The sequence below is a fragment of the Dryas octopetala genome, chromosome 6 (genome assembly GCF_963921425.1).
Source record: "Dryas octopetala chromosome 6, drDryOcto1.1, whole genome shotgun sequence".
Lineage (NCBI taxonomy): Eukaryota > Viridiplantae > Streptophyta > Magnoliopsida > Rosales > Rosaceae > Dryas > Dryas octopetala.
Genome location: NC_141371.1, coordinates 3,059,242 through 3,167,590, shown reverse-complemented (window position 1 = coordinate 3,167,590; position 108,349 = coordinate 3,059,242). Strand labels below are relative to the sequence as shown.

The 108,349-nt window shown below is 36.4% G+C and overlaps 18 protein-coding genes, 3 non-coding genes and 2 pseudogenes across 27 annotated transcripts; 11 read left to right on the top strand and 12 right to left on the bottom strand.

Moving 5' to 3' along the window:
- Positions 1-4,072: 4,072 nt before the first annotated feature.
- On the bottom strand, positions 4,073-6,172 carry LOC147281135 (uncharacterized). The gene is made up of 2 exons (XM_086248677.1): positions 5,929-6,172; positions 4,073-4,924 (listed from the first exon to the last, which is right to left on the bottom strand). The coding sequence occupies exons 1-2, from the start codon at positions 5,996-5,998 to the stop codon at positions 4,239-4,241; spliced, it is 756 nt and encodes a 251-aa protein (XP_086104803.1). The 5' UTR covers positions 5,999-6,172; the 3' UTR covers positions 4,073-4,238.
- A 1,826-nt stretch (positions 6,173-7,998) lies between these two features.
- LOC147281134 (uncharacterized) lies at positions 7,999-10,535 on the bottom strand (annotated as a pseudogene).
- Positions 10,536-10,546: 11 nt separating this feature from the next.
- On the top strand, positions 10,547-18,751 carry LON1 (lon protease 1). Of its 4 annotated transcripts, none has more exons than XM_086247399.1 (21): positions 10,547-10,675; positions 10,793-11,056; positions 11,504-11,569; positions 11,736-11,927; positions 12,048-12,113; positions 12,379-12,420; positions 12,539-12,661; positions 12,954-13,052; positions 13,214-13,279; positions 13,364-13,450; positions 13,627-13,666; positions 14,198-14,369; positions 14,942-15,066; positions 15,265-15,395; positions 15,488-15,592; positions 15,765-15,878; positions 16,286-16,453; positions 16,572-16,673; positions 16,883-17,101; positions 17,463-17,981; positions 18,256-18,751. In XM_086247399.1, exons 1-21 carry the CDS (start codon positions 10,562-10,564, stop codon positions 18,439-18,441), a joined length of 3,000 nt encoding a protein of 999 aa, XP_086103525.1. In that variant the 5' UTR covers positions 10,547-10,561; the 3' UTR covers positions 18,442-18,751. The 4 variants fall into 4 exon arrangements, with proteins under 4 accessions (XP_086103525.1, XP_086103524.1, XP_086103528.1 ...); XM_086247398.1 differs by having other exon boundaries at positions 17,451-17,981; XM_086247402.1 differs by having other exon boundaries at positions 10,567-11,056.
- A 5,318-nt stretch (positions 18,752-24,069) lies between these two features.
- Positions 24,070-26,778, top strand: LOC147281132 (uncharacterized). The gene is made up of 6 exons (XM_086246493.1): positions 24,070-24,273; positions 24,895-25,116; positions 25,191-25,364; positions 25,462-25,568; positions 25,708-26,024; positions 26,132-26,778. Exons 1-6 carry the CDS (start codon positions 24,070-24,072, stop codon positions 26,776-26,778), a joined length of 1,671 nt encoding a protein of 556 aa, XP_086102619.1.
- A 679-nt stretch (positions 26,779-27,457) lies between these two features.
- LOC147281131 (antigenic heat-stable protein) lies at positions 27,458-28,416 on the bottom strand. Its single transcript, XM_086248746.1, has 2 exons — positions 28,199-28,416; positions 27,458-28,107 (listed from the first exon to the last, which is right to left on the bottom strand). Exons 1-2 carry the CDS (start codon positions 28,304-28,306, stop codon positions 27,637-27,639), a joined length of 579 nt encoding a protein of 192 aa, XP_086104872.1. The 5' UTR covers positions 28,307-28,416; the 3' UTR covers positions 27,458-27,636.
- Positions 28,417-28,767: 351 nt separating this feature from the next.
- Positions 28,768-32,401, bottom strand: LOC147281130 (Peptide chain release factor 2). Its single transcript, XM_086246829.1, has 7 exons — positions 31,748-32,401; positions 31,185-31,397; positions 30,574-30,675; positions 30,267-30,404; positions 29,687-29,991; positions 29,409-29,562; positions 28,768-29,310 (listed from the first exon to the last, which is right to left on the bottom strand). Exons 1-7 carry the CDS (start codon positions 32,381-32,383, stop codon positions 29,170-29,172), a joined length of 1,689 nt encoding a protein of 562 aa, XP_086102955.1. The 5' UTR covers positions 32,384-32,401; the 3' UTR covers positions 28,768-29,169.
- A 236-nt stretch (positions 32,402-32,637) lies between these two features.
- On the top strand, positions 32,638-35,811 carry LOC147281129 (Pseudouridine synthase family protein). Of its 2 annotated transcripts, none has more exons than XM_086246831.1 (2): positions 32,638-33,037; positions 34,540-35,811. In XM_086246831.1, exons 1-2 carry the CDS (start codon positions 32,650-32,652, stop codon positions 35,205-35,207), a joined length of 1,056 nt encoding a protein of 351 aa, XP_086102957.1. In that variant the 5' UTR covers positions 32,638-32,649; the 3' UTR covers positions 35,208-35,811. The 2 variants fall into 2 exon arrangements, with proteins under 2 accessions (XP_086102957.1, XP_086102956.1); XM_086246830.1 differs by having other exon boundaries at positions 34,534-35,811.
- A 1,490-nt stretch (positions 35,812-37,301) lies between these two features.
- On the top strand, positions 37,302-41,759 carry LOC147281128 (pyrophosphate-energized vacuolar membrane proton pump 1-like). Its single transcript, XM_086248621.1, has 8 exons — positions 37,302-37,648; positions 38,619-39,193; positions 39,298-39,677; positions 39,782-39,868; positions 40,080-40,410; positions 40,620-41,030; positions 41,185-41,244; positions 41,359-41,759. The coding sequence occupies exons 1-8, from the start codon at positions 37,420-37,422 to the stop codon at positions 41,563-41,565; spliced, it is 2,280 nt and encodes a 759-aa protein (XP_086104747.1). The 5' UTR covers positions 37,302-37,419; the 3' UTR covers positions 41,566-41,759.
- Positions 41,760-43,059: 1,300 nt separating this feature from the next.
- CRT1A (calreticulin 1a) lies at positions 43,060-46,621 on the top strand. The gene is made up of 12 exons (XM_086248622.1): positions 43,060-43,216; positions 44,264-44,371; positions 44,483-44,675; positions 44,777-45,035; positions 45,121-45,177; positions 45,273-45,320; positions 45,405-45,491; positions 45,569-45,694; positions 45,783-45,878; positions 45,960-46,037; positions 46,118-46,213; positions 46,318-46,621. Exons 1-12 carry the CDS (start codon positions 43,117-43,119, stop codon positions 46,327-46,329), a joined length of 1,260 nt encoding a protein of 419 aa, XP_086104748.1. The 5' UTR covers positions 43,060-43,116; the 3' UTR covers positions 46,330-46,621.
- Positions 46,622-47,285: 664 nt separating this feature from the next.
- Positions 47,286-51,346, bottom strand: LOC147281126 (histidine kinase CKI1-like). The gene is made up of 7 exons (XM_086246492.1): positions 51,278-51,346; positions 50,951-51,172; positions 50,110-50,802; positions 49,674-50,037; positions 48,957-49,525; positions 47,596-48,744; positions 47,286-47,498 (listed from the first exon to the last, which is right to left on the bottom strand). Exons 1-7 carry the CDS (start codon positions 51,344-51,346, stop codon positions 47,286-47,288), a joined length of 3,279 nt encoding a protein of 1,092 aa, XP_086102618.1.
- A 1,822-nt stretch (positions 51,347-53,168) lies between these two features.
- LOC147281125 (uncharacterized) lies at positions 53,169-54,151 on the bottom strand. Its single transcript, XM_086248423.1, has 4 exons — positions 53,908-54,151; positions 53,697-53,806; positions 53,486-53,604; positions 53,169-53,379 (listed from the first exon to the last, which is right to left on the bottom strand). Exons 1-4 carry the CDS (start codon positions 54,083-54,085, stop codon positions 53,283-53,285), a joined length of 504 nt encoding a protein of 167 aa, XP_086104549.1. The 5' UTR covers positions 54,086-54,151; the 3' UTR covers positions 53,169-53,282.
- Positions 54,152-57,422: 3,271 nt separating this feature from the next.
- On the top strand, positions 57,423-60,066 carry LOC147281123 (small COPII coat GTPase SAR1A-like). The gene is made up of 3 exons (XM_086246229.1): positions 57,423-57,643; positions 58,254-58,385; positions 59,538-60,066. The coding sequence occupies exons 1-3, from the start codon at positions 57,515-57,517 to the stop codon at positions 59,856-59,858; spliced, it is 582 nt and encodes a 193-aa protein (XP_086102355.1). The 5' UTR covers positions 57,423-57,514; the 3' UTR covers positions 59,859-60,066.
- On the top strand, positions 58,856-58,975 carry LOC147281124 (small nucleolar RNA snoR83). Its single transcript, XR_015123173.1, has one exon. It is a non-coding gene; the product is annotated as a small nucleolar RNA snoR83 (small nucleolar RNA).
- A 694-nt stretch (positions 60,067-60,760) lies between the features above and the next one.
- On the top strand, positions 60,761-61,603 carry LOC147281122 (uncharacterized). Its single transcript, XM_086246489.1, has 4 exons — positions 60,761-60,839; positions 60,923-60,993; positions 61,140-61,365; positions 61,479-61,603. Exons 1-4 carry the CDS (start codon positions 60,761-60,763, stop codon positions 61,601-61,603), a joined length of 501 nt encoding a protein of 166 aa, XP_086102615.1.
- Positions 61,604-62,035: 432 nt separating this feature from the next.
- Positions 62,036-64,968, bottom strand: LOC147281121 (C2H2 and C2HC zinc fingers superfamily protein). Its single transcript, XM_086247686.1, has 10 exons — positions 64,803-64,968; positions 64,616-64,696; positions 64,477-64,504; positions 64,294-64,376; positions 63,658-63,690; positions 63,179-63,257; positions 63,008-63,060; positions 62,699-62,759; positions 62,495-62,577; positions 62,036-62,319 (listed from the first exon to the last, which is right to left on the bottom strand). Exons 1-10 carry the CDS (start codon positions 64,821-64,823, stop codon positions 62,230-62,232), a joined length of 612 nt encoding a protein of 203 aa, XP_086103812.1. The 5' UTR covers positions 64,824-64,968; the 3' UTR covers positions 62,036-62,229.
- Positions 64,969-65,087: 119 nt separating this feature from the next.
- On the top strand, positions 65,088-65,159 carry TRNAP-CGG (transfer RNA proline (anticodon CGG)). Its single transcript has one exon. It is a non-coding gene; the product is annotated as a tRNA-Pro (tRNA).
- Positions 65,160-67,583: 2,424 nt separating this feature from the next.
- On the top strand, positions 67,584-72,011 carry UNE5 (thioredoxin family protein). Its single transcript, XM_086247583.1, has 11 exons — positions 67,584-67,771; positions 68,718-68,802; positions 69,084-69,181; positions 69,366-69,421; positions 69,586-69,703; positions 69,914-69,941; positions 70,040-70,131; positions 70,398-70,554; positions 70,629-70,753; positions 70,951-71,050; positions 71,740-72,011. The coding sequence occupies exons 1-11, from the start codon at positions 67,617-67,619 to the stop codon at positions 71,812-71,814; spliced, it is 1,089 nt and encodes a 362-aa protein (XP_086103709.1). The 5' UTR covers positions 67,584-67,616; the 3' UTR covers positions 71,815-72,011.
- A 1,807-nt stretch (positions 72,012-73,818) lies between these two features.
- Positions 73,819-75,399, bottom strand: LOC147281118 (stress response NST1-like protein (DUF1645)). Its single transcript, XM_086248431.1, has one exon. It carries the CDS (start codon positions 75,357-75,359, stop codon positions 74,124-74,126), a length of 1,236 nt encoding a protein of 411 aa, XP_086104557.1. The 5' UTR covers positions 75,360-75,399; the 3' UTR covers positions 73,819-74,123.
- A 3,989-nt stretch (positions 75,400-79,388) lies between these two features.
- Positions 79,389-82,830, bottom strand: LOC147281116 (uncharacterized; annotated as a pseudogene).
- On the top strand, positions 81,760-81,854 carry LOC147281117 (small nucleolar RNA snoR69Y). The gene has a single exon (XR_015123160.1). It is a non-coding gene; the product is annotated as a small nucleolar RNA snoR69Y (small nucleolar RNA).
- Positions 82,831-84,862: 2,032 nt separating the features above from the next.
- Positions 84,863-90,301, bottom strand: TRM8 (GPI-anchored adhesin-like protein). Of its 2 annotated transcripts, none has more exons than XM_086249252.1 (6): positions 89,703-90,301; positions 89,138-89,249; positions 88,963-89,018; positions 87,095-88,855; positions 86,234-86,363; positions 84,863-85,592 (listed from the first exon to the last, which is right to left on the bottom strand). In XM_086249252.1, the coding sequence occupies exons 2-6, from the start codon at positions 89,238-89,240 to the stop codon at positions 85,069-85,071; spliced, it is 2,574 nt and encodes an 857-aa protein (XP_086105378.1). In that variant the 5' UTR covers positions 89,241-89,249; positions 89,703-90,301; the 3' UTR covers positions 84,863-85,068. The 2 variants fall into 2 exon arrangements, with proteins under 2 accessions (XP_086105378.1, XP_086105377.1); XM_086249251.1 differs by having other exon boundaries at positions 84,863-85,718; positions 89,703-90,300.
- A 1,459-nt stretch (positions 90,302-91,760) lies between these two features.
- Positions 91,761-96,082, bottom strand: RECQI1 (RECQ helicase l1). Its single transcript, XM_086248995.1, has 10 exons — positions 95,959-96,082; positions 95,411-95,781; positions 95,054-95,314; positions 94,662-94,830; positions 94,243-94,334; positions 94,091-94,134; positions 93,570-93,684; positions 93,143-93,496; positions 92,204-92,428; positions 91,761-92,077 (listed from the first exon to the last, which is right to left on the bottom strand). Exons 1-10 carry the CDS (start codon positions 96,071-96,073, stop codon positions 91,949-91,951), a joined length of 1,875 nt encoding a protein of 624 aa, XP_086105121.1. The 5' UTR covers positions 96,074-96,082; the 3' UTR covers positions 91,761-91,948.
- A 2,468-nt stretch (positions 96,083-98,550) lies between these two features.
- LOC147281113 (Polynucleotidyl transferase, ribonuclease H-like superfamily protein) lies at positions 98,551-104,495 on the bottom strand. Of its 2 annotated transcripts, XM_086247925.1 has the most exons (12): positions 104,239-104,495; positions 103,540-103,576; positions 103,252-103,430; positions 101,692-102,370; positions 101,454-101,538; positions 100,866-100,953; positions 100,405-100,589; positions 99,859-99,991; positions 99,453-99,589; positions 99,227-99,301; positions 98,899-99,015; positions 98,551-98,780 (listed from the first exon to the last, which is right to left on the bottom strand). In XM_086247925.1, exons 3-12 carry the CDS (start codon positions 103,397-103,399, stop codon positions 98,712-98,714), a joined length of 1,716 nt encoding a protein of 571 aa, XP_086104051.1. In that variant the 5' UTR covers positions 103,400-103,430; positions 103,540-103,576; positions 104,239-104,495; the 3' UTR covers positions 98,551-98,711. The 2 variants fall into 2 exon arrangements, with proteins under 2 accessions (XP_086104051.1, XP_086104052.1); XM_086247926.1 differs by lacking the exons at positions 103,540-103,576; positions 104,239-104,495 and having other exon boundaries at positions 101,692-102,185; positions 103,252-103,387.
- Positions 104,496-108,349: the final 3,854 nt, after the last annotated feature.

Sequence of the window (108,349 nt, the reverse complement as noted above, 5' to 3'; positions counted from 1 at the left end):
ATTTGATTTGTAGCATTATTTAATACCTAACTTTGTTTTATTTGATAAGTCAGATGCATCTTGTAATAATCTGGACTTGACGTACTTATTATTATTATTTTTTGTTACATGGCTGGCTTAACGTCAAGAAAGAAAAAATAACCTTGCTAGTCAAAGCTCTGGTCCTGCCTTGACCCAAGAGGTCAGAAGCTAAGAGGGGCAACAAGGGAAGGGGACTTGACGTACTTATTAGATAGGAAGGTTTATCTCCTTCTATCATATTCACATTGTCACCTCCTTCTATCGATCCCATTCAAATTCACCAATTTTGTGTGCAAACTATTTGGACCCTTGCATTAAATTAACATGGTTTTTCTTGGGATCGGAATCAATCCCATGATCCCAATGCCGAGGCATATAGGTTTCAGAGTTGCAACACTTGATGGCTCTTGTTACCTCTGCAGGAAAAGTAATGAACTAGTTGCAACATTATGTGAAAGAATGATGTCATTTTTTTAATCTTTCTCCCATTCAATGCACAAAATATGAGACCCCAATTAAAAATTTACAAGTGGAGAAATGAGTCCAAGACCCTTTTTATATATGGCAATTGGAAGGGATGAAGTTCAAAAGTTAGTGACAATTGACTAGAGGATCCATTTAATTAGGATTATATTAATATTAATCACCACCATGAAATGTAAATGACTGTGATCGATTGATCTTCTTGTATATCTTATTTCAAAAGCTGCTATAACAATGGCAAAGAGTACCTGTTGGATTAATGTAAACTTGGAGTCTGATCGATGTTACATGACCATGCATGCAGTACTAAATCAAAATAATGATAACAATAATTATAAACCATCAATTACACAATGGCAAAGATTCTCTTGCTTATGCTCGCTTTCACACACTACTAATTTTCACTGTACATCATTCCTTGTAAGAACCAACAAACATATAATAAACAATTGATACAGATATATAAATTAAGAAAAAACAAACATTTTGTTGAGTATACTGGTCTCTTAAGTTACTATCAGCATCATTCATTTCACACTAGCTGGCTAACTTGCCAATTTATTGTGAACCCCACTTGCCTTATCCTATATATATCACAAACAATGAGTTGGGTCCACAAAATGGAATGTCAACATGATAAAAAATCAACCTGATTGGATTCTTGAAATATTTTACTTGTTGGCATGGCCAAATTTCACCAAATAAAACTAAATCCATGGTTGTTTAGTTATTATATATTGTGTTATTTCTGTTTTGTTTTACGTTTTTCGGAACTAAATTTCTGGCATATATTTGGCACACTTTTTTCAAATTAGTTTAAAGGAATTAATGTTTAATTAATGATCCAATCATGCACTTCCTTAATCTCTAGAAGAAATTAAAAGAGGTCCCACTTCAATTGAAACTTGACATGCATATATATATATATATGGAAAGACAAAATCTATGCTGTTTAAACATGTATTATGAATATCATGTGGGCCTTTCTGTATCTGCATATATATGTTGTCATTTATATACTGATCAATATTTGTTGTTTTAGACATCTTCAAAGTGCCTAGCTTCCCACTATAATTTTTGTTTTTCTTTGGCCAGAGAATTAGGTGGCTTTTTACATGAACTGGATGGCCACTATTATTTCAACCTCTAAAGCTCCTTTTCTAATTCGAATTCAACTTCCAAGCTAAGATATTGTTATATACTGTTTTCACTTTCATTTAGATTTGTTTTTATTATTCTTTCAACTTCAATGGTATAAATTAATGAGATACAAACACAATCATTCCTTTAGGTAGTGCAACCTTTCAATTGGATGCTTTTGTCTTTTAAAATTTCTCTTTATAATTTGACCCTCATTTTTAACTCGTAAAGATAGATTCTGATGACCAAGACAATTTCGAAGTGTATGAATACATTCCACCAGTACTGACTCATCGAATGGAGTCGGTTTATAGTATAAATTCGTATATATGTCATATGAGTAGGTTCTGTAATTCACAAATTAAACCCTAATAAGGAAAAAAAAAAAACTTTCAAGAATTAAAAAAGCATATGATCATGCTCAAAAACTGATTGCCTACACTATTACATTTTTTGTCTTGCAAACATCAATAATATTAGAGCTAGGTACCAACTCATTTTTTAACTTTTGATTAGCAACTAATGTGACAGAGAATATATCAATTTCTTATTTATTATAAATAAATAAAATTCAAAGTAAACTCATATATGAACATAAAAAAATATTATCACATCAGTTGAACTCTAAAATATATGTTGAAACAATCGTTAATCGATCTCTCTAATATCACCATGCAAACATTTAATGACACCCTAAATATTCCTCCAATATATCAGATTGCGTTATTTTGAAATTAAATCCACTGAGGGAGGTGGTAAGCATAGAAGTGGACATTGATAAGTCGTATGGTTCTGAATTAAAAGCATGATACAAATTACATTCGTTTTTAGATAGAGAAGAAAGTCGTCTTCTACTTTTTTGGCCAATTTGGCCACTTTCTTTCGCTCCCAACAACTAATAGCAGTAACGCGACTACTCGACATCGAAATTGGGATACCTTTTCTTAGAATAGCTCTTTTTAGATTAATGCTCTTGGTGGGGTTCAACATTTGCCAACTTTTTCCTCAACAAATTTGTCACAATAACTTTTCTTTTTTATCTAGATAAGGAAGATTTAAATTTCTTATATTTCTAATATTGTAGAGAAATATATTATTAAATTAATAATTAATTGTCATGATAAATTTGTTATTGTTGAGAATCATGATGAATTTTTTTTTTTTTTAATAAACGAGAGTGTCATGCACTAGTTTTCGCGAATCATGATAAATTTTTCTTCATAAATAATATTACTTGTTTGATGAGGGTCTATAACTTGAATGATAAAATACTTATTCCACATTTATGGTCTATAACTTGAGTGATAAAAAGTATTTTATACATATATGTTTACGTGTTCGAAGTCTTTATTTATTTTTTTGTGTTGATTTTCTTTTTTAAAGAAAATAAGTATTTGTCAATGACTATTTAGTTAAGTGGCAACTTAACTTTTGTTGTATAAAAAGAAATTTTGAGTTCAAATCTGATAGACTATTCTTGTTGATTAATAAAACATAAAAAAAAAATCTAGTATTTGGAGGTGTGACCCATGCCATCATGCACTAATTAAATGTAGTGCTTCCTTTTCCTTTCTTTATGTTTTTTTTAATAGAAGCATCAAAATTAAAGCTAGGCCCGTAGCATGTTGGTCGGCTAAGATGAAGTCAAATTCATTGTGGCCGTTGAAGCAATGGACTTGTGTCAACCACACGACTCCATGTGCCATACACTGGCCCTGAGAGCGATGGGCCTATTGGTATTAGACTTAGACCCACACTATTTCCTAGTCCAACTATCCCAATAGCTTGGGCCCTCGCAATAGTTTTCAAATCTGTTCTCCTGGTGCAATGCTTGCCCCATCTTAATATGCGGATGTATTCCTCAAGCTTCAGCATCAATTTGCATTTGCTTTACTTATTTATGGATTCAATTTGGATAATAGTTGAATTTTCAATTTTTTTTATTCTATAATGTTGATTTTTTTGGTGTTTCTCGTTCCCGAGACCCATTATTGTTAGAAGAATTTAAAACTCTGATATTTCTACTCAAACTAAACTACCCATGACAAACATAACAGCCACACACTAGTGCTGCCCAAATCCACAAACATAGGCTGATAGACCCATCTCAATGTAAGAATTGTTTGGGGTGTACACTTTTTACCCATGTCTCAGCTAAAGACTAAAGTAGTTTGATGAGATGTTCAAGCCTAGGCCCAAGGGTTGCCATAACCAGTGAAGAGTGAGAACTCTTCTATTTCATTCCTCAAATTAATCTCTGGATAAGTAGTGTTTACAATCATATATATATATATATATATATATATATTATCAAGCAACATTAGGAGAGGGAAATTTGAGCTCCCGACCTTGGAAGGCTCAACAGTTGCAACCCTTCTTCTTTTTTCTGAATTTCCATAACAAACAAAAGATAAAATGCAAGAAAATTATAACGAAATTGTGTTTATAGATGAATTTTAAAGAGAACTTTCAGTATAAGAATGATGCGTGCAACTGTATGGAAATACCATCGGTTGAATTATACACAAACTTGAACAAGTCACTGAAACTACAGCTTATATGGCATCTACAGAATAAAATTACGAGTAAGATAATCATAGTTCAGAATATTCATATTGGGTTTCAGAGATCTCAGAGGCTTCGGCTTCAGGGCTCACAAATGTAGCAAAAGAGTCATCAGAAGCTTTAGAACTTTCATAATCAGGAGCTTCACGAACTTTAATATTTTCGGGTAGACCAACTATGAGCAAGTAATTGAGTCCATTAATCACATCATAGATCATCAATCCAATCCTACCTCCTACCCAACTTCCAAATTGACTTCCCACAAGGTAACCAAATCTCCGAAGCCTTTGCTCCCCTAGAAAGCCTCCAGCATAAGTGCCCAACAGGGAGCCAACTCCCCTGGAGGACGCTTCTGTTACTGCAGCACCATAATATAGAGCTTCAGAAAAGTCCCATCCAGAAGAGATAATAGGACCCATTATCCGCTTGGCTTGCCGACTTGCCATTTTCGCTGCCTTTTCTCCTGCTTTCTGTGCCTCCTTGGCTGCATCTTTAGGAGCAAAATTCTGTGACAATGCTTCAGTCAATGCACCTTCAATTGCTTTATGCCTTGCTGCCTCGACATGAGCGGCTCTGATGTTGTTGGCATAGAGCTTCACTCCCTGTTTCACACTACAAGCTAGTGTTCCACTACTCATATCAAAGCAGTCCATGATTGTAAACTTCCCACTCCGAGATGAATACTCTTCCCCAACCATCTCCCGACATTTTTCAGCTACGGGAAAAAAGAAGTAAAAAACGATAAGAGTATACTCTAAATAAGAAGTAGATACAATGATAGATACAGTCTCTCTCTCTCTCTCTCTCTCTCTCTCTCCCTGGATTCATGTGGAGAACATAATACTACGAAAATGCTAAGAATTGAATATTATATTATGCATCTTAGTAAATCACAAATGTTACAAAAATCCTAAAACGAGTGTAAATTACAGACTGTAAGCAAGAACATCTGTAAAATAATATGTAGAGAAACATTTATTTATAGCTCAATTCAACCAGAATGCATGTAATATTTCAACAACTGAAAATTAACATCAAAATGGTGATTCATCTTTCTAGTTATCAGCTCGGGTCTCTAAAAAAAGCAACTGCCCCATCCCCTTCAACAGACTCATTTCAAAAAAATATAATGAAAATACAGAGAATAACTACCCCATAAAACAGAACCCCAAAAAAAAAAAAAACCACTGTTACTAAGTCATTCCCAAGGGTTGGGAACGAGACAGGAACTACAGCATTATGGTAATGGGTGATTGCTACTTCGTTTCATTATGTTTCATACATAGAAAAATCATGTGACCGCAAAGATTCTAAAAGAAACCTGATTATATATCACACATTTCAATTGCTCTTGTTCACTACGCAATGCACTTGGTGGTCAAGTAATCAAATCATCAAATGAGAGGTGTAGTTCAACAGCAAATAAAAACCGACTGTGTATGACTATGATCTTATTATTCAGAACATAACAACGGATATAATCTAGGTTGTTGAAGTTTGGGATTTTAGATTAAATCCCTCGCATTTTCGCTGCAACCAAACATGAAGAGTATGATTTGAGATCCAGTATTCTCAAAAATGACAGTTTTTTACAAATTCAATCAGCTAAGAATTTCATTTCCCAGTGGAGAGTATATGCAAAAATTCAAATTTCAATTCTAATTACCGTTTTCAAACACACACACACACATATATATATATATATAAATATATGTGTACCTGCGATACTGAGGGCGATGATGCCAACTATGAATAGCAGTAATTGGATTCTCCTCTTCTGGAAATCCATGGGGTATCAAGCACTTTAGAAAGGAAAGAAAAGCCTAATCCTAAATTTGGGTCTCTATAGTGAATGAAAGATGGAATGAGAAGGTGATGATATTGAGATTTAAATTGGAAAGCTTCAAGAACAGGGAAGAATCTGTAAGCCGTGTGTATCAAAAAAGTCACGACTCCAGATTTCTTTGCTAATGTGGAAATCGATTTGTCAAGTCAACAGACAAAACGCACCGTTTTGCTGTAGTTTAGCTTTCTTTTCGATTTCTTATTTCATTACGTGTTTCCCTTCTCAATTTTCTTTGGGTTCTTTTGTCATATTTAGTAGGCTTAATTATCAATTTACCATCCAAAATTATAACTCATTCTCACTTTACCACCTGAAAGTTTTTTTGTCCCAGATTACCACCTGTAACTTACACTAGTGTCCCATTTTACCTTGTTCCGTCAACAATTCCGTTAATACTGACGTGGCGCGCTGGATGTGCGCCACGTGTCACATCTTTTTTTGTATTTTTGTATTTTTATAAATTTTAAAAATTAATTAAAAATAGCTCCGAGCTTAGAAAAATACACGGAAAATTCCTACTGACTTGTCTTGACTAGTACTAATTTACTATGGGGTCAAAATGCCAATTTTCCCTCTAAAAATTTCCAAAAAATTTGGAAAGTCTAAATTTATTTCTAGAAAATTAAAATACTCTAGACTCTTTAGAAATTCATAGAATAATCTCCCGAACTCCAAAAAATATGAGGTCTGCACCGTTAGTCTTCTAAAAACTAACAATACCTTTCTCGTGAACACTTGCTACCCAAAAGACCTCTCGGTCTTAGAGGAAAATAAAATTCCCTATAAAATAAATTCTAGAAAAATTCTAGAATTTCTGTAAAGTCTCAAAATAATTCTCTAAAACAGGCTTTTGATAATTTTTCAAAATATTTTTGAGAATTTGTCCAAGAGTTTACGAAAATTCTATAATTTTTTCTAGAATTTATTTAATAGAGGAAAATTTATTTTAATTTTTTAGAAATAAATTTGAACTTTCTAATTTTTTTGGAAATTTTTAGAGGACAAATTGGTAATTTAACCTTATAGTAAATTAGTGCTAGTCAAGACGAGTCCGTATAAATTTTTCGTGTATTTTTCTGAGTTCATAGTTATTTTTAATTAATTTTCAAAGTTTATAAAAATAATAAAATGCGAAAAATAAAAAAAGATGTGACACGTGGCGCACATCTAGCGCGCCACGTCAGCATTAACGGCCAGATCGTCAGCATTAACGGAATTGTTGACGGAACAAGGTAAAATGGGACACGGATGTAAGTTACAGGTGGTAATCTGGGACAAAAAAATTTTCAAGTGGTCAAGTGGGAATGAGTTACAGTTTTGGACTTTTGGGTGGTAAATCGATAATTAAGCCTATTTAGTACCTAAAACTTTGACTATTATCTTAATGTGGTATCTAAATTTTTATTTGTCTCAATTGAGTACTTAAATTTTTATTTTGTGTCTAATAGATACCCATGTGAATTTCTGTTAAAATTGTTAACAAAAGTTAGGGACAATATAGTCACTTCAAAAAAATTATTTTTTAATTATAATTTTTTGTTTTTTTTATTTGTTGTGTTTTTTTTATAATTTTAAACATATAAAGAAATAATTAAAATATAATTTTTTTAGTGACTATATTGTCCCTAACTTTTGTTAACAATTTTAACAGAAATTTATTTAAGTAACTATTAGACACAAAATAAAATTTAGGCACTCAATTGGGACAAATAAAAGTTTAGATACCACATTAAGATAATGGTCAAAGTTTAAGTACTAAATATAAAAAAAAACCCATTTTCTTTTTTGGGTTAATGGGGGGAATAAAAGCCTTTCCAACAGAACAACTTAAAATTAAAAAAGAAAACAAGAAAAAGAAGCTTGATAATAAAGTTCCAATGGAGGATTGATTACATACATATATGGTTTTAATTAAGTTTTCCAAACCATAATAACCTAAAAAATTGAAATAATAATAGTTTAATACAATTTTTGGACCTCCCATTCATTTGTTACATGGCACATTGCCAATTTCTTGTTATAATTACAAAGTTTGGTAATTGAAAAAACAGTAAATTAGCTCCCCAGCATACACTGATGACTGATGTGATTGTCTGCTGAAAGGAGTTTGAGAGTTGCACTGCGAATTCATTGTCCCTCAACTTTGTGATGGTTTAGGCTTCTGCTCTAGTCCACTGTCTATCTAGGTTCTTGCAAGTCATCACACCACAACCAAGCATTCAATCACAACAATAATATTATTTACTGAATCAAATAGCCAAAAGGCCTACAAATTCCAATAGAATGACAGTCAAATTAGTAACAGGACCCCCCAGTCTTGTTTCCTCCATGAGATTTCTCAGAGCTGGAAAAAGCTTGAAGCCATGGTATATAACGATCGGTATGGAAGTTTGCCCAACATTCTGCATAGAATCATAGACCTTGTAGAGATTTTTAAGTACACTTAATGGTGTGGAGATTCTTATGTGAATGACCATCGTTGGATCTGGATACAGACATGTCTCCTTAGCATCAAAAGAAGGCTTTGTTGTGGTGAGACTGAAACCAATTCAATTTCTCATTTCAATGTTTAAGAGCTAGAGAGAGTATACAGGTACCCCTCTATATCAGGAACAAAACCTTGTATACAGGGTGCCCCTCTATATCAGGAACAAAACCTTTATCTATCATTTCCTCTTTTACTATTTCATAAGTAGTTCGATTTGGGGCCAACCCTTTCTCCAACATCTCATTAAGAAGCCTATCTGCATCTTCAAGCTTGTCCTTCTTACAATATCCCTTGATCAACACATTATATGTTACTACGTTTGCCAGCTTCCCTTCTTTCTCCATCTGTGCTCTCAAATTCAAAGCTGCCTCGAGGTTTCCTTCCCCGCAGTAGCCATCCATGAAAGTATTGTATGTCAAGGGAGTTGGACTCAAACCCCTTTCGAACATCTCATTGAAGAGTCTTGCTGCCCGTCTTGACTTCCCATCTTTGCACAATGCATCTATTAATATATTATATGTTAGGAGATCGGCTTTCAAGTCCTTAACCTCCATTACATGTAAAAGAATAATTGCCGGTTGCATGTTTCCCTGTCTACACAAACCAGCAATCTGGCAGTTAAAGGTCAAAGTGTCTGGGGAAACGCCTTCCTCTAATATTGACTTATACAGCACATATGCTTCCTCCATCATCCCATCCTTACAATAAGTAGCATATTATACGTTATAACATCGGGCGCCAAGCCTTGATTTCTAATGTCATCAAACAACTCTTTAGCTTTGTCCATCATCTTCTTCTTACAAAACCCATTTATAAGTGCATTGTAGGTAACAACATTTGGCTTAAAACCCAGGTTAAGCATTTCATCCATCAAAGCACAAGCCTTGTCAAGCTTCCCATTGCAGCATAACCCATCAATCAGTGAATTATACGTACACACATTGGGTTTCAAACCCTGCCTCCTTATTCCCTTAAACACCTTCATCGCAGCTTCTACATTCTCATCTTCACAGAACCCATTAATCAAAGTATTAAAAGTAATCACATCCGGGCAAATATTATTTTTCACCATCTCCTTCAAAATGGCATCAGCTTTGTACATCTTCCCCACCCCACCCTTTTTCCAATACCCATCAATGAGAGTATTATAAGTAATCACATTTGGTGAAATCCCCCAAGCCTTCATATCCTTAGTAACATCCTTTGCCCTGTCCAATTTCCCAACTTTACATAACCCATTGATCACAATATTAAAAGTTACCAAATTAGCCCCAATTCTCCTCTTAATCATCTCTCCGTACACATATTCAACACCCAATTTCATTTTCCTTCACCAAAACTTTTAACAATGGGTTACAAACTTACAAGACAAAACTGATAACTTGAACTCATAATCACCATCTCTCTGAAATGCTTGAAAGCCCAAATGGGTTTTCAAATTTTTCACATATACCAACACCAGTATATCACTTATAATGGAATTTGCACAAAGCTGGTTGCTACACATTGAAAGCATGTGAAAATTGAAGAATTTGGATGCTTTTCATTGTAACAAACCTATCTAAGAAATCTCTGATTTTTGAGTATTTTTTGGCGATTGCTAGGGAGTGCAAGAGTTTACAGGTGAGTTCAAGATTGTATGTAACATTGTGATACTTCTGGGACCAGCAGAAGTACCTGAATATCAGCTCTGGGTCAGCTCCTGAGTCGAACAGTTGGTGAAGAAGTGCGGCAAAGTTTGAGTCTTTGAGATGGGTTGTGAGCTCTGACCAGTCTCGCTTTGCTAATAGCTCTGAAACGAGTGGAAGGTTGAAGGACTGTGAGATGGGGATACAATATGAGGAACAGAGATGCCTAAGATTCTGTTTATTTCTCGGGAGAATTTTAAGAAAGTTTCTCGAGAAAATTGTGGGATTTACGTTTAGATACATTTTGCGCCAAGAAACGAGCCGTGGCCTCTGTTTTGTAGTTCTTCCAAATAGCAGGGGTAATTTCGTCAACTAAAAAGACAAGGGTTTATGAAGGGCTTTAAGACACAAAACTTGAAAAATCCGTCTCCGTTTCAAAGTAGTTTCAAGTTCTACGTCAATGGCGGTTCTTCTGTAACAGAGAACCACGAATGCTCCCCTAGGGTTACCAACAAACCCTAAACCCTAAATTAAATTTCCAATTTTTTTCCAATTTTTCTGTCTATTCAGTACCACAAACAAATGCTGAAGCTCCTCTCGTCTTCCTCATCATGCCTCCAGGCCCGAGTCCACAGCCTGGGCCCTAACTTGCTCCGGCCAGGGCCCACCGAGCCCGCCTCGCCGTTTCTCCGAGTTCTTAACTCGCTCAACGGGTTTACTCAGCCTAGTATGACTCGCCGAGCGTTTTTTTGCTCGGACGCGAAGGACGGGTCTGATCAGGTGGTGGAAGTTGAGGCCAAGCAGGCGGGAACCGAGGCCGAGGCCGAGTCGAAGTCTTCGTCGGCAATTGTGTCCACATATCCCAGACCCGAAGATTATCTAACGGTTGGTTGGCTCTGAAAGCTTTGGTTTTGCTCAGCGGTCTGTTTGGACTCGGACAAAATGGAGGGAATAAGAGAGAATTTTTTTTAACTTTGATTACTTTTTGTTTTTGAATTATAACATTTCTCAATTGGTTTTGAGGAAATTTCGAAGGTTTAAAAATATCGAAAGAATTTTCGATTTTGTTGGAAATTTAAATTAAAACAATTCAAACTTTTAACAAAATTTTAATAATTTCATTTTGTTAATATTTCGAAACTTAAAAAAAAAATTCCAAGAAATTTTCGAAATTTAATTCCATGGTTTATATGTGTTTTTTGTGTTGTTAAGAGTTTTATTAGTTCGTGGTGTGGTTAATTAAGTACTTGAGTGAAATAACTCAATTGTGTGGCATGCTTGTGTAGTGTTTGCTTTCCTTGACACTTTTTTTTTCTATGACCTTTGGGGCAGGTTTTAGCTTTGCCATTGCCGCATAGACCACTGTTTCCAGGGTTCTACATGCCAATTTATGTGAAGGTAAACGAGATTATTGAGTACATTGAAAATCAAGCTGGTCTTTTGGTTTACACTTCAAGTTTTGATATATTTCAATTCGTATTCTTTGACCATGCACTTGTAGCATTCATTAGCTTTGTGGTAATAAAGGGAATTGAGACTGACTAATGTATTGCTTTTCATGTAGGATCCGAAATTGTTAGCAGCTTTACAGGAAAGCCGAAAGCGGCAAGCTCCATATGCTGGTGCTTTCCTCATCAAGGATGACCCGGGGACCGATCCTAGTTTGGTATCTGGTTCTGAAACAGAAAAAAACATACATGACTTAAAAGGGAAAGAGTTGTTTAATCGTCTGCATGAAGTCGGTACGCTTGCCCAGGTATCTATTGTTGCCCCCAAGTTTCATGTGTCCTTAATTCTGTGGATTAACTTGACATCCGTCAATTAGAATTTCCTTTCAATATTTGATGTTGTTTTCACTTGTATCTTCATGTATCAGATTTCAAGCATCCAAGGAGACCAGGTTGTCCTTATTGGTCACAGGCGACTTCGAATTACAGAGATGGTGAGGGGAATAATCAGTAAGAATGAACTTTCAATTAATGTGTTGAAAAGTCCTATCTATCACTGTTTTCGTATCACCTCATATATGCGTCATGATTCATTTACAAATATTTCAATGAACTGATTAAAACATTTGAGTCTAGTGAAGCTTTTCAGAATTCAAGTATATGTCCCCTAGATTTTTGTACATGCACATGTGTGATACAAATTAGTATTTTGTTTGAGATAAAATAGTTAAACTGAGCAAAGTTATGGCTTTTCTACAGGTTGACGAGGATCCCCTGACTGTAAAAGTTGACCATCTCAAGGCATGATGCCCATATGTTAATTTATTTTTTTCTGAATCAATTATTAACTTTGGGAGGTTGCACATATCTTATATATTTTCTTTCCATTTTTCTCATCTGGCTATACTTTACATTGCAGGATAAACCATATAACAAGGATGATGATGTCATAAAGGCAACATCATTTGAGGTTATATCAACCTTAAGAGATGTTTTGAAGACTAGTTCCCTTTGGAGAGATCATGTTCAAACATACACTCAGGTTTGTTTTGTTATTCACGATGTTGATATATCCTAGGGTCTTTGTTCTTGTATGCTTATTTGCTTTATCACCATTATCTTTGTCATGTAAAATCTTTTTCTCCCCTCATCTTGGAGTTTCCCTTGTTTTTAATGAGTTGATGAAGTAATTAACATGTGACTTATATTTTTACAAGAGTGACCAACTTAGTGAGAAGAAGTGTTTTACATGCATGTCTGTGTTGATATATTTGATCACTTGGATTCACAAATTTGCTTATGTTAACTTTCTCCTATTATTTCAATTTGGGCAGCATATTGGTGATTTTAATTTTCCAAGGTTGGCAGATTTTGGAGCTGCAATATCTGGTGCAAACAAATTGCAATGCCAGAAAGTGCTTGAAGAGCTAGATGTAAGTATCACTCAATCATAGCTGGGGTGGCCGATATTAGAGAGCTCTTTTTATGTTTACTCTTAGAAACATTTTAAGTCAAGCATTGTATGTTGTAAAATATGTGAATCTTCAAGCTTCTTATATTCAGAATGCTTTTTAACTCTCTAATTTTTACTCAGGTGTATAAACGCTTAAAGCTCACACTAGAGTTAGTGAAGAAAGAGATAGAAATCAGCAAGATTCAGGTATGTCATGCTAATATGTTAGTGTTTTTGTACTTTACATACATTCCCCACCTTAGTTTGATTCTCTTTATGGGTCACACTTAGGAATCTATTGCAAAAGCAATTGAAGAGAAAATAAGTGGGGAACAACGCCGCTACTTGTTGAATGAACAACTGAAAGCCATAAAGAAGGTACATGTCTCCACCATCATCATATATATGTTTTATGTCATGCCATGTCAGTACTGCTTCTCCATTGGCTTTGTATGATAATTTATCAAATAATCTGTTCACTTTGTAGTGAGTTTTGTTTCAATTTCTTTCACCATTGGGCTTTATTGGAATATATTTGGCTTGACATGATGTAGGAACTGGGATTGGAGACAGATGACAAAACAGCACTTTCTGGTTAGTTATTTTTGGACCTAGATACTATACATAAATATTTACACTTATATGCATACCGTTGTACAGGAAGTCACACTTGGTATGCTTGTTTGTTTGCACAGGAAGTTCTTTAAGACCTAGTTATGTACTTTAAGGTTTGGTGTTTAGTTTTCAATTGATGTAACCAACTGATAATATCTGTTATTTTTATAAGAAAATGATAATTTTCTGTAATGACCCCTTTGTAGGGTAAAGGATGTTTATAAATACAAATTGATGTGGGATATACATATGTATTGGATGGTGTGATTGTAAAATGCATATAATAGGGCTGAGAACAAATTTGTCTGACGCTAAATATTCTGTAACTAGCATGCTTTCAAATCTGTGCGCATCATGGTTGTATGCTCTTGGTGCTTTTTCATTTCAGTTCTAATCTGGTATGACTCGAGCATTAATGTGGAAGACATTGATAAATTATTCTAAAGATTGTTTTCATATACATAAAGGTAACTGTAACTGTTAGATTGCTTTTCTTATCCTGTGGTGCAGCAAAGTTTAGAGAGAGGCTTGAACCAAACAGGGAAAAATGCCCACCTCATGTTTTGCAAGTTATAGAAGAAGAGCTTACAAAACTTCAGCTGTTGGAGGCCAGTTCGAGTGAATTTAATGTGACTCGTAATTACCTAGATTGGTTGACTTCAATTCCCTGGGGAAATTACAGGTTTTTGCACTACTCAATTCAGTTAATCTTATTGGGAAGGATCTATGAGATTTTAATGTTTTCCATTTATTAAACACTGTTGCCACACTTGCGATTTCTGATAATGGTTTAGGATTTCATCTTGTCAGTGTACCCTTAGTTTTTGATATATGAGGGTAGGATAAGAGGGATATGGTGAAACTGATATGATGTAAAGGATTTTTGTAAACTATGGTGCTATCATAACTATGAAATCTGTTGTTGAAAGGGAGTATCTGTAATGAGTATTTATTTATATAATCTAAAATGGGATATAGGGGATACTAGCGTGAGAAGTTTTTAAAGATACTATATAAGGGATATTTGTTGAGCTACTATATTGTTATTTTGTTATTTTATTGAAGAAACAATCAATTCCATATTAATCAATATTTGATTAATTGGTTTGAGGTTGTCGACAAAAAGATTTGTCTAAGTCACTTTCTTTCTTTTGTCCTAGTTACTTATCTAGTTACTTATCGTGCCCCCTTATTAATATTTGACCATCTAATAGATTTCCAATATAATAAATCATATCTCAATTGCATATGCAGTGATGAGAACTTTGATGTTCTTCGGGCTCAAACAATTCTCGATGAAGATCATTATGGATTAACTGATGTAAAGGAAAGGATATTGGAATTCATTGCCGTGGGAAAACTCAGAGGAATCGCACAAGGTTGCTATCATTTTCTTCTTCCATATTTGTCTAGATTTTTAGGCATTGTCCACAGCATGCCATGGATTGGCCCAGTTTTTCCAGACACCGATCTTAGCTCTTATTTGATATTTATTTCTGAGGTAGTAACAAATGCTGCAATCCTGTGCTAGTTATCATAACAGTATGGATTATTGATGTTTTGCTTATATATCACAGGAAAAATCATTTGTTTCTCTGGTCCACCTGGAGTGGGGAAAACCAGCATTGGTCGTTCAATTGCACGTGCCTTGAACCGTAAATTCTTTCGATTTTCTGTAGGAGGATTAGCTGACGTCGCTGAAATTAAGGTATTTGGAAACCTTGCTACACTGAAATATTGATAAACAGCTGTACATCATGCAGCTATATCTTATAAAATTACTTTGAAAATTACATCCAGGGGCATCGTCGAACCTACATTGGTGCTATGCCAGGAAAGATGGTGCAATGCCTTAAAAATGTGGGAACAGCTAACCCTCTAGTACTGATTGATGAGATTGACAAGGTAATATATGGCTGGTTGGCTTGCTTCATATTGTAACTGAGAGATATCATGCTCTGGGTCTATTTTGTAGTCCAAAGTGAGTAGTTTATAAAATGCTTATCTACAAAGGACGTAAATGGCAAGTTTCATAATAAGTTGATGATTATTGAAATTTGCCTTGTTTTGTGGGCAGTTGGGAAGGGGACATGCTGGTGATCCGGCAAGTGCTTTGTTGGAGCTTCTTGATCCAGAGCAAAATGCTAATTTTCTGGACCATTATCTTGATGTTCCAATTGACTTATCAAAGGTTAGTTTTGTTGGTGAATTGAGGCATTTGATGCTTTATTTTTCAATTAATATAATTGCCATTCCAAGCCATCTGGTGTATGTGCATGTGAGTGTTGAATTGGTAGAATTTTAAGACTAGAAGGAAGGGATTGGCGTCCAATTTTGTTACTCTCTCTACCTAGTGCAAGATAAGTGTATGCATCTTATTATCTCCAACTTGGTACTTTAAACACTGTTACATGAAACAAGAAATTGATCGTAAAGAAGATGTGGGAACCAATTATGAAATTTTGTACGTGATGCATCTGAAAGTGTCCATGTAAGTTGTGGCATGGATGAAATGTAATAAGGATGAAGAATGGTTTCTTTCGTTCTTCTATCTCTTCTTTTTAACCTGATAACCGTGCTTTGAAAATTTTATCGCAGGTTCTGTTTGTATGTACAGCAAATGTTGTGGAGATGATACCAAATCCTCTCTTGGATAGAATGGAGGTCATTTCCATCGCTGGGTATATTACTGATGAGAAAATGCACATTGCTAGAGACTATCTGGAGAAGACCACACGTGAAGCATGTGGCATCGAACCTGAACAGGTACTGGTATCTGCCTCTCTGTGTGTGTGTATGCGCGTGGGGTGTTTTTTATATGTATATATATATATATATTATACTTTATTAGTTCCCATGTATATTAAAATTAATATGTTTTCAGGTTGAAGTGACCGATGCAGCTCTTCTTGCTCTCATAGAAAATTATTGCCGAGAAGCAGGTGTTCGGAACCTCCAAAAGCACATAGAGAAGATCTACCGGAAGGTTTGTCAAAAATTTCTAGATATAGATCATTATCACAAACTTGAAACTGTATAATATGATGAACCATAAAAACATATATCCACATGATTTAAGGTTTGCCTATGGTTTTCTTAGGTCCAGGGATTGGAAATGCAACCTTATTGAACAGTGATATGCATTAGGTTCCTTAAACAATGATATGCTTTAACCTATTTTGTATGGTTTGGCAGATAGCTCTGCAACTTGTTAGACAAGGAGCTTCAGATGAACCTGCAGTTGAAGTTCAGGTTGCAGAGACTGATGAAGCCAAAGTAGAAGATGTTGATAAATTAGGTCAAAACGTGGTTGCTAGTGAGAATCAATCTCCCACGACTCAGAGTGATCTTCCAGATGAACCTGCAGTTGTTGAAGTTCAGGTTGCAGATACTGATGAACCTATGGATTCAAAGGTATGTAATAATTTTAAAGTTACTGGGTAATGGGTTACTCCACATGAGAAATGCTGTAGTTAGGTATTTATTGAAAAATTGCTTTACTTATTGCAAGATTTAGCAATCTTTATGGACCTCCAAACTGAGAGAGTTTGAAAAGATTTTTATTTTATTTGTAATATGTAACTTTTTTTAAAAAGAAAAATATACATACCATGGAGGATGTGCAAGTTCCACATAGTATTAACACTTGTTAAAACTGCCTTTTTGGTAGATACCTTTTGCCTTGGGAGTTACTTTGAATTCAATGTTTTCATTTCTGCTGTCTGAATTTGTGTTCACCCACTGAAGGATTTGATGGTTGTAGTCGTGTTTACAGGATGCAAAAGAAACTGGGAAAATTCAGGAAAGTGAGGCAACAAAAACAGTTGAGAAAGTACTTGTCGATGCATCAAACTTGGCTGATTTTGTCGGCAAACCTGTTTTCCATGCTGATCGCATCTATGATCAGACTCCAGTTGGAGTTGTTATGGGTCTTGCTTGGACTGCAATGGGTGGTTCTACCCTGTATATAGAGACCACTCAGGTTGAGGAAGGAGACGGTAAAGGAGCCCTTCATGTCACTGGTCAACTTGGAGATGTTATGAAAGAAAGTGCCCAAATTGCCCACACTGTTGCCAGAGCAATATTGCTCGAGAAAGAGCCAGACAACACTTTCTTTGCCAATTCCAAGCTTCATCTCCATGTTCCTGCAGGGGCCACACCAAAGGATGGGCCTAGTGCTGGTTGCACCATGATCACATCCATGCTGTCGGTTGCCATGAAGAAGCCTGCCAAGAAGGATTTAGCAATGACAGGGGAAGTAACACTAACTGGGAGGATCCTTCCAATTGGCGGGGTATGTTACTATTATTTATTTATTATGATTTTAAGTTGCATGATTTACTGCTATATTCTTTATTTAGGAAATTTTAATATGCAGGTTCTCAGCATTTTCATAAATAAACTTCAATAAAACCCTGTCAAAATGAGTTCTAATTGCCACAGCTTGTGCTATAGGATTCTAAACCATGGATGTCTGTTTTTTATTTCCATATTTTGTTGTGTTGTGCTTGGAGTACATTGTGGTGCATCTCAAACTCATGGAAATTTCATCTTTGTAAACAATTTAGGTTAAGGAGAAAACGATAGCAGCAAGGAGAAGCGAAGTGAAGACCATCATATTTCCATCAGCTAACAGGAGGGATTTTGATGAGCTTGCCCCTAATGTAAAAGAAGGTCTTGATGTTCACTTTGTAGATGACTACAATCAGATATTCAATTTGGCTTTCAGCGATGACCAGAATAAGGAAAAATAAGCCATTCTTCCCCACTAATTCTCAAGATAGAACTTCAATTGTCATACATAAGCGGTGGGTGTTTGCTGTGAACTTCAATTGTCAGGGACCATGCCCATTTTCATCAGGACGGTACTAGAACAAGTAATAGCTGAGATAAATCAATTGGATGGTGGTGATATGCTCATTTTTTTTTTTTATTCACTTATCTTTTTCTACTATTCTTGTAAAATTGAAGCACCCATTTGCCCCATTTTGTAGCATAACATTATTCTTCACCAGAATATTAAGGGTCTGAGTCTGAAATGAATGAGATAGACAAGTTTTTGAAGTACTCTGCTTATATTTAATAAATATTGAAGTTTGCTTTCATACTCCTTTTGGAAGCTGGATATGGATGATTCAAAATAGTTGAGATTGGTGGTTGTCTGTATCCCTGTGTGTGTATGTGTGTGAACGATTTGATTGCATATTTCCTTATCTCAGTAGCAGGTACAAAAATCATAATTTTCAATCCAAAATAGATGGAATAAAGTACTTGAAAGGAGTGTTAGAATCCTGATCAGTGGTGTTTGACAAGGCCATTTTCTCTATGAGGATCTTGATTTTGTTGTCATTGACACTTGGATTCACAAAGAAGTGGGTCCTGGTTAGACCCCTTTCTTTGTGGGTCTGCCTCATTGGACGGTTAGAGAGTGGGTCGGTAACATCTTTGAGTGTCAACTGTTTTGGAGATAAAGAAAACCCTTTTTTCTTTCTGGTGAGTGATTTTGAAGGAGATTAAGACTACACATCACTCTACAATCTTTTGCCACAAAACTATACTATATTTTTTTGTGTTTTTCCTCTCTCTTGCTCTCTCTCCCCTCCCTCTTTTCGACCTCCAATCAAACCCAGCATCAAGATTTGGGCATTGCCACCCACCCATCACCTATCTATACACTTTAGTTTCACATTTGGATTGGATGCACGTTATTCCTATCTGGATGGGATGCATGTTATTCCTCTAAGTACCAATGGAAGGGTAAAGAATTTAATAATATAAATTGATATATTATGTTCTCATACTGTAAATTTGAATTATTAATTAATTAAATTATAATTAAATTAACAGTTCAGTTTTCTATCAAACAAGATTAGCAAGCTACTAAACTTGCAAAACATATTAAACTGTTTGATTAAAAAAAAAAAAAAATGAATCTGACGTATAATTGTATAAATGATTGGGAATAGGGCTTTATATGAAATTAGTATGTTTGACACTGGGATACCACTTTTATATCTTGTGCAAATATGCACACATAATGATTGCAATCGTGATGTGAATATGATAGAAGACACATTTCCTTTGGCTTTTGCAGTGATGTCATCACGCGTGCATAACTATCTATATCTCAGCTGAGCTGCACATAATCACAAAAGTGATGTGGATAAGACCTTTTAATGGTGTGATTAACCATCTAAAACATTCATGGAAAATAATTAAAACCATCTAAAATCATTGCCAATAATGAAAACCAAAGCCCATATATAACCTACTAGGGAAACCCCTTTGACTCCCTACCAAGACTGAAAAAGTTGCAGCCTGCAAGAAAGAGAAACCCCAATTTCTAAGGACCCCATTAAGATTTCATGCATGAACCTTCAAGATTAAGTAGCATGCATACAAAACACAAGAGAGAGAGAGAAGAAGGAGAAGGGGTCCACATAGGGTCATAGTTCCACCAAGAAATAATGAAATATATATGAAAGATTGAAAGGGAATGCTTGGTCTTTCAAGTAGTCACAAAGAAATGCCAGTTGAATCTAAGAAATGAAACCATCACTATCAAACCCGTGCTTGGCAATAATTTATTAGAAGTTGAGAGATTAAAACATGTGCGGTATTAGTCAAAAGTGGAGTGCATTTTTTAAAATAGAAATATTGCCATGAAATCCAAGCAAAGTGACTTCATCTTCTTACTTTTCACTTTATATTGAAAATAGTAGGCGCCTAACCACCAGAGCCACCGTTATCCACTCTAAAACTTTCCAGCAGCCAACCCGGTGATCCAAACTCCACGTGGACCTTTAACAATCTAATCATATCAGATATATCCCCATCACTGCCACATCATCCAACTGCAACTCTTTGTAATTCTTTTGAGGCCCAAATTGAAAAGAAAATTTTATTTTGGTCTTTTTCCGGATTATGCCTTAAATATAAGAATAATTATTCTGTATAATCGATATACTGTTATGTGGTATAATTAAACTATATGCTATAATGAATATTATTAATATTATACTCTACAAATATAAACATATCGTCCAATAATATCCTTACACGTTAAATATGTTACACCACGTGACAATATATCGGTTATACACTTATACTAAATAATTTTTTAAATATAGATGAATGTATATGCATTGAGACAGTGAAATAATTAATGTTTCTATTGATTGAGAATATTTATTTCTATATTTAAGGTCTTCAATTTAAAGTCTTTGAAGACAATTGATAAAATTACAATGCTACATATAATAGAAGTTTTCGAGTTCAAATCCTCTGCTCTAATATCCTTTGAAAATGAAAAAAGACAAAGAATTTTGTAAGCCAGGCTCATTAATGGCAATGGTCTGACTGTAGCTCATTCTTTAGAATTTTTACATAACAACCCACCACTACTATAATTATTTGCACAATCATGTCTTTTGGCTACTTCTCACCGACCTATCAAAGTCAACTTAGTTTATTCTGCTTCCAATCATACCAGGCAACACTTTTGCATTACATATATTTTAATGTAAGGTGTATGCACATTGTTTTTTTGTTTTGTTTTTTAAATACTAACTATATGTATTAACAATTTAACATGCACTTGGTTTTGAATTGCCATTCATTCACCTATCACTTATTGCATAACATTTTAATTATTCATTAATTAGGCAAGTGAAGGTACTATCTGAGATCAGCCAGCAAGCGATTCTGTTGCTAATTGCGCAAATCAATTACTAAGTACATTAAGTTTGATGATGTATCAATCACCCAAGTTTTGATTAGAACACAAGTCCATTAAGATTTAAAGAGCTTCTATGGTACGTACAACTGATATCATAGATTTGCCATCCAATAGTAAAAAACTATATCTTACAAAAAATGATATACTCTTAAAACTCATCTAAGATTTAAAAATAGAAGTACCATACTACCATATACAGCGTTTGTGTGTAGTTTTTTTTTTTTTTTAATTGAAGTAAATGATATCATCTAAGAACGACCAATTAAGTTTTTCATTTTATAACTTTTGAAATGTCAACATCATTCATCAGTGGTCTTCTCTAGTCAACTTGCTATTTTCTTAATCTCGTGAAGTAAAGATTATTTTTTTTTTAAGTACTGAAGGAGTAAGTTCCATGAATCCATGCACACGTGGGAGGACTACTATTTTAAAATTCCATGATGACGTGGGATGATTTTTAATCATCTCTCTTTTAATGCGTGTGTGTTAATCACCCACTAATTGAAATCATCCTCTTACGTACGTCTTGTGTGCTAAGTGCTAACATATTGGAGCATTAATTAGCTGCCTAATTATATAATCAAAATTACCGACCTCCATCAAATCTCAGAGTTGCCTTCACTAATCACATGCCACAATTCTTCTAAACACAATATTAATTATTTTTTAGGGCGGCGCAGAACTACAAATACAATGAACAATCCCCATACAAAAATAACAAAAAATAATCCCATATACTTTATTTATTTATTTATTTTTATGATGGACATAGTTTGCATTCTTTAGCCGCCATGGGGCAAATATGGGAAATATATTGCCTGCTATTTGATGTGCAGGGGAGGGTTAACTGTGGAATCAAATTTTATGAGGTATTGCTAAATATTTTCCTTTTTATTTTTCAAAAGTGTCTAATAAAAGATTTTTATGTTATTGGGTTGACTTTAATGGTGAGGTTGGGAACATTTTTGGGAATTCATGAATAGTCTTAAATTCTTAATCATAATTCATAAGTTCACAACTCATATGATATATTTTTTTAAATTTGGAATAATAGATAAGCCTATACTAGTTAGGTAGTTAATAATATAACTCATTCATACTCATATATATGTGCATGCTAATAATCAAATAAAATTTCTTAAGAGGAAATACCTGCTAGAAGGCGTTGGCTCAAACTTGCTTCATTATTTCATAGAACAATAAAGTCAATGACCAACTATTTAATACCAATTCATATTCATGCTTACTTGTACGTTTTTCCTTCCAAATTTTGAGGATATTAATTACTTGCTTTAATATTTTCCCCATTAACATAACAAAGTCCGAGTAGAAAATATAGGAGTACCAACTCATCCTTCATTGTACACAACCTAAATAAACTACGTACGTACAATGCGTTGGAGACTTCGTTATACTACATGCACCTACATAGGATTCCACCTCATACTTCGCTATGTTACTTGATCTATGAATTATATGTCCTTGATTTCTTGATCTATGAATTATGTCAAATTGAGTAATTTTTTTTGTGTGTGTGTAGAAATTTGAGTAATGTGTGTAATTAAATGCTTTAGATATGTGTGGAGTTACATTCATAACACAACAAAAAAATAATATTATAGAATAAAGCACATTGATAAAAAGAAGAAACAATACCATTATCTATTTGTCGATCACATCTCACACTTCTAAAAAATTACATTAGATACAAAAAAATACAAAAAAACTTCAGTCTAACATATAACCGCTCATTGCCATGATATGGAAGGGTAGAAATAAAAGTAATAATCAAACAGGAGTGTTAAAAATAAATTAAATTTCATTATTAAAATTCTAACTAAATGAAGAATCAAGTTTACACCAAACATAAATTCAAACTCAAAAAATCTATTACTCCCCTAGAATTTATAAAATTGATTCTAATAACAACTACGAGAATTTGGTTTAAAGCAAATCTTTAATTTAAAAATCCAAAAAAAGAAACTTAAAATGAAAAATGGGATTTTGTTTTGTTTTTTTGTTTTTTTTTTCTTCTTTAACTAGATGAAAAATCAAAGCTTCTAGAATTTGTTACGTCCCCCCATTTACAAAACGGAATCTAATAACCACGGATTTAGCTTAAACCCAATCTTCAATTTAAAAATCCTCAAATTTTGTACAACAATGAGTGAAAACAGGAATATATATAGACTATAGTAGAGAAAATTAAAATTGAAAATATTTTATTTTTATTGTTTAATTTTTTGTGGAAGCAAAAGTTAAAGAAGGAAAGCAGGTAAAGTGTCCACGTGGAAAAGCATGACCTCATCAGTCCTGCGTCAAAAAGAGTTCCTCTTCCTTCCAAGTTATAACCCAAACTCGGCTTTTGCCGCTGTTTGTCACTAAAAATCCCATTCACACCCGTCACTTGCTCTGTTTCATTCTGTTTCGCTCTGTTTTCGCCGTCTCTCTCTCTCTCTCTCTCTCTCTCTCTCTCTCTCTCTCTCTCTCTCTATGAAATCGAAGGAGTCAACCTATATATAAGCAACCTAAACTGAACAAACCTGAACTGGACTCCAAGTCTCCAACTGGGTTTGGGCCAATTTTGTCGACAGGAGCTCATCCTAAAATATCGGACTAATGAACTAAGAAGAAGAAGAAAAAAATGGTTCAAGGGGTTGTTGTTGGTTGTGGTGGTGGTGGTGGTGGTGATATTAATGGGTGTAGTGAGTTTGCTGCTGCTTCTGAGCAGCAGCTTCAAAAGTCAAAGTCTACGAGGTCTGATGACAATGGCTCTGCTTCTGAGTATAATATCTCAGAAGCTGCAAATAAGAGGCTTAAGCAAGCTCCTTTGGACTCCAATGAGAAGGTTCATTTAGACCTACTTCATTTCTTCTCTTTTGTCGTTTTCTTTCAACCTCTCTCTCTCTTTCAAAGATTCAGATGGGTGTGTCTTCAATTTTGATGGTTTTATGACGTTATTGTTCTTTTGGGGCTTTTTAAATTGTATTGCTTTGGGGTTTGCATGAGATTTTTTGGTTTTCTAGGATTTTCAATGTTCTCTGTTGTTGGTTTTTGTTCATCAAACCTGGCATTTTGATTTCTTTTTCATTTTCTCTGTATCTTTTCAGTTGAAACCATTGAAAAAGATCAAAGAAAATGAAAAGTGATCACAGAAATTTCCATCATATATTGGGTTTCAGGTCTCTGATTTAGACTTTAAGAGAGTTTAATCTCCTTTTTCTCTTTGTTTTTTTTTGCTGTCATTTTCCTTCTTTTGATACGTTGGGCTTTCTTCTAGGCATTAACTCTGGTTTTCTCGATTTTCTTTGATAAGTGAATAATAATTATTAATTGCTATATTAAGTTTCATTAAACTGGTAGATTACTGTTTTTGCAATGTTTTTCATAACAGTGCATGCAGTGACACTACCATTTTGACATCTGTCTATGTTTCCTAACACCTGTTGTTGTTCTGCATTGTTTGTAGGCTCAACTGGCTCAAACTCTTCTAAGCTTAAGTCCCCTTGGTTTGAAACTTGGCAAGACACCCTCATTCTTAGACTTACCAGAAATGGCTGTATCCTCAAGAAATAAGGCAAAGCGTGCTGCAGCCGAAATTAATCATAACTCGGTTCAAGCAATGACTGAGAAAGAAAAATTGAAGGCTTCTAACTTCTGTGCATCACTACTCAAAATTGGTTCATGGCAGGTTGGTAACTTAATCTACTACAGTACAGAAAAATAGATTTTCCATTAGATAGATTCTGATTACAATTTGTGCAGAGAATAAGTCAACATGAAGGTGATTTGGTGGCAAAATGTTACTATGCTAAGCGAAAACTGGTGTGGGAAATCTTAGATGGAGGTTTGAAGAGTAAGATTGAACTACAGTGGTCTGATATTTTGGCAATGAGAGCTGTTATTGAAGAAAATCAACCTGGAATTCTAGAAATTGAGGTTATGCTTCTTTATTATAATGCTCATAAGTCATAACCATTAATTGGGAGTATGCTTCTTTGTCTAAGTTTTTTGTTAATGTGGTGGTGTTTTGCAGTTAAGCCAGCCACCGTCATTCCACCGCGAGTCTAATCCACAGCCAAGAAAGCATACCATGTGGAATGTGGCATCAGATTTCACCAACGGTGAAGCTCTCACTCACAGGTTTGTATTCCAAATTTTGAAATAATCATGAAAAGTTGATATGCAGATTGATATAGTTCCTATCTTCACATTTGTCTGTCCATACTGTTCTAGTAATTAATAGTGCTGATGTATCTTATCTATAACTTTCTCTTTTCAGGAGGCATTATCTTCAATTCCCCCCAGGTGCACTTGACAAACACTATGAGAAGCTCATACAATGCGAAAGCCGGTTTTTAGAGTTGAGCCAAAGACCTTTTCCAAGTCGAAGATCTCCTTACTTTCACTCAGACTTCCACAGTGGAGTTTCAAATTTTTCTTTTAATTTTGATAGACATGGGCAAGAAATCCCCTCAAATTTACAGTTTCCCTATTCATCATGTATCCCGACACATTTGGATCCTACTCAACAAATTCAAAATTATGGACAAACCATCCCATCTCTTAGGGTCCATGATTCTACTTCACCAATATCAGGTACTTATATTGCTTTTTTCACCATCTATAACTTTCTTATAGGCTTTCAACACCTAAAAAAAGCTCTACCCTAATGTTGCTTTCCCAAATATCTTATGATGATATAGTTATGGATTTGTCTTCGCCTTTAGATGAGGTTATTAGCAATCAAGGAGTTGAAAATCCGTCTATACCAGTCTGGGATCAAGGAATAACCAGTGCAATGACCAGTTTTGCAGAATTTTTAGGAAGAAATCAGATTTCAGAGTTGGTTTCTGTTGCTGCAGAAGATCAAGTGAATTCATTCATTTCTTGCCAAAACTTTAATCAAGGAGCAGGACGCCGGAGCCTAGAGTCACAAATGTTGAGTAACAGTGAAAACCAATTGCTGATGAGTGACTCACAAGTTCAGTGTACCAATAAACAAGTTATCCCACAGGTCAACTCACTATTTGGATTTCCAAAGGAAGTGAGTTCTGCAGATACAACTAGGACAAAGCACTATGGACATGAAATGATGGTGACTAACGGAAACTTGGTTTCCATTGCAACTGCGGATGGCCTCCAGTCTCTTCCAGTCAGCTGGGCGATGCCACTTCAATCAGTCAGTTGGGCAATGCCATCGCAACCGGTCAATGGGGTGGTGCTACCTCAAGTTCCTACCAAATACTCGGAGCAACTAGCTGAGAACAACTCAATGCCTTCATCTCTCCCTCCAAATCTAACAATGGCAGACTATGGAACTTTGAGCAATTTGTTCAACCGCTGGACATGAATCACAGAGATGAATGAAAGGCAAATACCTATTGGGGATGAGTGTATATATTCTCAGCTTCACCCGTTGGTTAGGTTATCATGATTATTATTTTTTTGTGTGGGTATTATTGGAGTTTAGATGGTCTTGACACCCCCTCATTTAGTTTGGTTAATAGTCTCCATCCCCATTTTAGTTGGGAAGTTAGTGCTTAGTGATCATTTTACTTTTTGATTAAATTTTCTATAACCTTCATCATTTGTAATGTTTTGTCCAACAATGAAGAGAACATGGATGATCTTGAATTCAAGATCCAGTTTAGTCATTCATCTGAAAAGCTCTCCAATACTGACTTCAAGTAATTGTAGTAACTTGCAACTTGCTTCATCTAATTTCAAGGGAGCTTGTTGTAGCCAATGCTGGAATTCAACAATGAAGCAGCAGCCAAATTTGGAGAAGGGAGGATCCATATTCATTACCAAGTGAGAAGTGATTAAATTACAACCCTTTGTCACAGAGGACAGTGGGTTTCATCTTCTAATTCAAGAATATAGACATAGAAAGGCATACCCAATAAATTGCTGTGTTACACTCTTCCAAACCCAATTCACAGTGTAGGAAATTAGAGAAAGCCAATGTACAAGCATACTCTCATACCTAAAGTAAAAGGTAAAAGGAATGTTCAAGCAACACACAAAACTTGGTAAGCCATGCTGCTAAAGTGGAAATATTGAAAAATGAAGTAAATGGTAAAGTTTTAAGAATAAAAGAGACAAATGGTGCAGGAACTGCAACTACAAAACTAGTCAAATAAATAATTGCAAGATTTGCACCAGTAGCTCTACTGTCATAAACAAGGTGTCAAAGTCTTGAAACTTGTTACTCTTCTGGCACAGCAGGAGGTTCAACATCAGACTTGGTGGCTGCAACTTGATGGTCATCTCCTCCTTGTCCTTGAGCATTATTTAGTTCACTGAAACTCCTTTTCTTCAATGCCGAATTCGACCTCTCTTTTTCATGTTCACTTGCTGCTTCTTTTCCTTTTCCTTTCCCTTTCCCTTTTCCATTGTCTGCGGAGTTTTCTTTGGCCTCCGGAGGAGGAAACAGAGGAGGTTCGCGGCCACTTAACCGGCAAAATACCCTTTCAACAGTTTGGCTGATTTCCTTCCCCAATCCATTGTTGTCTAGAATTAACTCCCAAACGGACTTGGAAGCCTTTTCAAGCACTTGGGTTTCAAGCTCCTGCCTCAGAGCATCAAAAAGCTCTCTTTTGGTCTGTTTCTCTGCCCCAGGAGTGTTGAGAACTTTGCTCTGTTCCGCCATTTTAATGGTCGTGTTCTTAAGCTCTTCCTGCGACACCCATTAACCATTAACATCACACTATACAAACAAACAAATTCTGCTAAAAAAAACATATAGAGAGAGAGAGAGAGAGAATTACATTGGCTTTGAGCTGATTGATGATCTTTAACCTGAGAGCGTCAATGGTGCCATCGTTCATTAACGACTCTAATACGTCTTCCGGGGTTATCACCGAAGAAGAATCCATTATTGAATTCTCCTGCAAAACTACAATCGCGACTCTCAACCCTCTCAGAGTTGCAAGCCCTAATACTCCGATTCCGATTCCTCTCTCGCGCCTTCTCTCTGCAAAGCCCCAATTGCAAACTGATTTATTATTGAAAAAATCGTTACGTTTTGGAAAATTTAGGTATATCCCAAGAATGGGCTTCATTATGGACCTTCACAAGTAATTCGGCCCAAAGGCCCACATAATAAACGAGTCCTATGGTTGCCGGGAAGGAACCTAAGATGTTTAGATGTATTTTGGTATAAATTTACTTTATACCACATATTCCTTTACACATATTGAAACAGGACAACACGTAGAGAACCCATAAATCATTTGTTTCTCTCTCGTTTTTTCTTTCCTTATGATATTAAGTTTTTTTTTTTTTGGATAAAAAAAGCAGCATGTCTTGCAGCACATTGTTAGTGAAACATGGTTAATGTGGATATCCAATATATTAACATTTAATACTGACACATATTTCTTATTTTATTACAACATCATATTGTTACCAAAACTGTCAGATATCAAAGAATATTATAATGTACTTGACATCCTATCCTTTCCCATGCACTAATTCTTGAATGACACATGTCCTATGCAGCATCCTCTCACAATGAAGTAGGTCCTATGTATTGTGAGTCTCACCTCATTCTGAGAGGATGCCCCAAAAGGCATGCCCCATGAAAGAATCTTTCCCTAAATTCATGTTTCCTTGCATGGATCATCATCAGGGCTGATTGATTTGCATCAAATGACTGAAATCTATCACAAGTTTGACGTCTGGGCATGCTGCACACAGGTTGATCATTGCCTAAGATACAACAGATCGTGCTCAGAAGCTACATTTTAGCATCCTCTTCATCTTTATCCAAGGAAGCTGATAAATAACTCAAGATGAAGCCATCTAGATCTCCCTCAAGGACAGAATCAGGATCTGAGACTTCATAGTTTGTTCGAAGATCTTTCACCATACGATATGGCTGCATTAGAAGTAGCAACATGAAGTTAGTGTGACTTAGGTTATCAATGGTATTGAAGACAGGGATAAGAACTGTGTACTGCGAGCGCTAGACCATACATGGAGCACGTAGCTGCGTATCTGGCTGCCCCATGTTATGTCGGTAAGAGATTGTGAATACTGTGCATTCATCTGAGTCTGGCGTGCCATCTCAAGCTGGTCTATTCGCGACTGAAGAACAGCCATTGCAGAAGCCTTATTCTGGTGTTGTGATCTGTAGATAAAAGAAAAATGAAACTCCATAATTAGGGTGAAAAATGACTATTCCTAGTTCCAAATATAAAGAGAATAACATGAGAGAGTAGAGTTGCACACAGATATGTGGGTTCCTTTCATACCTTTCATTTTGACAAGTGGCAGTAATTCCTGTAGGAATGTGAACAATCCTCACAGCACTATCAGTGGTATTAGCATGCTGGCCTCCAGATCCCCCAGAACGAAATCGCTCAATGCGCAGATCAGATTCATTGATTTGAACGTGGTCAGATACATCTCCCAGGATTGGAGTCACAGCAACAGCGGCAAACGAAGTATGCCTGCGCTTGTTACTGTCAAAAGGCGAGATACGTACCAACCTGTGCACTCCTACTTCTGCTTTGGCATATCCAAAAGCATATTCGCCATCAACTTTGATTGTTGCCCGCTGCAAGAACAGATTGGTCTGAAGTCTGAAAACTAGCACTATCGCCTTCTAAACTTCTAATTGATAATGCCATCGAAAACATAAATTGCAGAGTGCATACCAATCTTTAGTTTAAAGGCTTTACTGGTGTTCAATATAAAATGGTGGGAGGGTGGCTGATCACATGCTTGTGACATGCTGATTTTTTACTTTATTGGTTAAATAACTACTACAGATGTTTCAAGGATAAATTTGACCAATAAGAAGGATCAGTAGATGATGGTAAGAAGGTAAACCTTGATTCCCGCAATCTCGCCAGGCATTTCATCCACCACAGTTATTTTATATCCACGTCGTTGAGCCCACATTTTATACATCTGCATGACCATTGCTGCCCAGTCCATGCTCTCTGTACCCCCAGCTCCTGCTTGAACCTAGATTACATAAGAGAAGATCAAAGGGTTTGGTTGGCATACAAACTATGGTTCACCATTATAACACATATGATTAGCAGAACAAACCAACAAACTATGGGCCACTACATGTTTCGAAGAATATAGGAAATTTTGATGCAGAAGAACCTAACGAATATATCAAACAGACCTCTATGTAACATGAGCAAGGATCGTGCTCCCCAGCTAACAAAGCTTCAATCTCTTTCTCCTTTGAAGTTCTTCTCATCCTAAGTAAAGCGTTCAAGGATTCCTGCAAAGGAGAATCCATATAACTAAAAAGCACAATGCACGCTGTTCTTAAGAAAATTTCTTTGAAAATAATAAATACCTTATTACTTAAAATTAACTTATGGCGATTCAATATCTAACAAATTTAATTGTTGCTTCTTTGCATTAAGGTACACTGATAAATTAATCAAAGATTAAATAGAGAAGGCAGCTGTTGCATCGATCTCTAAGCAATCTTACCAATTCTAGATTGTCCATTAACGATTTTATAGCTTTTGTTTATATGCATGTCAGTATCCTATTCACAAACACAAGGATGACCTACAACTACAAGCATGGACTTCTCCGCTATTTGTAAATGACAAATTCCGTACTAGTTTAAAACTAAAACCAGTTCACAAAGCAGAGTACATCATAAATTATATCTACAGTGATCAGTGAATGAATCATCAAAATGCCGCTATTTGTTCAAGATGGCACAAACCATGAAACAGAGTGATAAGATGCCTATGAGAAGTATTGAGGGCCCACCGATTCCAATTCTGCATCATTCTCTTCACGAGCAAGCTTTATCATGTCTACATGCTCAAGCAATTCCCGCTCAAATGCCTTCACTTCTTTCATTTTACCCATAAGTGAACCATGCTCACGGCTTATCCTCCCTGCATGTACAGGATCATCCCAAAGGTCTGGCCTATTCAGCTCCACTGATAACATATCTAACCTAATCACCAACTTCTTCCACTGGCATCATAAACATAAAATTGTGCTTAAAAATTAAGCTGAAATAGGTCATACACAAACCCAAAAAATTGATTCAGCATTTATATGCAGACATTGTAACAACAATTATACTTCAAACTCAGCTTAAACTTCCTAAAGAAAAAAGGCTCAGCTAAAATTCACAACAATACAAAACAAAGTTACCAAACGAGCCAAATGATTGAATCCCCATTATAAGCAACAAAATTATGCACCAAATGAAACTCATAAATTGCAGAAGAATGATAACAGTCAGTCATATTCTATAATGTATGACCTGATTGATTAATGAGCATACGAACTAAATAGAATGATATCATTTTAAGTAGTACCTTCAGGCGTTTCTTAATCAAATGAATGGATTGGGAAATTGCAGCAGCGTGACTCTTCCAATCACTCTCATCCTCATCCAGAATTGCCCACTCACTAGCAATGATTCGATCAACTGTAAGCCCATCACAGGTCGACGGCTCCGTAGCAGCCTGAGTACCAAACAAGCAAACCGAGCTACAAGGCACGAGACCACCATGCGACCCATATAAACTTTTCACCATTGGAATCCCCAAACTTGAAGAAAAGCTTTGTGAACCAACTGAGACTGAAGACAAGGGACTACAATGAGACCCAGAAATATATTTCCCGAAAGCAACATACCCAGAGCTTAAAGCCCGAGGCTTGGAGCCCGAAACGAAGCTATATCTTGAAAAGGTGCGGTTTTGGAGAGACCCAGATAGGGTTTTTGAGGTTTTAAATGAAAATGAAGAAGACCCATAATCCAAAATCCTATTGTTTTCAATTAGATTTGAGAAATTTTGAGGTTTGGAGGATTTATCTAGATTTCTGGGTTGGGGTTCAGATAGAGTAGAGAATAGTAGAAAGGGGACAAAGTGGACTTTGGCTTTCGGGTTTTGGGAGACAACCACCCAGGATCTACTACTTGCTCTTTTTCTAAACATGAAAGATGACATTTTTCTTTTCTAATTTTTTGATTTCTAATTGGGAAAAAAAGTATAGAAGAAAAAGAATATTTGTGAATTTATTTTTCTGATGTTGGAGTTTGGGGTTTAGCAGAAACTCAGATTTTCTTCATTAGGGTTTTAGTTCAGTTTTGAAGAAGACGACGATTCCTGTCGAAGTCCCTTGTTTCAAAACGGTACCGTTAGTGGACAAAACGGTCTCGTATTTAAGCAAAACGGTCACGTATTCATCAAAACGGTACCGTCTGTTGGTAAAAATGCCCTTCCCTCGTCCTCTTCAACCAACAACTGTCTTCTTCACCCCAAAATCCCTCACCAGATTCCCCAAAGCCTTCGTTTTTCTCAGCCACAGCTCGACCACCATGCCAGACCAACCTGAAGCCACAAAACCCACTTCCCAAAATGCCCTCCAAACCCCACAAAATTACCCTGTGCCCCTCTCCCCACCTTTTCCACCCATCTCAAAGCACATCGAGCTAGCGAGAGCCATGTCTGCCGCTTCCAAATCCAGCCTCTTTTCCCTCTCGAGAAACGACATCGTTTATGAGGACCAGTGGCTCATTGTTGTCAACAAGCCTCAGGGGGTTTACTGTGAGAGCGTGTTGGAGTCTGTCCCTCAGCTTCTCTGTGACTCGACCGAGGCAGGTTAGCTCTTTTTTGAGACTGTTTTGGATTATTGGGTCAGCATGTTGTAACTCGCTGAAAGTTCAAAACTCGTACGCGTCCGAGTTAACTCGGTACATTGGGAAGATGACGCGGTTCGGGTTCTGCTGCTAAATTCTAAATTATATAATTATAGTAGTTTGTACCTTGTAGTAATTGGATCAATATGCTAATATATGTTTTACTAACATTAAGTGTTTTTTTTTTTTTTGAAACATACTAACATGAAGTTCAAAGTAAATAGAGGTCTCCAAAATACCATATTTGCATGTAGTTCGTGTTGAAAATAATGTGGAGCAATGTCATACATCGAAAAACTAGAGCTTAGCATATGTGCTTATAAATCTTGGGCCTCTCCACTCATTGCCAATTGGTTTTGGGTTAGATGTTCTAATTCTATTATGGTATCAGAGCTTGGTTATCCGCGTGTAAGACCCAACGGCCACACGTGCTCCCACGTCATCCAATACATTTTGTTCACGTGTAAGGCTCAAAATATCGCCACACGTGCGGAGGCGTGTTGAGAGTAATGTGGAGCAATGTCCCACATCGGAAAACTAGAGCTTAGCAATGGGTCTCTCCACCCATTGCCAATTAGTTTTGGGTTGAATGCTCTAATTCTATCAGCTCAATGGACATAGTTGGGTTTTTATCAGTTGGTTTGAATTATTTTTTAGATTATTAGGCTCAAAGCCTCAAAGGCATCATCTTTATCTTATGCTGTTAGTAATTTACTAAATAAATGAAACCTTAAATTCAAATGTGCTATGAATTTGGTTGTGTTTCACTGATGCACACATTTTCTCTTTATGTTGGTTTGAACTTTTAAATGTGCTTCTCAGCAATATGAGCTTCCTTTTCATTGGTCAATCTACAAGAGTTTATCAGTGATGTACTTGCTAAACAATTAATGATTATTTTTCCTAGAAAAGTCACTTAAATGGAAAACTCTTAATTATTAGGTTCATCTGTGTTGTTTGAGGAAAGGTGGCCGGGTGTCTGAATGACTCTTGTGAGATACACTAATAATGATTAATGGATTTTTGTCGCTTCAGTCTTCACTGCATACTGAAAGGGAGAGAGTGAGCCACGGGTGTGTCGCACGAACAGTCTCAAAATGTCTTCAATCTTTGAGTAAGTTAAAAACAATGAACAATCTTTTGGACCTGAGATGGTTCAAGTCCCTTAGATAGGGTTGTATAGTGAAAAAGAAGATCCATGTAATTGATGCTTTTTCTCCTTTTTTTTTGCTGAAAATTCGTGTAACCCATCCAATTAGTTGGGATCAAGGCTTTAGTCAAGTTCTGTTAATTCTGAAAGGTCTAATAGCCATAATCAAATTCAGGACAAGCTGTATATTTCATTAGATATGGGAGTGCTGACCGCGTAAACCCTGTAATGGACAGAAAATAAGCTTTAAAGGAGTTCAGTGTTTGTTAGAGTCTTTCTTGAACATTGATCTGAGTTCAAATTATCAGTTGCAGGGACCCAAGCCAACCCACCAGAGCTCCATCTTGCAAACCGACTTGATCGTGACACTAGTGGACTAATGGTAATAACCAAGTCACATAAGGTAGCTTCCAAGTTCGTGAAGGCATTTACAGATCACAAAGTTTCCAAAACATACATTGCACGCTGCATTGGTTCAGCTCCAAAATGGGAAAGAATTACCCTAAAATCAGGTCATGGTCGGTCAAAGTTTGGGGCCTGGCGAGTGTATGCTGCTTCAGACATAGGCCGGACACTTCCAGGTGGATCAGTAGTCAAAGACATGGAAACATCGTTTGAAATATTGTCAATAAATGGACAAGGGAGCTTCAAAGAGCCATCTGAGTTTAAGAAAGATGAAAAAAATATTGTAGTAGTTGAAGAGAAAGCTGTAATAGATACGGACACAAACAAGGATGAGATTTTGGTAAGAGCACGTCCTCAGAGTGGACGAACACATCAAATCCGCTTGCATTGTCAGTATCTTGGAATTTCCATAAGAGGGGATGTCAAGTATGAGGGTGTCTGTGAATGGAAAGGTAAAACTTATGAGGGCCATGAACTTCATGCAGAGAGCTTGTCTTTTGAGCACCCTGTTACTGGTCTTCCAGTAACGTTTCGAGCACCTGTACCCTCTTGGGCCAGCCAGGCTTTGCAGCCATAGTTACTTTTAATGGTTCTCAGTGTTTAATGTCCGTGTTTGAGAAGATTGATCTCCCAAATGATGGTTGGGTTTCATGCATAAAAAGAAGAATCATAGCATGGAGTTCTAGTGTTCATCACTGACTGCAGTTAATTCGATCTGAAGGGAGCTGTATTTTCTGGATTTTGTCCTTTTCAAATCGTCTCCCACTTCAAAAAGGTTTGATACTGAAAGCAAGCAGGCAGAGGTCTCCGGTTCCCCCAACAGCCTTCTCCTCACCATCAGCTTCTTCTTATGTTCAGCTGTCAAAAAGAAAAAGTCACTGAAACAATGATTTGGGAAGAACAATGAGCATTGAAGGAAATCACAGAGCAGGCATGATTATCAACCACATTTGATATTATTTCTTATTTAAAAAATTAAAGTCTATGAAATGATTTGGGTTAAAATCCTTGCAGCAGTTTTATTTGATCAGACCGAAAGTATGTTTGGGATCCAAATGTCATGAACTCTTGTAAGTAACAAATTGCAAGGAAAATCTGTTATGCCATGTTTTCTTCTCAATTTGCAATTGCTAGCTTCTTTTAATGGTGATAAAACTTCTGTTCACTTGGATATGTGTATAAAGCTCGTCTCATATTTTGTCTCAAGTGGACATATCGTCGGTGATATGACAGTGTCATTTATATCATTGTTTAAGCCCTGACGTTCATTGTATTTTCAATTAAACTAAAGTTAAAATTAATGTTTTCACATTATATGCATCTGCATGTAATGCTTCGGAAACAACAATTTCAACTTTGACAATAACACTTTCCATGAAGTTTACAATCTGTTTTCTTATCCTTTGATCTTCTACCTGAAAAATTTCACCATTTATATGACTTTTAGTTTGCACAGTATTCTCATTATTCTACTAATAAAGAAACATAGAGTGTTCACGAAGGTAGAATAGTCTAAATTAGTAGGTTCAGCAGATGAGCTGCAAGTGCAATTCTAAGCGTGTAGAAGGGAAAGAATGCGTGGCAGACTCATCTTGTCTTGGTGACATATTAATATATTATATTGAATTTTTGTTTTAATAATTTGGAAACGCAAAGACTTTAAGGCTAGTGGGTTAGTTGGATTAGAATCAAGTGCGGTAAACGTGGTGGTTTTTGATAGAATAGATTCATAGAATATCAAGATAGTTTTCCCCTAAGCATATAATATTATGATTTTTTTCTTTTACCAGGAATATAACTCTCTCCCATCAACATATATATAAAGGTCTCCTAATAAAAATGAGATTTCATCTTAGACTTCTTCTACCATAATTGAATAAGCTCCCATTTTCCTAATATTAAGAATTTTTTACTGTGCAGTAATGAGAATGACAATGCACAAGTTTGACAATAATCTTTAAATGTATGAAATTTCATGTTGACCAAAAAAAAAAATGTATCAACCTTCAAGGCTACGAAAAGGAACATTTCAATGATGTTGACTTGTTAATTTTTTTTTTCCTTGTTTGGACAAATGTTTCTTTACTGCAATTTGAATTCATCTGGAATTCAAGTTAGCACTACATGATACATTAGAAACAATTGCGTAAAGATTATAAAAGCTTCCATAAGAAAATTGGTAAATAAGTAAATAACCCTTCATTTTGAATTTGTTTAATACACCATCAAGTTCAACCACAAACCGTCATGAATTTTGATTATTCTCTCTCCTCTTAGCCACATTTACTTGAATCCTAAAATGGCTGTATGTTGAGATTTAAAATAACCAGAAATACTAGAAATGATGGGATAATGAGACTTTTAGGCCTACTTTAAACAAAAAATAAAATAAAATTGTCATTTACTGAGTCATTATTGAGTTTTGTCTTTATCAATCGGGGGTGATGCTGATTAGACCAGCTTTTATCCATCAATAGTATAGTACTATAGCCCACAAGGATCAAGACTGCTCTGACAAAACCTCTACCTATTACTCAAAACAACCAGTTATACTCAGTCCAAGGCTAGTTAAAATCTTCCACAAGTCCCACCTGTCTTTCAAACCAGCTAGCATTATAGATTGAAATAGCCGTGCAATGCAAGGCCACTAAGATATCATTTGGAATCTTATCTTTGACGATATATATTGCAATTCTAGTTTAAGAGGGTGCACTTAAAAACCCAGTTTTTTTTGTTTTCTATATTTGCTCAGAAGTTTAAGAAACCTTTTGTGTTTCAAGTTTTTGGAAATGGTTTTGCTGAGTGAAGGCCTAACTCAGGTTCTTATACCTGTGGCTGCCTTTGTTGGGCTTGGATTTGCTCTGCTTCAGTGGTTTTTGGTCTCAAAGGTGAGGGTCTCTTATGGCTCTGGTGAGGAAAATGGCTATAAGGACAAGTTGATTGGAGAAGATGAAGAGGGTATTGACACTTTTGAGGTTACCATCAAGTGTGCTGAAATTCAACATGCCATTTCTATTGGTGAGAGCTCTCTCTCTCTCTCTCTCTCTCTCTCTCTCACACGCACACATACAATTGTTTTACTTCTTTTTTTCCCCATTGTGTACCAGTAAGCAGCATGCATCCTATAGACTAAACATGTCAAATTTATGAAACTTTTCTATGAGTAATCATGTCAGTGAAGGATAATTTCGTGGTGTGTATCACACCCTGAAAAGAATAAAAGCTGAGTTCTTGCAACCCTTTTGTGACAGAGAAATTTTGTCCTTCTAATCTTCATTTTGCTTTTTTTTTTTTTTTTTTCTCCTTTTATATTTGTATATAGTTTTTTTTTCTTATACTCCGAAATATTGTGTGTACTCTTTACGGTTTTGGATGTATACGTGGATATGAATTTCTACACTTCTAAATATTCTATTCACTCTATTGATTTATGATCTTTGAGATGACCCCAGAAACTTTTAAAAACAGTAGACAAATTGTTTAAGAGGAAAGTTCCCTAATTTGTCTTTTGGTTTATGTTCTTTTTGGCCATACTTTCAAGTCTCAATTTTTTTTTTTTTGGCTCACTATGCTTGTGTGTGTGTGTGTGTGTGTGTGTGTGAGAGAGAGAGAGAGAGAGAGAGAGAGAGAGAGAGAGAGAGAGAGAGAGAGAGTGGGTGCTGCTTGAGTAGACACAAAAACACATATAGAGAGAATCATGGATTAATAGAACTGGAATTGGAAAACAGAAAGGGAGCGTGTTAAGAGGGAATTTGTTCTTGTATACCATATGTTAATTGGCTATTATAAGTTTCATGTTTCATTATTGTGTACCCTGGAGTTTGGACCCTCCTTATGTTGATGCAGACAATTCCAATGTGCAGTTATACATTAATGCATTGAAAATGCAGTACTAAACCATGATACAAGTGTGTATTATATAAGATTGGGTTAAACTTTATTTGACTCTGATAATGTAATCTAACTTTGATCTATATAATGTTCCTAGGGGCGACATCTTTTCTATATACCCAATATAGATACCTCAGTGTCTTCGTGGGTGTATTTGGTGTCATCATTTTCCTCTTCCTTGGTTCAGTTAAGGGATTTAGCACCAAAAGTGAACCTTGCACTTATAACACAGGGAATATGTGTAAACCAGCATTAGCCAATGCCTTCTTTACTACTATTGCCTTCTTGCTTGGTGCTATTACCTCAGTCATCTCTGGTTTTCTTGGGATGAAGATTGCAACATATGCCAATGCTAGAACAACTCTAGAAGCAAGGAAGGGTGTTGGGAAGGCTTTTATTACTGCTTTTCGTTCTGGTGCTGTGATGGGATTCCTTCTTTCTGCCAATGGCCTTCTGGTGCTGTATGTCACTATTAATTTATTTAAGCTGTATTATGGGGATGACTGGGAGGGACTATATGAGTCAATTACTGGTTATGGCCTTGGAGGTTCTTCAATGGCACTCTTTGGAAGGGTTGGGGGAGGTATATACACAAAAGCAGCTGATGTGGGTGCTGATCTTGTTGGGAAAGTTGAACGAAATATACCTGAAGATGATCCGAGAAATCCAGCTGTAATTTCCTACATCTCCCTTTGAACCCTGTTTGATTGCTCATTTCTTTTAGTTTTGGGTGCTGAAATTTGATTAGTTTCACTAATTCTGTGTTTCTTGTTCAGGTTATTGCAGACAATGTGGGTGACAATGTAGGAGACATTGCAGGGATGGGATCTGACCTATTTGGATCTTATGCTGAGGCATCTTGTGCAGCATTGTTTGTTGCATCTATATCATCCTTTGGTATCACTCATAATTATGCAGCCATGTCCTATCCTTTGATTATAAGCTCAATGGGGATTGTGGTTTGCTTAATAACAACCCTTTTTGCAACTGATCTCTTTGAAATTAAGAAAGTGAGTGAGATTGAACCAACCTTGAAGCGACAACTTCTTATCTCAACAATCCTAATGACTGCTGGGATTGCCGTGGTCACTTTTGTAGCTTTGCCATCAGAATTCACTCTCTTCAGTTTTGGGACCAATAAGACTGTCAAGAACTGGTATGCCACTTTCCAACCCTAACTTCTCCTTCTTTCCCCAGGCATATTTAGTTTGTTTTCCCATGATATTTAATATTGTTATTTGAATTACATGTGGGCTGCAGGTACCTTTTCTTTTGTGTAGCGATTGGCTTGTGGGCTGGTCTTGTTATTGGGTATACCACAGAGTATTACACTAGCAATGCTTACAGGTGAGCCATATTCTTTATGGTTAATATTATTATGCATTTACTCTCTCCTAGTCTTCATAATTATTGTGTACATTAATTTCGATCTTGATATATTGATGTCAACTCCTAGTTCTACTGCCTAGTCAAGTGAACTTATTCAGATGTCATTGCCAGAATAAATATTGTACTTAAAATCAAAATTCTGATGCTTATTACCATGTTCGATTTGCAGTCCAGTGCAGGATGTGGCAGATTCTTGTAGGACTGGTGCTGCAACAAATGTGATTTTTGGGTTGGCTCTGGGTTACAAATCAGTCATCATTCCTGTATTCGCCATTGCATTTTCCATATATGTCAGCTTTAGCTTGGCTGCTATGTACGGAATTGCTGTGGCTGCTTTGGGAATGCTCAGCACTATTGCCACTGGTCTTGCAATTGATGCTTATGGCCCCATAAGTGACAATGCTGGTGGCATTGCAGAAATGGCTGGGATGAGCCATGAGATACGTGAAAGAACAGATGCTTTAGATGCCGCTGGAAACACCACTGCTGCTATTGGAAAGGTGAAATTTCTTCTTCGTGTCTATGGTATTTCCATTAACTTGTCTATGCCAAATAAAATTGATGGTTTACTGCAACATTTATAATCTCATACTGCTAGTAATAACTTTCTCAACACTCAGTTACACATAACCAAACGAACAGTCAGGAGAACCAAGTATTGATTATGTATCGCTTCCTTCAATTTGACATGTTTACCTTTATGTGTCAGGGTTTTGCTATTGGATCAGCTGCTCTAGTTTCTCTTGCTCTGTTTGGTGCCTATGTTAGCAGAGCAGGAATAGAGACCGTTGATGTGTTGACACCAAAAGTCTTCATTGGCTTGCTTGTTGGGGCTATGCTTCCATACTGGTTTTCAGCCATGACAATGAAGAGTGTGGGAAGTGCAGCACTCAAAATGGTTGAAGAGGTTCGTAGACAATTCAATACCATTCCAGGGCTCATGGAAGGAACAGCAAAGCCAGATTACGCAACATGTGTTAAGATTTCTACCGATGCCTCCCTCAGGGAGATGATCCCACCAGGTGCTTTGGTCATGCTTACACCACTCATCGCCGGGACCTTCTTTGGAGTTGAAACTCTTGCTGGGATTCTTGCTGGTTCACTTGTTTCTGGCGTGCAGGTAACCTTTAGCCGTAGATTTTCAATTCTTAGTCTTCCTGATTCTGCATTGAGTTTTCCATGATCAGTGTTCTTTAACTATGTAAAATCTCTAGTACTTCAAATTCTTAAGAAGGCCGATCCATGATCAGTGTGTCCCGTTTTTTCCTTCATAGATTGCCATTTCAGCTTCCAACACTGGTGGGGCATGGGATAATGCAAAGAAATACATAGAGGTAAAGCTTTTGTTCTTGCAACTTTTGATTTGATCATACTGCTCTAATAGTCTATGTTTTACTTCATTCTTGACTGAACTCCAATTTTTTCATTCTGATTTCTTGTTTTTGCAGGCTGGTGCTTCTGAGCATGCTAAATCACTGGGTCCGAAGGGTTCGGATCCCCACAAAGCTGCTGTGATAGGTGACACAATTGGAGACCCCCTCAAGGACACTTCTGGTCCTTCACTCAATATTCTTATCAAGCTCATGGCAGTTGAGTCCTTGGTGTTTGCTCCATTCTTTGCAGCTCATGGAGGCCTAATCTTCAAATGGCTTTGAAATGGAGCTCTGTAACACAAACCATGTTAACTTTGGTATACTGGTTTAGCAGTAAATCTCAAATGGAGCTTCACTCTAATTACTAGTTTCATGATGTGAAGTAAGAGCTATATGGATTTTCTAATTCCCAATTTTACTAGAACAAAATAATGTATATGTATTGCATATATATATATCCCTACTGAATTTTGTCACTTCTTGAATGTCTGTTACTGTGCCATAAACTTTTGAGGGTTCAAATGGGTTCAAGACCAACATGAACCATATGTGCTTCGGTGCTCACCTTCAAGGCTTCAAGGTCAGGCCATGGCCGGCTATAGTAGTGAATTATAATCCACTCGGTGCTCTCTTACCCCTTTGCCTATAATTTATAAATTTAATAATGTGGTTTGAGTAGCTTCCAATCCAAGCATCCAAAAATGCACGGCAGAACAACAATTAGTGCCGGCCCACTATAAAGAATTCGTAGATTTAAGCCTGCCAACATTTGTCTTATAGTATGGAATTAAGTGCATTTCCAATGTTTTTGTCCTAACTCCTAAGCAACTCACAAATCACAGTGCGAATATTTTAGGAATATCCATATCAAGTTATAGAAAGCTAATTTACTTTTCATTCAATGCGTGACAATTGGATTGGCACATCTTTTTATTTTGTTTTGTATCTTTTTGTATAATAATTATCTCTTATCAAATAGTCTAATATTATGTTCTCCAACACAAATCATGTTCAAATTTTTTTTAAAAAAAATGAATGGATATCGACTTATACACACAATGCATTCGGCATTTACATTCGAATCAGAGAATTTCTAATTACATCTATATCCAGATGAATATCAAAAAATATATACTTATTATCTTTAATGCAGACCTACTATATACTGCATTTGTGTGATCCAGATCAAGACCTCATTTTTTTTTCGGTTTCAGTGGCCAAGACTTTATACGTAAGACTTTCACATTCATGTGTTGCACGAACTACTATGATTAGATGCTCCATGGCAGTCCTCTAAGTAACTGAAAACGGTCCAATTAAGATAATTAATTTAATATGAAAACCCTAGCCCCTTTGCCCTTGGTTCTTCACAAGGGGCTGAATTAGTCCTATATTAGCTTGACCTAATCCCAACCTAATATCCTATTAAGTATTAACTATTAAGGAAGTTTCTAGAAATCAATACAATAAATTCAAAATCTATCAAAAGGATAATGCCTTTCCATAGTTGCATAATTTCATAGTTGTACCACCAAACCATTCAGGGGTAGTTCCGTCAACGTGACTCCAACCAACGTGTCGCATCCAATTGCCAGAGCCTAAACTCACGGAGGGCCCAATCCCAGGACGCCACGTCACACCAATGACAAGCCAAGATGACGTGGCGGGTACCGATTCGTCCATGTCATCTACAAGGAGTCTAACGCAGGCTAAAACCCATTTTTTTAACCACAACAATTAAAACGGAGCAAGTAGACCTTTATATAACAGCCTCCCAGAGAGCGAGCTCTCATACTCACACTCTGTAGCTGCAACTCCCTCAGTGGTGAAACGATGGCGTTTAGGGTTCGAAACTCGAACTTGCTGTCCCTGGTCCTCCTCTCTCTCCTCGCCATCGCCTCCGCCAAAGTATACTTTGAAGAACGCTTTGAAGGTATACACACATATATATATATATATATATATCTCGCTCTGTTTAACACTCTGTTTCTCTAAGTGTTTGTATAAGCGTTCAGTGTTTGGTTGCATTTTCACTGGATTAGGGTTTTTAAGGTTTATCGTGCGATAATTGCGTTGATCGAATGTCATTTCTGGAGGATCGGTGTTGTTTATGATTTTGCGATTCGATCTGATCGTTTTTTGGGTTAATGTTTGTTTAAAGGCGCTAGTGTGAGTGTGAATTTGCTTTTTGGAATAGATCTGTAAGAAATTTGAATTGTTGTTTAATTTTGAGCTTGATTTGTGGTTTTGGTTGTTTTCCTAAGAAAAGTGTTTGTGTATATGTGTATGTATGTGTGTGTGTGCGCGTGTTCTATGTATGTGTATATGTATTTGGACAAGATGATTAGTGAAGTGCTTGTAGATACGAAAGTAAGCTTTAGGGTTTTTTGCTTAAACCACTTCTGGGTTTATGCAATCCCGGCCATACATTGTAGGGGAAATGTCCCATTTCAGATGCTTTGGCTGGGGGTTACATCATACATTCGTGAAATACAGAGAACAGAACATGCACCCGATATGAATTGGAACGGGATTAAAGCTAAATCATACAAATGGCCTTAAAATTGATATTCTAATAATAAGTGAATCTATGTTGCGCATTCTGAGTTGGTAAGACTGTATAAGTGAATAAGAAAAGTTGCTCTGGCTATGGATTGTTTTGAGGCTTTGTTTCCGCTGTTGGACTTGTCAATTACCTACTGAATAATGTTGACTCTGTGCCTTTGTCTCATTGATAATTGCTTTTATCATGAACCAGGTTCAAAGCTTTATGTCTGACTTTTTTCCATATCTGAAGAGTCAGCTAGTATAAAAAGGGTCTTTTAAAAAAGAATTGAAGAAGATTATTTCTATTGTGCATGGCATGTTGTGTGCTTCTCTGGTTCCTTACATCTTACTGTTTCCAGTCATCTTTTGTCCTGTTTTGTTATTCTGATTCCCTTTTCTTTTGTTTCTTGTACTATTTGGAAAATACTAAAAGATGGTTGGGAGAAGCATTGGGTTAAATCCGATTGGAAGAAAGATGAGAACCTTGCTGGAGAGTGGAACTTCACCTCTGGTAAATGGAATGGAGACCCTAATGACAAAGGTATTCTCTTATAACCAATGCTGTCTCTATGTGTTTATGTTTACAGATTTTTTACTGTGTTCCTTGCTTGTACTGGTGGCCATTTTCAATGACTGATATATCTTGATGAAGGTATCCAAACAAGTGAGGACTACAGGTTCTATGCCATATCAGCTGAGTACCCTGAATTCAGCAACAAGGATAAGACACTAGTGTTTCAATTTTCTGTGAAGCATGAACAGAAGCTTGACTGTGGTGGTGGCTACATCAAGTTACTCAGTAGTGATGTAGATCAGAAGAAATTTGGTGGTGATACCCCATACAGGCTAGTGTTATCCCCTTTTGGTCTGACTATTTTGTTTCTGTATTTCATTTTTTTTTTTGCCTTAATTTGCTGATTTGGGTATATAATTTTGTTGTCTGCAGTATCATGTTTGGACCAGATATCTGTGGATACACCACCAAGAAAGTGCATGCCATTCTTAACTACAACAATACAAATAACTTGATCAAGAAGGATGTTCCTTGTGAGACTGACCAACTCACTCATGTGTATACGTTTATCCTCCGCCCAGATGCTACCTACAGCATCCTTATTGACAATGCAGAGAAACAAACTGGTAGTCTCTACAGTGATTGGGATCTTCTGCCTCCAAAGAAAATCAAGGATCCCGAGGCCAAGAAAGTAATTACTTAAATAATTCTTGGATCTCAATAAAGTAATCATGACTGGAAGTTTTGAATAAGTATTGACTATGTAATTTTGACAGCCTGAAGATTGGGATGACAAAGAATACATTCCTGACCCTGAAGATAAGAAGCCAGAGGTAGTCACCCATGATATATACAACTCTTCTTTTACTTTTTCTGTTTTCTACTTACTGAAGGTACAACCTTACTGACTCTTGTTGTCTACTTGTAGGGGTATGATGACATTCCCAAGGAGATACCAGACTCTGAAGCCAAGAAGGTGGTGATTTAACTTCTGTTTATAAAAATATCACACATATTGAAGAGTATTCTTGTTGCATACTGATGTGTCTTGGTTTTTCAGCCTGAAGATTGGGATGACGAGGAAGATGGTGAGTGGACAGCCCCAACCATTGCCAACCCCGAATACAAGGGTGAATGGAAGCCAAAGGTTTGTGGAATTCTGATTGAATAATAGTTTGCAGTGCAACTTTTAAACACTTCCTAATCTGATCCTCTACTATGCAGAAAATTAAGAACCCCAACTACAAGGGCAAGTGGAAGACACCATTGATTGACAACCCAGACTTCAAGGATGACCCCGAACTGTATGTTTACCCCAATTTGAAGTACGTCGGAATTGAATTGTGGCAGGTAATTTTGTTTGTTACCTTCAAGTTTGCTAGCTATTTTCGCTCCCACGATACTCAAATTCTGATGAGAAAGATGTGTAATGTGCCAGGTGAAATCTGGAACCCTGTTTGACAATATTTTGATCACTGATGAGCCGGAGTATGCAAAACAGCTGGCTGAAGAAACATGGGGCAAACTGAAAGATGTATGTTATCTAATATGCCTTTGCTTTAGCTCTTTAAAAATTGTTCTTTTAGATGTCTGATTGAGTTCCATGCAATTTCAGGCTGAGAAGGCAGCATTTGAAGAGGCAGAGAAGAAGCAGCAGGAGGAGGAATCAAAAGCTGATCCAGTTGATTCTGATGTAAGCGTAAAAACTGCTGCCTGAAATTATAGATCTTTCATCTTTGTCTGTGGTCCTAAGAGTGTCAACATGTTTTGCAGATTGAGGATGAAGAAGAAGATGCTGACACCGATGAAGTGGGAGATGAATCTGATTCTGAATCTAAACCAGACACAACTGAAGAGGCTGAAAAACATGTTAGTTTTCCTTTTCCTTTTCCATTTGTTGTTAATTGACTAACCATATTACTCGGTCTGTTTATTGATCATGGTGTCTTGTCTCTTGTGCTTTGTATTTTCAGGATGAACTGTAGGGAGAGAGCACTACAAAGTTCTAGAGATAAGCTTGGGCGTTAAGCACCAATTTTTTTTTTTTTTCCTTTTTTTGGTTTTTATTTTTTAGCTGTAGGAGCTGTTAGAGGAAGATACTGCTAAATGTTGCATGCCAAACTGCTTGGCTGATGATGTTTTAATCTCATTTGTCTGTTTGAGGAGCCATTAGAACAATGATGAGATATGTTTTTCAGCCCATTAGAACAATGATGATGAGATGTGTTTTTCATAATCACATTCAAGAAAATAGTTTCAAACTTTTGAGCTGCTGATGATGCCAAATTTTCCAGTATATTTTTCCTACTGCAATTTTCTTCGATTGATCAACTTAACCAACCTCTGTAGTGTAGTATGACAGCTAACCAACCTATTTATTGACGTGACACCTGAAAAAAAACTGATTGCACTGCAAATTAGATTGTTTGATAAATTCAGGTGCGAGAATTGTGATAGTGCATGATGGAATGTGATTTTATGATTTGGACACCTAACAAACTTCTTTATTTTTATGCTGCTTTCTCTGATTCGACAAATGGGTTTTTGTGAATTTGAATACAGACTCATTTGTCTACCTCCTTCAGAAATTGTGGAATCTGATGCAAAATCCTTATCATTAGAAGAGCATAAAAGGAATAATGAAAGGGTATGAATATGACTCTAGGATAACCAATAGAAAGCTTAGTCAGCGAAAGACTTGAGTCACGAGGACATGGCTTGCATCTTTATCATCAAACTTCAACTTATAAATTGTTCGAAGATTTCCAAATCAAAGATAAAAAAAAAAAAGAGCTGCTCCAATCCAAGGATTATAAATTTGCGCACAAAATTGCTTGAAATTTATTCTCATCTAAAGTAAAAAAACCAACTTAATACAATATCTTGTATCTACAATCCAAGAAAGAAAAAAAAAAAGACAAAACCACTTAGAATGTGTTATTCATTTGTTGTTATCAATCAATTGGATGACTTCCATCAACCTGTCCATCTGCAATGGTTTAGTTAAATGGAAATCCATCCCTGCTTGAACCGTCTTGCTAACTTCCTCTACCATTGCATGGGCTGTACATGCGATTATTGGAAGATGAATCCCATACTGTTTTTCCTCCTTCCTTATCAGTCTTGTTGCTTCAAATCCATTCATTATTGGCATCTGTCCAAAAATAAAATGAAATAACAAAACAAAACAAAATCAATATTTTTCATTTAAGGAGAGTGTTACTAACTAGACATGGTTTTGGTCACATTACCTCGCAATCCATGAAAATATAGTCATAAGGGATGGATTTAGAATGACCCTCCTTGCTATGATCACTTAGAGCTCTACATACTTGATCAAAGGCCTCTTTCCCATCCTGACAAACTTCAACAACTGCTCCAAGTTTCTTAAGATAGTTAGTAGTCAACTTGCGTAATACTACAGCATCATCAACAACCAAAATTTTCTTGCCATCTAAGATCTTATGATCACTTGTTTTCTGATCATCACTTTTATGTATCACCACCTCTTGCAGTGAGTCATCCTGAGGTGAAGACATTCCTGCAGGCTTGGAATCTATTTGCTGCACTTGGTCTTGAGCCACTTTTCTCATTTCTAACTTTGGTAAGTTGGATCCCTTAAGTTCTGGTATTAGTCCTAGCACTTTATATAAGCGCGATCCATGAAATGGTTTGTATATGACATAATCATTTGGAGGAGCTAACCTATGCTGTTCTAGCTGCATTGAATGCGTGTTACGTGTGATTGAATTGTCTAGCCAGACAACCTTGCTCTGCGAATTCTGAATGTCTTTCCTGAAGCTAGCCACAGTGGCATATAGCTCAGAGAAAACACCAGCATTTGTGTCGATCACAATTAGTACAATGCCTGCAGGTGAGTTTCTGGATGAGTTGGTCTTTTTATAGGTAGGCAAGATATGGTCATCTCCATCCTTGAAGCTTTGAGACACATCACTTGGTCTTGAATCAGAGTTGTGGGATGCAGATGTGTTCTGGTGGTCAAGAAAAGCCAACTGGGTTTTTTCTGAATAACTGAAATAGGAAGGGTCTAACCTGCGCTTTATCTTCTCAAGTTGTGGAAGTAGATTTTTCACATGCTTTACATATGACACTTTTATGTTCAAGCTACTGATGTACTTCACCAAAATCTTTCTTCGTTCATCACCTTCTATAAGGAGTACCACATGAGATCCCTCTGTTTTAGAGGAAGGCGCTAAAATGGGTATGCCGAAAGGTTGAAATCCATTTGCAGAGCGATCATTGTGCATTTTATGGGATTCCTCTTCCATGTCACCAGACTCAGGTTTACATGTGAGAAGAGAAACATCAAAGCTGAAGCAAGTGCCTCTCTCACCAAGCTCTTTATCAAGAATTCTTATCTCTCCACCCATTAGACGCACCTACACCATAAATGAAACTGTAGTGATTAAGATTAAGTTTTCTTAGCTCTATGACATTGAGTCAAATTCAAACTTACACACCACTGAAGCAAAATATGCATTTACTGTTGCTTTAAAGGCTGAAAATGTATAGATAATGAAGAGAAAAAGACCTAAATAAGTCAAGAAAAGAATAATGTATTAGTATGTTAACCTCATTCTGAATTACGTACCAAAGATTCAACTACACCAAGTCCCAAACCAGAGCCTTCTTTTCCAGTATCTGTAACCTGAACAAAGTTTTCGAAAACAAATTCTCGCTTGTCTTTAGGAATTCCCTCACCTGTATCATCCACCTCAATGACAAACTTTGTGCTATTGGGATCTTTTTGAGCTGTGTGAAGGGCATCCAAATCATTGAAACCTTCCTTACTCTTGTAAAGCCACCATGATAAACACTTCAGCACACGGCTATGATTAGAAGCAATTATTTCATTTTCATAACTTGTTTTCGGAACCATGGCACGAACTGTGATATGACCTTCAGATGTGAACTTCACAGCATTGCTAAGTAAGTTGCATAAGATCTGTTTAAGTTTTCCCCGATCACCTCTAACTTGACATGTTTTGGGAATTGAGTCATCACAAGGATCGAGCACGATATCAACACCTTTCTTTATAGCAACAGGATAGAACATATCAACTACATCCTCAAGGAGCTGAGCCAAATTGAATTCTTCTACTTCAAGCTGCAGTTTCCCAGCTTCAATTTTACTTATATCCAGAACTGAGTTCAATATGCCTGCATATATGCACGAGGTAACATAACATGACATGTCAGATATCATAAATGCAACATAAATGAGACGAATATAAGGCAACATAACATGTCAGATATCTACAAAGATAACATTTCCCAACTAACATAAATGCATTTCCTCACTACTTACCTAGGAGGTCCTTTGTACAAGTGTCCATTTGTGCCAAGTTTGCTGCTAACTCAGAGTCAGGATTGGCTTCTTGATGACACAACTCTATTAAACCAGTGATGGCTGCCAAAGAAGCACGCACGTCATGGTTTGCTCTGCTGAAGGCTTTAGTTTTGTTCATACTCTTGCGCTCTGCTTGGCGAGTTGCACTTTCTTGTTTTATGATGCGTGCACATAAGATCATCTCTCTTCTTGCAGCTCTTATTATCAAGAAGACAAAGAGGCAAAGCGAGACAACAATTAGAAACAACAGAATCCCAAAAAGCAATCTGTAATTGTGGCCAAGGTGTACTAGTCCATTGGTGGGATAAGTCAATACATATACCTGAAAAGAAAATGATATTGTTAGACAGTTTAGATCAAACTGAAACAAATTCTGCATTATATAAAGGCATACCGAGTGGACTCCAACGATCTCAAGGGTGGAGCAATAAGCCGTGTACTTGATTCCCTTGATTTTCCATGAGTACATAAATGTCTCAGACTTGTCATCATCACCATCATCATCACCATCACCATCATTAGTATTACATGAGAATGTACCAACATAACCTGCAATATCACCACTTGGCCTCACCATTTGCACTGAAACTGTGTTGTTGGTTATCTCTAATTGGGTTTTTGGAATCTTTGTTTGCACAATAACTCCCCCATCTGATGTAGCCAAGTGAAAATAACCACCGTGGAAGTCTATAGCCGCGAAATGATCAACAACCACTTTTGCTGGAATTCCAAGGGAAATCACACCTCTTCCATCCATAGCCACAGTACTCAAAAGTAGGTTATCTTGAGTTCTGTCCCTTCCTTTTCTTAGCCAAGAATACCCACTTGTGCTATTTAAGGCTTCTTGGAACCAACTTGCATTTACTGTGACCAAAGAATCTGAAGAAACTGCAGTGCCATATAACTTCCCAGTGTCCCTATTTACTGGTTGAGTATACCAATTTGAAGAAAATGAAGTATTGGAGAAGACTGCAAAAGTCTGGTCCTCATGGTTGGAAAATGAGAATAAAAGACCATCTAATCCAATATAAGAAACCGTTGAGATATGTGGAATTGTTGAAAGTGCTAGAAATAATGTTGGTGCAACCTGGAAAAAAAGCACGAATATCATCAGTATATGTTAACATTAATAGAATGGTTTTCTGGAATATCATCAGTATATTAACATTAATTGACTGTTTTATCAATCAAACAGTACTAATTAAGCACAACTACACTATCTAATTATTACTAACCGTTGTTTGGATGGTACTGAAATTTAGTTCAGTTCCATTGAGTGATGAACTCAGAGATCTTGCTAGATTTATTGCTGATGGATTCAATGGACTTAGCAACTTGGCAGTGGATTGGATGCCAGAAAATGATTTGTTGAGTGCTTCATATGATTCAAACATTATACGTTGTTCAATTTTTTTGGTCATTCTAAACAAAACCGAGATCATGAAGCCTAAAAGGCCCTGCAGCAAATAAGGTTGTTTTTATAGGATAATGAAGTTGAGATATAGATAAGAGTTAATAATGTGGAAGAAATGAATTAAAAATTTGTTGATGAAATTAAGTACCAGAATGATGAGAAAACAAATGGGTCGCCAAATAACTCTTGAACAAAACTTCATTGGGTGGGATTTCATCATTTTCATGGTGGAAACCTTGGCTTTGATATCTGCATTTTCATGGAAAAGGAAATATTAGATGATGATGATGAGAAAAATTATCATAGGAAGAAAGAGAAGAAAAGGTGATCACTTGAAAGACTTGGCATTGTGGATGTAGAAATTCAATTACCCTTTTCAATGATCTTGCAAAAGATTGAAAAAAGTTAATGACTGCTGAGTAGTGCGCTTTCAGTGCTAGAGTCAAGTTGAAATTGCTGTGAGAGAGATGGCTTAATGTTTTATAAGTTGGAAGTTGTAGAAAAAATGGGAGCTTTAGATGGAAATGGTTCTATCCTCAACTTAACAGAATCCAAATTGACCTTGTGGACTAAATCCAACAGAGTAGAGAACAAACAGCTTCATCTAAAAAAAAGAAAAAGAAAAATATGGTCATATACATTTTTTTCCTTGGTGTTTAGTAAGTAATGTCAAAAACATTCCATCACTTACTCAATTTGACCAAATACGATATTTTCATTTGCCATAAAACCTTGGCTGAAGATCTCGGGATTGGGTATGTAATCTCATTATCAGCATGGAGTAAAAATATATATATATATATATATATTAATAAACACACCTTGTTTCATTTAAAATTTAAATCTCAAAATATAGTCCTATACTCCCATATGACAAGTGATAGAAAGTCATCCACTCATGCATAAATTCCAAAACAGTTGATTATGGATTTATACACCGATCAATTAATATTCGAAAATCAGTCACGCATGCATGGACGACTGAGATTAATTCTGTCCCATTACCATACATCGCGCGTATAGAAAGTTTTTAAGATGAACATTTCTGACGTTCTGTTATTTGTGGATGAAGATTTCATGATCCAAAAGCAAAAGAATAGCTCTAGGTCTCCAAAAAAATGGGCTTCTAATCTTAACCTCTGACAGACTGACATCTGTCCATCCCCTTTCAACCTGTGGCTCATTAAACTCCTTCCTAAACGGTATCAGTTGGACTACTGTTGGCCTTTTCCCTCTTTCTTGGTTCAATCAATTCAATTGTGGTAAGTTCCTTACATTACAATATTCATATTACATTGTTTTAAACAATAGATTGCTTGTCTCGTTATTGTTTTGGTTAAAATTATTTGGACCATCTTCTCCTATCTTAATATTCCAAACAAAAACAAACGGAGAAGAAAAGATCGAGATGGGTTTCTTTGTTCATATTTATATATATGCCATGAACCAACAAAAGGAAACTCCTCTGTTACATATAGGATATATCATACACATAAATAGGGTTTTGTAACTTTTGTACTTTGCCCATTTTAGAGAAGCCAATTCTTGTTATTGGTTTTCTAAGCATTCATTTAGACAATGAAGATTGGATTTCCAATGCTGCAAAATTGAAACATGATTTCTGAGATGAACCAAAGATTTTGTTCTTGTTTTGTAACTAATGATTATTGCTTGGAATGCGATTTGTCCTGCACTCCATGTGCAACATTTGAGCCTCCTTTATGGGAAACTGACAGAAGAAGAGAGCATTACTAGTCTCAGCTTCACCATAACTCGCTTTGTATTGTACAAAACGCACAACCAAAACAGAAATCAACAATCTTTGTATTTAAAAACAAGTTTTATTGTTTGGCCACAAAAAGGTCTCATTTTTTATGTCTGCTATTTGTCTACAATTTTTGTAATGAAATATTGGATCCAAACTATGTCTCACTTTATTTGATCACCACGAATCAACCCACTATGATGCTTAATATGTCTCCCCTTTTTTTTCCTAATGATTTGCATAAAAACAAATTTTTGGTATCAATGATAATTAATGGGAAAGTGTCCAAATTCATTTAGCATAAAATTTTCACTGCTGGCTTCATTAAAATATAAAACTTTACAGGACGACATATCGAACAGAAAAAGAAGAGCAAAACAAAAATAAATCATTTGCTCCCAGCATTTGATTTTGGCTTCTTCACAATCAAGACTGGACACTTCACATTCTGTGCACAGTGGTTGCTAACACTTCCAAGGAAAGCCCTGCAAATTAAAACAAACAATATTTATTATAGATGATCATACAATTATATATATGTTAACCCAATTCGAATCATACGTTAATTCCTTAAAATTCAATGGGGCCCACCTCTTGATGACACCATAGCCATGGCTTCCCATGACCAACACGTCAGCACCAAGCTGCTCTGCCATCTGGCAAATCACATCCCTCGGATCACCATACTCTACTCTTGTCTCCACCTTAACCTGGCCCGGGGGCATAACCGTCAAATCAAAACCAAAATTCAAAATGTGAAATGACAATTTTACCCTTAAAGAATCATAATTATGACACTCACATCCTTCTGAAGGTCCCTGCAAATCTTCTTGGCCTTCTCAATCACGCAGTCCGCCACCTCAGTGCCGTACCTCTCCATTGCCACCAAAATATCAGAGGAAAACAAGTAGCCTGAATCACAAACAAAATTACACAAAACACCACTGAATCTTTCTCTTCCCAAAACAACCTTGATAACAATTGTGAAATACCTTATGAGTCCTCTCTCCTACCTGTGCCATCTAGGGGCGTGTATACAGCTCGCGGGGGCTTGGCGTAGAGTAGGATAAGGGTATCTTTGGAATTTTGGGAAACTACGTTATTGAGGCACCAAGAGAGAGCGTGCAGGCTCTCCTCACCTTCATCGACGGCCACGAGGATCTTCCGTTCGCTTGCTGCCACGTCAGCCATTTGTGAGTGATCGGACGGTTGAAATTTGAAAAACAGTTGGAGAATTTTTGAAGTGGTTTAGGAGAGTGTTGTAAGGACAAGGGAGGTGAAGTGGGTATTTATATGATGGGGGTGAAACTGGAAATTAGGTTGTTGGGTTTATGACTTTATGTTTCTGTTGGCGGTTTGTGGGTTTGGGCTTTATTGGGTTAGTGGTTTTTAAGACAGTGGGCCTGTTTTTTGTGTTCTTTGAAGATTACCTGGTTTCTAGAGTTTGGATAAGCCTTCAGCTATTATTATATTGTCTTGTCTTGTTGACCTTTTCATAAAAGGATGGTTGCTATCAAAAAAAGAAAACATGAAAGGATGGTTTTTGGCAAGCAGCCAAATCTCTTTCTTGTAAAAAATCAAAACAAAGTGCCCAAGATAATGAAAACACTTTAAAATATCAAGAGTTTATAGTACTTATCTACATAGGTAGCTGGATAAGAAAATGAGTTGTAAATTTATATGTTCCAAGTTTAAATTGTCATTATCTAATAAAAAAAAAGTTAAAATTTTTATGGACTTAAAAGTACTAATTTTATAAATATTTGAATTTAGTTGTGGATTACTGTGTTATTTAAGTTTTGTTTAAGATAAGATAGTCAATAAAAAAATGTATCGTGAAGTTTTTCTCGGTATTGAAAAAAAATACAGCAAAAACCAAAATACAATTAGAAAACTTTATAGTAGGGAAATACTCTTTAATAGAAACCTAAATTTTCTCTCTTGACTTCTTGAGTAATAGGATGGTTAAATATGTATGATTGTAGAATATTTGTACACAATGCAGGTAAAAAAGAGGGCAAGCATATCTGCAATTCATATGTAAGTCTTGGTTCCAAACAGAAAAAGACCGTTAGATCACCAAAGGTGAAGGATATTCAAAGTGATCTATCTAATCCAAGAAAGGAATTCAGGCCCTGTTTGGGATTGCGGTAGAAGACCCAAAAGCTGCTGTGGATGACAATTCTCAATCACCTACAACAGTTTTGGTGTTTGGTAAAAAAATTAAAAACTGTTTTTTCTCACAATTCTCAACTCCATACAACAAAAACAGAAAACAGGTTTCTAGGTGCTTTTGAAAGCTGCAGTGAATCACAGCAACAAAGAATATTTTATTTTACCCATAATATCCTCATTGATTTCTATATTTTTAATTTGTTTATTTTAAATTAAAAAATATGTCCATTGTTAGTTATATTTTATATTGTGATAATTAATTATGATATTTTATTTGCACGATTAAAATTATAATATTCCTAAAAAAATAATACACATACTTATTTAATAATGTTGTTCTTAAAAAAATTAATGCTAATAAAAATTTGTAGCCAAAAATTTAAAAAACAAGCAAAAAAACATTTTATTTTTACCAAACAAATAAGTGAAAGACACTTTTAGCATTATGTCTATTTTAGTAATTATACACAGTCACAGCACTTTTACATTAACATTTACCAAACACTTTGATACTGTTTTTTGCACTCACAGCACTTTTGAAAACATACTTTACCAAACACTCAGTTGCTTTACTTTACAGCTGACTTTACTTTACAGCTGTTTTACCTCACAGCTGTTTTTCTACACAGCAATACCAAACTGTCCCTTAAACTAAAATTGGATAAAATATTGACTAGTGTCTCTTTGTGGAACTGGCATAATCTGCATTGCAAGGTGTCTCTAAAAGTGATGGAACCTCTCAAGATCAACCTCACATTTGGAGCTTAGGTGTATTAGAGGCAGAGGCTCCACATGGCCACAAACTGCCTAAAAGTGAGGCAAAATATCAAATGGCATCTACTTTAATATACATATATATGATATAGATACATGTTTATGTATATAATATTCCTAAGGGTGTGTGGAACAAGACTTGTGTGCTGCTTAAATTAGAAGGGTTTTCTTCCCTAAAAAAATTGTAATATAAATTGTGGGCTGTATGAGTTGAGTGGTAGAATATTGGATGAGTTGTGGGCTGCGTATCGGACTAAATGAACCCATTTGAATGGGTTATATATGTTCATGGCAAAAAAAAAAAAAAAAAAGGGTTATATATGTTCATTTCAAAAGAGAATTGGGTCATTTATGATTCTATTAGAGTAAGGGGCTATTCAGACCACTCAAAACCACTTAGTTGACCACCCTATTAATTTTTTGTCCATTTTTTTCTATTTTGCCCATGTATTAACAAAAAAAACACATTTTGCCAATTTGGCCGGCCACCCCTCCCCGCCGTCGGCGCAACCCCACCCCCTCCCCACCACAGACGAGACCCCACCCCTCCTCTTCGCCGGTCGACCCCACCCCTACCCATCGTCGGCGCGACCCATCCAGCCCTCCCCTGGCCCGATCTCCCTTCTCTCTCTCTGCCATCTTCTCTCTCTCCCCTCTCTCTGCCTCCCTCCCTCACCGAACCACCATGGGTGGCCGATGCGACCCCATAGACCTCCAGATCGGGGGTCGCGCCGGCCACCCATGGTGGTTCGGTGAGGGAGGGAGGCAGAGAGAGGGAAGAAAGAAAAGATGGCAAAGAGAGGGAAGAGAGAGAGAAAAGGAAGATCGGGCTAGGGGAGGGTTGGGTGGGTCGCGCCGGCGATGGGGAGGGGTGGGGTCGACTGGCGAAGGGGAGGGGTGGGGTTGCGTCGGCGGCGGGGAAGGGTGGCCGGCTAAAATTGGAAAACTGAGTTTTTTTTATTGCAGGGGCAAAATAGGAAAAAATTGGCAAAAAATTAATGGGGTGGTCAACTAAGTGATTTTGGATGGTCTGAATAGTCCTCCCCATTAGAGTATCCCTTTAGATAAATAAAAACTAGAAGTCCAACCCAAATACCAATTATACAACTAAAGCTTCTTCTTCATTTTTTTTTTCCAACCCAACTCAGCTTAGAATCATAGTCATTGCCAAATAAAGTACTTAAAATTTTGTTAAATTTTCACTAAATTCTTATCAAATTTTAGTTATTGAATATGGCCCCAATGATCAGTGATCATTTAGTTTAAAAATGCCATCTCTCCTTTAGCGAGAAGAAGTTATGAATTTAAATTTTATAGACATAAGTGATTGATAACCAAAAGGCTACTAAAATAAAACAAACTATAGCAAAAAGAAATCCCCAACATCCAACTACACCAAAAATGAAAATAATAACAAAATCAGATTCCAGCTGTTTGTATTTTAAAATCCAACGGCCTAAGTCCCCCTAATGACGTCAGAACGACATCTCCAACCGTCCGATTTGTCCCTCCAACTAAACTCAGTAACAGTTGCAGCACATAAATATACATTACTAGAGCCTCACACCCAAACAAAACTCCTCTCTATTTTTTTCTGTGTCTCTGATTTTGGGTCCTTCGGGGCTTTCGATCTGGTGGTTTGCTTTGCTCTTTGGGTGAAACACCAACAGCATGTTCTTGTTGGATTGGTTCTATGGGGTTCTTGCATCGCTCGGCTTGTGGCAGAAGGAGGCCAAGATCTTGTTTTTGGGTCTCGATAATGCTGGCAAGACCACCTTGCTTCATATGCTCAAAGATGAGGTTTTTGAGTTTTTCTCTTTCAATTCTATCATATTTAATTTATTTGTTTATTAAATTTTTTCTGGGTTTTGGGTGCTTATAAATGCGGCGAAAGTTTTGATTTTTCAATGCTTGGATGGTCTTTTGGAATTATTGGTATTTGCGGTTTTAGTTGAAATGTTTGTTATTTATTTAACCAATGTGGGGTGTGTTTGATTGCTGGAAAATGAAGGAAAAGAAAAGAGATGAACTAATGCAATGATTTTGAGAATGTAGCTGTTATACCATTTCGTGGCGTGTGCTTAATAATGTTCAGCTGTAGACATGGAATTGAATATAGGATTTGAGCTGGACCTGAAACTTTTCTCTTCTTTTCTGTAATTCGATGATTTTCTCAGGATCAGAGCATAAACTGAAAATTATTGAATAATGAAGTATTGAGTTTAACTGTTTAAGACAATTTTGACTCACTCAAATTGTAATACTTGGAAAAAGAAGGAAGAAAACAAATTTTCTCGTCATTTTCTATTTCATCACTAAAACAAATGTAGGATAGTTATAATAATCTGAGATGTTTAACATTGAATTTGATTTTCTGATTTTGGGCCCTGCTGGGGATGTATTATTGCAGAGATTAGTTCAACACCAGCCAACGCAGTATCCGACTTCCGAGGAGTTAAGCATTGGGAAAATCAAGTTCAAGGCTTTTGATTTGGGTGGACATCAGATTGCTCGCAGAGTTTGGAAAGATTACTATGCCAAGGTATCATTGTTAATATAATGGATATGCCTGTGATATGGCAACTGGTTTTCTGCATATCTGAACTGTTGTAGATTTTGTTATGATGGAAAGTCAGTTATTTATTGTATTTTGGCAACTAGTTTGCTGAATTTTAAAGATTCAAACCCCCTGAGTCAAATTGTAGACTTGAAAAGAATTCAATATTATTTTATTATTTCAAATTCTGTTTAGGTTTTGATGTTTTGAATAAGATTTGAGATTCTATATATGCTGAAATTTGAACGAGTTACTAGGTAAACGCAAATTTTGGTTTGGACACATATATGATGCTGTTTTTGGTTGGCTGGCTAGATGACAACTCTCTACCCCTGGGCTTTGTGTTTTCTGCCCAAAATTTGTCTTCTTCACCAGACAAAATAGTTGTCATGTGAGCTTCTCTTGTCACCTCATATAGTCATATGGTTAAGTCTTGGGATGTTTGTGCCTCCATAATCCCAGATGAAAGTTTTTGTGTTTATCTGATTCATGGGAGGCCGATATAAATAATGGTAGTTCGCTGATAGCAACTTTTGTGTTTAGAAGGTATGCTAATAGTACCTTACCACACATACATCCTTACTTTGCAATTTTCTTTATCTAGATTAATAGTTATTTACAAGCAGATCCCCTTCCTAGAAGTGGGGATAATTGTCAGTTACTATGTTTTGAAACCACCTTGTTTCTTTTTAACCCCTGAAGGACTTTTATTTGCAAGGGAAAGAGTGCACAATAGAACCTGGGAGATTTAGTTACATATGTTATATAACAAGTTATTCTCTAATTAGGGTCCTTAAATGAAGGTTTGATTTTCAGCCATTAGATCATATATGAATGACTTAGATGCATTTAAGGACCTGTTTCTCAGTTGTTAATCATATATGGATAGCTGGGATTTGTAGTGGTGAGATGTAACAGGTGTATATCAGGTCCTTAATATCTGGTTATGTACTTGAATATCTTTTGGAATCTCAGTTTGGAAAGTTTTTGAGATTTCGCTGATTGTATAAGAAAGAATGGTTTCATGAGACTTTGAGGGTAAATTTCAAGTTATGCTGGTTTTTTCTTGCTGCCTTCATATTGCATTCTCTTCATGTTTTATCCTTGGTAATTGCATTTTGTCTTTGTTCTGGAAAGGTGGATGCAGTTGTTTACCTGGTAGATGCTTACGACAAGGAAAGATTTGCAGAATCAAAAAAAGAGCTCGACGCTCTCCTCTCTGATGAGGCATTGGCCAACGTTCCATTCCTTATTCTGGGAAACAAGATTGACATATCGTATGCTGCCTCAGAGGAAGAGTTGCGATATCACCTTGGTCTGAACAACTTCACCACAGGCAAGGGTAAAGTAAACTTGACAGACTCAAATGTCCGCCCCCTCGAGGTTTTCATGTGCAGCATTGTTCGCAAAATGGGTTATGGGGATGGTTTCAAGTGGCTTTCTCAATACATTAAGTAGGAGGCACTAGAAAGTAAAGACTAGGCTTCTCACTCTTAATTGTTATTTCCAATTAAACATTTAAACCGAGCTGTTATTGTTGGAGATATTTTACCTTTTCTTTTTCTTCATGAAATGACAAAACATACCCCATCCATGTTATGATGAGCAAAAGTAATTGATGACTTGTGCTCTGATTTTTCAGTAGACAGGGCACTGTTGGACACCAGGCACCTTTTGTTCCCCTTTTCCTTATTATTATTATTATTATTATTTTTACCATAATAACTTTTTCTCTATTGTGTTGTTAGCAAAAAGAAAAAAAATCTGGATCGACTGCCCAATCTTAACCCATTAACCCTCTTGCTTTCTTGAAGTATTTCATTGTTTTCAGTAAGTTTGTAGTTGGCCAACTTGATCTGCATGTGATTGTTTCTGAGTTTGACAAGGAGTTCCAAACAGATGGAACACAAAGTACTCTTATTTAAGTGCAACCGATTGCAGAAGTTCAAGAAATAAAAAGAGGAAAATAAAAGGAATTGACCATCAACATGTCTCAGCAAGTAAATTAGGCCATTACTAGAACTAGAAGCTACCACGTGGGAATTGTCTCGGCAGCCAATTTTATATAGATAGATATTACTCTCAAAATCTAATATCCAAGAACAAGTACAAAGTTGGTCGCTTACATACCAACTTCACTCCTTTAAGTCCACATGTCCCCTGCGACCCAAAAAAAAAAAAAGTCCAGATGTCCCCAACCATTTTCTGCTATAACTAGCTCGAACCACCCACGAATCTCTCTTCTTTTTGGTTTACCAAGTATGGTGGCCGAGCCTCATGCCCTTATTAAAGAGATTAAACCACATTACTACTACCATTAGCATACTAAAACTAGTTTCATATAGCTCAAAGCTCTTACAATGACTTCCATTATCTTGCCAAAACACAAATTCCATAGTTTCACTCTTACTTTGATTACTGTATTTTGCTGCTACTCAGGTCATATATCGTGACACACTGACACCCTCTTTCGTTTTTCTTTCCTTTTCCAAATCTAATCGTATGATTGTTCAAATATGGAGCAGGCTGTGCAGCAGAGGACAACCCAGGGCAAATGTTTATGATAGCCTTATCATGCTTCAATAATAAGTTTGTGAGTCTAAACCACGTAGCCGATTCATTTTTTATAGCTTGTTATAAGCAAGAATGATTCATTAACTGTTACAAAGAGACTGTATTATCCTTACTCATCCAAATTTTTTGTTTTGGTGTTGTGATTTGATTCCGAGACGAAATCAGATCTATAATGGCTGTGATGAAGCATATAGATTGAATGAGAGTGGAAACATTAATGTGCCTCCTGAAGCAATTGATTTGTTTTGCCATGGACCATGTCTGGCTGAGACACAACAAGTGCTTAATTGCGTTGACAACATGTTATCAGACTTCGTTTTCCATAATAAGGCAACACTACCAGATATAAGAGGTGCACTCCATGCTGGCTGCAGCTATACCAGCCAAAGAGGTACATATACATACATAAACAAAATCACTGAACCACTACTAAAATCAAGTTTTTGAATGCATAGCAATTGACAATCAGAATCTGACATGAACATATATATATATATGGTGTAGGGAACTTCAATACTTTTGGACCTTTTGGTGAGTATATCCAAGGTATCAACAATGCACAAAAGCTACCAAATTTTATGAGCTTTTTCACATTCTTACTTATTACTGGGTGTTGTCTCTTCATCTAACACTGACTGTATCAAGTACCAAATTAGAAGTTGAAACCAGTTCTAAACATTATGTGGCTGCCCTATTGTAGTGCATTTAGTATTATGTACCAGTTCCAAGTTATGTCCTTCCTTTACAATTTTTGGGGAGAGAGCGGTGTCTGAGCTCTGCGTGATTGGTAATTTGGTATATGAATATATGTACGACCTTCTTGGCTTTTACATGAATGCTTGATCGTTTTCTTATGGTTGGAGGATCCTCCACATTGGTTTTACTTTCTTTTCTCTAATATAATCTATTTATAACACATCTCAAGTCTAATTCACATTCATATCATCAATCCACTGTCAATTTCATCACTTTTCAAATATTAAAAAGTTAAAAACGGAAAACAAATTGACAAGAAGCTTCAAGTTCTATACCAGAACAAAAATGAATGAGAACCAGATGCATCATGAATCTTGAGAAACTCTCTTCATTTTCCCTAATTCCACTATCAGTATGTAAAGTTACACTTTGTACAAGTCCCAGTACCTACATTGAGTGGCTCATGCAGTACAGTTGGTCATCAAAGAAAATAATTAGAAAAATCAAGAAACCACTCAGATTTAAAAGAGGCTGCGAAGATTGAATTGGCACGAGGAGATCACTTCTTGGATGAACCGAATCCACCAAATCCCATCATAGCTGCAACGTCAGGATCCATTTCAGTTTCCTCTTCTACTACCTTCTCTTTCTGAAACCAGGAAAGAAGATTTAAAAGAATTAAGATAAGAAAAATCAGCCACTGCAAAATAGGATGTGGATAAACACAATAAAATTCAACAAAGATATTAAACACCCCATCTTTGAAGAGTTGAAGATTCCAATCTCTGCCACAAGCATTAGTAATAGAGAATCGATTCACCAACCTTCTTCTCTTTCTTTTTTTCCCGACGCTGGCGCTTCCGCTCCTCCTCTTCTTGCTGCTGCTTCAAGATCCGCTCATCGAGATCTGGGAGGGAAAAGGAAGAGAGTTCAAACTTTTATCAATCACCTGAACCTTAAACGCGAAATAAGCAGTCTGAATATCTACTAGAAGAATTAATTTGCTTCCCACTCCTTCAATGTCTTACCTTGCTCTGTGAAGCTACCATCAGATTTCCGCTTCTTGAGTTTTTCGAATCGCTCCTGGACCTGCATAACATCAAAGATAGTGTATAATTGCCATATTATCCTTGGTTTTAAATCTATAGATTAAAATAATAAAGGATATATGTCATATTTTGACCAATGACAGAGAAGTCTTCAATAATAGCATAGATAATATATGAAGACCACAGGTTTCTATTGTTTATATTTATTTTTCAATAGGTAAAAAAATTTAACTACATTTATATACTTCCATTTTCATCACAAATAAAAAGATATTTCTCAAGGTTCACCTGTTGGAGAGATGCCCTCTCTACCCGCATAGACATACCCAAAGCTCTTTGATCTACACAAAAAGAAAAAGAACCATTTAGAGATAATAAAACTAAAAAAAGTTAAAATGACAATAGAAACATATTTATAAATGAATTGATATATCAACCATGTCTTCAGACATTACGTACGTTTCTTGCCATTGATATGATCCAAGTAGTTTGCAGAATCTTTTACAACACACTCACAAACTGGACAGTAGTATCCAGCCTGCAAAGAACTGAATTAATCACAAATTGCCAGGGGGAACAAAATGTTAAAATAACAAGACAATAAAATAACACAACTCGGATCAACTGAAAGATGCCATAACCATATAGAGTATGTAATATATATAGTTATGAAATATTCACACAAGGAAATGAATAACAATAGTATATAGTGATGTGAGCAGTAAATTGTAGCCTGGACTAGAGGGGCTACACCAGCCACCTATCTGTAGCCACCACCATGATGCAAACTAATAAGGGACTATAAGTTAAAGAGGAGAAGAGGAGAAGAGGGGCCTGGGGGGGGGGGGAGAAGAAGAAGAAGAAATACAAAGCCTTGGTGAGCATAATCAAATTCAGGATACATTGCACAGAAATATGCAAACATTGTGAGAGTTTACCTGCTGACTTAAAGGTGCTATTGGAGTAACAACCTGCAAAAACAGAATTAAAAATATTTATATAATGAAGTATTAAAATAAAATAATAGTAAACAAGTGGTAAAAAAAATCATGATAATTATTTGACAAGTACCAAAGGCTGTATGCAACAAAATATCCAATACAAGCTGCCTATATATAAACTTTTGATAATGTTCATTGGAAGAAAAAGGAGCACGTTTCTGATGCTACTAAAGTGGGCGGGCAGGACAGGAAAAGATAGGCAAACCTTATAGAAAAGTATATCTGTCTCCCCAAAAACATAAAATGCATTTATGCTGATCCCAAATATACTGTACACTAATTAGATTATTCCAAGCACAATATCCAGACGTCTAAAGTAAAAGCCAGAAAGGAGGGTAGTGAACTTAGCAGCCCAAATAGCTAGAGTGCTAGACAGAAGTCCAAAACAAAACCTGTGTATAGCCATTGCATGGACCACTTCTAGTCTCCTTATATTACCAAGATAGCAAAATGAAAAGAACTGAAATGATATCTATTCTAATAAAATGCCAACGCCCAATTGAAACTCTCCATGATTTAGAGTCCAATTACACCATTCCAAGCCATAAAACGGATATAGAGTGATTTCCTAACCTGCGTTTTCCCCAAGCGAGACTCGAGGTCTACTTCATAATCCCTGTGCTTCAATGGCTTCCTTTGCACTGGCGGGCCTTTCGCTACACAGCAAAAATAAATAAATGAACAATGTCAGTTCATATTAAAGAAAACAAGTTGAAAAGCACAAAGAGGCCAAAAGAGAAGATTCAACAAACCCACATTTGGATTTATGCGGTCCCTCCTCCTCCTAAAGCACAATGCAAAGCACCCAAATTAGCAAAAGCATATTACTAAAACGTGCCAATGATGCCACAAACATATGTACAAGCAACAGCACGAGATTTTTCAAGGTACAAACCTGTCTTTCACGCTCGCGAGCTCGCTCCAAGTACTCTTCTCGATCGAATTTCCTCCTAAAAGTATTATCTACTCCAGCAGCCTATACAAAAAAATAAATTAAAATTACTAAAGAAAAAAAAAGTTTTATAGCTTCTCTCCCTTGAAATCTAAGAACTCAATGACAGAATATTGGAAATTGAACTTACATTATTGCTGGGGTGAGCCATGGCTGCGCAATTCAAGCTTTGAGCTAAATTGCAGTTCAGTCCTCGAAGATGTAATTGAAATTTTGAAAACTCGGGGAGATTGAGATTAGGGTTTAGGGCTAATCAGCAGAATATGGAACCCAGATGTTCTGAAGAAAAGGGTGAAGAAAGAAGAAGAAGCGAAAAATGGACGTGATGTATATGAGTTTGAATTTATCGTGGATATTTTGAATTAGAGTTATGATTAGGGTTTAACAATAAGTAATTTGTGTTGGATCATCAATCGGGTGTTTGGTCTAGTGGTATGATTCTCGCTTCGGGTGCGAGAGGTCGCGAGTTCGATTCTCGCAACACCCCTTTTGTGCTATTTTGTTCACGTATTGATAAAATAACGTCTGGAGTTTTAATTTTATGTATAATGTCCCTATTTTTTATAATATGGTATTATAAACTCATTAAGATGCGCGCAGCAAAAAAGAAAAAAGAAGCGTTTGCAGCTTTTAAGTGTTTTTTTTTTGGGGTACCCTTATGGCCTTATCATGGGTATTTGAGAATTAATTCAATTATGTTGATTTTGTACCTTGATTTTATTATGTTTATATCTTGATTATCATGTGTTATATTGACAAAATTGTGATTGTGCTTTGATTATATTGTGTTTACATTAAATATCAATTATCAAAGATATGAATGTTGAATAGTAAATATACCAATGTTGAATACAAAAAATATGAATGTTACACATAAATTAAATACCAAATGTAGGAATGTGATATTCCACGTTCCACTTAAACATTGAGATTATGACATAATAAATTTGTTTAAATAATGTCACAAAAATGATTTTTTATTGGGTGACTTTCATTTAATGAGAGTGTTGATGCAAAAATCCGCTTGCTTATGCAACAACTTAAAGTGGATGATCTGGCTGATGAACAAGCCTTGTTGGGAAGTGATTAGGATGATGACTTGTAATGATCAAATCTTGCTAGAATACTTGTGGATGTTGATGAAATTTTTCTGCATGAACAAGGATTAAATGAGATAGGACCGGTGTGGTACCAGCCAAATATACTCTGATGATAAAATCAGTGAAGTATAGATGAGGGTGTTTGGGTAAGAACGAGCAAAAATAAAGCAAGAAAAAGTGATGAACTTGGAATAATATGTAAGAACAATGTAAGATTTTTTGGGTTATTCTCAGATGCTTGTGAGTAGTTTGTAGGATTTTTGTGAATCCTTCCTTTGTGCATATAAGTGAGTTTATATAGGCAAATGAAGAGGTAAGAGCTAAGTTACCTGCATGTGGATGAATGGATGAAGATGTGCCACATCTTCAGTCAGGAACTGTAGCATGCACAGCTACGAAGTGCCTTCGCATTCAATGCTGCATTGAATGCAAGCATGATTTGATCAAGTGGGATGTCCTAATAGTTATGGCTATGAGTTGAGTTGTCAAGTCTGTCAGAAAGTTATGTCAAACGCACGTGAGCATGGTGGTTCGTCTTAACTAGATCTTCTAGAATAGCAATGGAGAGCTGAGCCGAGCCGAACACATGCGCCAATGCCTCCACACGCTGATATGAAATTCTTGAGTGATCGGAACTAGAAGACTTGTGGATGAGCCTGGCTAAACCGATCAAGAAAAGGTGTAGATATTCCTTCAAGTGTAAACCAGTTGTGATTGAAGATAAAATAGTACCTGGATCTGAGCCGAACTGAAGATGCGTGGAGAAAGATGATCTCTTGGGTTTGATGGGTCTTGAAATCAATTTGGATTGGACCTGGATAGCCCGGACGTAAGAGCTGATCCCAAATGTACACACTGTTTGTACTGCTGAGCTGGAATAGCCGGTTCTAACCAAGTTGACTGTTGAAAAGCCAAAATAGAAAAAGGGGGTCCGATGTGCCACGTGTTGGATGATGATTGGTTGTTGAATTTATGTGGATTTATCCACAAATAGAAAGCATTTGGTTTATAGATAATATCGTTTGAGGAGTTTATAGTGTACAACTGTACGTATTGTCGATCAATCCAAATACTTTGACACAATGAGAGAATTGATTAATATACTCGACAAGGATCCGAAATGCGACACAAAGTTACAAACACTCGTTTTCCAAAAAAAAAGTTGCAAACATTACTAAATAAAAAAAAGTTACAAACACTAAACGACTCGCACTCAGATTACCGCGGGTAAATTCACATAAATAAAATTACCGCGGTAAATATAATGATGAAAATTAGGTAGAGTACCTTTTAGTTTACGTTTAAAAAAAGATTTTTATTTTTATTTTGGCTTAATTGTGTTTTTACTGTCCAAAGTTTACATTGATTCCCACTTTACCACCCAGAACTTTATTTGTCCCACTTTACCACCCAAAGTTTACATTGATTCTCACTTTACCACCCAGAAATTTATTTATCCCACTTTACCACCCAAAGTTTACATTGATTCTCACTTTACCACCCAAAACTATTTTTCGTGTCCCAATTAACTTTTTTCCGTCTATTCTGTCACTCTAGATTCAGGGGGTAAAGTAGGAATCAATGTAAACTTTGGGTGGTAAAGTGAGACATATAAAGTTTTGGGTGGTAAAGTGAGAATCAAAGTAAACCTTGGGTGATAAAGTGAGACAAATAAAGTTTTAGGTGATAAAGTGAGAATCACTCCAAACTTTGGGCGGTAAAAACACAATTAAACCTTTTATTTTTTATGGCAAAATGCAAAATAGAAGTCCAACAAAAACGAGTATAAAGCCAGAGCAGAAGCACACGGCAAATCAAAGAACTCTCAGAAAAGTCTTGAAAGCATGGTGAGCTCAAAGACTTTGTTCGCTTTCGGAACCCTAGCTTTGCTCTTTGCGTCATCGGTTATAGCGGACGACGTCGTTGTGCTCACGGAGGACAACTTCGACAAGGAGGTCGGTCAAGATCGGGCCGCTCTCGTCGAGTTCTACGCTCCATGGTAATCTCCGACTTCACCATTTTACCTGTTTGGTTCCTGAGAAAAATTAGCTGCTGAACTTTTATTATCATTATTTTATTTGTGACTGAGACGGATGTTAATCAGTGGGAGATTAGTTTAACTGAGTCTAGAAATGATATGAATTTTCCGTTTTGATTTTCTCGGATACCAAATAGAAATTAGATACGTGCGAATGATATCAGCTGTGGTGATGCTGAGCTTGATTGATTGGAGATCTGTGATTAGGCAATCGAGTATCATAGATCTAGTTAAATAATTGATCGAGGCAAGCTTATGTGCATGAATTTTTTTCTTATATTTTGAAATTTGAATCGTTGCTAATAAATATGTGCATTGTTATATATTTATGTATGGTTAGTGTCTGGTCCAAATTTAATTAGTTAATTTTGGAAAAGCATCATTTCATCAGATGTGTTTTGTTTTGTGCGTGGTTTTCTTCCATATTTTGGTGACGTATATGATGGATTTATTTCTTTAGTTTCCATTTTTCTCCATGAAGTTGTTCATATTTTGGCAAAAAATGTTTATAAAAAATGGATCAAGATGTGTTGGACAACCAATGCACCTTGTTTAGGATTTTGTGTCATTTGTCTTGGTTCGAATAATGGATTAGTTCCAGTGTTTTTCAGAAGGACAAAGGATTTGGTATGCAATTAGTTGATTATTCATTCAATTTTTTATTTATATGTACTGGGTTATATTAGTTTTTAAAGCTACTTTAGTTATATGTCTCCCTTTAGTATCGTTTTTTTGGAAACCTTTGGTGATTGCAGAATATTATTATATTTTTATGAATTATGCAACAACTATAAGTATTTCTGCTATTTGAATGTTAAATATGTTATTTTCAATTAGGAAGTGCCTTTTTCCCCCAAATTATGTCAAGTCGTGGGAGCTGGCATAACATTCTTACTTCCCATTGCAGGTGTGGGCATTGTAAAAAGCTTGCTCCAGAGTTTGAGAAACTTGGCTCAAGTTTTAAGAAAGCAAAATCTATTCTAATTGGAAAGGTAAGTTCTTCAATTCCTGCTATCATTGTTAGTGTGTCTAATATTGTTACTGTACTATTGAATTTGTGTCTTTGCTTATTATTATGCTTACTTATTTTGGTGGGTTCTTTTTAAGGTATCATGATTAATAATTCAGCTTTTGGGTTTAAACTGGATTTTGAACTGCCTTTTGAATTTTTAGTTATTAATGATAGTGCTTTGCAGCAATAATACATGATACTATCATGAATACCAGTGATTGATTGATATGTTATTTTGCTTCATTTGATGGTTCTCAATAGGTTGACTGTGATGAGCACAAGAGCATTTGTGGCAAATACGGAGTTTCTGGATACCCCACAATTCAATGGTTTCCGAAAGGGTCCCTAGAACCCAAAAAGTGAGTGAGTTCTTCCTTTCCTTTCTTAGGTATCATCACAGTATTTAAGGAGGTTTTTTATTGGACACTCTTGCCACCAAACCCTCTATCCAAAATTCCGACTGGATGTAATATTTTTCACCACCCCTTTAAGTCTTAATAATGTTGGTGTAGGCACTTTTTAACCGAATTTTACATGTTTTAGGTATGAAGGTGGCCGTACTTCCGAAGCTCTTGCTGAGTTTGTTAATAAGGAAGGAGGTATTAATTTGACCTTATTAAGTTATTCAACTCAAATGAATGAATAAACCTGTTGATATTTCTTGGATGATATTTTAATTGAGTTTGTGTCATTCTAATTTTATAGACATTTATATAATAATCCTTAGCATATGATTGATCTTGAAGCTTTGCTTTGCAAGCAGGGACCAATGTGAAGATTGCTGCAGTCCCATCCAATGTTGTGATACTTACACAGGATAATTTTGATGAGGTTGTCCTGGACCAAACAAAAGATGCACTGGTGGAGTTCTATGCACCATGGTAAGATTATGTATTCAATTTTCCTTTCATATGCTTAATGTTATTCTCAGTAATGTCTGTGGATGAGTCAATGAATCTAAATTGGTATAAGGAAAAGGATGCAATTATCAGCCCCCATGGTGCTTGCACTAAATCTTAGTGTAATTTAGTTGGTACTTCTGCGACTCTAATCTTTTTTTCCCCTCTTTTCCCCCTTTCTTTTTGTGGCAGGTGTGGACATTGCAAATCCCTTGCTCCTGTAAGTGTATTTTTGTTCCCTAGAAAATTTGTTATTGCAACCCTTTATCTGGTGCTTGAACAACAGTTGACCTTGATTATTTATTCTGTTCTATCCAGACTTATGAGAAGGTTGCAACAGCATTTAAGTTGGACGGACATGTAGTGATTGCTAATCTTGATGCTGACAAATACAAGGATTTAGCTGAAAAGTGAGTTTAGTAATTTTTTTTATAGGAGGGTTTAAATAGTATTTGAGAATTCCAGTCTTTATTTTTAGTATTGTGTGATGTATTCTACTGAGTTTATATTGTATTTTGTATTATTAGTATATTTTAAGGGCTTGAAATTGAATTTTTTTTTTGGCAACAGAAATTGAATGATTTCAGTGTCAACATCCATAGAAAAATTACATTAGAAAGAAAAATGAGAATTTTTTATGAAGGAATATGGACCTGATGCAAAGCTGCCTATGTAGGTATGGAGTAAGTGGATATCCCACTTTGAAATTCTTTCCAAAGAACAACAAGGATGGTGAAGACTATGATGGTGGCAGAGATTTAGAGGATTTTGTGGACTTCATTAATGTGAAATGTGGCACTAGCAGAGATTCGAAAGGACAACTTACTTCCAAAGTTAGTAACATATATATTCATGAATGTACCTCATCAAAATTGTCCTTTTCTTATCAATAATCTTCTTTATGTAGGCTGGTATACTTGCAAATTTAGCCGACTTAGTGAAGGAGTTTGTGAAATCTGGCAATGATGAGAAGAAGGCAATCTTTTCCAAGATAGAAGAGGAAGTTGGGAAACTTGAGGGTTCTGCTGCAAGGTTAACACAATTACTCCCTAGTTTGTTCAGATGACTTTTGCACATTACTTGATTGAATATGAAAGTTGCCATTTTTATGGCTGCCATAGTTTGTCTTTTAATGGTTAATCTTAGTAAAGATACTAAGTCCATCAGATCTAAATTTTTATAGTTGATTTCCTGATTCACATGCTAACTTTTCTCTCTTTAAATTTTAGATATGGTAAGATCTACCTGAAAGCTGCCAAGAACTCTTTAGAGAAAGGTTCTGAGTACGCAAAGAATGAAATTCAGCGGCTTGAGCGCATACTCGAAAAGGTTTGATCCTGATATCATATTTTTTGCAATGCATCCATGTTGGACTAAGATACATAGGCCTTGTTTGGCTAACATGACAAGTTTACAAGATTTGATTTAGACTTCATCTGTTATATTATTGTCTAGAGTACAGAGCAGGATTGGATTAGACTGGGTACAAAACTTGATAGAGTTCCAAAACTGATTAAAAAAATAAAATTACATGCTGGAAAAATTGAAGCTAATACAGAAACATGCATCAGTTTCTTTTCTGAAAACTACCCACAAATTTTATCAGTTACCTGTAATAGGTGGGTTTGAACATCAAAATGAGCCTCCCTTCCTCCAAGAAGTGTAACACCCTGATGCGATTATTGTTGCAAAGGTGCTGTGATTGAGATATTAGAGAGTGCAAGTAACCAGTTTTTTTCTTTTCCTTTTTTTTTGGGGCTAAGCAAGGGGAAGGAATTACCTAATTATTAATATGTGGAAATTACAATTGTGAGATATATTGCATCCATTTCACCTTTTGATAAATTTGTCTATTACTAGTCAGAAGAAAATTGTGATCCAATCAGTTATGACTTGTGACTCATTAGGCATGCCATGTTTGAAACTGCTTCTAGGTGATGTATTTACGGGTTACTGTTGATCTGAATGTGCTTTATGGCTTTTTTATTTTATTTTATTTTATTTGTTTGTTTCTGCAGTCTGTCAACCCAACAAAGGCAGATGAGTTCACTCTCAAGAAGAACATTCTATATACCTTTGCTTCATCTTCGTGAGGAGGGAGGGATCTGTAACCTAGTTTGGAGGAAGTCATCATTCCCCCAACTTCTCCTGATCTTGGAAAAGATAGTGTTTTCAGTGTAATCTTGATGCAAATCTTTTACCGAACATTTTTGCGGTTTTAAGTTATTATGTTGTAGTAGCGAAGGATAGCCGGCACAAGATTAACAATAATGTAGTAGTTTTTTTTGTATGGAAAGTCTTATTATCATAAACCATTGTGGACCATTAGATGTTTGATTAAGATCGGACGGTACTAAACCCATCTTAAGCAGAGCATTGGACTTTAGGCTTATGTGATCCAAAGTTCCAGATCAGTACTTAAAGTTTGTCATAGACTCATAGTACCTATTCCTAAGGGGGTCGTATGGGATTCTCTGAACAACTTCACATGGATGAAAGTGGTTGTGACTTTAGGCCCACGTTTCTGTGTGGAGGACGGTGGGTTGTTTTGACATTGATGACTTCATCATGTGAGGCATTATTTATAAGCGGAAACAAACAAACGGGTGCTCTCACTGTCCCATCCAGACCTTGATGTTTTAGGGATGGAGATGTCATAATAACAGACACTTATCTTTTCACACTGCTTGGCTTGTCAGAAATTTTAGCTTTCTTCGTAATGGCTTGCCTTTTCTTATCATATTTCATATTTGTGGGGTAGGGACCGTAGGGTTTAACCAGAAGAGGAACCAATCAACAAAGTATTGTTGTGAAGATAATTAAGATCGGAAAGTGATAAAATTTATGGCATTTTGGATTTGTATGAGCTTTCTTCGAAGTAGTGAAGTTTTCTGAGATGTATCTTGAAAAATTACATGACAGGGACAACTTTGGCAATCAAGAGAGAAGAAGAATAGTGATTTTGTTTTCAAGATTTTGATGGGAAATTAAAATATCCATAGGATTCAGGCCAAACAACAAACATCTATAGGATATGATTTATGAGAATTAATGTGGAGATGGGACCATTTGTAGTAGGAATCAGATGTTTGAACCTGCTCAAGTTGCTGTGATACAAGTGTGAATCCCTCATGTACTCGTCAAGGCTTTATGCTATCCTAATTGATAGTTGAGATTCAGAAAAATCTGGATAATAAGCCCATCAACAAACAAAAATTATGGAACTGGGGACCATGACGGGATTTTGTTGCTGTTTTCTCCAGCCTAAAAAATTAATTGTCCCCAGCAGAGTAAATGATCTTGGGGGCCTCAGATCTGATCCGATCTGATAGTTATTGGCTCCTCTTCAAAATTTCTGCCAATTCTTTGTCAGAAATGCCCTTCGACTAGAACAAAAGCTTCATATCTCTATACAACTTGAATCATTTTCCAATTCTTTAGGCTATTTTAAATAGAATTTCCCCAGAGAAGCATCCAAAAAGAGATAAATATGATGGATCTTGATTATTTTGACTAGTAAAGCATACATCAAAGTTCATGAGAATGTCTCATAATCTCCAACCTCTTTATGTCTATGTGTAGGAGGCACCATGTCCCTCGTAATTAAGATCTCGATTCACTTTAGCAAAGCCCATCTTGATCCACCTTAGAGGCTTAGATCATTGGTGTAAAATATATAAGATAAAGGCCAAATGAGGCCATTAGACAAGTAGCTTTTTGGGGTCCCAAAACAAGCAACCCAAAAAGGCAAATGGGGGTCACATTACAATCACCACCAAAAATCCCAACAACCATCTCATACAATATTTGCAAACGCATGGCTATGTTTTTGCACCATGTGCATCATTAATCCCACACAGATTATATACTTTTCATTAGGGATTCTGTTTCATAATGATGTAATTAAGGTTATAACAAGAACCCAAAACACTCATATCATGATTCCTAAATTGATTTCCTTACTTGGACTAACTATTTGTACAACATATTTACAGATCAAGCTTAAGATGATTTCATATGAACATTATTCAGTAAGGTGTTAATAACATAGAATATACTAGTCACATAAAGAATGATTGATACCAGTGACAGGGGAATAATATACGGTACCAAGCAAGCATCTTACATAATGCAGATGGGAATAAGAGAATTATCCCATAATTTTCATCATCAAACCCATCAAATACAGACAGAGTCACAGACAGGCTGCAGCTTCTCTTTTCAGAAGGATCCAAAAGAGATGTGAAGAGCCATCAATACTTACATAGATGATCACATAAATCCTCAATAAAAAGTTGAAAAAACAAAATAGGAAAAAATTCTATACAATTCCTTTTGAAATTAACCACAACTGGAACGTAGATTTTAATTAATTAAGCTAATTAATTAATTACTTAAGGGCTCACCTGGAAGAGACTGGGTTTAATGCTCTAGCAAACCCACTACTCATGGCAGCTCCATACCCCTTTGAACTAAACCCTAAGCAACCAAGCAACCCTTGCCTGTACGGCAAGTAAGTCTTCTTCCTCATCTCCTCAGCCTGAGCTCTATTCGCCGTGTAATGCAGCTCGTGAAGCGACGGCGGCTGCCGCCGCTTCCCAATCCCGTTGGCAGGCTTCCCGGCCACCGGTTTCTTGCTCGGAGCAGACCCACTTCCTTTCCCCTTTTGGGCCTCCGGGCCCAAGTTAACCGGGTCCTTCGAAACAGAGCCCGGATGATGGGTCCGACTCATCATGAGTTTCTTCTCTTTTGCAGCGGAAAAGGAGATTGTAGACCAGAACTTGTTGTTGCTTCTTCCTTCGCTTTTGCTTCTGAGAAAGTCTTTGAGGAAAACCCATCTTTTTGAGCTCCTACCAGCTGAAGATGATCTTGAGGATGAAGCTGAAACTGAAGGAGTGACACTCTCCATCTCTTCTTCTTCTTCATCTCCATTTTTGGGCTCTTCCAAATCACCCCCTTTCAGATCTTCAACAAAGGAACCATCTTTTTCACCAGAACTGTTCTCGCTTTGAGTCCAATCAAAGTGCTCGCTTCTCAGAGGCGACATAGATCTCGTTCTTCTGCGCAAAGACTTGTCACGCATTCTCAGATCTCTGCCTCTCACAGGCTCAAACCCAAGCTCTGCTTCGTTTTCTTCGTTTTCAGGCTCGAGATCCAGCAATGGAGCCAAAACCTGAGGCTTCTCCAAGTGGGTTGATAGCTTCATGGGCCGTATCTTCCCGTTCAAGAACAGCTCGTCAGCTGAGCTCATAGGCCCGGTTGTACCCGACCCACTTGACCCGAACCTCGCAGAGAACTCGAACTCAAAACCCAGAGACGACACAGAGCTGTTGTTGTGATCAAACGAAGAAGACGAGTTAGGTGAATGAAGTGAGTTTGAGGACAAAGCAAAGTGCATTGGGCTCGCCGGAGCACTGTAGAAGAACCCACTAATGGGTCCACGGCCAGGGCTGGAAGGAGCACTAACATAAGGAGTGGAGCAAGTGCTGTCGATGTCTTCAAAGAAAGGCTGGGGCTCTTGGGTTTTGTCGGTTTCGCCATTGCTAAGGTTTGGGGGGTCAAGTTTTGGTTCAGGAGGAGGGTGTGGGTGTGAGTTTTGGCTTTGGCTCCCATTGTTGGGTGGAGTTTTGAGCTCCATTATTTTCTGTGCAATTGCTTGGCAGCAGACACAAGTGCTCAGAAATATAGAAAGGAGAGGAGAGTGAGTGGGGTTACTTACTAGTTACTACTTAGTACTTACTACTACAGACCAGTGTACAGTTTCACCCTTGACTTTGCTTTTTATATCGTTAATGCCATGCTGTGTCAGGTCTTCTTATTGTCCGTACTAGAGGTCAACTTTTTTATTATTTTTTGTATTTTTATGGGTTGAATTAACTTGAACAACTAAACTAATCAACCTCATGGATTGGTTGTTAACATAGCAAAATAAATTATTTTCGTTCTTATGAGCTTGGAATTAAATTCCTAAACTTGAGTAGTGGTCAATATTTGACAACAATCACTTTGAGACCCCTAATCCCATAGTAGTGTATGGACATTGGACCCTTACACCAGCTTCTTTGCATAATAAATGGAACTTACGTTGTCGTTTTCTTGCTATTAATGTGAATTATTAGTAATTAATTAGTTTTTGATGTAGTAGTATTTATTTTTTTAAGCTTTACAAATACTTGAAAAATAATAAATTAATAAAAAAAAGTTGATTCAGTATAATTATATTTTTTAAAATTGATAGCTAAAGTTAATATTTAAAGTAAAATGACATAAATATTTTAATAGTTAAAATAAAATAACATTGAAATTTGATACTAAAATCAAAAATTTTTTTTTTTTTGGCTAATGATTGAAGTCTAGAATTTTGCATCATTTAGCTTCAAATTTTCAGATTAATTCCTAAACGTTTTCGTACGATTATTTTTTATTTAACTTTCCGTTACGTTCCTCTACGAATATATGATGTACCATAATGCTAAGGACTAATTAGGAGTCTACGGTAGTCAGAACATATAAGACGTTATGAATACCATTAACGGTTTAACCCAAGACATATTACAGTTCTAACTTCTAACATAGACGGATAGACCTTGAATTATTGACTCTTGCATTCATATTATGCTCCAAATCTTATTAAACTAATTAGTCAATGACAGCTATCAGCAAAAAGAAAAGGGATAAAATGATAAATAGTCAAAGGCATAGCAAGCCCATCTAAACACAGCTCAACTTGAAGGGCCTGTATTTGGAAATCAATGATACTTGAAGTATTAAATTTGTTTATTAATATATGTGTCGGTAATTCATTTATTTAAAAAATAAAAAATATATATATTTAAATAAATAAAATATCAAATTATAATATAGAACAATCTCACAAATAATATCTCATCATATTTAAAATAAATATACCTCAACTAAGAATATTAAGCATATTTATATGCTAAATAAGCAATATATGACATAATAATATATTTGAAAATTAAATGCTATGTTATCAACTTGTCAAGTGAAGAGACTTATATTGTGTGATCGATCAATAACATCAAAAGAATTGAAAGGGAAAACGTTGAGAGAAGAGAAGGGATCGACTTTGGAAACTATGAAAGTGGCTCTCCTCCTCCTCCTCTTAGTAGCCTCTTACACACTAATTAATAAACAAACGGCTGAGTAAATGAGTATATGCCCAGGAGGGCTGCACATTGCCTTCTTCCTTATTAATCTCTTATTAATTTCTTGCTTGTCCTCCTCTCTCCTACGGTCCTACCTCTACGCCTCTACCTACACATAAAGTGTTCCTCTTCCCCACTACCAAATTACCAATCTATCCCTCTTCTTTTTTTTGGTCAGAAATTACCAATCTACCACAGCCGTGGGATGTCCTTGAGATCCATGCAGATTCAATTCTTTATTGTCCCCTCGGATGCCCCAACTGCATTGAATTTGAAGCTCTATACATAATTACTATTTCTTTTATTCCTCGTCTCCTCTGGACAAGCAATGGATTTTCTATATTTTTGTCCATAAATGAGATTAAAAAAAAAAAACATAAAGATTTGGACCTGATTAATCTAACTATATAGAGGGCATAGGTGGTGCTTGGATGCACCATGTCATAGCTCTCTTCATAGGATGCTAACTTTTTTGCAGCTGTTCCAAGGCTGAAGTTCTGCATCTAAAGCCTCCCCCTCTAATTAATAATTCATCATTATAGCAGCAATTTGTCTAATTAAATTATTAAACTATGACTTAATCAGAATAAAGATAATTTACCAATTAATCTAGTAATCTGTAAACCTTGTAGATGGAGTCTCTTTTCAGGTTTCTCTGTACCCAAGAAATAAGAGTATTGGTTGAGCTAGACTTGTTGAAAGAGAGAGGAGAGGGAGAGAGAGAGAGGGAGAACATTAGTGAGTAGCCATACTTATTTGGTATGGGAGACATTGCTTTGGTGACCAGCGCACATCAGAATTGAGAACCCAGTATCAAGATGTCATTGCTAGCCCACTTAACCACCAGGCTACTGCAAGAATACTATGTTAGATGGTACAAGAGCAACTGAGCATCAGCATGTGCATTTTGTCACACCAGCACATGATGTGTTTGTGACAATATGAACCTTGGGTCACTATACATAAATCTGTTTTTTTCCCCTTCCAAAAGTGTAGTCAATGGACATTAAATGATACCCCCATTAATTCATCATCCAATATCATGAACCCTATGAATTATAATACCCCCATTAATTCTACAATAATCTTTTTGCATCCATTAGTTTATTATCCTGCTTAATTAGTTATAAAGACTGCTGCCAAATAAGTAAAGAGTCTTCAAATTGATGAGGTTTTTGGGACATATATATTGAGGCTCAACCCCTATACAGATATCCTTGTCCCCCTCAAGGGAAGAAATGCAGTAGAAGAGCAGAACAGTTGGTTTGAAATTAATGGTTTAATTATTAAGGTCCCTAATTTTAGTGTTCTAAGTACTTAGGTCTGCTTCTATTTTGATGGCCATGTCAGTTTTTCCTCAAAATAAACTTGAATTGTTTCACTCAAATTCACACAACCCCAAAATCATCAATGGTATTACTAATTCTACACAGCTTCACCCTACTATACAATTAATACACATTGCACTTCACAGTCGACACACACGCATTCAAGGACTCGACAAGAAACACAGAAAATCGTATTGATTACTTGCAAGAAGTTGAAATAATGTAAACTAAGTCATGATACGTCCCAAACACAAGGTAGGAAACTCAGACAGAAATCGCTTGTTTCCAGCACGGGATGCTTGGACGTTGTAAAGACCTGAGTTTTGCACCACCTTTTTGCTCATCACTTAGTGGTTCAACAATTACAAGCACATATGTATTCAACTATTCAACGACTTCACAAGAAAAGTATTATTTCAAGTAGATTGGAAATTGAGAAATTCTGAATAAGAAGAAAATGTTGAATTTAAATTAGATAAGAAAATAAAATATAGACACCAACTCATGCACCAAACAAGTTTAGTATCGCCTTCTCAATCTCTAAACCCTATTCAAATGCTTCAAAATCAATGTCAAGTCATCTCCCACACTGAGTGCTCATGTCCTTGTCCACCTTGAAGTCTCCCCAATTTTTGGAACCCAAAATCTCTTTATACAATTCTTCAGCCAAGCCAACCATGAGTAGTTTTAAAGTCTAGGAACTGGTGTGGGCCACCATAAGTTGAAGCATCTCCAAAACCCATCATTTCCTTGAACAAATGGAATCTGTGTAGCTATCTCTAACGTTCTTCCAGAAAGGTAGCACATAATAATCTTGTCCGTACAAAGTTTTTGTTGTTCAAAAATAAAATCTTAAAAGCTCATCAACCATCAATTTCCCATATTTTTCCACAACCCGGTTAATTTGAAGGACAAAAAATCTAAGCAAGCAAGGAGAAAATGTTGAATTAATGTACATAAATTAGATAAAAAAAATAAAACCATACACCAAATTAAACTAAACTAGTGTAGGAACTGGTGTGGGCCACCATGGGAGCACAAATGTGTAGAAGCCTCTCCAAAGCCAATCGTCAAAGTGATCAACATGATCGGTTGGAATCTTTGTAGCTATCTCTAACCTTCTTTCATGAAGGTTGCACATGATAATCATCCCCTTCTTATCACAAAATTCTAAATACATGATATCCTTATTATTTGGGTGAAAACCAAGCACAAGAAACCCTCTGTCTTAATTTCTATCAAAGGATCTTTGGAAACCATCTGATCCGAGGAAAGTTTGTCGCCAGACAAACACCATTTATTCAGTTTGCCATCATCTTCCTTCAACTCCCAAACACTTATGGGAAGATTAGGCTCAAAATTTAGCCACGGGTACATCCGCAGACACCCTCGGGACACACCTAGTCTATGCAATCTGGCAATTAATAAAAATTTATAGTCTTGGGGCGCCCCAATGAAACGACATTGAGCAATAGTATCACCATTCGTGTTGAACGGATCTAACTCTAAAGTAATGCCACTACCATGAAACCAATACAACATTCCATTGTAAGCAACTCCTGAAGAAAATGAAGGAGAAGAATCAAAGGGGAAGGGTTGTGGGCATAATACAACCAAGTCTCTCCATTCACGAGTCTCGGAAGAGAACATCTCCACATGGAAGCCAGGAGGATCTGACGTCGATGATGAATTTGGAACTATTCGCACAACCTTCCACCTATACTCCTTACCATTAAAGAATTTGAAACTACTACTACTACCACCACTAGTTTGTCTTTGTTTGCTTTCTTTAGAGAAGTAGTTATAGTAGTATGGAAGATCACAGATGAATCCCACGCTTACTTCCTTGTGGACTCGAGGGGTGGGAGGAAGAGCAACCCACTGCTTGGTGCATGGATTGCAGATGTAGTAATCGCGTTCATAATTGTAAGTTGCGCAGCATAAAACTAAGTCATTATACATACCTAACACAACTGGTGTCACATCTGGCATGGCTTCAAAACAGGGGAGGAAACTCAGAGACAAATTGCTTGCTTTCATTAGAGCCGGATGATTGGACGTTGTATAGACTTCAATTTTGTGCTTTGTTTGTCTGAGTAAAACTAGGCTAAGTATCATAGGCTTTTTCTTATCATGTTGGAGACGTAGAAAGTGGCCAACAAAATAAGGATCAGAGATGAGAGCCAACCAACGCTTTGACACACACTTGCATTGAACAGAAGATTCACAAGGAAGTCGACACAACATTTCAACCAATAAAAGGTCAGGGAGATCATCAATATTATTCATCATGACTAATTTTGATATTGGTTCAATAGTAATTGGTTACGTCTTTGGGGTTGTTAGCAGTATCTCCCCAGAGTTCGTAGCGGCTGTGGAAACTTGGATTGATACAAGTGAAGCTCGTAACCCTGTATTATAGTAAATATAAATAATCACTAGATAGGGCACCGCTAATTAATTCATTTTAGGGTCAAACTATACATAGACCTGGGCTGCGGCCCAACTTATACAAAGGTCCTGGGGCGCCAAAATGAATCGACATTTAGCAATGTTATTATGATCACCACCATCACTAGCATTCGCAGTGCTGGACGGATCTAACTCAAGAGTAAGGCCATCATCACTCACCCAATACAACATTCCATTATAAGCAACCCCTGTATCTGTAAAAGAATCCAAGGGAAAGAATCCCTCGCATAATACATCAAACTTTCTCCATTCGCAAGTAGTACTCTCAGAAGACAACATCTCCACATGGAAGGCAAGAAGACTTGAGGAGTTTCGTAGTTACCTTTCCTCACTATAACTAGACTACTACCAATAATGGGTTTTTGCTGGAGACATAGAAAGCGGGTAACAAAACCAGGATCGGAGATGAGACTCAACCAACGCTTCGACACACACTTGCATAGAAAAACATATTTAGGGCAAGCAAGTCAACTCAAGATTTCAACCAATATAACGTCAGGGAGATCATCAATTTTAGTAATCATGATGAATTCTGATATTGGTCCACGTACTACAAATTGGTGTTGATGGACATGATGATCTTTTTAGGTCAGATTTAGACTGATCGGAGTGGGATATCTTTCTTCTACGACTTCGATCAGCAGCAATATCCCGAGATCTCATGGCGTCTGTACAAAGTTAGAAATTTGGGATCGATGGGTTCAGGGTTCTCCGTCTATATAGAGAGCATTACTTGGTCAACAAGTTTTCAAATGGTAATTGGTCAGTTAGAGTTTAGACTTCATTCCTGGCCAGAAAAAAAAAAGAGCTTAGACTTCATTGGATTTGGGTTATGGGCCCAGTTCTAACTAAAGGGCCCAGTTCTTGCTAGGTCAAATTTGCAATTTGTCAAATGTTTAGGGCCATAGTTGGAAATTAAAAAAACCATGGTTGCCTTCTTAAGGCCTTAAACCCTAACAAACTCTCTTCCTCTTCCAAGGAAACAATAGCCGTCTCTTTCGAATTTGTTTTCTCTCCAATTTTCAATGATTTTCCGATGTGGGTTTTTCTTTTTAATCATTGTTATTATACTTTTTGCAATGATGATAGATGTGAATCCCAGCTCATTATGAGACCTCTTGTGGTCTAGGAATAGGCTTTATCCACATATATCTGAGCCAACATTACATTCTCTCTTTCTTGTTTACTGGTTATTGCATGTGGTTTAGTTTTCATTTATTTATGATATCTTTTTGGTAATGTTCATTTTTTTTAATAGATTTTTAGGGGTAATGTTCTGCTTTATCGTTAATTCTTTCTATATCTGTTGTCTTGGATGATTATTCTCTTATATTTAATTTTTAAAATTTTTATTTCTCAGAACATAGACATCAGACAGTTATAAACTGTTCTGTTCTTTGGAGCTTCTCTGTAGTCTTCTGGTTTCTATTGAGTGTGTCTCTTAAGTTTTTCAAGAGTTAATTCTGTCTTGATGGTTTCTAGTTGGTTGGTTTGCCCCTTATTTTTGGGCTGCCCTTTCTTTGAGGGTTGTTCTCACCCTGTTTGGGCTAGAGTCAGCCTGCAGGTTGTTTGGGTATTCGGCCTCTTCTCCATATATGAGCACTGCTAATCGTAAAAGAATCTCAAATTTGGGATATAGATTTGAAATCTTAAGCATTATTTGAGATATACACCACTTTTTAATTTGCAGATTCAACCGTCTACAAAAACAAAAGAATCCTATTCCACTACAATAAGAAATGGAACAACTTTGTGGGCAGATGCTTCTACATGTCAAACCCATTGAAGATAATATATACATCTAACTAAGTTTTGGAAAATTTAAAAATTCTGTTAAAGACTCTTCAGTCATTTTTTCAGAATTCTAGAAATCTAACTATGGAGTCCAGCATTACTTGACGTGTATTGCTAGAGGGTTAGATTTTTATAAACTCAAAAAAAAAAAAAAAAGTTAAAATCTTTAGATGACACAAATTTTGTTTAATTTTTCAAATTCCCTTTAATCTTATGGCCTAAGCTCAATTCCCTCAACAATAAGATCAGCTTTAAGGTGCACACCCTTCACTTCTTTTAGGCTCATCTTCACATCCTTATGATCATCACACCCATCATTGTAAACCCTCCCCAGCTCAATCCCCATCTACCCATCTCAATCCTTACGAACGCCTCCTCCTCGGCCATCATCTCCTTCCGACAATGTTCGTTTCTGGCTCCAAAAATGTTCATGTGTTTCTAAAGCAACTTGCTTCCTGCTTCCATGGCCTTTATTAGTGCTTAAGTACACTAAACCTTGTGACTTGAAACTACCAACATCTCACAATGTAAAGCGTCTAACCTTTATGCAGGATCAGCCAAATTTGAGCAGTTCTAGGTGGGGGTCAGATTGGGCTTGTCAATCTCGAGACCATTCATTTATATATGATGCATGGTCTACTAGCAAATTAAACATGACTAGTGTAGGAACTGGTGTGGGCCACCATGGGAGCACAAATGGATAGAAGCCTCTCCAAAATTGACCCCTATTACTAGAAGAAGTTGACCCCTCCAATAGGTATTATAACCGAAATCAAATGGAACATTGGTTGTAGCTATCTCTAACGTTCTTGCACCAAGGTTGCACATCACAATCGCCTTGTTGTGACGAAAATGTAAATATATGATATCCTCATTAGGGTGAAAACCCAGCACCCAAATCACATCCTCATTCTTTATCAAATTAGCATCTTTGAAAACCATATGCTCAAGGGAAACTCGGTCCACTATCAAACACCAATACTTGTTCAATGTGCTTGGCTCCTCTATCAACTCCCACACACTTAATAGACATTCATACCGAATCATCACCTAGTGTCGCACATCGTAGACACCCCACCTTTTCAGCTGTTTTAATTGATTGAGGCAGATAGTCTTGGGGCGAATAAATGAAACGACATTTAGCAATGTTATTATGATCACCACCATCACTAGCATTACCATTAGCAGTGCTGAATGGATCTAACTCAAAAGTAAGGCCATCATCACACACCCAATACAACATGCCATTGTAAGCAACGTACCCCTTCCACCTATACTCCTCACAATTAAGGCATAGACTACAACTGTCACAGATGAATCCCACGAGTACAAACACAATGCTTGGGGTATGGATTGCATATGTAGTAATCACGTTGATCAAACTTGGTTGAGCAGCACAAGACTAAGTCATTATGCGTCCCTAACACAACTGGTAGTCGATAAGGTTGAAAACAAGGGAGGAAACTCAGAGATAAATTACTTGTTTCCAACCCCAGATGCTTTGACGTTGTATAGACTTGAGGAGTAGTTTCGTGGTTACTTTCCCTGATCGAGTAGAACTAGACTACTACTAATAATGGGTTTTTGCAGGAGACATAGAAAGCGGGTAACAAAATCAGGATCGGAGATGAGACTCAACCACCGCTTCGACACACACTTGATGTCGATGATGATCTTTTTTATCTTTTTAAGTGAGGCTGGGATTAGGGTTTCTTATGACGCAGAGAGAGACTAATGAGGTATATATATATTTAGAGCATTACTTAGTCAACAAGGAGAATACTAGCTTACTAATGAGGTATATTTATATAGGGCATATAACTAGCTAGAGTACTACTGATAATGGGTTTTTGCTCATCACTTTCGGAGGCACCGAAAGCAGTTAAGAAAACCCGGATCGAAGATATATGAGACTCAACCAACGCTTCGACACACACTTGCATTGAAAAACATATTTAGTGGAAGGAAGTTCAACACAAAATTTCAAACAATAAAACGTTCTCTTCTTGACTTCTGGGATATCATTCTGGTACTCATGATCGACGTACGCATGTAGAAAGCTAGAAACTTGGGATCGATACAGTTAAGTACGACTCACTTCTAATTAGGTTTAGGGTTCGCCATCAAATTCTCTCACTTGTACAAATTTTAATGGGCATGGCCCATGGGACAAGCTATAGATGCAGCCAGTGCGGCCCAAGTAGCTAGGTTTTGTAGTTGGAGATGGCAGTGTAACCATTAACCAAATAAATCAGCCTGAGATTTTACCATGTATCATTGGAGATCGTACTATAAGCGTGGCACAACTATCCCACTAAAAAATCTCACGTGGACCATTAATTAAAAGCAAACGTGTATTTAAGGACTTCACAAGGAAATAAAAAAAGTATTATATATTATTTGCCGTAGATTAAATGATGAGGAAATTACATCCTGATCAGCAAGGTTGAAAGTAAATTAGATTAAAAAAGAAAATCATAGAATTAGATCGATGCACCTGCAGCCTGCAGGTGCATAATTGAACTTACTATTATACATTGCAATGAATTTTTTGATAATAAACCACCTTAATACTTAAGGGAGACTAAAAGAGCCAAAAATCAGACACCAACTCATCGACCAAACAACTTAGTATCCCCTTCTCTATCTCTAGACCCTCTTCAAATGCTTCAATGTCAAAGTCAAGCCATCCCCCACACCGAGTGCTCATGTCCTTGTCCACAAGCTCATCCACCATCAGGTCACCCATATTTCTCCAACCCAAAATCTCTTTATACAATTCCTCAGCCAACCACCCCTTCCTTTGAGACAATGTTGCCCATTTATCCCATGCTTTGGGCCTTCCGACAAAAATTTGCTTGCATCTGAAATGCAGGCTTTCACTTACGCAGTCAAACAGAATCTTCCGCTGGAGCTTTGGATACTCTTCTTCATTCTCCAAATCATCAAATAGATTTGGGATGATGACATTGTCAGCATCACCCAACGCAAAATCTTCCAAGTCTACATGGCTAAGTATGTATCTCACATACTCCCGTTCCCAGTTGTTTGATCGATCAAGATAATGGAAACCGAGTATTCTAGTCATATTCTTTCCACTCACATCCCCTGTGGGAGGAGAAGAGGCTGAGTCAGATAACTCTGAAAGACCATATGCTGGAAGAATTTCATACGAAGAGAATAAATTGACTTGATCTTTAGCTTGAACCAATGAACATTTCTCACTGTCACTGCCTGTAAATAGAGAGTATAGTACACATGTTCAGTCATTTTTCTTTCATATATAGGAGCATGGATGTGTTCAAAGCATTATAGCATAATGCCTGACTCATACAAGAGGTTTCACTAAGCTTGTCTTATCCAATTACATTATATGTCATTTTGATCATTTACAAAAATCTCAAATAGGAAAGACATTCCCAAACTGTGTAAAATTCATGGTCTTGCAAACAATTTTGGGACTGAACCCCCCCCCCCCCCCCCCCTCCCAACTCATTAGTGAGTTGGCCTCCCAACTCATTAGTGAGTTGGTCTACATCACACAATACATAATTAAACACTTGTCCCCATGATGAAATCCCATAGATCTTGCCATATTTTATCCAGTTCCCTAGGTTCCTGACTATACTTTGATGGCACCTGAGTAAATTTGAAGCTATTGACAGTGCAAAACAATTCTTTTGATCTGACACATAGCATTATGAATGTAATGAAAACGGAAGTAAATGAAAAGAAGACTGTAATTATACCATGGGCACTACTTCTGTTATCTGTGAAGCTTCCACGCTCAAATGAGGGTTCAAAAACTGAATGATCAAATTCTTTTCCAGTTACCCTATTTTTGCTGCAACTGCTACACTCTTCCATCCCTTCGGATCCCTGAAATTGTTCAAGAGAATTTGACTAGCATGCTGAGTATATAGCTTCATGATATAAACTCTGATTATATAATTCAGCTCTTTTGTTGAAATTCATATTCAAAATTGAAAAGAGTATTGGAACCAAAGTGACATATTTTATCCAAATTACAAATAATGAATAACTTGTTCACAGAGATGATCAGATATATGGACTACTATAGCTGATTGCTTAAGTTCTCACCTTTACCTCTAAAATCCTCACCCTGGTGTAGTGGCATTTGAACTTTAATGGGGAAATTTGACTTCTGAAGAATGGATTCATATTTTACGAACAGACATATGATTCTAATTGCCTATAAAATGAAATAAAGACTTGTTTCTACAACTCAACCCAGTCAGAAATTTTCATATCTGGTGTAACTAATTACATTATCTGTAAGACCTATCAATGACCCAAATATTCATCCATATGCTGAATACTTTGCTAAAGTTATCAGGAAACAATTTAAGCATCAAACATGCATTTGGCCCTTGTTTCCTTCTGTTAGTACAATTAGTCCATCTATTATATTTTGCTTCAGGTTGAAGAAAACCATTATCTGAAATCCTAGCACAAACAATTGAGGCCCCAAAAACACCTTAAGCACTTTTTCACTCGATCATGAAAACAGAGGGTGAAAAATCAGGATTGAAGAACATTAAGAATAAAGTAGTAGCTGCAGCAGAATTTTATATGGTCAAGTAACAAACCTGCCACTGCTGGTTCACATCACCCGACAAGCAATCATAGTGGTCTGTGTTGTTAAGCTTATCTCTGAGCAAATCAAGTTGAATCCTCTTGCCTTTTGATAGGTTGCTTCCCACACTGGAAACCAAATTTTGCAAACTAGACGGAGAACTAGCAGAAGTCCCTTCACTGGACAGGTTACATTGAGATGACTCAACTTTACATGTCAATTCCTGAAGCTTTTGTTCCAAAAGAACACTCAAAGCATTACCACCAACCACGTCCAACCCAGGTGAAGATAATGTAAAATTCTCTGGGTAGCACTGCTGATCATTGTCCCCAAAAGAATCAATACAAAAGCTGTTATTTATACTCATGACTTGACCAGAGGAATGCAATTCAGAAATGGCTCTTTTCAGAGGAGATGTGAATGTAAATGAAACAACATCCATGCCTTGTTGTCTATTATCTGTGCCCAAATGGGTGCACCCATCCATTGCAACATTACATTTTACAGACCTTTCATCTGTACTGATCAATGCATTATCAGAAACAGTTTCTTCTAAACTAGCATCCTGACAAACAGACCTTATCTTGCCAGAGACGTTCTTAATCTTGGATAATGAAAACTCCTTTTCAGTAGGAGTTGTCATTGAGCCCATCTTTTTGGATCCAGTTCCAGTTCCATAGTTTACAGGAACCTTACTTACAGTCTTATTTGGCCGGCTAGAACCATTAGTTGACAGCATTCTACTAGTAGGCTGATTAGGAACCATACTTTTTGAAGTCATTTTATCTTTATTAGAAACACAATTCTGCTTCTGGTTGTTCTGCTTGAGAACACTTTTGGTGCTGTCAGTGGAAGTTCTCTTATGCACAGGTCTTTGTGTACTTGGCCGGCTCTTGGAAAACTGGTTTTGTTTGACCTCATTCTGTTCCTTCTGGTTCATAGAAGTCCTATTACTACAAGATGTTGACCCCTCCCTTCTCTGAACATTGACCTTTGCTTGTACCGCAAGTGATACTGATTTTCCCTTATTCCTATTATTTTTGTAACTTCGTTCTTCTGAATCCCCAGAGGCCTTGAGTACTGGTACATTATATGGTCCATTATGCCCCCTGTCACCAGGCAGTCCTTTCATATACTTAACATCACTAGCTTCCTTGAGTCTTTCAGGTCTTGATGCTTTATGCACAGCATCCATCTTCTCTCTCAAATCCCGAATTCTCAAGGGAATTGAAGAAGGCCCTATAGATGACACTTTACTCTTGGAAGATGTTTGAGGACTTGCCTCAATTATCTTTGCAGCCGCCTCCATTATGTAATCCACATTCTTTGTTTGGATGAAGCCGGGACTCTTGATAGGTGACAAAAGCTTATGGTGAGTAATTGGAATTGACTTGGCTGATTTTGGAGGCAAAACTTCAGTTTGAAATCTCTCAATTGGCCGGTTCTGCACCCTCACTGTCCTACATTCTGCAGGGTTCCAAGAAAACCTATCCAGCTTGTTTGGCATATTTGTGTATTCCATGGCATAAAAATCACTCCACAAGTTAGGATTGCTCCTGTCATGATGAGGCGCTCTAAGGGTGTGGGAGTCAAGGAGTATGGTAGAGGATGGCTCAGGGGCAGTCGAAGTTGGCAATGAATCCAGACCCATTAATCTAGCAACCACCCCAGGGGCTCTAACCCCACATCCCTCATCACTAGTCACTGATGAAGCACAATTCCATTCACTACTTCCTTTATTACTTGAACTTGCTCCATTCTCATCCACCTCTACCTGGAAATATACCAAATAGTATAAAAAAACAGATTCTTATTAATTATATTACATGAAGAACAAGCAAGAGGCAGACCAAAATGAGAGGGAAGAGGATGTTTTCCTACCCTATAGAGCAGTGATTTCGAGAAATTCTCCACATTTTCTTTTCCTTGGTTTAATCCTTTACAGTCAAAATGGCATGAAAGTAAACATCACGCTCAACTAAGAAGCACCTACAGATAAAATATGCAATATATATACCCAAAAAGAAAAGGAAAAACATAGGAAGACGAGATCTACCGGATGATTCAGAATTGCTCGAGAAGAGCTTCTTCCGAGATTTGCCATTCCAATCAAACAAGTTAAGAAATCCTCCTTTTGAACGTTTTTTCTCGACCTCCATTTGTGTCCTCTGCAAACCAATAGGAGTTGGAGAACCAATATGAGTTGGAGATTACAACTAAGAAGATTACATAAACAGAACCCATGTGCCAATTTATACTAGAATTTATTCATGCTCGAACCATATATGTGCAACGGAATCTAAATAGCATAATATTATCAATTAGTTACCACAATATGTGAAATCTCCTTAACAAAATTAGACATAACATTACCTACATTGCTCATTGACAACTTCAAAAAAGCCAAACTCCTAACATTTGCAGTATCAAATAGACCAGGACTATTAACATTTGCTTAAAATGCACCAAAATTTTCAAATCAACAAAAAAACAAATCAGATTATACCACTAATTCCACATATGCAAAACAGCAATTACAGTTGTGCAAGGTGTGCTTCATCCACATGGCTTTGAAATGAATAGAAAGCATAAATCTCTAACCATTACAATCAAAGACTCACCTAAAATCCTTCATCTGCAAAACCCCATTTTCCACACTCCAAAGCTCACTCTTTTTCTTCTTTCCTTGTGTAGACAGAGCAAATCACTCAAATCTCATACTTCGGAAATCAGAAACCAAGATTCAAGTACGTACAAACACCTTCATTCAAATTGGTAACTTTCAATCAATTGAAAATTTGAAACACATTCAAACCCACATTCCCAAAATCCAATGTCCTCCTCCTTTCTATTTTGGGTTAATTTTTGTACTGGGCAACAAGAACAATGGGGAGTGGAGGAAAAAGAGTAAAGATCTGAAGGTGCAAAGCAACAAAATTATTTGGGTTTAGAGTGGAAAAAATATAGTCTTTAAAAATATGACACAGAAAACGAGTCAAACTGAGAGAACCTATCAGAAGGAAACTTGCAGATACAGAGCGAGCGAGCGAGAGAGAGAGAGAGGTCAAAGGAATAACTGGTAAAAGACCAGAGACCACACAATGCGAGAGAGTTAGAAAAAATGAAAAATGAGAGAAGAGAAGGAAACGTCAGACTCTGAGGCACTCTGAGCAGAGAGAATCGCAAAGAGGAAGAAGAAGAAACACGCACCGCTTTCAGACCTGAGAGCTGAGTGGCTGATGAGTCCTGTCCAGTCCTGTCAAGTACGAAAAAAAATAAAAAAAATTCCACTCTTTTAATGTACCGCTACTTATCCCGCGCTGCCACGTGGGCACTAAATATGTGTTTGGGACCCACTTCAATGTGAGATGAACTATCAACGGTCCAAATCACTCGAATTCTTCCGTCGGTTTCAGTCCTGTATAGTATACTTGCGAATTCCCGAATTGGAGTTTTAATGGAGTTTTTTCTTCCCATTTTAATTTTTAATGTATCATGGATATAAAGTATATAACAAATTCATTAATAATGGAAATTCAGAAAGATAAAGTTAATTCACTGTGTTTTCTTTTAAGCTATAACCAAATATAGCAATCAAAGCAATCAATAACCAAATATAGCAATCAAAGCAATCAATAACCAAATATAGCAATCAAAGCAACCAAGTATATTATTGGTCTCCAAAGACTAGAGAGTGGCTAGACCCATGAATCAACCATCAAGTGGTCCATTTTTTTTTTTTTTTTTTTTCATATCAAGTGGTCCACTTAGATTGGCTATAGAGTTACCCTTTTACCAAAAAAAGAACAAAAATGAATTTTGTTTCTAGCTCTTACTTTTTTTCGTGCTTTTAATTTACATTTTTGGATGGTGACTTTACATTTCACAACTAGTGCATGTTATTGTTGCCAACTTCTAAGCTTTTTTTGCTGCATGATGAGATTCCAATGCAAAAGGTCCACTCTTCCTGCCCTTTTGAAAATTACTTAAAAAACCAATAATTTTGGCCAAAGAAGTTAGTTTTCCTTTGTCCTGTTCAGATTTTGTGGCGTCACTTCATGATATCCTAGAGAGAGAGAGATTCACTACTTGCTAGAGCACACCAAAAGGTAAGAACAAGTGATTAAAAGAGCCAGGATTTTAGTGGCCAAAAAATAAAAGAGAGCTTGGATTTTAGAGCGAAGGCCCAGTCCCACATGAAGGAGGGACTCATTAGTCATTACTCACAGACAGAAGGAGTCCCACATGAAAACATTATTTAAGGTGGTTAAATAATGGTGTGACAAGACTAATGGTTGGCAAAGTAATAATTGAACTGCCTAAGGTCAATCACAGTGCATAGCCTAATGAATAAGAAGAATAATCGCTAAACTAGCATCACACAAGAATTTGAAACAGTAAATTGAGACACTGAATCAACTCTGGTCAATTATTTTATAAAGTTAAAATTAGACATAAGTTCAACATATCACTGATCAATTTGTACATGACAGAAAACAATATGGACCTAGAGAACCAACCAACTTGGTGGCTCAACTGATACCATATACAATGCAAAAACCAACCCACTCACCTTCCCCACTTCAATTCCCCTTCATCCTAAACCTACATGATGAGTGCATACAACACAGTGAATGTGACTGGAAAAATCTGAAAATCAACAATGGGGTTAGATTAAGTTCTCCTCAATTGATAAGACTAGGATGGCTTTAGTTCCCTCTCTGAATTTACAAGGCTGTACCATGGCAATCGACTTGGTAGCAAGTTACAGCTCAGGACAATATATAGTTGAAATCAGCATCGAATCTGAAGATTCTGAAGTTGACTTGGAAAACATACATACACTCAGGAGGAAGTCTTGAGACAGTTATCTCTTCTCTTTTTTCTTGGATGAAGACTTGAGACAGTTATCACAGGGATTAGATCCATTCTTGCAGGCGTTCTCATCAAAAGACTCTCCAAAGTGTTTGAGTAACATTTGTCTCCGACACTCAGCCTAAAAAATATCAAAGCAAAGAAATCAACTATATTTCCCATCACTACAAATGACATATATAAAAAGGCTAGAATTACTTCTTTGGTCAAAGTACGAACAAGCACTTGATGGTTTGAAGGTGTTAACCTTTAGTTCACAGTACTCTTGCATTTTCTGAGCTTGAGCCATAGCTGTCTTGAAGCTTTGACTTTTAAATCCTTGGCCATTTCTTAACATACATACAACCCGACTAAAATCCTTCTTCTGGTATAGGACAATGCATACTGCGGGAAGATTATCTCTGCCGGCCCTTCCAGATTCTTGATAATAGCTTTCTATTGATTTGGATATGGTATTGTGGACAACAAAGCGCTAGATATATGAAAAGGGAATAAAAGGATCATATGAGATATAAATATTCAAACCAATTCTAGCACTATTATGTTACTATAAGATTTATCTTCAACCAAGCCAGCAGTTGAAAACTTGAAACTAATGCTTTACCCATGTATATCATCCTTGGAAAATTTTAAGTTCATTGACATCCAAAACTATCGTATTTATATAGTTCTTTAATCAGAGAACAATTGATATTCTTAAAGAAAGAACATATGCACAGAGAAGGTATTAATTCCATTATATATATGGCTCAAAAAAAGATCACCTTTTTCATAAGCCATCTATCAAATAAGAGAGAGAGAGAGAGAGAGAGAGAGAGAGAGAGAGAGAGAGAGAGAGAGAGAGAGAGAGAGAGAGAGAGAGAGAGAGAGAGATCATAGGCCAAATTTGGCTTTGTTCCTTTTCCAATAACGTTTTAGTATTCCTTACAGGCATCAAACTTAGAACGCTTTTAATTAGAAATTAATGTAAATGCTATATTAAAGGCACATATCATAACTTCATAAGTTCACAATTTAAAAGCAACTTCATAGTTTGGATGCTACAGTCACTTCATAGCAGTAATACTATTAATCAACAGAGAGAACATTTTCTTGCATGAAGTGCGGGTTTGCAATTGATCATATCAGTATTTTAAAATTTACATAAAAGCGAAAGATAGAAGATGCAAAGTTTATCTGGACTTACAACATCTGGCTTGTCTATTCCCATCCCAAATGCAATTGTAGCACATACGATGTGGACCTCTCCTGTGTACCATTTCTTTTGAACAGCAACTCTTTGGCGAGCTGCCAACCCAGCATGGTAATATGCTGACTTAATCTTACATTTCTCAGTCAAAAATTTTGAAACCTCAACACATTCACTTTTTGAAAGGCAGTATATAATTCCGCACTGATCCTGGAAACGACTCGTCAATAGCTGTCCAAGCTGCTTTAATGATTCTTTGGACTTACCAATGACTTCATATTTCAAGTTGGGCCTGTCAAAGCTTCTTTCAAGGACAAGAGCATGTGGGATTTTCAAAGCTTTTACTATGTCCTGCAACACATCCATGTAAACATTTTACATCCAACGAGACACAGAAACAAATCCATTCTGGCAATCATCCTACCTCACGAACCGAATGGGTTGCCGTGGCAGTCAAAGCCATCACTGGAACATCTCGAAATATCTGCTTAAGACATCCTAATCCCCTGTAATCTGGACGGAAATCATGTCCCCATTGGCTGCAAAGCATGATTGGAGAATATAAAAAATATAATTTAGTGAAAGTAGCATAGCTTGATATATACTGTGTCGGACCACTGTAACATAAATTCATATGATGAAGTAACCCAAAACCAGACATTATGTAACATGATCACTTTACCTCCTTTGAGAAATAATCCAAATGTTTAATGGCCCTTTTCCTGTATCCTATATCTATTATTTATATGAAACAACCCATATATGCCCAACTTTTAGATAAGGCGTGCTGTCGGTGTCATTGGGCCATCAAAAAGGTGTAATAACAGGTTTTTTTAAGGAGGGTGGACAATCCCAAACTAAAAATATACTGTAAATACCCGTACAGCTTAATATCCATTAGTATAAACCACACAATCAACATGCATACCAAAAGAGAGGACATACCTTACACAGTGCGCTTCATCAACAACAAATCCTGCTAGCTGTCCCTGTGATTTAGTCGAAGCATTAATTACATTTGAAACGTAAAAAAGTTTAAGAGCCAGTGCAGATAAACAGGGTATCAATACAATCAGTCAGTAACCTGGAAACCTCACCTTCAAATGCAAGCATTTTAGAACCTCAAGAAAAGATTGGTTTCCAGCAATTCTCTCGGGAGTCACATACAGAAGCTTGCATGATGGTTTATCTTTCCTGGAAATGAGAAAATGCAACATAAACATAAGGGAAGAATCATTGGATAATCATTTAAAATATAAATGTAATATAATAATCCTTGTGGTGCATATAATAAAATTTATTAAACAAACAGCTGGAAGAGAACAAAGTAACATCAAAAGTATATCTTAAGAATAAAACAGTTACACATGCAACTCTCCAGAGTCCATAAACAAGTTCTTGTAACTTGTAAATATCTTATCAGGGAAATTTTCGATAGTGCTAAAAGTAAGGAGAAAATTTCTGCTAAAAATAGAAAATTGCCTTTAAGTTATCCAAAGAAAAGGAAAGAAAGAACCTTGCCTTAGCTCTTGGAGGACAGCTGCAGCTTGGGAAGCGGTTTGTTGAGAATTCAAAAAAGTTGCTGGTATACCGAACTTGAGATTCAATGTTACTATCTGATCCTGAATAAGAGAAAGCAGTGGAGATACAACTACTGTCACACCCTGTTTCAGGGTTGCTGGAAGCTGTGCAAAACACACATTAATTTACATAACATCAGTGACTTAGAAGAAATTTTTCGAATATTGAACTACTCAAACAACTACTGGTCATTTTTGGAGCTAGTAATCAATATCCAAACTTTGAAGATTCTGCATATAAAAATCAAATAACTTGCTACATTACAAACATATCAAGTAAGCAAAGTGTTTCGGCTGTAGCCACATTACATAAGAAAAGAGAAATAACCTGGTAACATAAGCTTTTACCCCCTCCTGTAGGCATTAGGATAAAGCAATCTTTCTTTGCCATAGCTGCTTTACACGCCTGATGCTGCAATGGTCGAAAGGTCCTATTACCAAATATTATAACATTGGCCAGCTCAGCATCATCCAGACCCTGTAATTCTTCATAAGTAAGAGTCTTGAATTCCTCTTTTGATGATGGGGTGCGCTGCTCTTTACAAGAAACTGATGGAACTGAATCTCGACTAACGCCACTCTCACAACCCTTCAAGACAAACAAACCACTTCAGTATCTTGCACTATATAGCCATGAGACCAACAATATTGTGAGAAAAAAAAATATAAAAAAAATAGTTCTTACCACTGATCTTGAAGAACATTTACCCGAATTCTGGGGTAATGAAGAGGGCATTGATCCAACTTTTTTCCTCAATGGAGTTCCTAATTCACTATCACTAGAATCCAATACCAAAACGTTATTTGGGTGTTTTTGACGTTCAGGTGAAGAATCTTCTAGCAAGTTGATTTTGCCTCTAGCATTATCATTATCATTATATGCTTCATTACTGTGGAGGATTTCTTTGCCCAACATCATATTCAAAGCTCCACAAGCTTCAGACTCCATTGCTAGTAAATCATCCCATTCTTCAGAGTCTTGCATAGACTCAGCTAGTGCTGCAAGAAAATCATCACCGCAGTGCTCCACAGTAATAAAATCTAGGCCATCGTCACCTGAACATAATATCAAAAAAGAAGAAGATGACCAAACCAAACAGTACAAACCTAAACCCATTTCGATTCCAACCCATTCCCATCTATTCTTACTAAAATTAAACAAAGCAAAATAGTAGTAAGTGTGAAATTTGAAATGGGTTTTAGGGACGAGGGGTTAGTGCGAAAAATGAGTACCGTAGAGATCAACCAGGCGATCCAAGCACTTCTTTGCCGATTCTTCATCGAACCCGGTATCCAGAGCCAAACTCAGCAATCGAGCTTTCTCCATTTCCAGATCGTGACCGCCCATTCTTCTTTGTTTTCGTGATTAATCTGTGGTTGATTGGAACTGAAGGTTTACTTAATCTCCCGCGCTAAAATTTGCTATGAAAATTGAAATCTACAATACACTTTGCCGCAAGTCGCTTAAATAGGAGACGGGAAGAGGTGAGACGATGTCGTTTCACAGTAATAGGCTGTACCAACCAAATATGGGCCTTTGGGCGTCTATTGCACAATTAAAAGAAGGTTTGGGCTTCCTTTTCCTTGCGTGGAATATTTCTTAGGCCCAAGAGCACATAATTTTTTTCATTTTATTATATTAAAACGTTTTTTAGATTTATAATACAATTCAAAAATATGGGATTATTTTTATATAAAATGTTAAATAAACATCCTTATTCAATCCTAAAAAATAAACATCCTTATTCCTTACAGACTTTACATTGATAAAGGAACTCAATGTTTTAATTTTCTTCAGTTAAACGATGTGTTTTTTTCCTATGCGAGTGGTTTTTTTTTTTTGTCTGATTAAGCGCTCTTTATTTAATTCTTTGTTATTGACTTTGATGTCAAAATAACCGAGTGAGGGAATGCGATTGTTTGTTGTCCAATTTTTGGGAAATTGAAGTATTTTGTGCATAATCTGCCAATGAACTCTTATTTTTAACATGTGTGACTAATAGTTTTCTCTTTTATCTATTTTTTCTTTTTTAACAGTTTTTTAAGCTTGTTTAACAAAATAAGAGAAACACAATTACACAAATTTTTTTTAAAAAGTACACATTTAAAAAAACTCAGGACTAGGCCCAAATAATTCAATAACAAAAAGCCAACAAAATTTATTTATCTGCGCGCAATTCAAGCATACATCAATTTTTGTTTGATAACTGCAGAAAAGAATTAAATATTTTCATCTGATTACAAGTTTACAACAACACACTTGGAGAGCAAAAACGTAATTGACAAAAATTAGAAGTTTAGAACCAACTCGTTTTGCATGCATGCATGAAGACTTCATGAAAAAGTACATATAAAAACTCTAATGGAACAAGTTGATAAATTGTGTGTGCATCTCTCTCGTTAATTAATTACTTGTCATACGATAATAAAAAAGAAAGGTAGGCACATAAACGTACGTATACGGTCTCATAGAAATTGTAGGTACAAAGACTGAATTAACAACGATTGTAATAACTTTTTAATTTGTTGCACATATGTGGTCTTGGATCAAATTATTAGTTTCAAAGGTTACGTACAATCTCGAGGTATTTCTTCTTGAACCATCGGTATCCTTTCTTCAATGAGCACTTGACCTTGCCTTCCGCACCATACAACTTGTACTTGGCCACTCGCCCTCTTCTCTTCATTTCTGGATCGTTCCACAAAAATTTCAACGACTTATTAGGTTGAGACGACATCGTCAAGTCCACCACCTTTCGGCCACGTTGATGGTGATCATGTTCTCTGATCGATCTCACCAGAGGAGGAGCAGGAGGAGGAGGAGCCCATGAATATGAATTAGGTTGAGAGTATCGCTCTGCATACATAGTCATGTTTTCGCTTAATCTCCTCACATTCACCATCTCTAGGTTCCGCCGGCCACGGCGGTACCTGGTCTCCTCCATCGATCTCTCTCCCTCTCTGACTCTCGATAGATTGATTTCTTCGATCTATGAGAAAGAGAGGGAGAGAGAGAGGTTAGAGACTTAGAGATGGGTCAATTCATTTTGTGGAATATTAGGGTATTTTTATTTTTATATTACATTAAAGGGTGGTGGAGAACAGGAGAAGTAATTAGGGGAGAGGGACTCATCTCTCTTCTTTCTTCTGTTGGAGACAGATCACAGGCAGAGAGGCAGAAGTGGAAAGCATTCAAATCCCACACCAAGAATTTTGGGTCGGATTTTTGTTGGTCAGAGTTTTTAGTGCCATGTCAACATGAGTAAATTTAGACGGTCGATATAAATAAATAAAAGTTCTAAACAATATTACAGTTAATTGTGCACACCCTACTTCGTTTACAATACAGTTAATTCCATTCGATTAAATGGTGTTGACTTGTTTCTTTGTTTTGGGTAACAACTTGTAATTAGGAGGTGCTAGCAAAATGCTTATTCCACAATTAGCACAAGTGGAATGCATTGCATATGCACTGTAACTGTAAGTTAGTAAATAAAATTTAAAAACTAATTGAAATATGCAACATTAATGATAATACTGCAACCTCGGCATCCATTTGAATGGAAGGGAAAAAGATTGAGCCTCAATTTTTATTTTCTTGTTTTTGGTAGAGGACGGGCCTAGACCCAATTCACACCAATGCAGACAGGCCCACGAATCCTAAGATTTTTCATATAAAAGATTTGGGCTTTAGCCCATCATCACGTCATTGCTTTACATTCACCTGATTGGCCTGTTTTCTTGTTGGAATGCAATGCAATGCAATGCAGTTTTTTGCATATTTAAACTTACGGGAGATTCTTGGCCAAAAAAAAAAAAAAACTTACGGGAGATTGTTCTGAAATTCAACACAAATGCATAATATTCAAACCATATCTATGGTTAATCATTGTCTCTTTTAACAAAATGGATAAATTTACAGGTGATTATAGCCTAAAGCAATGAAGACGACAAAATATATACTACACAACTAGCTAACTAAATTTCTAATGCTCCTTTGGCGACTCCTTTCTACTTCCCTTTTTAGACTTCTTGATGTTATCCATGTGGGAGACCTGTACATTAACCCAAAATATAAATAGGTAAATGAAGAAACATGCATGCATAAATGTCCACACCAACTGCAAATAGACATGTACAGCCAACTGAAAAAGTTTCAGAATCTACACTTACAATGCAAGATTTCCATTCAAGTTTTCCATGCCCCTCTGCATCAGTCGTCTGAGAATGATTGCGAACATGGCGAAATATGTGAATCAAAACAGCTGCATCAAGAGCTGCATATTCTAGCTGCACAAGGATACGGCACTAATTTATTTGATGACTCAAAGTTACCATGACATTTTTCAAAGTCATATATTAGGGAATGTTAACTTTTCTCATTAAAAAATATGGAAGAAGGTTCTCAAGAATCTACTTCACTGTTCCCCCAAAAGCAATTTTATAAGTCATACAAGTTAAACATATGGTAAATTTATATACACAAAGAGCAAGAAATTACCTGATTAGGCGTCAACGGCCGTTGCTCCCAATTGCTGTTCCTTCTTGTCTTGTTCAAACCAACTCCCAGTATTTTCTGATGTAGAAATCACAAATAATTAGTAGAATGCAAACAGATAGATGGATAGAGACAGATAGAGAGCCATAATATATGCACACACCAGTTATTTCAGACTGGGAACTAAGAGGAAAACTGATAATAAGTACTATGGTCATGCTTTAATTACCTTTGCAAGCCCAGATAGACCACCTCGTGGTTCTTTAAATACATGTTGAATGTCCAGTAGCATCTCATAGTGCTTGAAACACTTTAATTCTCCATATGAATGAGCCAACTGCCTTATATCGCATAGAAAATTATAGCCTAAGATAGAGAGAGACATGAATTAAAGCTTATATTTAGATATATTTGCAGATTCCATTAAGAGCTGGTAGCGGGGTAATATAAATAATTGCAAAATCACAGAGAAAAACTACATCCTTTCTCCATTCAAAATGCAGAAATCCCAATGAAATGGATGTGGACACACACAACCCATCCGCACACAAAAGCACATACATACATACATGCATGTATGTTTGTGTGTTGTAAAGAAATTCTATTACAACTAACGCACTTAGAATTACTCGTACCAAGTTTTAGGATGCTAGGAGATTGCAAGATGCGAGTTAAGCAGTCATCCAAAATGTCAGGGACATCTTTGTATAATTTGATTAAGTCAAAGATGAAAACCATCTTATCAGAAGCGAGTTGCATGATAGAAACCTGAAACGTGAACAAAAACACTTCAATAATAAAAACAAAGCATGTGGACACAAACGGAAAAGTGATATTTGAATGTCATTTTTTATAATTGCAACCCAATTGCCAACCATATTTTTCCTCTTGTTTAGTTCAATCCATTAAGTATGGTAATTGACAAATATTATGTATATTTTTATTTATAACATGGTAGTTTAATAAATCATGCAAGGTCATTGAAATGCAAAATGCACAGGAGTCAGATAGTAAGCTTGTAACATAAGAACTCTGTCATAATTGTCTAATTCACCCCCTTTTACAAGTTTTTGTGCAAGCACAGTTCAATCTATCCGAGGTTAGCAAAAACAAAGGGAGGGGGGGGGGGGAGTAAAAAACCAATGTCTAACAAAGAATGACAATCAATATGCTCTAATTACCTTGTTTGGTTTGCTTCCTTTTACATAATTCGGTTTCCATTCACAATCAAGACCCACAACTTTGCATCCCTCAAAATGACATGTAGCATTACGTACAGCATCAGCTTCATCAACCCAAATGACACCTTCTACAACCAGCTCATTGAGATGCAAATAGCGACTATGGAGAAGACTTGCCTCAGGTGCTGTATAAAAGATCAAACAAGAATTATATGTAAATTATAACTTGGAATCAGAAACATTGGACATCAAACATATAGGTATCCACTAATGGCTCTCAGTTGCCACAGATAGCTATTTCAAACATTGTTTGTAATTGATAGAAGCAAGAAACTACTGGCTGTGTTAAAGGAAAAACTTGGATTGCCAACATTGACGCCTTTGCTGGATTAATCTAGATAAATAATTCTACAAAGATTAGTGCAAGAACTATGGCATAAATGATTACAAATTAGCTGTACCTGTGGCATTCAAGAAACCTTCAAGTGAGTATCGATCACATAGTTCATCAACCTTCTCTGAGTAACCAGCCTCCATTGCTAAATAAACCTTTAAAAATTAAAGAAACTAAGGTTCCAATACCAAAACAGTATAATTACTCTAAATAATAAATCCACAAATCACTACAAATCAGATATCTCTTGTATTCTACAATAAGTAGTGTGCATGTACATATACTATAAACATATGTATATATGTATGTGAAAAATGCATGCAAGCATACACTTGTACATACATGAATACATATAGACCTACATGTTGCATAAATAAATACCTCAACTGCACTCTCCTCCCTATAAACACCTCAATTGCAACAACACGCCCCCCCCCCCCCCCCCCCCCCCAACCAACCAAAAAAAAAAAGTACACAATAGTGTAAATTCAATAGACTGATCACAAGTTCAAAAGGCCGACTTTAAAGGACTTTGTAAAAAATAGTTTAAAACCAAATTAATGTTTTTGTTAATAAAAACAACATCCAACAGATCATGTACAAAACAGAAATGATCATGGAAATGTGATCATCAGTTATGCCAAAAGCTACCGACCAGATATTCGAGAAGTTGCCTATTACTGTTTGTCTTTGCCTCTGCCACATCCCAGCATCCTTTTTCCGCTAGTTTCTTTAGTGAGCTGAAAGTTAATAGATCTTATTATTTTAATTTCAGGGAGAAAAGGGGTGATGAAGGTATTTAGAACTCTAACAAATAGAATCTACTGATTGAAAAGACAAGGGAAAAAAAATAGTTTGGCAACTCGGAACAAAGATGAATATGAAAAAAATACCTCTCTTTATACTTATGATAAACATTGGGAAATTCTTGTCGAAGATTATTTTTGTGTATAATCTCATAAGCATTCTTTAGCATGTTCCTATCAATGTACTCCTGGACAAGAACACATAACATTTGTTTTCCCATGAATGTAGCCCACTTTTCTGCTGCTTTCAATTGTTTTCCTTCTATCATACTAAGGAGAAAAGATTGGCCAGACTGGCGGATAGAAAAGTGCTCTAACAAAGTAACCGCAGTCATATATGTTTGAGACTCTATCAATCCAAATATATATTGCTCCACAAACATTTTTGCAATGTCAAAACTGCCGTCACTCTTTGCATCCAGGCACATTAGTTTCTCAATATTTTTCAACTGAACATCATAAACTTCAAGTATCTTCTCAACTATCCTCTCATCATGGTTAACTGATCCCTTGACAATATCAAGAAATAATTGGGCAGCAAGGTCTTTGGCTTCCACTTTGTCTCCCATAGAAGTTTCTATCTTTAGGAAACGACGAAGAGCAGATATAATTAAATGACTGAAGCCTTCAGAGTATAATTCAAATATAGGCAAGACATAGAGGCACTGAATAACAAAAGTAGCAGGCCCAGGTTGGGGATCATTGCGTAGAACTAGATGGACCTGTTCTTGAAGAACTCGGAACTTCTTAGTTGCCTTACATGTGCCTATTAGATATTTCATTGAGAAACAAACAAACAGAAAGAAGCATTACTTCCAAAGTGCATGCTGAAAAAGCTGAGTAAATAAGGTCTTTTACACAAAATCTCAATTCAATTTCCCAAAAAAAACAAAAAAACAAAAACACATTCTCAGGTCACTTTTGCAACAAAAGAAAAAGTAGCATAGAGTTAAACTGTATCTATCATGAAAACCAGAAAGTTCTGTAGGATTGGACAACAAATATTGTCAAACTTCATCCTGAAGCTCTAAAAATCTAACTGTATAATGGAAGTGTGATCATTCATGACAGCCAAGTGCCTTTTAAAATATTTGGAAGACAGCCAGAGTAGATGGGTAAGAGTCAACATTTGATTCTATGAATGCTAAAACTTCTAGATGCATCTTGTCTCTGTATGCCTAGAGCCTTGGGGCATAAGTTCCGTTAAGCAATTAGGTGACTGAACATATATCAATTTTTACAAATCCAATACATGGTTTTGAACTGATGGTTAAATACACCACAAGAAGGATGAAATTATGCAAAAATTAGTGATAAGAGGAAATAACCTTCATGTAGTGCACCACTACACATGAAAAGCACAACAAGCTAACTTAAAACAAAATCTTTGGTGTGAGGCACAAAGAAAGTCCTTCTTATATTTGAATTTACAAACTAGTTAAGAACCAATTCATGAATATAGGTGTGCATGTGTGTGTTACTGTGTTCACTCTTAAATCTTATTTATTACCTTTGCAAATAAACCATCAGACAAATGAGCTGATTGCAATTCAAGACATCAAAATCAATCTGGGATCAAGTTCCTCATCACAACAGAATCATGATTAAAGACAATAAAATTAGTGATTGAGGGCAAAAGACACCTACCATTAAAATAGCACTCTTTCAAGAGGTATATGAATACCAATGGAGAAATATGGGTTAGGTCAGAAAAGGCGTGCTTGCAAATAGTCGAAGTTCGCTTAGGTTTGCCTTTGTTGTTGTTATGTGTGGCGACCCTTCCTTCCAAGCCCATGCCAGAATGAAGCAGTGATTGTCCTCAGAAACTGAACCAAAATTAGTTTGAAATATTAAGTGAATAACAGAACGCATATCACTTGCAACACTGCTTCAATGCAAAAAATACAATATAGCAACTGCGACCCAACAACTTACTTTCTTAGTCACTTATAGATCATCCAATTCTCAAGCCCTGTGAAGAAATTAAAGGTTAATGAGAGACTGGAAAAAGTTACATTCATATAACAAAACCGAGGCTTTATAAGTAAGGGAAGCACATTATCATACGCATTTGGCCTACTATTCCTCATACCAGAGATCAAGAACAATAACAACATTTTTTCTCAGCAACCAAACAGAAATTAAAACATATCTTCCAGCTAAGACCAAAATTACAGAAAAATAAAAACAAAAATACATATAAATACAAACATATCACTATAATAGAGAATTCAGAACAAATAACTGAAGCAATGGCAATATATCCCGTCCAACGCTCAAATTAGAACCATTAAATGGTACAGCATCATATAATAATTAGGCAAAACGAAGGTCCATTTACAGTACAGCTGAACTAGCATTAAGCATTGACCAGAGCATTTAAACTTAATAAGCATAAACAATGCACATATGTATTATATCACACTGTTTGGTTCGTGAGAAAACGTAGGAAAAGGAGGGAGAAAAAACTATTTTTTTGTTTTGATAAGTGTGATACAAGCTATTTTAAATAGCTTAAATGTGTTTAGTGTCGAACAACCTGAAATAAAAACGAATTACAAATAAACAATTAACACTCGGAATTTCATTTTCGCAAATTTTCGCAGCAACCAAACAGTGGCTGAAGAAACTTACCGGATTTTATCTGACTCTGAGCTTCTCTAATTTTCGCCCGATGCTATTTATAGAGAGAGACTTGCTAGTAGACAAAATTTAATAAAATAACATGTAAAAAAAAAATCAAAATGCAATGATACAATGCGGGCTGGGCCGGCTGGCCCACTCGATCTTTTCCAAAAATGGCAAATAAGAAAAAAGCTTTATTTTTCCGCTATGCACCAACGGAGTTTTCTCTCTCTAGCAGGCTGGTGAGCCGCTGTGGCGGATGCTAAACTGCGCCAGGTGACTCAGTGAGCACAGCACAGCTGTCCTTGAAAGGAAACGTGCAACTGATGAGGACCAAGGGCTTTTCAGTCTTTTGGGCGTCTGCGTAATTTGGTGGTGAGTGTGTCCTTTGAGATCTGCTATTGTGTCTGCTCAACTGCTCATCCCCATCCACTTATTTTTCACATTTATTAATAAATCTAAAAATTTTAAATTTTCTTAAAAGTATCTTTTAATATCATAAATGATGGGAAATTCAGCCGTGAAATTCTATACTCACTTAATCACCCAGTAATCATAGAGTGAGAAATTCAATGATCTGGACCGTCTATTTTTTAGGTCCTTTCTTAAGTGGCGTTCCTGTAAATAATCAGTCAAATCCGTAATTGTTTGGTTATCCAAACTAAACAGACAAATACAATCCGCTAGATAAAAGGGTAAATAATATTGATAGTAATATATTGTCTAAACAGTTTTTTATTTGGCTAATTTTTTGTAAGGGTGATCATTGAATAATGTTCTAAAATATGAACAGTTCTGATCACTGAAATTCATTATAGGGTGATTAGATAAGCGGAGAATTGATCTCTTTATGGTGAGCAAGTGATTATTACTGCTTAAATATTTATAAATTCTAAATTCATTTTGTTTTTAATTTTCATCTCAACCAACATAAATAATTCTTTCTTTATTTTTTGCTAATAACCAACATAAATAATTCTTAAATGTTCACAACATAGTTATGGTCCTTATGGACTTATCATCCAAAAATTTATGAGTTACACATCAGTCATGTGTGCATTTACAAGATAACTTAGACGTACGAAATAATAAAGTACTACAAACCTATATGAGGGTTGAGGTGGCCCAATCCAGTTTCTAGAAAGAAAGAAAAACAAATACTATATATATCTGTTTTAGTACCCCAGCTAGTAGTCATCCCAATTTAGTCCACCCTAATTTTAAATCTTCAGTTTGTCCATCATAATCACAACTAGGCAAACATAATGTTTTAATCTTATATCTAGGCCATGACCATGGGTATTCAATTTAACTACTTTTATAATGGTAATAACAATTTAAGAGATATAATAAACAAAAAATTGGTAATGATGTATTTCGTGCTACTTGTGTACACGAATGTTTATACTTATGCTTGTATCATGTCTGTGTTAATTGGCTCACTTAGCTTATACATATTAGAAAATATAATAAAAAAAGTTAAAAATCAAAGCCCTATCTTGAAAAAGGTTATAAATCGCTGTAAATATCCTTAGATAGAGGGGCAAAGGATCCAAACTATTGTTTCATGGATTAGAAGCACTCTACTCGCATGAGTGAGCATAGGAGTGTTTGTGTTTCGGACTCCTTACTCATCCTAGCTATAAACGTGAGCTAGTCACAAAGTACCAGTATGCGCGCATCCGAAATATGAATACCAATATCAACTGTTTTATGTACAATAAGTGCATCGATCCCCAATTCCCCATACTTGGCTTAAAGAAAAAAGTTGTCCTTGATATAGAAAAAATGAACAAACTTCTGGCAATGTGATATGATCCATGCCTCCTCTGCTCTTTACTAATTTAGTGTTCCTTTTTTTTCACTTTATTGGACGTGACTTTAGAGCTTTAATGAGGACTTGAAAGCTCAGTTTCACCGTTATGCATGGCAGAAAATAACAATTGCGCGCTCAGAATAGGTTTATGCAAAAAGGTCGTCTGCCTTTCACGTTTTGGGGAGGCCCCGAGAGATATTGGATGTCTCGTTACAACACATTGACACGTACAGTCTAGAGAGCTGTCCTATTCGATCTAATAGTTGATGGACCAAGCTGGATTAACTGGACAATTGACACGTCAGATACACGTACCATGCCTGGCTGGATAAGAATTTAACAAGAGCCAAAAGGATAAATCCTCTTGCAATTGGCTAGTGTTTGGCTGCGGGGAAAGAAGCGAGCTAGGGTGTGGGTGCAAATGTGCAATGGGTGAGATATAGCCATATAGGCTAGAAGACCATGAAAGTATAGTCTTCTAACCTATAAAAAATACAAACATATCTAAGGATCTACATGTATGTTTGGATAAAAAATATAAACTCATCTAAATTCTTTGGCCATTGGCCACCAGTAACCAATGTACTATCTCCAGCAAGTTGATGAACTTGCAAATCTTATGCGACATGAATCATGATGGGTGTCATTTTGCTATTTGTGGTGAAAAAGACAATCATGAGATCGATTACTGAATCGCTATACAACACAAACTCAATTGGTGGTGGAGGTTTGGACTTGACGAGTCATATGAAATTAGCAAATTTTGTGTGTGTGGTTTTTTCATGAAAAAAGCTAACATGCAACATCTGCACCTGCACCATGTGAATATGTTTTTTATTCTTGAATTGGTCGGATTCTTTTTTTTCATCATAAAGTATTTACATTTTTATTAATTAATTGTTCATAAATTTTCAAGTTTGAACTTATTTTAAAAAAATAGAAATTGAGTACTATCTAAGTATATATTAGACTAAATAATCATTGATAAAATATATAGATTTTGAATTGTTTGGTATGTCCAAGTCCTTTTCAAATAGAAGAACTTATTTTATTACATGACAATATTTGTGTCTTACATGTCGTATATAACAAGAAATAGTTAAATTTTACACCAAGAAAATGGTTAACAAAGTTTTAATTTGTTTTGTTAACCTGTCAACTTCGTTTTACTATTTATGCTACACCCTAGGTGACTGTAGCCTACGTTGGTCATGTTGTCATGCACCACCTTAGTGGCTTTTCCATAATTCCACATATATATGTTTCGGGACAACAAAAACGAGTTGCCTTATTTTAATTCAGGACAACACAAATGGCACCAAATGCTAAGTCATATCACTGAGTCACTCACTGACCCCTACTTGCTGCTCAATGTACATGATAATAAAAACCCTATCATGATTATAAATATGAACACAAAAAACACCATCATGATTTCTAGTAGGAAATGCAATTTACATGGGTACGTTGAATCCGATATGGTTGTTCTGTCTTGGTCCTCTTCGATGCGTTTGACTGTTTGAGAAGAAAAAAAAATGATAAATTCATAATACTTGTTTATACTTGTTTATATGTCGGCATTATAAAATAACATTAATCTTAAATTCCTAATATGTTAGAATTCATTATAAAACTTAATTTAAATTAAGGTTGGATTGGGGTTCCGGAACCATCTAACATGAACTCGCTAGAATTCGCAACCCAATACCTCGATCCAAATTTAGAACTCAACCCGATAAAGTTAATAAAATACAGACTGGTCCTTGTCTAAAATGTTTAGGTTACATAAGCATAAAAAAAAAAAAAACAAGAATATTATAACTTAATCAATGACAAAAAAAACTATGGATTTAGACGAATTAGATCGATCTCAGCAACAGAAGCCTAACTTTGGCTCATAAATTACTTAATGATTGAGCTAAGTCTAGCTCATCTAAATCGAACGAATTAGACTTAAATTTGGAATCCAAATTAAAATATGAGTCTATTAATATATAGGTACTGACATCTAATTTTATTAACCAAAACTACCTAAAGCCTTATTCTTCATTTGCGGACCAACTACCACAAACTCATTCTTCATTTGCGGACACCAAAAATATAACATACAGACATCTTCAAAAAATACCAGCATCAACGCATCACTAAAAAACATAAACTGAAACTACGAGTCCGCAACTCCAATAAACTGCAGAAACTGCAGTTTCAGTTCACTTATAGTTCTAGAGGTTCTGCAGTTTCTGCAGTTTCAGTTCACTTATAGTTCTAGAAACTGCAGAACGCTGCAGTTTCAGTTCACTTGCA

Excerpts from the sequence above, each read along its gene's own strand:
- LOC147281135 (XM_086248677.1), bottom strand. The coding sequence starts at position 5,998 with ATGGATTTCCAGAAGAGGAGAATCCAATTACTGCTATTCATAGTTGGC. Across the intron at positions 4,925-5,928 it reads CATCGCCCTCAGTATCGCAG|CTGAAAAATGTCGGGAGATG; the intron begins GTACACATATAT and ends TTTTTCCCGTAG.
- LOC147281131 (XM_086248746.1), bottom strand. The coding sequence starts at position 28,306 with ATGGATTCTTCTTCGGTGATAACCCCGGAAGACGTATTAGAGTCGTTA. Across the intron at positions 28,108-28,198 it reads TCAATCAGCTCAAAGCCAAT|GAAGAGCTTAAGAACACGAC; the intron begins GTAATTCTCTCT and ends TGGGTGTCGCAG.
- TRM8 (XM_086249251.1), bottom strand. The coding sequence starts at position 89,240 with ATGGAGGTCGAGAAAAAACGTTCAAAAGGAGGATTTCTTAACTTGTTT. Across the intron at positions 88,856-88,962 it reads CGAAATCACTGCTCTATAGG|GTAGAGGTGGATGAGAATGG; the intron begins GTAGGAAAACAT and ends GTATATTTCCAG. Across the intron at positions 85,719-86,233 it reads TAACAGAAGTAGTGCCCATG|GCAGTGACAGTGAGAAATGT; the intron begins GTATAATTACAG and ends CTCTATTTACAG.
- LOC147281122 (XM_086246489.1), top strand. The coding sequence starts at position 60,761 with ATGACTTCCATTATCTTGCCAAAACACAAATTCCATAGTTTCACTCTT. Across the intron at positions 60,840-60,922 it reads TGTATTTTGCTGCTACTCAG|CAGGCTGTGCAGCAGAGGAC; the intron begins GTCATATATCGT and ends TCAAATATGGAG. Across the intron at positions 60,994-61,139 it reads CATGCTTCAATAATAAGTTT|ATCTATAATGGCTGTGATGA; the intron begins GTGAGTCTAAAC and ends AGACGAAATCAG.
- LOC147281118 (XM_086248431.1), bottom strand. The coding sequence starts at position 75,359 with ATGGAGCTCAAAACTCCACCCAACAATGGGAGCCAAAGCCAAAACTCA.
- CRT1A (XM_086248622.1), top strand. The coding sequence starts at position 43,117 with ATGGCGTTTAGGGTTCGAAACTCGAACTTGCTGTCCCTGGTCCTCCTC. Across the intron at positions 45,321-45,404 it reads CAGACTCTGAAGCCAAGAAG|CCTGAAGATTGGGATGACGA; the intron begins GTGGTGATTTAA and ends TTGGTTTTTCAG. Across the intron at positions 45,492-45,568 it reads AGGGTGAATGGAAGCCAAAG|AAAATTAAGAACCCCAACTA; the intron begins GTTTGTGGAATT and ends TCTACTATGCAG.
- LOC147281129 (XM_086246830.1), top strand. The coding sequence starts at position 32,650 with ATGCCCTTCCCTCGTCCTCTTCAACCAACAACTGTCTTCTTCACCCCA. Across the intron at positions 33,038-34,533 it reads CTGTGACTCGACCGAGGCAG|TTGCAGGGACCCAAGCCAAC; the intron begins GTTAGCTCTTTT and ends TCAAATTATCAG.
- LOC147281113 (XM_086247925.1), bottom strand. The coding sequence starts at position 103,399 with ATGGGCTTGGAAGGAAGGGTCGCCACACATAACAACAACAAAGGCAAA. Across the intron at positions 101,539-101,691 it reads TATCATAAGTATAAAGAGAG|CTCACTAAAGAAACTAGCGG; the intron begins GTATTTTTTTCA and ends ATTAACTTTCAG. Across the intron at positions 99,590-99,858 it reads TCCTAGCATCCTAAAACTTG|GCTATAATTTTCTATGCGAT; the intron begins GTACGAGTAATT and ends TCTCTATCTTAG.
- RECQI1 (XM_086248995.1), bottom strand. The coding sequence starts at position 96,073 with ATGGGCGGTCACGATCTGGAAATGGAGAAAGCTCGATTGCTGAGTTTG. Across the intron at positions 95,315-95,410 it reads AATGTTCTTCAAGATCAGTG|GGTTGTGAGAGTGGCGTTAG; the intron begins GTAAGAACTATT and ends TTTGTCTTGAAG. Across the intron at positions 92,429-93,142 it reads GAATAGACAAGCCAGATGTT|CGCTTTGTTGTCCACAATAC; the intron begins GTAAGTCCAGAT and ends TCATATATCTAG.
- LOC147281123 (XM_086246229.1), top strand. The coding sequence starts at position 57,515 with ATGTTCTTGTTGGATTGGTTCTATGGGGTTCTTGCATCGCTCGGCTTG. Across the intron at positions 57,644-58,253 it reads TTCATATGCTCAAAGATGAG|AGATTAGTTCAACACCAGCC; the intron begins GTTTTTGAGTTT and ends GTATTATTGCAG. Across the intron at positions 58,386-59,537 it reads GGAAAGATTACTATGCCAAG|GTGGATGCAGTTGTTTACCT; the intron begins GTATCATTGTTA and ends TGTTCTGGAAAG.
- LOC147281125 (XM_086248423.1), bottom strand. The coding sequence starts at position 54,085 with ATGGCTGACGTGGCAGCAAGCGAACGGAAGATCCTCGTGGCCGTCGAT. Across the intron at positions 53,605-53,696 it reads GCAGGGACCTTCAGAAGGAT|GTTAAGGTGGAGACAAGAGT; the intron begins GTGAGTGTCATA and ends CCCCCGGGCCAG. Across the intron at positions 53,380-53,485 it reads GGCTATGGTGTCATCAAGAG|GGCTTTCCTTGGAAGTGTTA; the intron begins GTGGGCCCCATT and ends TTTAATTTGCAG.
- LON1 (XM_086247398.1), top strand. The coding sequence starts at position 10,562 with ATGAAGGGCTTTAAGACACAAAACTTGAAAAATCCGTCTCCGTTTCAA. Across the intron at positions 16,674-16,882 it reads TAGAGAAGATCTACCGGAAG|ATAGCTCTGCAACTTGTTAG; the intron begins GTTTGTCAAAAA and ends ATGGTTTGGCAG. Across the intron at positions 17,982-18,255 it reads GGATCCTTCCAATTGGCGGG|GTTAAGGAGAAAACGATAGC; the intron begins GTATGTTACTAT and ends TAAACAATTTAG.
- LOC147281126 (XM_086246492.1), bottom strand. The coding sequence starts at position 51,346 with ATGAAATCCCACCCAATGAAGTTTTGTTCAAGAGTTATTTGGCGACCC. Across the intron at positions 51,173-51,277 it reads TTTGTTTTCTCATCATTCTG|GGCCTTTTAGGCTTCATGAT; the intron begins GTACTTAATTTC and ends TATTTGCTGCAG. Across the intron at positions 47,499-47,595 it reads ATATTTTCATGGATTGCGAG|ATGCCAATAATGAATGGATT; the intron begins GTAATGTGACCA and ends ATTTTTGGACAG.
- LOC147281121 (XM_086247686.1), bottom strand. The coding sequence starts at position 64,823 with ATGGCTCACCCCAGCAATAAT. Across the intron at positions 64,505-64,615 it reads CTCGCGAGCGTGAAAGACAG|GAGGAGGAGGGACCGCATAA; the intron begins GTTTGTACCTTG and ends ATTGTGCTTTAG. Across the intron at positions 62,320-62,494 it reads AAAAAAAGAAAGAGAAGAAG|AAAGAGAAGGTAGTAGAAGA; the intron begins GTTGGTGAATCG and ends TCCTGGTTTCAG.
- LOC147281132 (XM_086246493.1), top strand. The coding sequence starts at position 24,070 with ATGGTTCAAGGGGTTGTTGTTGGTTGTGGTGGTGGTGGTGGTGGTGAT. Across the intron at positions 24,274-24,894 it reads CTTTGGACTCCAATGAGAAG|GCTCAACTGGCTCAAACTCT; the intron begins GTTCATTTAGAC and ends CATTGTTTGTAG. Across the intron at positions 25,117-25,190 it reads TCAAAATTGGTTCATGGCAG|AGAATAAGTCAACATGAAGG; the intron begins GTTGGTAACTTA and ends CAATTTGTGCAG.
- LOC147281128 (XM_086248621.1), top strand. The coding sequence starts at position 37,420 with ATGGTTTTGCTGAGTGAAGGCCTAACTCAGGTTCTTATACCTGTGGCT. Across the intron at positions 40,411-40,619 it reads CCACTGCTGCTATTGGAAAG|GGTTTTGCTATTGGATCAGC; the intron begins GTGAAATTTCTT and ends TTTATGTGTCAG. Across the intron at positions 41,245-41,358 it reads ATGCAAAGAAATACATAGAG|GCTGGTGCTTCTGAGCATGC; the intron begins GTAAAGCTTTTG and ends TTGTTTTTGCAG.
- UNE5 (XM_086247583.1), top strand. The coding sequence starts at position 67,617 with ATGGTGAGCTCAAAGACTTTGTTCGCTTTCGGAACCCTAGCTTTGCTC. Across the intron at positions 69,182-69,365 it reads GGGTCCCTAGAACCCAAAAA|GTATGAAGGTGGCCGTACTT; the intron begins GTGAGTGAGTTC and ends TACATGTTTTAG. Across the intron at positions 71,051-71,739 it reads TTGAGCGCATACTCGAAAAG|TCTGTCAACCCAACAAAGGC; the intron begins GTTTGATCCTGA and ends TTGTTTCTGCAG.
- LOC147281130 (XM_086246829.1), bottom strand. The coding sequence starts at position 32,383 with ATGTCATCTTTCATGTTTAGAAAAAGAGCAAGTAGTAGATCCTGGGTG. Across the intron at positions 30,405-30,573 it reads CTTGCTCATGTTACATAGAG|GTTCAAGCAGGAGCTGGGGG; the intron begins GTCTGTTTGATA and ends TATGTAATCTAG. Across the intron at positions 29,311-29,408 it reads TACGCAGCTACGTGCTCCAT|CCATATCGTATGGTGAAAGA; the intron begins GTATGGTCTAGC and ends CTTCTAATGCAG.